This window comes from Sapajus apella, unplaced genomic scaffold, assembly GCF_009761245.1.
Source record: "Sapajus apella isolate SASKATOON/1434 unplaced genomic scaffold, GSC_monkey_1.0 scaffold24, whole genome shotgun sequence".
NCBI classification, from domain to species: Eukaryota; Metazoa; Chordata; class Mammalia; order Primates; family Cebidae; genus Sapajus; species Sapajus apella.
Window position 1 is genome coordinate 10,053,850 of NW_022436964.1, and position 129,331 is coordinate 10,183,180.

General features: G+C 39.5%; 3 protein-coding genes, 1 long non-coding RNA gene and 2 pseudogenes across 8 annotated transcripts in view; 4 read left to right on the forward strand and 2 right to left on the reverse strand.

Moving 5' to 3' along the window:
- The window catches only part of NMRK1 (nicotinamide riboside kinase 1), a 36,407-nt gene extending 34,886 nt beyond the window's left edge, over positions 1-1,521 (forward strand). The window contains exon 9 of the mRNA XM_032290895.1: positions 1,485-1,521. Within this exon, the coding sequence (XP_032146786.1) occupies positions 1,485-1,489 (5 nt within the window). The 3' untranslated portion in view covers positions 1,490-1,521. The remainder of the gene's footprint in view (positions 1-1,484) is intronic.
- A 13,070-nt stretch (positions 1,522-14,591) lies between these two features.
- Positions 14,592-19,603, forward strand: LOC116559795. The gene is made up of 2 exons (XR_004272626.1): positions 14,592-15,048; positions 19,379-19,603. It is a non-coding gene; the product is annotated as an uncharacterized LOC116559795 (long non-coding RNA).
- A 4,785-nt stretch (positions 19,604-24,388) lies between these two features.
- On the forward strand, positions 24,389-69,991 carry CARNMT1 (carnosine N-methyltransferase 1). Of its 2 annotated transcripts, none has more exons than XM_032290897.1 (8): positions 24,389-24,843; positions 36,458-36,653; positions 37,777-37,940; positions 52,184-52,324; positions 53,186-53,364; positions 55,317-55,430; positions 66,003-66,106; positions 67,146-69,991. In XM_032290897.1, the coding sequence occupies exons 1-8, from the start codon at positions 24,422-24,424 to the stop codon at positions 67,245-67,247; spliced, it is 1,422 nt and encodes a 473-aa protein (XP_032146788.1). In that variant the 5' UTR covers positions 24,389-24,421; the 3' UTR covers positions 67,248-69,991. The 2 variants fall into 2 exon arrangements, with proteins under 2 accessions (XP_032146788.1, XP_032146789.1); XM_032290898.1 differs by lacking the exon at positions 24,389-24,843 and adding an exon at positions 25,119-25,799.
- A 5,886-nt stretch (positions 69,992-75,877) lies between these two features.
- LOC116559799 lies at positions 75,878-77,780 on the reverse strand (annotated as a pseudogene). The gene has a single exon (XR_004272628.1). The product of XR_004272628.1 is annotated as a dynein light chain 2, cytoplasmic pseudogene (transcript).
- Positions 77,781-81,309: 3,529 nt separating this feature from the next.
- Positions 81,310-83,982, reverse strand: LOC116559796 (annotated as a pseudogene). Its single transcript, XR_004272627.1, has one exon. The product of XR_004272627.1 is annotated as a caseinolytic peptidase B protein homolog pseudogene (transcript).
- An 18,130-nt stretch (positions 83,983-102,112) lies between these two features.
- CUNH9orf40 (chromosome unknown C9orf40 homolog) lies at positions 102,113-108,118 on the forward strand. Of its 2 annotated transcripts, XM_032290899.1 has the most exons (3): positions 102,113-103,348; positions 103,459-103,616; positions 107,331-108,118. In XM_032290899.1, exons 1-3 carry the CDS (start codon positions 102,914-102,916, stop codon positions 107,416-107,418), a joined length of 681 nt encoding a protein of 226 aa, XP_032146790.1. In that variant the 5' UTR covers positions 102,113-102,913; the 3' UTR covers positions 107,419-108,118. The 2 variants fall into 2 exon arrangements, with proteins under 2 accessions (XP_032146790.1, XP_032146791.1); XM_032290900.1 differs by lacking the exon at positions 103,459-103,616.
- The last annotated feature ends 21,213 nt before the right edge of the window (positions 108,119-129,331 follow it).

Genomic DNA, 129,331 nt, shown 5'->3' on the forward strand with positions numbered 1-129,331 from the left:
AGAAAGAAAGAAGAAAGAAAGAAAGAAAGAAGAAAGAAAGAAAGAAAGAAAGAAAGAAAGAAAGAAAGAAAGAAAGAAAGAAAGAAAGAAAGAAAGAAAGAAAGAAGAAAGAAAGATAGATTTCTAAAACTTGGAAATAAGCAAAAGAAGTCCTTTCAGGGTTACCTGAGCATTGCCCAATGGTTATCAAATTCTTCATGAGTGTGTACCTTTGACTTGGTGTTTTCTTTTAATCAGCATATTTTAAATCTCATAAAGGTAGTTATTAACGTGTAGAAGCTGATAGCCTGGGTTTCTCAACCTCAGCACTGTTGGCATTTGGGGCTGGATAGTTCTTTTGTGGGAGGCTGTGCTGTGCATCAAAGGATGTTTAGTACCATCCTTGTTCTCAACCCACTAGATGCTAGCAGCACCTGCCTCCCCCTCCTCCAATAGAGTTGTGGCAATCAAAAATGCCTTCAAACATTGCCAGAGGTCCCCTGGAGGGCAAAATCATCCCCGTTTGAAAACTGCTGATTATGATACAAATTAAATTTGTCCAGTAGAGATGCAAATGATTTTTTTGTAGAAAAGATTATTCTAAAAGTTACCATTTTATCGCTCTATACATTAACCAGTTTTATATCAAATTAACAATCTTATTCAAACACTCTTCTTTCAGCCACCATGAATACTTTGCTGTCTCCAATTCTCTTTGAAGCAGGCTTACCCTTTGGCCAGGTTAAGTGAATGAATCTTTGAGTCATGGTCTCTTTCTATTGGTATTAGAGCCATATTTTCAACTTTCGAAAAGTATATTTTGATAATACTTTACATACATTATTTAATCATTATAACAACCATATAGACATGAGGCTTAGAGTGGTAACGTAACTAACCATAGTCTCATGGGTTACAACTTTTAGAGCCAGATTTCAACCCAAGTTTACATGACCCAAATAGTGAGATGTTAATCACCATGCCATACTGTATGAAGCTAGCCCCAAAACTCTATGACCCAGCTTGCCACTGTCATGCATGAAGCTTGCTTGCAATTACACCTCTGTTATCTTGGCTACCCGCACTATATTCTATGAATATAATAGTTCAGAATCCAAGAACCAATCAGAGAAGCCCTTTAACTTTGGAACATTCTGTGCTCACTTAATTGGATTATCACAGGAGGCTGATTGAGGAGTACCTGGAATATGTAGCTACTCAATTCAAGACACTCCTTGAACTTATCTCCATGAATGAGTTGCTGCTTTCTCCAGGCAAAAGAGAGACCCAGCAGGAACTCTGCAAAGACTCACTTTTCCCGATATTCACTTTTTTTGCCCCTATTTTGCAAATAGGAGATATAGTAGCATAAAGCATCAAAGGCTGGTGGTATCAGTACTTAATGCTGTTTCATTTAGGTTTACGCTGATCTTCAAGTCTTCTCTATCTATGCTTTTTTTTTTTTTTTTTTTTTTTTTTTGAGACAGTCTTGCTCTGTCACGCAGGCTAGAGTGCAGTGGCCCAATCTTGGCTCACTGCAACCTCTGAATCCTGGATTCAAGTGATTCTTGTGCCTCAGCCTCCCAAGTAGCTGGAACTACAGGCTTATGCCATCACGCCTGGCTAACTCTTGTATTTTTAGTAGAGATGGGGTTTCTCCGTGTTGGCCAGGCTGGTCTTGAACTCCTGGCCTCAAGTGATCTACCCGCCTCAGCCTCTCAACATGCTAGGATTACAGGTGTGAGCCACCACACCTGGCCTGTGAATGCTTATTAGACTTTCTATTTAGACAATCATTTACCTGAGTCTTGAAGTACTGAGGAGGTAACTCAGATTATACTTTAAACAACTATACCTCAAGCTATAACTCAAATACCTATAACTTGTAGAGTGCTCATCACATACCAGCCACCATTCTAAGCTCCCTGCATAGATCTCATTTAGTACTCATAAAACTCCATTAGGAGATACTGTTATTTTTCAGATAAAGAAAATGATGCACAATGATGTTAAGTAACTTCACCGAGGCCATGCAAGTACTGGCAGAGCCTAAGTCAAATTTGACTTCAGAGTTCGTGCTCTTAACCACTGGTATCTACTGTCATAACAGAAGTGACTATCTATCAAATAAGCAGGAGTAAAATGAGAGGGTCAGAGAACAAGATTTTGCCATGGGTGAAAGGCAACTATGTGGGTTGGTGATGTGGGTGGTAAGAAGAATTTACCAAGGCAGTTGTAGATGAAGAAAAGTCGATTTATTAGAGAAAGTATGTTGCAAAGAAGTAGTGGACAAGTCAGCAAGAGAGGAGCTGGCCGCAAGGAGACAAAGGCTTGCTAGGGATTTTATAGGATGGTGCTTGTGCTGGAGAGAACTGCGCACAGTACCGATAAAGCCTTAGGCTGCAGTGAGCTAACTCGCATTTTTTCTATCAGCCAAGGGTCTGGCGATAGCTGGGCACAGGAAGGTTGTGAGTTACTTGAGCAGGAGAGCTATGTGTCCTGGACTGTGAAGAAAGGCAGACTTAGAGCTTATCTCTTTTTCTTTTTGCTTTACTCTTTTCCCCTAATTAGGGTTCCACGGACTTCACTGAGGATATGACTGAATGAGTGTTCGGGAGGCCAAGATACGTGGAGCATGTAAGATGAGAGCTCCAGACCTCTATTTTTATATGGTTCTTACTGCCCTGCAGAGGTGCTGCAAGGCTCAGAAGAGAAGGTCCCTTGTTCTCTTCTATGATCACCCTGATAATCCCAGATTTAGGACATGTTGTCCAGCTGGTCTGCAGCTGCTAGAAACAGCAGATTTCTTTGGTGGGAAAGTTGACATCTATATTCGATAATCTCAGGTATTGTTATTATTACTTTTTTTTTTTGGAGTTGGAGTCTCACTCTGTTGCCCAGGCTGGAGTATAGTGGTAGGATCTTAGCTCACTGCAAACTCCACCTCCTGGATCCAAGAGATTGTTGTGCCTCAGCCTCCTGAGTAGCTGAGACTACAGGCACCTGCTACCATGCCCAGCTAATTTATTATTTTTAGTAGGGATGGGGTTTTGCCATGTTGACCAGGCTGGTATCAAACTCCTAACCTCAAGTGATCCACCCACCTTGGCCTCCCAAAGTGCTAGCTTTACAGGCATGAACCACCATGCCCAGCCATTATTATTATTGCTTTTAGTAAGCCACAAACCATGTGAAGAAGTAATGTTTACTTCTTGCTGTTGGGAACTTTGACTCAAATCACATTTAAGCATTTTTGTAAGGTAAAAGAGTGACTAAAAAGCTTGAGACATTAGTAATCCAGATGATATATACTGCCTGAAAATCATTTATTTCACCCAAATACCTGTAGGAACACAAAGCGCTTCCCACCATTCATGCCACCTATTCTACCACATCCATGAAAGGTGGGGGAACCCTAAGAAGTGTTACTCTACTTGACAACAAAGGAAAATGAGGCACCAAGATGTTATTTGAGGCCACGCAAGTAGTTAGTGTTACAGCCAGACTTGTTTGTTTTATTTCAGTATAAATTGTGAACTACTTACCTTTTCCAATCCAATATACTTCCTTCTCTTTTTTTTTTTTCTTCCAATAGGCTTGCAATAAAGCAGTCACCAAAACAAAAAGAAAATTTTTTAGGGCATAACAAGTCTGGACCTGTGTGGAGGCCAAAGCAATTCCATCTTCGATGCCTAATAATCTACCATCTTGGCTTCTGATTAACCCCACATCTGAGAAGGCCTCTAAGATTTTCAGTTTATCTACTGTCCCTAGCAAGAGCAGGTATTTCCCATCAATCCTGCCCTTAGATCAAAACAATCTTGGTGTTATCATACATCAATTGTTCTACATATCCCTTCTAAACCACTCTTTCCCTACAGTGTATGAGCTTTGGGTCTGGGGGGTAATTGCACAGGGATCCACCATCTTGTTTTGCCACTGTCCAAGACATGGCTTCTGTTCCCAAGTCCCTATTAGATGCTTGCTTGTTTGCTTGCTTGCTTCTTTCTTTCTTTCTCAGAATTTCGCCCTTGTTGCCCAGGCTGGAGTGCAGTGGTGCAATCTCAGCTCACTGCAACCTCCACTCTCTGCTCACTGCAACCTCTGCCTCCCAGGCTCAAGAAATTCTCCTGCCTCAGCCTCCTGAGTAGCTGGGATCACAGGCTGCTGCCACTATGCCCAGCTAATTTTCTGTATCTTTAGCAGAGAGGGGGTTTTACCATGTTGACCAGGCTGGTCTTGAACTCCTGACCTCAGGTAATCCACCCCTCAGCCTCCCTAAGTGTTGGAATTACAGGTGTGAGCCACTGCACTCGACCTAAATGTTTTTGTTGTTGTTGTTGTTGTTTTCCCTAAGAAACTGGGTTTATCAACCTATTTTGCCTCTCAACTTCCTTGGACTTTGGCGGCAGGCTTGCATAGACTTGTCCACCGTGGAACAGCCTACATTTGCAGGGTCCTCTGTCTTTTGGGGAGTCATTTGCTGCCAGAAGAGGAAGAGGAAGCTAGGGATAGAGCGTGAAGGAAGTGCCAGCAAGGTTGGTCATGCTGAAAAATGAAGCAGCTGGGTCAAAAGCACATCGGACTGGGAAAGCTGGGTTCTCAGTCCAACTCTGATGTTTGGCCGTGAGCATGTCATTTAACCTCGCTAGGCCTAAGGAAGCTGAGCCTCCCTCAAAATTAAAATTATTCATTTCTACCTCATGGTATTTTATTTAAAGAGTTCATGAACATAAAGCATCCAGCCAAATGCCTGACACCTGGTGGGTGTTCACTATTATTAGCTCCATCTTTCAATCCCAACCCTCCTCATTCCATCCTACAAACCTAAGATTTGTTCTTAAATTCAAATAACAAGTTATGAAATCACCTGAGAAACCCTAAAGGTCTCTGTAAATATTAAAGATGTTAAAGGTTAAAAGACAAGAGCTGAGCCTATCACCATGGCTAAACGCAGTCATCCATAAGCCTTGGAGTTTTAAAAATTATTATTCTTTCCTCCTCAAGGTTCCTCTTGATACTCATTTTAATTATTTAATTATTTTAACCTTATTAAAAAACAAATGGGTACAGTGGAACATGTGGTATACTTTTTCTTAGTACCTAAAACTCTATATAAGGGTGGCCCTCAGCCCTTGCAACATTCGATTATCCAACCTATTCATACCAACCCACCTTCTCCTACTTAATGACTACTGAATCCCATCTGTAAAATTGTATCGAGCCGTTCTGCATTACTCTCTTGGATTGCTTGCTCTAGGAAAAACCAGCCAACCCATTGTGAGAATACTCAAGCTATTCTGTGCAAAAACCCATATGGCAAAACAGCAGGGCCACCTGCCAAGAGCCAGCACCAGCTTGCCAGTCATGTGACAGGCACCATTTCAGAAGTAGGTCCTCCAACTCCAGTCAAGCCTTTAGAAGACTGAAGCTCAGCTGACACCTTGATTTCAACTTTGTAAGAGATCCAGAGGTAGAATCACCAGCTAAGTCACTCCCAAACTCCTGCCCAAAGTAACAGTACAAGGTGACTGTGTTTTAAGCTGCTAAGCTTTGAGTAACTTGTCATGCAGCATTAGATAACTAATACACAACTCCCTTCAAATTGTTGGCTGAGGCTGATTTGAATTGCTCTCTGCCACTCCCAACCAAAGAAATTCTGAATAACATACCTACTGTATCAGAATTGCTTAGGATGGGTCCTGGGCATCTATATTGTTTAAAAAAATCTGCAGATGATTCTGATATGCAGCCCCATTTTAAAAACCTGTTTTATTTGGGGACGTAGCTATTTAACATGTAATGATAACCTACTGCTTTCAAATCAGCCAAATTTCCTTCTTTCTCTCATGATACATTGTGAGCGTTGGGTCTAGTTTTTAGGTCAATGGGAGCTCAGGTGGTTTCTCCAAAATTAGGGAAATTTGGCTGGGCGTGGTGGCTCACACCTGTTATCCCAGCTCTTTGGGAGGCCAAGGCAGGTGAATCACAAGGTTAGGAGTTCGAGACCAGCGTGGCCAAGATGGTGGAACCCCCTCTCTACTACAATACAAAAATTAGCTGGGCATGGTGGCAGGCACCTGCAATCCCAGCTACTTGGGAGGCTGAGAGAGAGAATTGCTTCAACCTGGGAGTCAGAAGTTGCAAAGCTGAGATCATACCACTTCACTCCAGCCTGGATGAAGAAGCAAGACTCCGTCTCAAAAAAAACAAAAAACAAAAAAAACAAAACAAAAACAAAATAAGGGAAATTTGAGGGTTTTCCCTCCCCTCTATTTCTAACAGAGAAATGAGCAAGAAAGATTAATTTTTACTACTTTACTCTTGAATGTCTGTCTTGGCTTCAGTGTTCCAGGGGAAGACCAGAGGTAATTTATGTGAAAGAGTCTTTGGCTGTGGAACAATGTACAACTGCTCCCATGACAGTCTGTTACCAACTCCTGACTCAGATGTACTAATTCTTTCATACAACATTCAACAGATATTTTTAAAATACATGTCAAATTATCTCTTACGTAGAGAAAATGAGGGCAGTGATGAGCTGGTACTTCTGCCTGGTCTTCACTCAGAGATATAAAACAAAGATACTGAATTTCTAAACCGGAAACTTGAAAACAAGAATCAATAAATCTCAGCATCTCTTTTCCATCCTCTCTCTTTATCACAAACATGAAGGCAGTCACACATTAGCAAATTATTTAAAAATCTTACTAAGGAATCTAAATTACAAAGATCTTGGCCACCAATCGACAGTGGAGTCAACCATCTACCTAATAACCCAGTAATTACCCTCGCTTCCTCTCTCTCTTCACTCCACTCATGGAAACAGTCCCCAAATCCTATTATTTTACTTCAGAAATCTCATATTCAGACTTTGATTTGTCTCTGCAAACAGCCTTTGTTCAGAGTACCTTTGGTCATTCCCTGTCTAGGATATTACAACAGCCTCTTCAATGGTGGCTTTGACAATCTTTCTCGCTCCAGTCTACTCTGCACATAGTTGCCCAAGTTGTCTTTTTATTATAAATTGTGAATTGTATCATGCCACTCACTTGACTAAAAATATGCCATTTCTGTCACGTATCCTCTAATGTATACACTGGGAAGGGCACGTTACTTCTAGAGTATTGTTGTTGAAAATATGCACCCTTGATCTAATTATGAGAAAATAGCAGATAAACCCAAATGAAGAAACGTTCTATGAAACAAATGACCAGTACTCTTCCAAAGTGTCAAGGTCATGAAAGAAAAAGACTGTCATAGACTGGAGAAGTCTAAGTAGGCACAGCAACTAAAGGCGATGCCAGATCCTGAATTGGATTCTGGAATAGTAGATGGACATTAGTGGGAAAACTGGTAAAGTGCAAATCAATTTTGTAGGAGTGCTATGGTACCATTTTTTTTAGTTTTGATGATTGTACTATCATTAAGCAAAATGTTGACAGAGGAAGCTGGGTGAAAATGATATGAAGACCCTCTGTACTGCTCTTAGAACTTTTCTAAAGTCTGAAATTATTTCATAAGGTAATGGGAAAGAGAGCAGGAAAAAAAAGGCTTATGACATTGCATCAAATTCTAATCAATTACATAGGCTTAGAGGAAAGAGAGAAAGAGACAGAGAGAGTGAGAAAGAGATAGCACTGAAATGTCCTTTAAAAGAAAAAAAAGTAAAAATAAAAAAAAAATTTAAAAAGAGAAAGAGAGACAGAGAAAGGGGCAGGGAGCGTTGGAGAGAGTATGAACGCATGCCTAGCAGGTACGTGAGAAGAGATGTGAATTTACAAGACAAACCATCAGCTCCCACAAATGCACATATAGTATGAACATCCCACGGTGCTAAATGTGATTTGACTCTTGAGAGAATGTGATGCCTAATTGCAAACCAGTTACTTTATCTGGCACTCAGCTGAAGAAACAGTGATCTGTTCCAGCACTAGAGGAAAAAATGATTGTGCTGATTTATTGGCTGTGACAAAGAAGCCCTCCCAATTTCCATCTGCCCCTTCTTCTTTAGTAATAAAAATCCTGATTTTCAGATTAGAACATTCTCACCCCGCTAAAAAAAAAAAATTCAGTATTTCTCTATTTATTTGGAAAAGAGTGTAATGTAATAATAAAATCCAGAACTTTGGTGTCCATTATTTAGAACAGAATAAAATCTAGCTGTGTGATTTTAAGAAGCTATCTGTCTTGAGACTTAGTCACCTTGTCTGTAAAACAGAGATAATGGCAAACTTGCTTTATAAAGTTGTTTTGCAGATTAAAATTTTTAACTTATGCTTTACATTTAGCATAGTAATCTGGCACAGGACACATGGCCTTTACATGTTAGCTATTATTTAAAGATGTAAACAAAAAGTCTAAAAATCTGTAGCAGTGGAAATCTAAGGGCAAGACTTTCAAGTACAGCTGTTGGCTTATAGTTCGGATATTGCTCTAATGTGTGTTCCATTAATCCAGTAATCAATAGCTTTGAAATTGTGAGCTGGTACTCAGCTACCTTTTTTTTTTTTTTTTTTGGAGACAGGGTTTTGCTCTTGTTGTCCAGGCTGGAATGCTGGAAGGCTGGAATGCAGTGGCATGATATCAGCTCACTGCAACCTCCGCCTCCCAGGTTCAAGCGATTCTTCTGCCTCAGCCTCCCAAGTAGCTGGGACTACAGGCGCCTGCCACCAAGCCTGGCTAATTTTTGTCTTTTTAGTAGAGACAGAGTTTCACCATATTGGCTAGGTTGGTCTCGAACTTCTGACCTTGTGATCCACTCACCTCGGCCTCCCAAAGTGCTGGGATTACAGGCACGAGCCACTGCGCCCGGCTCAGCTTTCTTTTTTCATTGTAGACTTTACTTCTTTGCTCACTCTTACATTCTCTATGTTCTATTCACCAAATCATCTAATCACTCTGGTTTTCTAAAATGAAGAATCCATCCTTCTGATCTAGTGCCCAGAGAAGGGAAGTTAGGCAGGAAAGATGAATCTTTTTGTCTGAGTGCCAATGTCAGTCCTCTCCCAATCTGGAGACATCTTTACCTGATGGACGTTTCATCTTTCATCTTCTCTCTCTTTACTTCCTTCTACCTATATATAATTGATATCCCTATCAAATAGCTTAATTACTAAAATTAGGTAGATATATGTGGGGGGGGCAGGCTCTCACTGTTGCACAGGCTGGAGTGTAATGGCGAAATCTCAGCCCCCTGCAACCTCCACCTCCAGGAGTTTCAAGCGATTCTCCTGCCTCAGCCTCCCTAGCAGCTGGGATTACAGATGCGTACCACCAAGCCTGGCTAATTTTTACAGATTTAGTGGAGATGGGGGTTTCACCATGTTGGCCAAGCTGGTCTTGAACTCCTGACCCCAAGTGATCTGTCCACCTTGGTCTCCCAAAGTGCTGGGATTATAGGCATGAGCCACCATGCTCGGCCTAGATAGATACACTTTTTTAACAGTCAGAAGTTTTAAATAATTTCAGCCGTAGAATGGGCACGGTCGCTTGTGCCTGTAATCCCAGCACTTTGGGAGGCCAAGGCAGGTGGATGGCTTGAGCCCAGGAGTTCAAGACTAAAAATATTAACAATTACCCAGGCATGGTGGCATGTGCCTATAGTACACTGGGAAGCTACTTGGGAGGCTGAGGTGGGAGGATCACCTGAGCCTGGGAAGTTGAGGCTGGAGTCGGCCATGATCACACCACTGCACTCTAGCCTGAGTGATGGGCATGAGACCATGTCTCAAAAAAAAAAAATTCAGTTGTATTCAAGCACCATTTTAAAAGTTGCATTAACACATATAAACACACACACACACACACACACACACACACACACACACGGAACGTCTATAGTTTAAAAACATGTTTCCAACCTGTGAGTGAAAAATAATGACAATAAAAGTAGTGATTGGGCGGGGTGTGGTGGCTCAGGCCTATAATCCCAGCCCTTTGAGAGCCCGAGGCAGGAGGATCACCTGAGGTCAGGAATTTGAGACCAGCCTGGCCAACACAGTGAAAATCTGTCTCTACTGAAAATACAAAAATTAGCCAGATGTAGTGGCACCTACCTGTAGTCCCAGCTACTTGGGAGGGTGAGGCAGGAGAATCACTTGAATCCAGGAGGCAGCGGTTGCAGTAAGCCGAGGTCACACCACTTCACTCCAGCCTGGGCAACAGAGCAAGACTCTGTCTCAACAACAACAAAAAAAGTAGTGATGGATTACATAGACTAAACATAAACTAGGATATCAGCAGCAAGTCAATTCCTAGTTAGAAACAAATTATAAAACATCATATATGCAACTGTAAGCAAAGCATTATGGTAGCATCATGTGAGAAATCATGCCTGTTGGACTTCTCTGACCATAATTTTGTTGTTGTTGTTGTTGTTTTTAGAGGCAGAATCTCACTCTGCCACCCAGGCTGGAGTTCAGGGATGCCATCAGAACCCACTGTAACCTCAAACTCCTGGGCTCAAGGGATACTGCCACCTCAGTCTCCCAAGTAGCTAGGATTACAGGTGCATGCCACAGTGCCCAGCTAATTTTATAACTTTTTGTAGAGATGAAATCTTGCTATGTTGCATGGGCTGGTCTTGAACTGCTGGGCTCAAGTGATCCTCTCACCTCAGACTCCCAAAGGGTTGGGTATATAGCCATGAGCCACCACACCGGACCTGACAATTAATATTTTTATTTGGAATCACATACAGTGGTGGAGGTGGGAGGCTATAACCTTTCAATCATTAGAACCCCTAGCAGTCTTAATTCAGTCTGCTAGATTTGATAGAAATTGGAGGATAAGAGAGCAGGCTTGTGGGGCAGGAGGCATGGAAGAAGGAGAAGTCTACTCTCCTTATAAATTTCTAATAGTAATACCTTTGTAACTCTAGATACAGCCTCAGGCATCCCTTTTGATTTTTCCCCTTCTTCGTCCCCTATATTCAACTTTGTCTTTTCTTCAAAAATATAATCTGGATTTTTCTCTTAATCTCTTCCCTTTGCTATTATTGTCTAGCCTAAACCTTTATCATGCCATTTCAGGATTCTTAAAACAATTTTCTCATCTGATCTTCCTGACAACAATTAATCCCCTGGCTCTTGTCTAATGAATCATTCTATAATACTTTCATCATATGACTCAGTGCTTAAGAATCTAAAAAAGAATCACCATTGCTTAGTGACTTATCCAAACTTTCGGTCTGAATTTTAAAGTTCCTAATAGTTTTATACCACCCGAATTATTGAATATGACTTCTCTTGCTTCTTCACATGGTTATAATCAGACAAGTCTTTGTTTTTCTTTCCTCCTTGCTCATGTTGTTATTCTCCTACTACACCAAAAATTGTTGTATTTTGGTGTCCAGAGTAAGTTTTAGCCTTTGGTAATATTTCTCAGAATTTTGGGGGGAACTATCAGACTCTTACTTTGAGTCCATAAATTTGGATATGGCTGACTCCACAGCCAGCTCTAGGGTAGCATGTGACCCAAACCTGGCCAATCAGAGCACCTCAGTCCCTTGGTCACAGCACTTGAGTCAATGAAGGGCACAAGATCCAACTTGGTTCAATCAGAGCCCTAGAACTTCTGTTAGAATTTTTAGAAAAGAATAGTGTTTGGGAAAGCCAAGAAATAGCAAGTGACAAGTTTCTGATGATGATATGATATGAGCCTCTAGATCTATCAGGCACAGATAGATCTTGCTATGTTGAATTGGTTTGCAAAGAGTACTCCAATTCAAACCAGTCTGAACTGGTTTGCAAAGAGTACTCCTTTGCTTCTTCCAGTTAAATTGCAAAGAGTAACTCTTTGCTTCTTCGAGTTAAATTCCTCTTCGAGATCTAGCTGTCATGCCACTCTCAAACTGTTCTTTCCTTTGTTTAATTCCCATTGCATGCTACTTAATCTGTACTGATTAAACACTAAACTGTCTTAACTATTTAACATTTTCTAGTTTTGCTTTCCCAATGTGCCATAAGTTTACTGAGAGCTTGGACCACGAATCACATTTCTCTTAGTTTAAGAATGTTTCATACTTAAGATGCAGATTGATAAATTCTTAAGATAAGTTACTTTTATTTAAGAAATCAGCTGTAAGAATCTCAAAAACAAATGAAACATGGCCAAATTATTGCTAATCAGGACCCAGATATTTAGGTAATTCTGTCCCATCTTCCTGATTTTAAAAGAAACACATTACGAAAGAGGGGGAACATGATATCTGTTGGGCCTTTGGAGGGGCTCAGTAACAGCTGCTTGTTTTAAAATGTAGATGCTATTATTGAGGTATGGTGAGGCCAGCAGATCATGAGATGACTGCCATTGAAGAGACAGCTTGTTACTCACAGTTCCCCAAAGGGAGGGGGCACAACGTGACACACAGGGCCACACAGGGAAGCACAGTGTTGGTGAGGAGGCAAAAGAAGCAAGAGGAAACCATGGACATGAGCCTTTACCATAGTTTCTACAGGAAAGAGAAGGGGAGGGGAAGGTAGAGGAGAGGCAAGGCAAGGAAAGAAAGGGAGCAAGGGAAGGAAAGGGAAAACAAGGAAAAGAACAAGGAAAGAAAAAAGACAAGGCAAGGCAGATGTAGGATTGGTTAGTTTTAATAATTTCAGTTGTCCTTGTGGTCGTAGGGGCTGTCCTGAGTTGCCCGGCACCTGGCCCTAGGTTGACTAGGGCAGGGGAATGTTGGCTTGTATATGAGTTAGATAAAGGAGGTGATTGGGGGATATGAGCTCTGGACTGTTCAGTTCACAAATGAAAGGCACAGAGGAGTTGTTGACTATCTCTAGGAGCTAACTAGCCCTGTGAGAGTCAATCTCTCCCTGGCCAGTGAGGCTGCAGATGCCAGGGCATCAAGAATACCAAATATAAGAAGATATCTTTAGTATTCTCCCTTCTTTCCCACTGGGCTCAGAAGAGATTAAACAGTAAAACAAAGAAGAAACAGACAGTGGCCAAAATGTCCGCTTAGTCACAGGCAATGAAGCTACACTGAAAGAGATATGTTAATGTGAGAGTAAAATGAGCCTCCTAACTCTATCCAGAAATAGTCAGACTTACTCACATCATGATAGGCAGCACCAAATGAGGACAACTTTTCTAACTAGGAATAATTTTATGGACTGAGTAAAGAGAAGAAATTGTGCTTGATGTTAGCAAATGTAATCTCAAGAGGAAAAAAAAGGTCAGGGGCTGAGCCAAGCAAGCCCAGTTTATTCTTTCCAAATGTACCAATCAGACAACTTGCTCTACCTTTCCCAAACAGAATGAGTAAAGAATAGAGGAAGTCAAGGACTGTTGCTTGACTGACTCCCATTCTGTGGGTGGAAACCTCAAACACAAGAAAGAAACATCACCTCCTGGCGCCCCCACCAAGAAACATTGACTTTTCTAGAGATTTTAGGAAGATAAAATTCTGATACTTTCCAATCCATGGTTCCAGCTTCGAGGTTTTACATTTTAAATCTAGAGTTTTAGGTAATTGATGTTCAGAAGAAGAGAAATGATTCCAACCGCATAAGGGGTTGTAGGTGGGTGCCTACACTACAAAATTTAGGGTGAACTTTCAGACTCTCTGGTATGTGGGAAATATCCTGCTATGGCTCTTGGTTGTATACTCTCCTACTACACTTTTTTTGAAAGAACCAGGGGAGGGGCCAATAGGCCCAGACACTGGGGAACTATGATCTGGTAGATATATTAGTAATGAATGACCTAGACGTGATGTTTGAGGCCTACAAGGGCCTCAAGGTGGTATGGAAAAACAAGAGAAAGTCATTTACAGTAGCATTCATGTTTATTCATCTGTGTTAGGGTCAGCAAATTATGCCCTGTTGGTCAAATCAACCAGTTACCTGTTTTGTTTTTTTTTTTGTTTTTTGTTTGTTTGTTTGTTTTTTAGTTCTGTTGGCCGGGCACAGTGGCTCACGCCTATAATTCCAGCTCTTTGAGAGGCAGAGGCGAGCAGATCACTTGAGTCCAGGAAATCGAGACCAGCCTTGGCAGCATGGCAAAACCCTGTCTTTATAAAAAATATACAAAGTTAGCTGAGCATGTTGGTGCATGCCTGTGGTCCTCCTACTCAGGAGGCTGAGTAGGAGCATTGCCTGGACCTGGGAGGTTGAGGCTGCAGTGAGCCAGGATTATGCCATTGTACTCCAGCCTGGGTAACACAGTGAGACCCCATCCAAAAAAAAAAAAAAAAAGTTTTGTTGAAATGCAGTCATATTACTCTATTTTGTGTTCTCTGTGATTGTTTGCATGCTATAATGGCAGAGTTGAGTAGTTGTAAGAGATCTTATGGCCTGCAAAGCTGAAAATATTTATGCACTGATTCTCTATGGAATAGTGGTCACCAATTTTCTGGTACCAGGGACTGGTTTCATGAAAAGAAAATTTTTCCACAGACCCTGGGTTGCGGGTGGAGGGTTTGGGGATGATTCAAGTGCATTACATTTATTGTGGACTTTATTTATATTATTACTACATTGCAATATATAATTAAATAATTATACAGCTCACCATAATGCAGGATCAGTGGAAGCCCTGAGCTTGTTTTCCTGCAACTACATGGTCCCATCTGGAGGTCATGGGAGACAGTGACAGATCATCAGGTAGACAGTGGCAGTTCATTAGGCTAAATTCTCATAAGGAGCACACAACCTAGATCCCTTTCATGTGCAGGTCACAATAGGGTTCGTGAGCCTATGAGAATGTAATGCTACTGCGGATCTGAGGGGAGGTGGAGCTCAGGAGGCAATGTGAACGATGAGGAGTGGCTGTAAATTCAGAGGAAGCTTCACTTGCTTGCCCAACACCTCCTGCTGTGTGATACCAAATGATATTGATCCATGGCCTGGAGGTTGGGGACCCCTGCTATATAAGTTTGTCAATGCCTGCTCTATACATGTTCATTGTTTGTTTACAGATTGCTGTCACTGTCCAAGGCACAGTGCTATGAACAAGGACAACATGTGCCTTAAATGAATTCACATTCTACTGGGGAACCAGATATTTTAGCAGTGTAAGAAACTTAGTTACTGAGGAAGGAGTGACTCTTTGGGGGATGATAAAGTAAGGGGTTGACAGGGAAGTAATGGGATTGACTGGAAAGATGGTCTGTGGCCCACGGAAGGACTTTACATGTTATGTCAGGGAACTTAAGACTCTGTTCAATTAACAGTAGAACATCATTGAGGGATTTGAATCAGAAGAGTAACATAATCTATTCACATTTGACAAACAAGTTATTTATTGAAAACGAATAATCTGAAGTCACTCTATAACTAGTGGCGCTGGAGGAAAGTCTGGAAGCTGGCAGATTAGTTAAGAAGTGTTGGCCCAGTTATTGAACTATGCCAAGCTCTGCCCCAAATAATTTTTATGTAAGTATATTGATTACCAAGTAAAGCACACACCAGCATTTCGTTTAGAATAAAGCATAGAACACAATAAAGTAAACTAAAGCTAAACATTAATTAAATATACATATTTAGTTAGTTATGCTTATAGTGTGGGTATATATTAAATAAGAGAGAATCCATTCCTTGAAGAGGATTTAGTTGGGTCTTTTTCTGTTTAAACATGAAGATAAAGTTATTTTCAGTTGTCTTCTTAGAAGAAAACTCTCCTGTCTCTATCCAACTGTTCACCTTTCTTCTTTCATTTTTAACTTTTTTATTAAAGACCAAAGGTGGGAGTGCAGTGGTATGATCATAGCTTACTACACTCTTGAACTCTTGGGCTCAGGTAATCCTCCTGACTCAGGCCTCCTGATTAGTTAGGGACTACAGGTGTGTGCCACCACACCTGGCTATTTTTTTTATTTCTTGCATGTTGCCCAGGTTGGTCTCAAACTCCTGACCCCCAAGCAATCCTCCCACCTCGGACTTCCAAAGTGTTAGGATTATAAGTGTGAGACATTGTGCCCAGCCCACCTTTCTTCTTGATAAGAGATGAGAGAGACTTGATTGGTTGGTTTAGGTGTCAGGTATCATGTATTTTAGGACCATGGAGATGATATTTAGTCTAAGCCAGATAAGGTAATTCTGTATTTTTTGTTTGTGGCTTAGAACATGATACACTTCTGGAAAATCTGCTGGGGGCTTCTGAGAAAAGTATCAGAAGAAGAGACATATGTAGGAGGAAACAGACCTTCTTCTTTGCAGGATTTGTCATATCTGGGTGTGATGCCTGGAACTGTGGCAACCATGTTTTGATTATGGGGGACTAAGCTAATATGCTAAAAATACCAGAGCAAAAGGATGAGAAAGACTTGGGTCCTTGATGGTACTGATGACCCAACAACCTAGGGTTATTACAGCCTAGAACTTCATTTTATTTTACATAGTAAATGTCTATATTGTTTAAGCTTGTTTTAGTTGTTCTCTTCATATTGTTGAGAGCATCCTGACATAGTTTCTCGGAGAAAACAATACATATGAGGTTTTAATCAATCAGTAAAAGGAGTGAGCTGTATATATTCTGTTTTGTTTCTGGAGCAGTGCTTTTCAAAACTTTAACGTGCCTGTGAATCACCTGGGGATCTTGTTTAAATGCAGATTCAGATTCGGTAGGTGAGGCCTGAGATACTGCATTTCTAACAGTATCCCAGGAGATATAAATGAGCTGGTGCAGAGTCCACACTTTTGAGTAGCAAAGGTGGACTGCAGGCATCACTCATTAAACGTTGGGTAGAAGGGAACTTTCAGAGACTGAAAAGATTTTAAATGGAGAGACAGGAGTCATGATAGAGTGTTAGAGTGATTCTGCTAATTCAAATAGGATAGCCCAATCTTATCCTTTATTAATAATTTCAGAAGAGGTCAGAGCCAGATGATAAAACCACGCCAAGATCTTGGAGACTGGCTTTGTAGTGAAGAAGGAAGTAGAAAGTATCTTTCTTATTTGTATGAGGGCCTCAGGAAAAAAACACAAATCTGTTGTTCTGGCAGAGCTTTCAGATGAATTTTATAGGGCTTTGGCCCTGAAAATCCTGAGGTACTCCCATCTTTGCCACTAAAAGTAATTTAAAATAACAAAAATAATCTGTAAGATAAGTAAAAGGAAGTCCAACCAAATTCTGGTATTTTCCCCCATTATTACAATTTTGATGCTTTTTTGGGGAAGTAATAAATACATCATTCAGCTGGGCATGGTGGCTCACACCCTTAATCTAAGCATTTTGGGAAGCTAAGGCAGGAGGATTGCTTGAGTCCAGGAATTGGAGACCAGCCTGGGCAACATAGTGAGACCTCGTCTCTACCAAAAATAAACAAAATTAGCAGGGTGTTATGTTGCATGCCTGTGGTCCCAGCTACTCAGGAGGCTGAGGCTGGAGGATGGCTTGAACCCAGGAGGTTAAGGCTGCAGTAAGCCATATTCATACCACTGCACTCCAGGCTGGGCAACAGAGCAAGACCTGGTCTCATATACGTATACGCATGCATACATATATATGTACGTTTTATTTGGGTGCAGTTGCTTGGCTAATTAATACCCTAAGCATGCATGGGAAAGCATTGAATAATGTCACTTCAGAGTATTCTTTTAACTTGAATTGTTCCCCAACAAAACAAAAAGATTTAAAGGATACGGGATGGGAAGATAACTTTATAGAGACCTCTATAGGGCCCCTAGAGAGAGAGATTGATTCCTAGCAGTGCATACTCTATGATGTTTCTTTGTAAACTAACTTAGCACTAATCAGCTACACAAAATCCATTTCACTTCGCTTTTAACCACTCCCCCAAAATAACAATAATAGGATTTTGATTCCAAGTTTGAGAACAACTATTGAGAGCATTAAAACTATGTACATACAAAAACTGCAACAGGATTCTGGTTCCTGTGATTAAGAAAGAATATGAAAATTCACTAAAGGTGTTCTGTAAGTTAACCAGCAGTAAAAAGAAAAAAAACCACTTTAATTATTGTATAAAATATTTAAATAAAAAAACTCACTAAAGGCACAAGGTGACCATTTATAGGAATCATATCCCTATCTCCATAGTGGAGAGCATCTTATTATTTTAAGACCAAATTATAGTATATTTAGCGTGGATCCAGGGACTGAAACAAATAATACAAAGGCAAAACTAGCTAGTTCTAAGTCAAAGACAGTTTTGCACAAAGAACAGAATTAATAGAGGAATCCCAAGAGTAAAAAGAATAAATACTAGAATGATGATAGAATCATAAGGGAGACCTTGTATTAAGTGAAAAAAGCCCCTACCTGCCTTTCCCTTTTTCCTTGAGGTTCTAGATCAATAGCGGCTTGAATCATTGTTGACATGTAAACTAGATTTTTAACATAAAGAGTAAGAAATTTCTTTATTTTCTCTATAAACATATTCTGTGGGCAATCTAGTCTTTCAGTTTTGATCAGTAAAATATATATTTTCTCACCCAACTAAAATGCTAAATCACTATAGATAACAATCATTTACAAATTAATAGTATTTCAAAAAGTAAAACAACTTTATGAAACTTTTTTAAAAGATAGGGAATACCAATTTCAGCAGAGGCAGTAGATCCAGTAGTTAGTCATTTCCTGGGCTTGCTTTCAAATTGAGGCTTTACTTATTAATAGCTGTATGACTTTGAGCAAGTCACTTAATTGTAGTGTTCTCATTGGTTTTCTAAAAAGGAGGGGTTCCAGCTATTCCAACCTGGGCAACACAGCAAGTCCTTGTCTTAAACAAAACGAAACAAAACAAAAAGATGATACTATTGTATTAAGTTCTATGCAATGATATATGACAGAGTTTGGTGCAGTGTCTGGCACTTGTAAATTCATGTATTCATTTCAAAAAGCAGTTATAGAAAATCTGACTGGCTAGATGCTGGGGATACAGGCATGAACAAAACAGATATGCCTCCTGCCCTCAGAAAACATACAGTCTACTAGGCAAGGCAGTTAAAAGGTCAGTTAAAATCAACATAATACACATTACAAACTTTCAACGAAGCATTTAACTGGGAAATGTGAGGCTAATAAAAATATATTGAGTAGCTGCTAAAGGTTAACAATTAAAAATATGTATATATACTTAGGATTAATAGATGAGTAGAACTGCGCATTTCAAAGCCCTTATTTACAAGCATTTATTGATTATGAAACATCCTTGAAAATAATGAGGGAGTAACTTTGTTAGTATGACTGGGAAAACAAGTTGAGTCTTCCCGTCTCAGACAATAAAGCATGGAGTTTAGCGAGTTAACATAATTAATGGACCTTATTTAAAAGTCACCAGATGGATGAATTTGTGTGTGCTATTCTTTTGTGTGTGGGTTGGTATGTATATTAATTTTTAAATTTTATTTTATATTTTGTGGGGTGGTCTGAGCCAAAGTAGGCTCAGAGAAATGCTCTAATTTTTATGCAATTTTATCTCATGTGTAGATTTGTGTGACCACTGCTATAGTCAAGACACAGGACACTTCTACTACATGTTTCCCTTGAGCTACCCTTTCATAAAAGCAGACACCACCCTTACTCTCCACCACCCCCAACCCCAGCGACTAATCATCTGTTTTCCATCTCTATAATTTTGTCATTTTGAGAATGTTATATAAATGTAATCATATTACTTGAAACCAAGAGTTCAAAATAAACCTGGACAACCAAGCAGGACCCCATCTCAAAAAGAAAAAAAAAAAAATAGCCAGGTGTGGTGGCAAACACCCAGCTACTCACAGAGGCTGAGGCAGGAAAAGCACTTGAGCCAGGAGCTCAAGACTGCACTGGGCCACTGTTACACCACTGCATTCTAGCTGGGATGAAAGAGACCCTGTCTCTAAAAAAATAAAAATAAAAATAAAATAAATGCAATTATACAGTATGATGTAACCCTTTGAGATTGTCTTTTTTTCCCCCACTCAGCATAATCCCCTTGAGATTCTTCCAAGTTATTACATACATCGACAGTTCATTACTTTTTATTGCTGAGTAGTATTCCATGGTATGGATGTGCTACAGTTTGTTTAACCATTCTTCTGCTGAAGGACATTTGGGTTGTTTTCAGTTTCTGGGTTTTACAAATAAAACTGCTATGAACTTTTATGTACAGGTTTTTGTGTGAACATGTTTTCATTTCACTGAGATAAATGTCTAAGAGTGCAGTTGCTAGGTTGTACGGTAAGTGCATGTTCAGTTTTGAAAAAAAATAACTATACTCTTTACACGACAGTTCCCAGTGACTTGGACTGATCGAATTCTCCCCAGTTTCTCACTTGTATTAATAGTTCTCAAGAATAAGTGTAGAATGTGCTAGGAATGCAATAACCTGAGATAAGGAGGGACTGGCTGAAACAGCCCAGGCTCTTTTCCAGTCCCTCCTAGAAACAGGATGTCCTTCATCATTTTAGCCCAGCATGTCATGTTGCCTCCAGAATATAAAACCCAAGACGGTCTGCTTTCCAGGGTCACTCAGCTGTGGTGCAAGTGGGGCACACACAAATGAGTCTCTATTCTCCAGGGGCAGCTTTCCTGAGTCTTGGGAGATGGCTCACAATGAATCCTATGCTTCTGTTGTTCCTTGTTGCCTAGCTATAAATAATAAATTCACTTCATGTAACTTGTACATGTGGGTGTTCTGTCTTACCAGACTCAGCTGGTAACCAGTGCATAGCAAGCCTGCTTTGCACCCTTTTCCAGAGTGGCTGCACCATGTTACATTCCCATCAGCAGTGTACAAATGTATGTAAGCAGTTTAAATGCTTAACCAACAGTTCTTCAGAATAACTAAACAAGCATGATGGTGCCTTTTACTTATTAATTCCCAGTGATTAATTAGTCTTCTTCTGATAAAAAACATTCCAAAACCTTCAGCTCAAATTGCTGTATGGTTTGGGAAGATACCTACGGAAGAAACTCACTGCAAAGAAGTTAGGTCAAGAAAGTCCTAAGAAAAGTGTATAAAGCTAAACATTTATTCTAAAGACAATAAAGAGTAGAAAAGATGACCAACATACATTTATCCAACATACCAGGCATTTTTCAGTCTTTATCTCATTTATTCCTTCCAATCATCCTGTAAAATGGATCGTATGTCCATTTTATAAATATTACAATTGCCAGGTTTTGTGACCCATGTCTGTAATCCCAGCACTTTGGAGGCCAAGGCAGAAATAATGCTTGAGCTCAGGAGATCAAGACCAGTGTGGGCAACGTAGTGAGAACTCATCTCTATTAAAAATTTAAAAAATCATGTCCAGGCATGATGGTTCACACCTGTAATATAGCACTTTGGAAGGCCAAGGCGAGTGGGTCACCTGAGGTCAGGAGTTTGAGACTCGCCCGGTCAAAATGGTGAAACCCCATCTCTACTAAAAACACAAAAATTAGCTGGGTGTGGCAGTGCTCGCCTGTAATCCCAGCTACTCGGGAAGCTGAAGCAGGAGAATTGCTTGAACCCAGGAGACAGAGGTTGCAGTGAGCCGAGATCAAGACATTTCACTCCAGCCTGGGTGACAGATGAGACTCTGTCTCAAAAAAAAAATAAAAATAAAAATAAACATTAGCCAGGTGTGGTGGCACATGCCTGCTCTCCCAGCTACTCGAGGGGCTGAGGTGGGAGGATCACTTGAGGCCAGGAGATCAAGGCTGCAATGAGCCATGATCACATCACTGCCCTCTAGCCTGGGTGACAGGGCCAGACTCTATCTCCAAAAAAAGAAAAGAAAAGAAAAGAAAAGAAATGTAAGAAATATTACAATTGAGGCTTCACATAACTTTTCATACAGGTCACAGAGTTACTAGGTGGCGAAGTGAGAATGAGAGGCCCATACTTCTAGTTTCTGCTGCCTTTAGCTCAGGGCAAAGAAACGTAGAAGGCAATTAACACATTTGTTGGAAAAAAAAAAAAAAAGGAATAAATAAATGAGTTAACGTCAGCACTGCTATTTATGTGTCCCTGGACAGGAAAATTAATTTGAGTCTATTTCTTCATTTCTTTCTTTTTGTTTGTTTGTTTTTAGACAGAGACTCCCTCTGTCGCCCAGGCTGGAGTGCAGTAGTGTGATCTTGGCTCATTGCAACATTTGCCTCTTAGATTCAGGTGATTCTCCTGCCTCAGCCTCCCGAGTAGCTGGGACTACAGGCACGTGCCACCACGTCCAGCTAGTTTTTTGTGTGTATTTTTAGTAGAGATGGGGTTTCACCGTGTTAGCCAGGATGATCTCAATCTCCTGACCTTGTGATTCACCTGCCTCAGCCTCCCAAAGTGCTGGGGTTACAGGTATGAGCCACTGCACCCCGCCTATGTCTTCATTTCTTATAGCAAGATAATAATGACATCTAGTTCACAGAGCTAGGGAACAAATAGGGTGACAAATTGGGAAAACAATTTGAAAAATGTTAAATAATAAATGTTAGCATAATATTTAAAAACTACAGTCACAGTCATAAACAAATATTGATAAAATAAAGGCATGAGACATGGGGATGGGGTGTGTGAAGATTACTTAATATCTCTGATTCCCCGGTTTCCTCACCTGTAAGGTCACAATTGAGTTTAAAGTTCAGCACCTTCATGACACAGACTCTAAGACTCACCAAGTTAGGAGACAGTCAAGCAAGCCTCTGCACATGACATTAATTTGAAAATGTTTATTCTACTTCCAAGGATATTGCAAAGTATGTAACTGATTATTTTTCTCCATGACATTTTGGTCTTTATCAATTAGGTCATTCAGAGCTCTATCAATACATGTAATGAATTACAACATGTATAACTTGTGTGCATGTGTATATGAGAACAGTATTAGAAACAGTTATTACTATGAGAGTTTATACATAACCTCTAAACACTCATCTTAGAAAAATAGAGATTAGATAGAAAATCTGGAATTGATATAGGAACGGGCAAGGAATTGGTATATTGTGTCTGGAGAGGAACATAGTTGGCTAGGGACAGGGTAAAAAAAATTATTCACATTTGGCCTGGCATGGTGGCTCATACCTGTAATCCCAGGACTTTGGGAGGCCAAGGCAGGTGGATTACCCGAGTTCAGGGAGACTAGGCTGGGCAATATGGTGAAACTGTGTCTCTACTTTAGTATTTTTAAATACAAAAATTAGCCAGGTGTGGTGGCACATGCCTTGTAATCCCAGCTACTTGGGATGCTGGGGCAGGAGAATCCCTTGAGCTTGGGAGGTGGGGAGTTTGTAGTGAGCTGAGATCGTGCCACTGCACTCCAGCCTGGACAACAGAGCATTACTGTCTCCAATTAACATTTGTAATCCTTTGCACTTTCTTTCTGAATTTTGAAACATTTGTTACTGCATAACCATTAATAGACTCACATTTTAGAAAACTTTTATAAAGATGTTACGTTAACATAAAAAAAAGTATTTTTAAGCATTACTTTTATTTCAACTATTAATTTAAATTATGAAAATATGAAGCCACTCCATTTTCAATGTGATTGTATAAGTTTTTAACAGACTTTGTGGTCACTGGGTATATTTAACCCTTCAAATAAAGCCATCCTTCCCTTTTATCATTATTTTGTAAGACTCATATGCTGGGTGGTAGATCAAACTGAACAGAGTAAGTTATTTCTTAAGAACAACTTTGTTATTTCCCAAGAGCCACCCTTAGACGCTGGTAGGTGTCATCGTCTTCCCAAGACCAAGTGCTGGATAGAAGGTTCTTGTATTTCCTCATCTGCCGCCATCCTGAGTAAGGGAGGAATTAGGACTTCTGCAAGCCTCTAAAGACTGGAAAGATGGAAACCGGCGCAGTGGCTCATGCCTGTAATCCAACCACTTTGTGAGACCGAGGTGGGTGGACCACCTGAGGCCAGGAGTTCGAGACTGGCCAAGCCAACATGATGAAACCCCGTCTCTACTAAAAATACAAAAACTAGCCGGGCGTGGTGGCGCGCACTTGTAACCTCAGCTACTCAGGAGGCTGAGGCAGGACAATCGCTTGAACCAGGGAGGCAGAGGTTGCAGTGGGTGGAGGTAGCACCACTGCACTCCAGCCTGGCGGACAGAGAGGGGCGGGCGGGGGAAGGGGAAGACTGGAAAGATGATGGTGCCCACTCCCCACCCCCTTAAGTAATTAAAAATAGATATTCATTTAGGAAGCGAATTAAAACTTAAATTAGGGTGGATACAAGACGTTCCTTCTAGACTTAAATAAAAATTCCGAATAAATTCATCAAAGTTGAACTTTTCCTTTTTGCCTTTCACCCCTTTGCTAGTGCATGGGCCTGCGTTCAGCCTCCAGCTCCACAATTCGGCACTCGCAGGGTCTTAAGTCCTACCCACACCTCGGAGCACAGGTGCCGGGTGTAACAGCCCCACCCCACCAACCGGCTCCTCCCAGGGCCCTGTCCCCGCCCCTGGAAGCGTCATCGTGACGTCAGCGCGCTGTCCTCGAAGCCTGCAGCAAATGAGCGCAGACAGCACCGGCCCTCCGCGTACCACGGCACACGCATGCGCGCTGGCTCTGGGAACCCTGAAGACCTGGCGGAGCCCGGCGCGGATGGAGGCCTGAGGGTGGCGGGGGCGGAGCGCGCAGCGAGCTGGGGGCATGTCCGCGGCGGGCGCCGTCTAGAGGAAGGCCAAGCTGCCGCCACCACGCTGTCGGTCGCAGCGAGACGCAAGCGAGCCAGGCCGAGGGCCGCGGCGGCGATGCAGCGACGGCGGCGCCCTCCGCCGCCCGCCTCCCGGCTGCCCGAGGGCAGCGGGGGAGGCGGCGGTGGGAGCGAGGAGGTGGAAGTGCAGTTTTCCGCCGGGCGTTGGGGCTCTGCCGCGGCGGTTTCGGCGGCGGCGGCCACGCGCAGCACCGAGGAGGAGGAGGAGAGGCTTGAGCGGGAGCACTTCTGGAAGATCATTAATGCCTTCCGCTACTACGGGTAAGGAGCCCGTGGCGGACCCCTGCCCAGACCGTCAGGGCGCCCACTGGCGGCGGTGGACCCGCCGGAACGGGGGCGCTTGGCGTCCCGCCGCCACGCCTCCGAGGCGTCGGGATCCGGCCCCTGCTGCTGACCTCCGGGCCCCGAGTCACCTCGCACCATCCCAGCCCCTCCCGGCCTTACACACCCGCGTGTCCTCCGCGCCGTCTGCTGCTGAGCCTCGTGTCTTCTGACCTCAGGATCAGATTAGCTCTCCTGCCTCCGTCCTCGTAAAGGTTTGGCTTTGAGGCCGGTGGGGGTGACCGGAGAAGCGCTGTAACAATTTCAGATAGAAGACGATGGTGGTAGAATCGTCCATTGCTGGGCATGGTTGGTGTGTGTGGTCGATGTCCTCCAAACTGAACACACGGAGAGCCCAAGTTCACCTACTCGTGGGATGCTGTAGGACGTATTTTCCCAAACTGTTGCCAGTGCTTGTAAGAGCAGTTTAAGATTTCCACCCACCCCCTCTTTGGCGCTGTGAAGGCACTTGCACATTTGTGTGAGCGACTGACTGATGCCGCTCAGTGTCTTTAACTGGTGGGTGATTAAGGGCGGAAGTCGTCCGGATATTCTAAAATTTGCTAATTATTAGGAGAGAAATGAGAGAAGTCACAATAAGAGCTGCCTTTATGTTCTTTTTGTCTGCAAATCTGTGTCGAATTCTCCCTGGTGTGCTAGACACTGTGGTAGGACCTTTAAGTTTGCTCCTCATTCATAAAAGCAACTTCCACGTTTCTTCTAGATAGATGTTAAAGTAGCTTAATCTCAAAATTATAATTCCAAGATCTGAAAGGGACTTAAATCAACGATTTTCAGGTGAAGATAACACTTTTATTCACGTAAGAGTTATGAGAGTCCACCGGTGACTATGTTCTAAGTCTGCAATTGGAAGACAGACATGACCTCCTACGCAGGTAAACCTGTTCCCTTAGGTGGATTCCTGCAGTGCTTTATGCAAACTTTTTTTTTTTATATTGTTCATCTCATGTGCTATAGTTGTTTAAATCTCTTGCTTTACTGTGACCTCCTCAAGGACAGGGGCTGAGTCTTATTTTTATGATTTTTATGTCACCAGTGCTTGGCATATGTTGTTTAAGCTCTGTTTTAACAAAACAAATAGCAGCAAAGAAATACATTTCTGATTCCCAAATAGTCTGTTAAGTTTTTGACTAATAGTTAAATTAGTTTACTAGTCTGAATTTAGAAGCTTACTTAATGGAAACTTAGAGTTTTTTGGAATCTGATTGTATTTGTGATAGGAACTTTTGAACTTCCGGTATCTTGATGAAATAATTTACTGATTAAACCGAGAAATAGGGACCAGAGACAGCATTTGTTATGAAGCCCAAAAGAGAATTAGTAGTTTGGATATTTTATTTCTCCAGCTTTCGTAGTAACAGAGGGAGCAAGGCAGACCATCAGAGAATTGAATTTCATGCAGGAATTATGACTGAAAGAACGAGTTAGGGAAGGCAACTAACATCAAAAAGCTAAGAGTGGGAGATACAGAAAAGTCTGGTACATTTTGCTCTTGAAAAATCTAGAAAGAATATTGAGAAATGTCTTGGGAATATAGTGGACCCATTAAGTTAAGTGTGTATTTGTGCTTTTTTTTTTTTTTTTTTTTTTCTAAACTTTTTTTTGCGGCGGAGTTTCACTCATGTTACCCAGGCTGGAGTGCAATGGCACGATCTCGGCTCACCACAACCTCCGCCTCCTGGGTTCAGGCAATTCTCCTGCCTCAGCCTCCTGAGTAGCTGGGATTACAGGCACGCGCCACCATGCCCAGCTAATTTTTTGTATTTTTAGTAGAGACGGGGTTTCACCATGTTGACCAGGATGGTCTCGATCTCTTGAGCTCGTGATCCACCCGCCTTGGCCTCCCAAAGTGCTGGGATTACAGGCGTGAGCCACCGCGCCCGACCTGTACTTTTAATATAGTAGGACCAATTTAAAATTGATATTTATGGGTAGGTATGGGATGGGCCTGTTAGGGGTAGGAGTTGATCTGGAACTGAAGTGTGGCAATATAGTGAAGAGTTCTTGTGAGAATATTCCAGTGGTTGTGATACTATTTTCTATACTCTCTTCTTTACCAGTGTAATGTTGGATTCAGGAAATTTCACTTTAAAAAAAATTAGTTATTTGTATATACTTTCTTGAAATACTTCAAATACTTGGACTGAAAATAGTATAACATCAAAAATATGCTTTTTAAAACGTCACTTAAAGGATAGGTTGTACAGAAAGCTTATATAGCAGAAAATAGTGGATTGTTACAGTAATATTTTGTGATCTTCTAGACTTAAACTGTCTTTAGCCACTAATATCGGGATAAATTTAAGTTAAAATTAGTTATAATTTAATAAGCTTTAAAATTTAGTTGCTCATTTTCACTACCCACATTTCAGGTGCTCAATAGCTACATGTGGCTAGTGTCTGCTGCATTGGACAGTGCAAATAAAAGCCTTTCCATTATAGAAGTAGGTTGTGATAGACAATCTGGTTCTAGACATTTAGCAAGTACAGTCAGCCCTTGAACAATATGGGTCCACTTACACACAAGTTTTTTGAAATAAATATATTGGAAAATTGTTTTGAGATTTGCAAGTTTGAAAAACAGCAAACTTGCATAGCCTAGAAATATTGAAAAATTCAGGAAAAGTTATGCCATGAATGCATATGTGTAGCTATTAGTTTATATTTACTACCATAAAATATACTGAAATCTATTATAAAAAGTTAAAATATCAAAACTTACACAAACACAGATCTTACATGGAGCCATTTGCAATTGAGAGAAATGTAAACAAGCAAAGATATAGCATTAAATCATAGTTGGGTAAAATTATGTAGTGGATACTGTACTACTGTAATAATTTTGTAGCCACCTCCTGTTGCTATTGCAGTGAGCTCAAATGTTGCAAATATCTGCTTAAAATAATCACTCTGCTTTTGTCTGTCAGGTAAATTGCATACTGCAGTAAACAGATTTCATCAAATTTAATGTAATACCATAAACCTTAATTAACATCATGGGTTCCATGTGAAGTGCTACTGGTGATGCTGCAGGTGCTCCCAAGAAGAAGAGAAAAGTCAAGACATTACAAGAAAAAGTTGATTTGTTTGATATGTACTGTAGATAGAGGTCTGCAGCCGAGGTTGCCCCGCAACCCCATTTCAGACAGAAGATTCATCTTGTAATCCAATAATGTGAATTTACAGTATTGATAAATACAGTGCAGTACTGTAAATGTATTTTCTCTTTCTTGCGACTTTCTTATTTTGTTTTCTCCAGCTTTATTGTAAGAATATAGTACATAATATATTAACATACAAAACATCTGTCAGCTGTTTATGTTATTGGTAAGGCTTTCAGTCAGTAGTAGGCTATTAGTAATTAAGTTTTTGGAGAATCAAAGTTACATGTGGGTTTTCTACTGCACAGGGGGTTGGTGCCCCTAACCCGAGCATTGTTCAAGGGCCAAGTGTACTTCTAGATTTTGCAGGGTACGATTTTACTGCTAAATGCCTTTTAGTTAATATGTAGGAGACTTAGATAAAAGGTCATAAAGCAAGGAATGTCTTTTGATTAATATTTTATCTTTCTAATGGGTTCCAGTTTTGTGGTTCCTACAGATTTTGCTTAGATGACATTCCGATTAAGGTAAAAATGAGTATAGCTCATTTGTATTGAATAGCAAAAATGTTAGTTTTATAACCCATTAGTTTTATAACCCAGTCTTATTATGAGTGAAACATCTCAGCACATAGAAAATATTAGAGTTGAAAAACTGAAAGACTTTTCAGAAACTTCTTACTTTTAGAGATAACAGGGTGAGATTATTTTAGGATGGGCGCAGTGGCTCACGCTTGTAATCCCAGCACTTTGCGAGGCCAAGGAGGGTGGATTGCCTGAGGTCAGGAGTTCGATACCAGCCTGGCCAATATGGTGAAACCCCGTCTCTGCTAAAACTACAAAAATTAGCTGGGAGTGGTGGCGCATGCCTGTAATCCCAGCTAATTGGGAGGCTGAGGTTGCAGTGAGCTGACATCGTGCCACTGCACTCCAGCCTGGGCGACAGAGCAAGACTCGTCTCAAAAAAAGAACAAGTTGAGATTTTTTAATATTGAGATTTAGAGCTCATTTTTACAGGTGAGGATGTGGATATACACAAAGCGGTAAGCAACTTCCTAAGGGTTACACAATCAAGTTGTGGTAGAATCTGGCCTAAAATCCAAAATCATTACCTAAAACTGTGGATTAATAAGGAGTTATACTAGTAATACAAATTTAATGTTAGATATTTAATAAAGATTTAAAATGAATCAAGACAGACTTTATTTCTGACAAGTTATTTTTTTTTCTATTTGGATTTCCTAGAGTAGTTCAACTAAGTGCAGAGGAATGGGCCTGTGACTATGGCCTTTAGTTCAGACCTGGTATGGGTTCACCCTGATGACAGGTGACTAAATCAGAATTGAGGTCACTGCTGACACCAGCTTTCTAGATACCGTTGAGGAAAAATGGCTACTAAGTTTACTTTCTCCCCTTATCAGCGAGAGGATGTGGCCTCCTGATGCTGACTTAGTTCAAAACCGAGGAGGTCTGATTTTTATCAAATATTCCTTCAAAGCGGATTTGGCAGTTTCTTGAAAGGCCAGGCAGTAAATGTTTTAAGCTCTGAAGGCCAAGTGGTCTCTTGTTACAACTCTTCAACTCTGCCCTTTAGTGGAAGGGGCCTTAGGCTGTGTGTAATCAAATAGTGTGGCTGTATACCAATAAGGCTGTACAAAAACCACCAAGTAGCCAGTGGGCCGTAGTTTGCCCATCCCTGCCTTAAAGCAATACTGGTAGGGTAGGCATTTCCAGAATAGTGAAGTTAGCCTCAGTTATAAGGGTGTGGTAAGGATTGGACTATATTGTCAACTTTAGTAAGATTCCATCAATTTTTTTTTTTGAGACAGAGTCTCCTTCTGTCGCCGAGGCTGGAGTGCAGTGGTGCAATCTCTACTCACTGTAACCTCCACCTCCCTGGTTCAAGCAATTCCCCTGCCTCGGCCTCCCAAGTACCTGGGATTACAGGTGTGTGCCACCACACCTGGCTAATTTTTTTGTATTTTTAGTAGAGATGGGGTTTCACTTTGTTGGCCAGGCTGGTCTCGAATTCCTGACCTCAGGCAGTCCGCCCAGCTTGGCATCCCAAAGTGCTGGGATTACAGGCGTGAGCCACTGCAGATCCCATCTATTTTAAGAGTCACTGGTGGATGTATGTTATGGCGGCTTTACACACCATTAAGCAACCAGGGGTTTAAGGATCCCATCCTGCTCTGTGTAGTTACTTAGCTTCTGTATCAGGAATTGACAGCTCTTCTAACCAATCTGTAACTCATCTCAACTCACCCTTGCAACCTTGATACTACTTGGTAATAAGTAGTTTGCATGGAAGACCAATGGCATCATGGGAAAGTAACTGAACATTTATTGCTTTTTACATATGCTGAAATACAGAGATACTGAATAATGACCAAGATGACACTGTGTTTTAGAAGAATTCATCTGATTAGAGGTGGAGCTGGGAGGGCAGCAGAGGAGTTAGGAAATGGAATTGAAAAGTATCCTGAGCTTATTGATTGTGGGACTAAGAAAAGAGGCATTTAGGATGACTCCTTATTTTCTAACTTGGGTGCATTTGTCAATACTAGCCATGAAGGAAGGAGTGCAGGTTTTTGTGGGGCATATGCGAAGTTCAGTTTGGATATGAGTTTTGAGGTGTGGTGAGAGGGAAGTTGTGGGACATCCCCAGTGCTCAGAAGTAAGCACTAGGAAGAAGGTTCTGTGAGGTTATTCAATCTGTTGACGGTGAATTGTGAACTGTTGAAGCTCTGCTATTTGCCTCACTTGTTGTGGCCTCTTTAGTTCTTTTAATGTCATACTCTGCTGTTAGGAATATAAATTGATGGAGTCTTTGTGCACATCATTGTCTATCAAGAGCCTTAAAAATACTTATTCCTGGGCGTGCACCGGGGGTGGGGGCTCATGCCTGTAATCCTAACACTTTGGGAGGCCGAGGTTGGCAGATCAGGTCAGGAGTTTGAGACCAGCCTGGCCAACATGGTGAAACCCATCTCTACTAAAAATATAAAAATTAGCTGGGCATGGTGGCATGCACCTGTAGTCCCAGCTACTTGGGAGGCTGAGCCAGGATAATCGCTTGAAGCTGGGAGGCAGAGCTTGCAGTAAGCTGAGATTGTGCCAGTATACTCCAGCCTAGGTGACAGTGAGACTCCATCTCAAAAAACAAACAAAAAACCTTATTCCCCTTCTCACCTGGTAATTCTAGGTTTGGGAATTTATGCTAATTTTTTAAATAAAATATAAACAGATTTTGAACACAAAAAGTTCATCATAAAAACAAGTGAGTGTCTAAATGTCCAGTAGTTGGGGAATAGCTAAGTAACTGTTGGTTACGTAAGATGGAATGATAAACATCCACTTTGTACCCCAACAAATATATACACTTATAATTTGTTAGTATTCAGCTTAAAGTAAGATGCTAGATGACTTTGTCTTTTTTTTTTTTTTTCTTCTCTTTTTTGGACACAGAGTCTTGCTCTGTTACCCAGCCTGCAGTGCAGTGACACAATCGTGACTCACTGCAGCCTTGACCTTCTGGGCACAAGCAAGTCTCCTAACTCAGCTTCCCGAGTAGGTGAGACTACAGGCATGCACCACCATGCCTGGCTAATTGTTTATTTATTTATTTATTTATTTATTTTTATTTTTTTGTAGAGATGAGGGTTTTGCCCTATTGCCCAGGCTGGTTTTGAATACCTGGCCTCAAATAGGCCTCTCACCTCGGCCTCCCAAAATGCTGGGATTACAGACATGAACCACTGCAACTTTGTATTAAACAAAACAAATGTGCCAAAAGGTTAGAAGTAGTTCTCTCTAGAAGAGAAATTAGTAGGCCTTCTTTCCCTATGTACTTTTAATTTTCTGCATTTTTCATACTTTGAACACTTTAGTAATGTAAATGAGATATACCTACTGTTTTTTGGAGTGCTTGCTGTGTTTTCAGCTATTGGGCTAAATCTTTTGAATATGTTATTTCCCATGAAACCCTGTCTGATAGGCAGAGGAACATAATGCTACTTACCTCATTATGGAGATGTTTCAGAATAATCAGTATCAACTGACTTGGTTTAGTCCTTGCCATTTATTAAATCTCAATAAATGGTAGATTCTGTGATCATCATCATTATGGTTGTTCATTCTTATCTTGCTTCTGTATATGAGAAAGTTGCAAAAAGGAAGTAATTTGCCTGATGTCATGTGGCAAATAGGTGCCATAACCTGGATTTCATCCCTGATCTTTCTGACTTCAAAGCTCATTACTATACGGAAGTCAGTGGAGCTTCTGTCAACTTGATCTCTTCACCGTACCCCTGAGGGCCCCCCAACAGGCCACCACACACAAGCTTGTAAAATCGTGACTAGTCAGTCAGGTTTTTGCTTATTTGTCAGGACTTCTTCTGAAGTTCATTACTGTTCAGCAGTTGGAATAATTTGGCATAAGGTAAAAATGAGAAAATTGTTTGGATGAATAAAGACTTAAAGCAAATGACAAAGGTATTGAAAATGAAATTGAAAATGAAAAATATTTTCATTTAATATTGAATACCAAAGAACATTTAAACATACACACATACATATATACATATAAAATGTATGTATGTCACAGCGCTGTTAGAAATAACAAACAGGCCAGTGCAGGGGCTCATGCCTGTAATCTCAGCACTTTGGGAGGCCGAGGCAGGCGGATCACTTGAGGCCAGGGACTCAAAACCAGCCTGGCCAACATAATGAAACCCTGTCTCTACTAAAATACAAAAATTTTAGTATGATATAGTGGACGGAATGATACAGTAAACACTCATCAATTTACCGTCTAGTTTTTTAAAAACATCCTTTCACCGTCAGAATCGTTATCCTGAATTTTTACATCTTTACTTTCTTTGTAGTTTTTCCACATATGCTCAATCCCTAAATAATATATTTTGTTTTCTATAAAATGCATTTGTACTTTATGAATTCTTCTGCAGTTCTTTTTCCAACAAATGTATATGTTCCTGAGTATTTTCCAGATGGTGATGGGAGTAACCAATTTCTGCCAAAATATATTTAGAGGTTGGTTCTGGGTCAATGTGATAGTTACCACAGGGTTACACAGCGTCAAATGGTCCTGAGAAAGTGTGCCCCAGGTGGTTGGGTTACAGTTTGGTTTTATCATTTTAGAGATAAAGGAATTACATGGAAAGTATATATTGATGTCACCCAAAAGGTAGGACATCTTGAAAAAGGAAGTTACAAGTCATGGGTGGGTTTCAGGGATTCTTTAGTTGGCAGTTGGTTGATAGAGGTAAGCTGTTTTAAGTAGAAAGGAATGCCTGAGGTAGATAAGGGGCTTGTGGAGGCCAAGGTTCTTGTTAAGTAAATGTAGCTTCCCAGGGAGCAGGCCTCAGAGGGAAGAGATTCCAAATGTCTCTTTTTAGACTTTAATGTTTTCAGGCTCTCAGTTAATTTTTCCTAGATCCAGGAAAGGCCTAGAGAGGGAAGGCCTGGTTACATTAATGGAGTTTCTTGACAAATGCACATTTCCACTAGGAAACATGGCTTTGTGGGGCCATTGAAATCTGTTGGCCCCGCCGTTTCAAAATGTCAAAGAAATATATTTTGGGGTAAAATATTTTGATTTCCTTCTGAGTCTGCAATCTGTCATATGATGCTATACCAGAGTCAAGTTGGAAAGTAAGTCATTATATAGGGTTAATAAAAACCTGTCTAACAAGATTTTATAGTTTATAAGGCGTGACGCCCCAGGCCTCTTAGGAACTTGGAGAAAAGAAAAAAGAAATCAATGTTTAGTCCTCACATATTATTTTATGAGCTGTAATTTACTCATTTCGCTGCATTCCATTGTATAACTATACTGTAATTTCTACAGTCTATAGTAACTATACTGTAATTTCTGATAATAGACCTTTGGGTTGTTTCAAGATAGTTTTTTCCCTTTTTTTTTTTTTTGAAATGGAGTCTCGCTCTGTTGCCCAGGCTGTAAATACAGTGGCACGATCTCAGCTCACTGCAACCTCTGCCTCCCAGGTTGAAGCAATTCTCCTGCCTCAGCCTTCCAAGTAGCTGGGATTACAGGCGCACACCACCATGCCCAGCTAATTTTTGTATTTTAGTAGAGACAGGGTTTCACTATGTTGGCCAGGCTGGTTTTGAGCTCCTGGCCTCAAGTGATCCACCTGCCTCGGCCTCCCAAAGTGCTGAGATTACAGGCATGAGCCCCTGCACTGGCCTGTTATTTCTAACAGTGCTGTGACAAAGATTGTTCATGTTTCATGTGGCCCATTTGCAATAGTTTCTAGGAGTAATAATTGCTAGGTCATAAGGCAAGTACCATGCTAAATTTTACTAGGCAGTGCTCTAAATTATTTTCCAAAGTGGTTGCACTAATTTATGCACTTACCATTAGTGTATAAATGTCCTAATTATACCATATTTTCACCAACATTTGATATAGTCAGGCTTTTAAATTTTAGCCATCTTGTTGATATAAAAATGATATATTGTTAGTGTATATTTAACTTTTAAAAATGATCTTCTGGCTCGGTGCCGTGGCTCAGGCCTGTAATCCCAGCACTTTGGGAGGTCGAGGTGGGTGGATCATGAGGTCAAGAGATCAGGATCATCCTGGCCAACATGGTCTTGATGACTACCCCCCGCCCCGCCATCATCTCTACTATAAATAGAAAAATTAGCTGGGCATGGTGAAACCCCGTCTCTATTAAAAATACAAAAATTAGCTGGGCATAGTGGCACATGCCTGTAGTCCCAGTTACTTGGGAGACTGATGCAGGAGAATCACTCGAACCTAGGAGGTAGAGGTTGGAGTGAGCCGGGATCATGCCACTGCATCCAGCCTGGGCGACAGAGTAAGACTTCATCTTAAAAAAAAAAAAAAAAAAAAAAAAGATTATATTCTTGTGGCCAGGCACAGTGGCTCATGTCTGTAATCCCAGCACTTTAGGCGGCCAGGGCAGGCACATTGCTTGAGCCCAGGATTTTGAGACCAGCCTGGGCAACATGGTGAAACTGGTCTCTACAAAAAAATACAAAAATATTAGCTGAGTATGGTGGCACACGTCTGTAGTCCCAGCTGCTTGGGAGGATGGCTTCAGCCTGGGAAGCAGAGGGTACAGTGAGCTGAGACTGTGCCACTGCATTCCAGCCTGGGCAACAAGAGTGAAACTCCATCTCAAACAATAATAATAAGAATAATAATTAAATATAAGTAAAAATGTTCCATTTTCTGGTTTTATGAATAAGTAGTCTCCAGAATGGCCTTTGGGGTCATTTTTCTTTTTTTTTTTTTTTTTTTTTTTGAGACGGAGTTTCGCTCTTGTTACCCAGGCTGGAGTGCAATGGCACGATCTCGGCTCACCGCAACCTCCGCCTCCTGGGTTCAGGCAATTCTCCTGCCTCAGCCTCCTGAGTAGCTGGGATTACAGGCACACGCCACCATGCCCAGCTGATTTTTTGTATTTTTAGTAGAGACGGGGTTTCACCATGTTGACCAGGATGGTCTCGATCTCTTGACCTCGTGATCCACCCGCCTCGGCCTCCCAAAGTGCTGGGATTACAGGCTTGAGCCACCGCGCCCGGCCTTGGGGTCATTTTTCTAATGCAAATTGTGGGTATTGTTAAGTAAAACACTATAGAATTTCAGTGTTTTATTTGCTTAGTAATTTGTAGTGTGTAAGATCTGTGATATTTTTAAAAATTCAACTAGGTTATTTTTAGTTAATTTCAGGATACATTTTTTGTGTATTATAATTTCACAGCAGTATTTATTTTGCTACTTAAAGATGGAAAAATCTGACCGGGTGCGGTGGCTCATGCCTGTAGTCCCAGCACTTTGGGAGGCCGAGGTGGGAGGATCGTGAGGTCAGGAGGTCAAGACCAGCCTGGCCAACATGGTGAAACCCCATCTCTGCTAAAAATACAAAAATTATCCAGGCACAGTGGCGGGTGCCTGTAATTCCAGCTGCTTGGGAGGCTGAGCCAGGAGAATTGGTTGAGCCCAGGAGGCAGAAGTTGCAGTGAGCCGAGATTGCGCCATTGCACTCCAGCCTGGGCAACAGAGCAAGACTCTGTCTCATTAAAAAAAAAAGGAATGATTTAAAGCATTTTGCTGAAAAGTTTAAGTTTAAAACACAAAAATAAATTAATTGTACATTAATCTTCTTTCCCCCTTCTAACTGGTGCATATATTTACTTTTACTAGTGATAAACCATATGTATTTTGGTTGCTAGTAGAAGGATTTGAAATAAAGTTAAAACATATAGAACTTTCTAAGTTAATGACTTTTTAAAAGCCAAGACATTGTAAATGACAGGACAGTATCCAGCATAATAATTGTACAGAAAGACAAACTAAAGTAAGATTGGCCTCTGGTGAGAATTCTTTTGCAAATTTAAAAAACACCTTTTATGTTTTAGCACCAGTATGCATGAGCGAGTGAACCGAACAGAAAGACAATTTCGATCACTTCCAGCTAACCAACAGAAACTACTTCCTCAGTTTCTTCTTCACTTGGACAAGATCCGGAAATGCATTGATCATAATCAAGAAATACTACTGACCATTGTGAATGATTGCATACATATGTTTGAAAATAAAGAATATGGAGAAGATGTATGTGAAAGTTTGTTCTATTTGTGTTTATTTTAGGGTCGACCTCTGTATTTTGAGGTCTTTTAATCTTTGTGGATTTCATTTTTATAATCTGGCATAGACTATTTGCTCTGCCCAAGAAGTTTTCACTTGAATGTTCAGTTATTTGATCAGGCTTAATAGAATAGTATGCCAGAGACTGGATTTGGTTTTCCTTTGTAAAATACTAACATGATTGTTAGGATTTTGATGCATTTTAACATAGTGTTCTGTTATGGGATATAGGACTAGTGACTTAAATTTTTTTTTTTGAGATGGAGTCTTGTTCTGTCACCCAGGCTGGAGTGCAGTGGCACAATATTGGCTCAGTGTAACCTCCGCCTCCCAGGTTCAAGCACTTCTCCTGCCACAGCCTCCCGAGTAGCTGGGATTACAGGTGTCCACTACCACGCCCAGCTAAGTTTTTGTATTTTTAATAGAGATGGGGTTTCACTATGTTGGCCAGGCTGGTCTTGAACGCCTGACCTCGTGATGCAACTTCCTCAGCCTCCCAAAGTGCTGGGATTACAGGTGTGAGTCACCGCGCCCAGCCAGCAACTTAAATTTTTATAATCAACTAGATAGAAATTAATTTCCCTTGCTTAACTCATATTTTTTCAGTGTCTTATATCTATTGCTGTTCATCTTTTATTGTATGAAATTATTTTCACTTATAAATCTCAAGGGACTGGCAGTACATGGAAACTGAAGTCCTCTTTTTGTATCCACAGGATGGATACAGTTGGGCCACTCCAGTGTGAGCCTCTCCATGCTGCCCCATCAATGACCTGGAGGGACTTTCTTCCCTCTCTTAGAGAGGATGTTCGGTCTCCATAGCAGCTCAGTTTGGTCCTCTCCTGAGTAAAGACTGCTTAATTATATGGTGGTTTTATGATTAATGGACCTTAATCTTTTGAGGGTAGCAGTGAGACCACCAAACTCTTTTCATTTAGGAGCTCAAGCTGCACTTGAACCCCGGTTGAGGTGAGAGGCTAGTGATTTATCCACTAAACCACCTATATAGCCCCTTAGTAGCATGCCTATTTAACCATAACAAAAATAGATTACTCTCTCAGAAGCTAATTGATGTCTGTTTTTTAAACAGGGGAATGGAAAGATTATGCCAGCATCTACATTTGACATGGATAAGTTAAAATCCACATTGAAACAGTTTGTGAGAGACTGGAGTGAAACTGGGAAAGCAGAAAGGGATGCCTGTTACCAGCCAATCATTAAAGAAATTTTAAAAAATTTTCCAAAAGAGAGATGGTAAATACTTTGTTTTTAACCAAGTTTTTAAAGATGTACAAACACTTGAGTTTCTTGATAAGATGTTTCACAGTCTTGCTTCATTGTTATAGTTGCTGTGTGCCTGTATGTTTTACATCTGTGTTATATTTGTTATTGGATGCTCTGTGTGAGGTTGCAGTTAGAATAACTTTTGTGCTGGTGCTTACAGGAAATTATTTAGAAATTAAATAATAAGGTTAGATTGAAAATTATCAATAATGTGTGTCTTTTTATAATTTGCTTTATGGCAAAGCAAAAAACTGTAAACTTAATTCTCCTCATTATGACATAATTGTAAACAAGTGAGGGATCTGTACCTCTGAGCAAGCAAAGATTTTTAACTTTTGTGCCTTGGAACCATTGGTCAGTTTGAAGCCCATGGTCTGCTTTTTAGAATAATTCTTTGTTTGTTTGTTTTGAGACAGTCTCACTCTGTTGCCCAGGCTGGAGTGCAGTGGTGTAGTCATGGCTCGCTGCAACCTCCGCCTCCTGGGTTCAGGCGATTCTCATGCCTCAGACTCACAAATAGCTGGGACTACAGGCTTGTGCCACCACGACTGGCTGATTTTTTATTTTTGGCTGGTCTCGAACTCCTGACCTCAAGTGATCTGCCTGTCGCTTCCTCCCAAAGTGCTGGGATTACAGGTGTGAGCCACTGCACCCGACCCAGAATAACAATTTTAAGTGAATAAATTTAAGTGTATAGGATTACCAAGAAAACAGTGATTTTGGAATACAGTTATCAAAATATTTAAAAAGCAAATTTGTGATGTATGGTTTTTTAAAAATCATGTATTACTTTAAATACAATTTAGCTGCAAATGTAGTTACTGTATTATAAAAGTGCTGAATGGTATATATACTATTTTGAGACCCTCAGCTAATGTGAAGTGAAAATATGTGTGATTTCTCTTCAAGATAAAGTCAAAGGTATTGCCAAAAACTGTTTGTTGCCTGCATTCATAATTGAAGAAAAAAAAATAAGTTTCTGAACTTAAAATGCATTTTTTCCCCATTCCCTTCAGAGACTCAGTGAATTATATCCACAGACCTCTTGATGGATAGAATTTAATCTACCTACCCTTAGTCCCAGGTTAGGTACCCCTGATTTAGGGATATATATTTAATGAGAGTTACTGGAAAGTTAGAGTCTTACTTAAGGATCTTTTAGAGAGGCTCCTTTTCCTCCTCTCCTTCACCTCCTTATAGATTGACAGCTTTACGTTTGAGTATATGCTTTCAGAAATTTCAATACATATGTGTCTCTTCTCTCTCTTTATTTTTTGTTGGGACATTTTATTTTATTATTATTTATTTATTTATTATTTTTATTTTTTACTCTGTTGGCCAGGCTGGTGTGCCATGGCTCTGTCTCGGCTCACTGCAACCTCCTTCTCCCAGGCTCAAGTGATTCTTGTGCCTCAGCCTCCTGAGTAGGTGCAATTACAGACACCCACCACTATGCCTGGCTAATTTCAAACTCCATGACCATGTTGGCCAGGCTGATTTCAAACTCCTGGCCTCAAGTGATCTGCTCGCCTCAGCCTCCCAAAGTGCTGGGATTACAGGTGTGAGCCACCATGCCCAGCCTCTCTTTCTTTTTTAACTATTTTGAAATAACTTTAAAATTACAGATAATTGCATGAATTATACAGAGACCCCCTGAGTTCACTTACACTTTTCCCTTGAATTCACCAATTTTTAACACTTTGCCACATTTGCTTTTATTGTTTCCTCTTCCTTCTTCCTTTCCTTCCTCTTTCCCCTGTATTATGTATGTGTGTGTCTGAAACCATTGAGGAAATTTAACCCTGAGTACTGTTATGTAATTTACAGTCTATATTTGAGTTTCATAATTTACCATGGTTCATACTGATAACTCTTAATTCCAATCCCAACTCTATAGGGTTCTCCTTGGTTTTCCCTCTTCTCTATGTCTGTTTACCTCGCTTCCAACAGCATCAGTACATTTATTCATTCGCACAGTATCTACAATACACACAAAATGGCTTCAGAGTTGCTTCATCCATATCTCTGTGAAAAAGAAACCTATTAAAAGGAGTTCAGGATTTGCTAATAGTTGTTTTTTTCCCCTAGACTAAGAATGTATAGTGAATTTATTTTTTGCAGTTTACCCAAATTAGCTCACCCTTCAATCCCCAGCCCCCTAGTGTTTCATTCCTTCCTGTTGTTCTATACTCCATGTGGATAATCAGTATAATTGGCATCTTGTTTATTCATCCTTTTTTTCTTCGTGTTTTTTTTAAAAGTAAGTAGATGTGTTTTTTTCTCTTTCCCTCCCTCTCTTTTGTTGAGGGGGAACACAAAGTGTTTGTCTGTCATCCAGGCTGTAGTGCAGTGGTGTTACATAGCTCATTGTAGCCTTGAACTCCTGGGCTCAAATATTCCTCCCACCTCAGCCTCCCAGCTAATTTTTTATTTTTTGTGGAGACCAGGGTCTCCACAAAAAAGTAAGGGTTATACTGTTTTGTCTCCCCACTGGCAGTGTATGAAAGTGCCTGTTTATGTACAGCCCTGACAAATACTGTATTTTTTTTTTTAATAGAGATGGGGTGTCACTTTGTTGGCCAGGCTAGTCTTGAACTCCCAGACCTCAGGTAAACCACCCACCTCAGCCTCCCAAAATGCTAGGATTACAGGTGTGAGCCACTGTGCTTGGCCAATGAAAAATACTGTATTTTTAAGCTTTTGACCTTTTGCCAATCTGATGGGTAGGAAAATTGTATGTTGGCATAGTCTTAATTTGCATTTCTCTTATGATCAGTGAAATTGAACATCTTTATATGTTAAAGGGTCATATTACATGTTTTTATTTTGAGAATTACATATTTATATCTTTTTCTCTCAGTTTTTGTTGTTGTTGTTGTTGTTGTTGTTTTTGAGATAGAGTCTCACTCTTTCACCCAGGCTGGAGTGCAATGGCGTGATCTCAGCTCACTGCAACCTCTGCCTCCTGGGTTCAAGCAATTCTCCTGCCTCAGCCCCCTCAGTAGCTGGGACTACAGGCACCCACCACCACGCCCAGCTAATTTTTGTATTTTTAGTAGAGACAGGGTTTCACTATGTTGGCCAGGCTGGTCTCGAATTCCTCACCTCGTGATCTGCCCGCCTTGGCCTCCCAAAATGTTGGGATTACACGTGTGAGCCACTGTGCCTGGCTCCCTCAGTTTTTTTATTGAGGTGAATTGCATAAAAGTAATCATTTTAAACAATTCAGTGACATTCAGTACTTTCACAGTACTGTATATCTACCACCACTGTGTAGATCCAAAACATTTCATCAACCCAGAATAAAACCTCATACTCATTAAGCAATTACTCCAAATTCTCCCCACCCAGCTCCCCACGTTTATTATTTAGCTGTGTGACTGTGAATTGTCTCAAATGTGGTTTCCTTTGTATTTATCCTGCTTGGGATTTGCTAACGTCTTGAGGTGTAGGTAGATCTATATCATCAATTCAGAAATTCTTTGCAATTGTCTCTTCACATTATTTCTCTATCATTTTTCTCTCTTTCTCTTCTGGTACTCCAGTTACATGTATATTAAGTATTAAACTGTTTCATATCATCTCAGGTTTCACATGACTCTTTCCACACACTCCTTCTCCCAGCCCTTTATAGTACAGTTTGGATAATTTCTGTTAACCTAACTTCAACTTCACTGATTCTTTATTATGCTAATCTGCTGATAAGTCCTTTGAAATAATTCTTGATCTGATGTGGTAGCTCACACCTGTAATCCCAGCACTTTGGGAGGCTGAGGTGGGTGGATCACTTGAGGCCGAGAGTTTGAGACTAGCATAGCCAACAGGGTGAAACCCCATCTCTACTAAAAATACAAAAAATTAGCTGGGCATGGTGGCGGGCGCCTGTAATCCCAGCTACTTGGGAGGCTGAGGCAGGAGAATCGCTTGAACCCAGGAGGTAGAGGTTACAGTAAGCTGAGATTGCACCATTGCACTCTAGCCTGGGCAATAAGAGCGAAACTCCGTTTCAAAAAAAGAAGTTATTTATCTCTCATACCGATTTCTGATTTTTAAAAATTTCTAGCACTTCCGTATACATTCACACCCATTCACATATACTCTCTGTACTGAAATTCGTTGTCTCTTTGTATACATGATCTACCTTTTGCACTAAATGATTTAACGTACTTTTTGTGGTTATTTAAAAATCCCTACCTAAAGATTCATATATTCTGTTTGTGTGACTGTTCTCTTGAAGGCTTCCTCATAACAATGAGTTCCACATTTTCTTGCTTCTTTGCATGTTTCTTTTTTTTTTTTTTTTTTTGATTGAATGCCAGACATTGTATGTAAAGGAATAGTAGACAATAAAGTAATATTAACAACCAGAAAAAAAATCATTTCTCCTTAATCTGTCAGGCCACTAGTTGGCTGGGGGGTTAGGGGAGGGGTGGTGATGACTGAATCATTAAGTGATTTTAATTTCTAATATAGTTGCTTATATTAACTGCTTTTAATAATCACTTATTTGTCCATAAGCCTTGCATCTAGAAATATGGCATTGTAGGAATATTGTAGCTTTCTAGGAAGTGAAATGAAATGATTTCTGAAGTTTCATATGCATCTCACCTTTTGTGCATTTTTCCTGCATTAGAGTAATAGGAATATCTTTGCAACATTAAGAAATACTTGGTATGGTTATACCGGGAATAAAAAAACAATTTGGGCTGGGCATGGTAGCAAACACCAGTAGTCCCAGCTACTCAGGAGGCTGAGGGAGGAGGATTGCTTAAGCCCAGGAGTTCAGGGCTGTAGTGTGCTGTGTGCTGTGATTGCACCTCTAATAGCCACTGCACTCCAGCCTGGGCAACATTGCAAAGTCTCATCTCTAAAGTTAAAAAAAAAATTTTTTAAATAAACTATTAGTTTTTATAGTTTTAATTCTCAAGTTTAGGTCTTTGATCCATTTTGAGTTGATTTTTATATGTGATATAAGGTAAGAATTCAACTTCATTTTGCATGTGGATATCCAGTTTTGCCAGCATATTTGTTAAAAGAAGACTGTCCTTTCCCCCATTGAATGGTCTTGGTAGACTTGTTGAAAATTAGTGGACCATTTATATGTTTTTTTTTTCCTGGACTCTATATTCTGTAAACAGAATGTTTCATTGGTCTGTGTTTTTGTCTTTATGCCATAACATACTATTGTAATTGCTATAGTTTTATAAATTTCAAAGTCAGGAAGTGTGAGTCCTCCTTTGTTTTTTTTCAAGATTATTTTGGGGACCTCTTGTAATTCTTGTGAGTTTCAGGTTTTTTCATTTCTTTAGAAAAGGCCGTTGGACTTTTGATTAAGGATTGTGCTGAATAAATAATTTGCTTTGGGTAGTACTGGGGTCTTGACAACGTTAAATCTTATGCATTACCACAGGACGTCTTTCCATTTATTTAGATCTTTAATTTCTTTCAGCAGTGTTTTGTAGTTTTCAGTGTATAAGTCTTTTGCTTTGGTTAGATATATTTGTATGTATTTAATTCTTTTAAATCAAGCTTGTTCAACCAGCGGCCAGTGGGTTACATGTGGCCCAGGACAGCTTTGAATGTGGCCCAACACAATTTATAAACTATCTTAAAACATTATAAAGTGTTTTCTTTTTCCTTTTTTTTTTTTTAAGCTCATTAGCTGTCATTAGTGTTATTTTATGTGTGCCCCAAGACAATTCTTCCAGTTTGGCCCAGGGAAGCCAAAAAATGGGACATCCCTATGTTAGATACTATTATAAATGGAATTGCTTTCTTAATTTCCTCTTCAGAATTTTTATTGCTGACATAGTAGAAACACAACTGATTTTTGTGTGTTGATCTTTTCACCTGCAATCTTGCTTTATTAGCTCTATTAGCTTTCTTATGGATACTTTGTGGCTCACATTATGCAAAAAAGAGATAGTTTTTACTTTTTCCTTTCCAATTTCAATGCCTTTTGTTTCCTTGTTTCTGTTCTTAGGGAGAAAACTTTCAGTCTTTTCACCATTGAGTAGTTGTGGGACTTTCATAAACACCCTTTATCATGTTGAAGAATTTTCTTAGTTTTTTGTTTTGTTTTGTTTGTTTGTCCGTTTTGAGACAGGGTCTCGCTCTGTCACCCAGGTTGGAGTGCAGTAGCACGATCTCAGCTCACTGAAGCCTCAGCCTCCCAAGTAGTTGGGATTACAGGCACCCACCACCATACCTGGCTAATTTTTGTATTTTTAGTAGAGACGGGGTTTCATCGTGTTGGTCAAGCTGATCTCATGCTCTTGACCTCAAGTGATCTGCCCACCTTGGCCTCCTAAAGTGCTGGGATTACAGGTATGAGCCATCGCACCCAGCCAAATTTTCTTAAGGTTTCTAAAGGTTTTTCTGATTAAAGAGTGCTGGATTTTGTCAAATAACTTTTTTGCATCAATTGAGTTGATATATATGTTTTTTCTTCATTCCATTAATGTGATATATTTCATCAATTGATTTTCTTATGTTGAACCACCCTTGCATTCCTGGGATAAATTCCATTTGGTCATGGTAAATGATCTTTTTAATAAACATTGTTGTTTCCAAAAAGATACGTTCTTAAAGTTTCTAGTTGGTATTCTCTCTCAATAGATATACTCAGTGCCCTCCTTTGTCAAGTAATAGGTACTAGTTTAATACTTTCTGTAAAGTACAGGTATATCTCAAGATTCAAACTATCTGTTGCTGAAATATCTGTAAGTTTTAATTGGTAGGACTTTTAATAGAAATGTACCAAAGTTTTGGCTGTGAACTGAATCCCTGGTCAGAAACAAACAAAAAAAAAAGTAACATACCAAAGTTTCAGTGAATGTTGAAGGCTGAATATGAAATGTTTATGTCAACATCATTTCTGGCACTTAAAACATGACTTTGTTTATACTCAGTAATTATGGAATCATATATGATACCATTATTTAATTAGTATAACAATGTTAGCAACACTAAAATCGTATGCCATTGTTAAAGATAGTTAATGAACTAGCACACATAATATTATTTTACTGTTATTTTTCCATTGTTACTACTTGACATAAAGTAGACTGATGAGGCAAGGATGAGTTAGTTCTAAATGGTGCTAATAGGTTATTTTTAAAATTAAAAAAAAAAAAATTTAAACCATTCTGAATAAGTAAAGCATTTTACAGAATTTACAGCTTAAAAGGTTTCAAGAGATATGTAGTCTCCTTCCCATGAACAGTTCTTCATAACTCTTCCTCAGTTACCCAGTTTCCTTTCCTGAAAGTATTGTTATAAAAGTAGATGGGTATATATAAACTTTAAATAAAGTTCACTGAAATATAATATCTGTCACACTTTTTTTTTTTTTTTTTTGCCATTCTTGGATCCAGTGGAAATGTTACATTTCTTCCTATGTTATTTGTTTTACTTATTTGATTTAGATTGATTTCCTTAAGGTAGATAAGGTGAGCTATTGAAAAAAATCCTTAAACAGGAAACCTAATAAAACACAGTAAAGGCTGCATCGATACTAAATTCATAGCTTTGCCAGAATAAGTAAACACTAGAGCCTAGAAAAGGGGCGTTAGGACAGGTGTGGTGGCTCATGCCTTTAATCCCAGCACTTTGGGACGCTGAGATAGGTGGATCACTTGAGGTTAGTAGTTCAAGACCACCTGTCCAACATGGTGAAACCCTGTCTCTACTAAAACTATAAAAATTAGCTGGGCCTGGTGGTGCGCGCTTGTAATCCCAGCTATTTGAGAGGCTAAAGCAGGAGAATCGCTTGAACCCGGGAAGAAGGTTGCAGTAAGCTGAGATTGCACTGCTGCACTCCAGCCTGGGCAACAGAGACTCCATCTCAAAAAAAAAAAAAAAAAAAAAAGGTAAAGGAAGAAAAGGGGCATTAATTATAGCCCTTCAGAATCCAAGTTGATGCTAGATAAATTCTGGTCAACTTTGTGTCTTTCAGATAAATTTCTAGGACTCTTTTTATGCCACAGTAAGTACATGGGAATTTAATGTCTTTATACTCAGACTATAGTTAACACAAATTTATGTCAGCTAGCCTTTGTGAGTGTGTGTGTGTGTGTGTCTGTGTGTGTGTAATTTCACTGAAGGCCTTTTGTAATTGACTGCCTATAGAAGATCATATACTTAATGAAATATGTAGAATTAACTATATTGGGGTCATTAAAATATTTTTCTTAAGGAAACACACATATCAAGTTTTTGTTTTTTTTTTTTTTCCAAGTGAGTGTCTAATCATTTAAATATAAGAATTCAGTGCTGTAAAGCTTATAGTAGCTAAGAAAATACAGATTCTTAAGTTTGCATCCTGTCTGGAATGAGGGCTCACATGTAAAATCACATTTTTTGAGTCCTAAAAGTTGTTGGACTGTATTTTTTAGATCTTAATTTCATTAACCCATTCAATTTTAGAAGAATTTGAAGTGATTTGTTTGTGGGGAAAAAATCTTATGTCTTTGCATTTATATATATATATATATATAAACAATCCAAAAAGATACTGATCCACTACTGACTGGTTGAATTTGTTTTTTCTTTTTTATAGTTGGCCGTTAGGAAAAAAATATTCTGAGCATCTTAAAGGAGCATTTTTTTTTTTCCCACTTAGGAGAAAATGGAGAAAGTAAATTATAGTTCATGAAAAGATTCTTTTAGCTAGGAGAACCCATTTTAAAAAAAGAACATGTAGGGATTGTAGACTACCAAATAGTGCAGGTGGTACTTTAGAGACTAAAGATAGATTTCTCCCTCATCCTGAAAGCTCTCCAAACACGGATAGGTATGTGTTTCCTAGTCTTTTAAGTCAAGATTTCAAGTGCTTACAGATCTAAAGGAGTAACACAGTAGAAAAACCACTCAGCATTCACAATCCAGTAGAAAAATGCTGTAAATGATAGTTCACCAAAAGACGTACAGGACAGTCAATCTCATAAGAAAATGCAAATGTAAAACCACATTAAGATGCCATTTTTATTTTATTGCAAAGATTTAAAAGTTAGATAACTATTAGTGAAGGTGTGAGGAAACATAAATATGTTCCTGATGGAAGAATAAATTAGCAAAAAGCTTACTTAAAAAAATCTGGCTTATTTGTCAAAATTCAAATGTTTATCTTGGCCGGATACAGTGGCTCACACCTGTAATCCCAGCACTTTGGGAGACTGAAGTAAGTGGATCACCTGAGGTCAGGAGTTCAAGACCAACCCAACCACCATGGTGAAACCCTATCTCTACTAAAAATATAAAAATTAGCCAGGTATGGTGGCACGGGCCTGTAGTCCCAGCCACTTGGAAAGCTGAGGCAGGAGAATCGCTTGAACCTTGGAGGCAGAGGTTACAGTGAGTGGAGATCATGCTACTGCACTCCATCCTGGGTGACAGAGCAAGACCCCATCTCAAAACAAAACAAAACTTCTGATGATGCTGGGAGAAAAAATGCATATCTTGATTCTTGTAGTTCAGTTTAAGGGAAGATGGTCACATATTTTCTGCATGTGAAAGTTATTCATGCCACTTCATTATTGTAGTGTGGGAAGTAAAATTTTTCAAAATAAAAAAAGGAGTTATTCATGCTAAGGGTATTAGTTTTAACATTATGATAGTGAAATATTGCGAACAATATAAATGTCTTTAATTAGGAGCTTTTGATAAAATATATTACAATTATGCAGTAGAGTTAAGGAAGCTCTGTGTACTGGCATGAAAGAGGTTCGAGGATATTGTATTAGATCAGGGGTTGGCAAATGTTTTCTTAAGTGCCAGGCAGTAAATGTTTCAGGCTTTTCCGGCAATGTGGTCTCTGTTGAGACTGCTCAGTGCTATTGTTGTAGGAATGCAGCCATAAACAATTCTTAAATGAATGGGTATGGCTGTGTTTCAGTAAAACTTCAATTACACTGACAGGTGACTGGCCTGCAAGCCATAGTTGCTGTACCTGTATTAAGTGAATGATGCAAAGTGAAGAACCTTGGTATGTAAACTATAGTAGAAGTAGGAATTAATTATTGAAAGCATAGAAAAGAGAGTTCAAGGAACTTTGCCTGGGATATGTAGGAAATATAGATGAAGTGACAATTTAAATGATAAGGTAATTTTAGTTTCTGTGGGTAAAAGCTCCAAAGATTAACATGAGAAAGTCTTTTCTGGGATCAGTGAGAAGGTTGTCTGGCTGAAAGAGTTCTTTGTTGGGAGTTGATGAAGAGTTAAATTAGGATTATATATTTGAAGGTGCTAAACACTCCTGATTTATAGTATATTTCTATGATGAGTAAAAAAATTTGGGGCTGGGTATGGTGGCTCACGCCTGTAATCCCTGGACTTTGGGAGGCCAAGGTGGGTGGGTTGCTTGAGCCCAGGAGTTCAAGACCAGCCTGGGCAACACAGCAAAACCCCATCTCTTAAAAAGTATACAAATTAGCCAGGTGTGGTGACACACACCTGTAGTCCCAGCCACTTGGGAGGCTGAGGCAGGAGGATCATCTGAGCCTGGGAAGCAGAGGCTGCAGTGAACCGAGGTAGCACTGTTGCACTCCAGTCTGGACAACAGAGCAAGACTGTCTCAAAAAAAAAAAAAAAAAAAAAATCAGTAGCTCTCTTCAGCCTTGACATTTTGCCATATTTGCTTTAGATACTTTTTAATTTTTATTTTTTTATTGCCCCTGCAGAGCAGGGCTACCTCACAGCCAGTATGCTCAGGGTAGCTGTATTTTTTAAAAGAAGCAATTTTATTTTTATTTTAAAAATTTTGATGTAATAAAAGATTATTAGTGAGATATTTTTCGTTCCTTTTCTTTTTTTTTTTTTTGAGACAGAGTCTTGCTCTGTCACCCAGGCTGGAGTACAATGGCATGCTCTCAGCTCATGCAACCTCCACCTCCTGGGTTCAAGCAATTCTCCTCCCTCAGCCTCCCAACTAGCTGGGATTATAGGTGTGCACCACCACACCTGGCTAATTTTTGTATTTTTAAGTAGAGACTGGTTTCACCATATTGGTCAGGCTGGTCTCGAACCCCTAACCGCGTGATCTGCCCGCCTCAGCCTCTCAAAGTGCTGGGATTACAGGTATGAGCCACCGTGCCTGGCTTTGTTCCTTTTTATACTGTCTTTAAATTTGGTGTTTATTTTACACTTACAACATGTCTCAATTTGCACTAGCCACATCTTAAGTATTCAATAGCCACATGTAGTTAGTGGCTTTTACTGTACTGGAGAATTAATAGCTTAGATTCAGAAACCACTGTAGGTATTTAAAAATATTGTATTTACTTCTACCACTAGGGGTCAGCCAAGTGTCATAATGTTGACCAAACAAGACAGCATTTTGTGTTCGAGTTTTAAAATTTGCAACTATGCCCGGCGCAGTGGCTTATGCCTGCAATCTCAGCAATTTGGGAGTCCGAGGCGGGTGGATCACGAGGTCAGACACTCGAGACCAGCCTGGCCAACATAGTGAAACCATGTCTCTACTAAAAATAGAAAAAAAAAAAAAAAATAGCAGGGTATGGTGGCAGGTGCCTGTAATCCCACTGACTCAGGAGGCTGAGGCAGGAGAATCGCTTGGAACCTGGGAGGCAGAGGTTGCAGTGAGCTGAGATCACGCCATTGTACCCCAGCCTGGGCAACAGTGCGAGACTCCATCTCAAAAATTTACAACTGCAGTGCAAAGATCGTTCTGTGTGCAACAAAGGAAACCCTGTCAAAAACAATATTTACTGCTGGTGAAATAGCTGTAGCAGAACGGGTGATGGAAATGTGATCCATGGCCTCTTTAGACACATGGGCTCTATGTCTGTCCTTACAGATGTATCCTTTTCCATGCCTGTTTGTCTTGAATAAACTGTTGAAACTTTTCCTCCTGTTATTAGGGAGGTCATATTTATAATAAATGTATAGCTTCTCCATATTGGGACCTTATTAACTAGGTAAACTTGTTGGCTTGCTTATTTTCGCAAAGAATCTCAAGTAGGCACCATTTGATTATGGAGCCACATATCCTGTGTCTCTATTCCAATATGCTTTTAAAAATTTTTCAGCCGGGCGCGGTGGCTCAAGCCTGTAATCCCAGCACTTTGGGAGGCCGAGGCGGGTGGATCACGAGGTCAAGAGATCGAGACCATCCTGGTCAACATGGTGAAACCCCGTCTCTACTAAAAATACAAAAAACATTAGCTGGGCATGGTGGTGCATGCCTGTAATCCCAGCTACTCAGGAGGCTGAGGCAGGAGAATTGCCTGAACCCAGGAGGCGGAGGTTGTGGTGAGCTGAGATCGCGCCATTGCACTCCAGCCTGGGTAACATGAGTGAAACTCCGTCTCAAAAAAAAAAAAAAAAAAAAAATTTTCAGCCTGGTTTAAGGTTATCTCACCATTAAGGTCTGCATTAGATTTATATTTCTTGTTCTTCACAGAAACGGCCTCATAGAAATGCCCTAGACTTCATCCAGATTCATAGCAGAAATGCCCACTTAGAGTGCCTTAGTTTCATACACATCATAGTTAGAGGAACTTTTCATTATGCTGCTAACATCCCTTGTATAAAAACCCAATGAAGAAAATCTAGCCAAGAACAAAGATTTAGGGAAAAATTCTCTCCATCTTAGCCAGTAATTGCATAGTTCTTAATCTTTTTTTTTTTGTTCTAGAGGGTTTGCTTTGATGCATTTCCTATATGTCCACTGAAATCCTCTGTCATAGTAAAATCCTCTGTCATTGATAAAAGCAGTCATTAAGTTAACTTTCTGTAAGTTACCAAAATAATTGTTAACATTGGCACAGCTCTCCCTTCAGGTTAGCATAATTTCTAACTTCTACATGATAATATTTTACTGGGGTCATCAGCCATTTGGAAATTGATTGCTAGTTATTTTTATATAAATATTTAAATACTCTATGAATTTGCTTCCAAATGCTTTTCTTTCTGTAGCATGACTTTGATCAGATAATTTAAAAAAAAAATTCAAAGCTGAGAACAGCCACTTGCTGGAGTAGGGGTGGAAATACATGTTATGATGGGCAGATGGGAACTGAGAAAAGAAAGGTAATTCTCGAGAGCGGGGTTTTAGTGGGTCTGGTAGAGAGTGAGAAATGAGAGTGAGTTAGGTCTGAGTAGAGTGCGGAAATGGCAGGTCCCTTATGTGAGGAATCCCAGAGTCCTAGAGCTATGAGTTTACAAAAGCCCCAGAGTGTTTGATCTTTTTTATTTTGAAGTAGGATATGCAAAGGTTATATGGCTACTAGTAAAGTGCCCTGTTGCTGCTTAGAGCATGACAGATTTAAAAACCATGTAGTTAAAAGAGAATTAGTAGAAGTAGACTTGGATATTGGATTTGGTTTGTGAACCAAATTTAGGAAATACAGTAGTGAAATTTATTTTTACTTGACATATTAGCTGATTATATACATTTCCCTTTGGCTTTTTATAAGACTACAATTTTAGTTTCCTCAGGATTATATTGATTTGCCAAAATTCCTGAGAAAAGGCCTTGCTTTGGTAAAGTTTTTAGTGGTTTGAAAGTGGAATAATGGCTCTGACAGTGAAGAAAATATGTAATGGCAGTGTGATGCTAGTAGGTAGAGATCAGTTTGGTTGTGAACCTCTGGTTTGATGTAATATATTTGCCATCATGTATGCTTAATTAGAGGGCTGTTTCCCATTTCCCCATGAAAATATCCCCTCCCCCAAATTCTTTTGTCAACTAAAATATTTAAGGATTTAGAGATATACCTGACACATTAAACTCTACATCTGTTTAATCTAACATAAACAATTGGGTTACATATAAAATTTAGAAATAAAGTTATGTTGTATTTATTGTCCCATATGATGAACTATTTTTTTTTCAAACTCGTCATATTTAATTGGGATCCCTTTGGAATAATTTGTCTTTCTAAGATAGTTGTTCAGGGTGACAGCTGTTAGGAATATGAATGACTTTATAAGTCTTCAGATTTAAGAGTACTCCTTTTTTCTGAAAAATAATTTTTGAGGGCTAAAACCCTCATCTAATATCTGAACATACATAATAATTCCTTATACCTCTTATTTTTGACATTTAGAAGTATTTCCTGATTGTAAGAAGTCAGTCTTAGTGAGCTTATTCTTATTGAGTAAATGAGTAAGTTTTTAGTTGTTAATGTGGATTTTGTCTTTTTCTTTTTTTTCTTTGAGGGGTTGGACATAATTGCCTTATTTCATTTCAGGGATCCTTCTAAAGTAAATATTCTGGTACCTGGTGCTGGACTAGGAAGACTGGCCTGGGAAATAGCTATGCTAGGTTATGCTTGTCAAGGAAATGAATGGAGTTTTTTTATGCTCTTTTCTTCCAACTTTGTACTCAACAGGTATTTAATTTATTTTTTGCTGGAAATAGTAATTTCTCAGAATCAGATTGACTTACCTATTTTCTTGAACAATTTTGAATTTGAAGATAAGTACGTAGTATTGATTATGATATATGTCACAAGTGTTTCTTATGTTGAAATTAAAGTACTTATACGGATTATCACTTGAACCAATTGCCTAGTTATCAGAATGTTGAAACAGGTTGGGTAAGTGACTTTCTAGAAAGTGATTGGACATTCCATGAAATGATTTCTGTACAAAATCTTCAGGACTAAGTATGAACCAGGAAGGAGTATTTAAGTGGCCAAGTATGCTCTCATGACTGAGTTGGAAAGATCTCTCAGAACTTCTGTGGCCTCTTTTGGAAGGCAGTGGAAGACAGTTGTTGTTTTTAAAGCCAGAAGATGTACATTGAGTGGCTGCCTTATTTAAAGAATACATTGTCTCGGATGGCAGTGTGAGTTTTAGGGGGTTAGTGAAAAAGAGAAAAAGAAGAGGGTTATTAAAAAAAAAAAAAAAAGATAGCAAACTGTTTTAGTTGAAACCAGTACCATTTTAAAAAAAAACTAGCTGGATTGTTTTACTTGGTTTTGAAGTTTAGAAATAAATTTCTAAAACTTTGAATGAACAGTACATTTATATCTCTGAATTTACTTTTTTTTCTGTCTTTAATCCATGATTGGTTGCTCATCTACATGTATATGTACATTTTCAGATAATTAGGGAAGCTGTTGCAGTGACTTTTTAAATAATAGTGAATTACATCTGTAAATCTTCAATTAAGCAGAATATTTTAGTATTTAAAGTGGATTTTCTTGGTAAAAATAGTTAACACGTGATTTTATGCTCATATTTTGCAGATGTTCTGAAATTAATAAATATAAACTTTATCCTTGGATCCATCAGTTTAGCAATAACCGGAGATCAGCTGATCAAATTCGACCCATCTTTTTCCCTGATGTTGACCCCCACAGTCTTCCTCCTGGTTCTAACTTTTCTATGACAGCAGGAGATTTCCAGGAGATTTATTCAGAATGCAGTAAGTTCAAATTAAGCATTTAGAAAGTCTTGTCCTTTATTCTAAATTTATGAGCTAGTTTTATCCTAAGCCAAGGTTTAGATCACTCATTTTGATGGTAGAACATAAGGCATACGTCAGTGTCAGTTTAGAGGTTTTCAAGGTCATATACAAGGCATCGATAAGAAATAAAAAGAAGTGTAAGATATCTATAGTCCAGAAATTTAGAATCTGTTGGGCCCATTAATACTAAAAGATATGATGTAAACAGTTTAAATGAGTAATGAATGCTAAAAAAAGAAAGGTTGTTAGTGTGAGAAGGAAGCTGTTCAGAGTGAGGCTATGACTTGAAGGTTGAGAGAATAGCATTTGAGGCAGACAGAAGTACAAAGATATGAATAAGATGATTGGGGATGGCAACACAGCTGTACTGGCAAGGAAAGAAAAGCTTTAATGAAAGATTTAATGGGAGATATTGCTAGAAAAGTAAATTTGTTCCAGATCATGGAGAACTTTTATAGTCAGGCTGTGCATTGACTTCTGCCTGGCAAACTGTTGAAGAAATCTGAGCTAGGGATGACAGAAAGGGAGATGGTAATGGGGAAAGAGGAGAAGGAGATTGGCAGTAAAAGGAAAAAAAATAGAATACTGAGGGTTCAGCAAAATCTAGGTGTCAAAAGAGAACAGGGAACAAAACAAAATCCCTGTTCATGGAGAACTTCTATTCTAGTAGAGAAAGTGAGGCAATAACAAATATAATATTGTGACAAAGAAAATTTAAGGCAGGGAAGAGGGGTTACAGAGTGACTGGGGAGGGGCTGCTGCTTTTTATAGAGTTGTAAGGGAAAGCCTTTCTAAGAGCAGAAACTAAAAAAAAAAAAATCTAGCAGAGAACCTTGAAAGAGTACAGAGGCAAACCATTGAGCTCTTTGAAGGGAAAATGTTGCAGATGGGGAATGGCAAGGAAGGAGGGTTAGGGAGTAGAGACCGTGATTGCTCTGCTCAAGGAGGAGCCGGGCTATAGTAAGCAGTGGGTACAGTGGTGGGAAGTCAGCCTCGAGAGGGTTTGATGAGGCAAACTTGTAGGCAGTCCACAGTAAGGACTTGGAATTGTACTCAGGATGCCATTGGATGGCTTGAAGCAGGAGTAGCAACAACATAGATTGTTTTTATTTATTTATTTAACCACATGGAAAGCTTTTATTTTTCCCTGAACTATGAGATTGGGACAACCTGTATTCTGAAGGAAGAAATGGAGAGTTGAAAGATGTAAGATGTTGGGGATAAGGAATGAAATAATGGAAAACACCACTTAGGCAAGTAAAGTCCCCTTTTTCTGGAGCAGGGCTTGAGAGAACAGATGATAAAGGTAATCCTCCATGGGATCAAGTGCCTTTATTGCACCAGGATTTATACAGACACCATACCTCCAAGAGACAAACGGTTCTCTACTGGATTTTCACCCATTGCCTCTACCTGCCCTTGGCTCCCCTTTTCCCCTAGTAATTATTTGCAGTTGTAGTAGATCTTGAGGTATTTGGATGTCATTCATTTCTCATTTGGCAACTGGTGCCTACGGTCTTTCTGCAACCTGCCAGACTTAGTGGTTAACACTAGTGTAAATTGGAATGACTATTATTTTGTTTTAAGTGATTTTAAATGAAGCCTACAATTTGAATAGAGGATAAACAAAACTCTTACAAATATAATTTGGTAATAATATGTTGAGATTAGATTATAATATCAGTGTTATTGGGGATGGTTTCCAAATTGATTACTTAATCAGATTATTGATATCAGTATTTCCCATAAGTGATTATTAGGTTACCATGATTATAGTGTTGATCAGAAGTTTAGCTTCTGTATTTCTGTCAAATATTAATACTTTGTAAAAGGTAACCAGGAACTTTAAAGGATTAATTAAAAGAAAAAAGCAAAGTAACAGATGCAGTAATTTAATTTTTCTTGATTAGATACCTGGGACTGTATTGCTACCTGTTTCTTCATAGACACAGCTCACAATGTAATTGATTATATTGATACAATATGGAAAATACTCAAGCCAGGTGGAATTTGGATAAATCTAGGTAAGTTTTTTAGTATTTACTAAAATTTTATATGTTAATCTGAGTACTTACAGCTATTTTATATTTAACTTACAGTCTCAGATGTTCATGAATATTAGAATTATGTTGTAAATGTTTTAAAACCTCTACAGTTTCCTTTAGACTGCATCCTGGTGGTGATGCCTCCAAAGGCAGTGGAAGCTTAACAAGTTGTATATTCATACTTACATCAGTCTCACAGTCCTTGTAATTTCAGTGTATACTAATTGTTGATCTGATGGTGGGTAATCATTTCCTCATTATCTCCATCCCACATGCTGAGACAGTGCTCCCTTCTGTTAGGAAGAGAGCGGTCTCTTTTTTGTTCTATAATGAACCATAAGAGAAGGATTTTACGTTTCCTGTGGAATCTTCCTCCTCATTACATCCATATTCTGCTTAGTACTCGATGCTAGAAATTTCTTTATTATCCTGGGTTAATTTGTAAGTTAGCATTAACATCCTATGTTTATGTGATTAAAATTTTTGACCCCCATTACTGAGTTATGGTAAGGTTTTATGTATTTCCAGAGTATGTGACTTAACTTTCATAGAAACAGCTTTATTTTAAACATTTGTTTTATTGGTTTATGCATATTTTATTGAGTTATGTAATACAATAGTTGTCACTACCTGAAGCAAATAAGGTTGGCTCCTGATAAGTATACTGTTTGATAAGAGTAGATGTACTAAAGTGTGACTTGTGATCTGTCATGAGCATCAGAAGTAATGGAGAACATTGGTTAACAGGAAGTCAATTAGGAGAGCTAATTCCACTATGGAGTTTCAAAACAATTTTGAAAATTGTAATATGGAGAAACACAGTCCTTAAAAATAGTTATTTGGAAGGTTAATACTTTATTAAATGTTAACTTATACATCTTTTGCATGTATAAGTTAAATAATGTAAAAAAAAAAAATCTCAGAATCAGTTTTCTTTTAAATATTGGCGTGTTTTGAGCATCTGTTCAGTGTTTTTCATTTTTTATGCCATGTACTCATTTTTGACTCCATATTCCTCCTACCTGATTGCATGGCTTTTCCTACTCTTTCAATTCCCAAGCTATATCTCTGGTCAAACATCTTTCTTGTGCTCTAGGCCAGTATGTCTAACTTGGATGAACCACAGATACTTCAAAATCTTTGTGTCTCAAGACCAGCCTGGGCAACATGCTGAGACTCCATCTCAAAAGAAAAACCAGAACAAAACAGAAAACAATTCCATGCCACCCAGTATCTTTTCTATTCATTGTCTACTCAGATTCCCCCAAACAAAAATACTGGGAATCTTTCATTACCCCTTTTATTAGTTCAGTCAGGCTGCCATAACAATACCACAGATTGGGTGGCTTAAATAACAGAAGTTTATTTTCTCACAGTTCTGAAGACTGGAATTCCAGGTGCCCACCAGGTTGGTGTCTAGTGAGGGCTCTTCCTTTGAGTTGCAGGGTGCTACCCTCTTGCTGTCTATTCACATAGCCTTTCTTTGGTTGTGCATAAGGGGAGAAAGAGTGAATGAGTGCATAAGTGAGCTCCTTGGTATCTTTTCTTATAAGGATACTAATCCTATTGGATGAGGACCCCACCCCTAAGACCTCATTTACCTTAATTACCTCCTTGGAAGTCCTACCTTCAAATACAGCCTCACTGATGATTAGGGCTTTAACATATGAATTTGGAGGCAGAGGAATATGAACTGTCAATAGGACCCTCTTTTTCCTCACTGTTTGCCTCTAGTCAGTCTAAAAGTTATGTCTCCTAAAGCTACTTAATCGCTCTTGAATATCTCTTGCAGGGTTTCTCAACTGTGGTATTGATGTTTGAGCTGGATCATTGTTCAGTGGGAGTAGTGAGGGAAGTGGGGGTCTGGCCTGTACATTGTAGGATGGTTAACAGCCTTCCTGGCCTCTAAGAATCCCGTAGTATCTCCCAGTTTTGACAATCAGAATGTCTTTAGATATTGAAACATGTTGCCCTCTGGGGGGTGGAGGGCGTTGGCATAGTTATCCCCAGTTCAAAACCATTGCTCTAATATCATGGTTTCTTGTCTGGATTAGCATTAGGATTACTGTAGTAGTTTCCTTAAGGATGTTCCCACCTTCAAGTTGTCTTCAGCCTTTTTCATTTCTCCACATAATCACCAGTGACCTTCCTAACATGCAAATCTGTTCCTGTAAGACTCCCTGCATGAAATTCTAGCTATCTGGAAAACCTAAACTCTTCAGGATTTATGTACAATGCCCTTATAATCTTTCTTCTGTTTTGTGTCTCAGCTTCTTTTTTGTTTGTTTTTTACCACCCCTTCTCCAACATCAAGTGCCAGTCCTCTGACTTAGCCCTTTCTCTTTCTCTTCCGTTTTCCCTTGGCTAGTCCCTACGTGTTCTTTTTTTTTTTTTTTTTTTTTTTTTTTTTTTGTGAGACGGAGTTTCACTCATGTTACCCAGGCTGGAGTGCAATGGCGCGATCTCGGCTCACCGCAACCTCCGCCTCCTGGGTTCAGGCAATTCTCCTGCCTCAGCCTCCTGAGTAGCTGGGATTACAAGCATGCACCACCATGCCCAGCTCATTTTTTGTATTTTTAGTAGAGACGGGGTTTCACCATGTTGACCAGGATGGTCTCGATCTCTTGACCTCGTGATCCACCCACCTCGGCCTCCCAAAGTGCTGGGATTACAGGCTTGAGCCACCGCACCCGGCCCTACGTGTTCTTAAACACTTAGCTCAGGTGATCCTTTCGGGTTGGGTTAAGCATTCCGTATTTCTCTATGTTCTAAGAGACTCTGCTGTAGCACATACCTCAGTTTGGTGTTAGCACCCATATGCTTTTGTTTCCCCTGCTAGTCTCTAAGCTCCATGAGGGCAAAGATCTAATGTTTCCTATTCACCTGGTACAAAGCCTGGCAAACAGTAGATATAAATAACTGTTACATGTATGTATAAATGTGTTGTTTCAAAATTTGAAAAAGGAAACATACTAAGGTGCCTTGAAGGAAAAGTGACTGACAGAAGACATGATAAAGTGCCATCTATATTGGTAAATTCATAACATTCATAACGGTTTTTGCTTTAGCTGTGTAGACCTGGAGGCTTAATTTTGTCTGTAAACTGAGAGGTCAACCTCTTGGGGATGATTTCACCCTAATCATGCTTATGTAGACTAGAATGTCAATATATTCATATATAATGAGAAATGTGATAGCCAGCCATTCTGGAACAAATGACATCGGAGGTAAAATTATATATGAAACTGTTACCCAAATTACATGAAGTCGATTTGGGGAGGGATTATTAATTTACAGAATGCTTTAATTAAGAAGGCTTTGATGGACTATCAAACACTACCCAGTTTAAGGAAAGCTAGTAAGCCTTTTAAGGGAACTGTTATGCATATGTTCTTTGGGTAAGGCTATGATTTTGGCAAAGAACAGAATACCTGTGAATTCCCTTTTTCAGTTTTTCATGTTTACCAGCACTCCTTAAACACATTTATTTATATTTTCTTCTAAAAAGAGAATGTGTGTGTATGTATACACTGATAAATTTGCAGTCAAGTCGTGGAGGGCAGGCATTTAGCTACATCTGGAAGAATTAATAAAATGAATCTAACAACATCTGAAGAATTAAAACGTCTGGTACCTACCTACTTTGTGAAACAACTAGATATTCCAGGCGCATCTTGTACTTTGTCTGACCAGCCATTATTTCCAAGGATCCCTGGTTCCTTTTAATGGGGAATGGTTTATAGAAATGGAAAATCTAGGTTCTACCACTGGAGTGGTATTGCTTCTAGGCCTTTTTGGCAAACAAGGTAAGAAATATATGTATATGTCTGTCTGTAAAAATCATATGTACGTGTGTGTCTACAAAAATCATGAGTTCATCAAAGGAGGGCCTTAAGAAAAACAAAACACACACACACATATACAGGCAAAATAATGAGTTCATGCTGATGACTTTAGTTCCAATGCAACACTAAGGATAGAGTTCTAAGGTGGCAGGTAGCTTTCAACACTTAGACCATATCACACCCAATGGCCTCTAACTTCTGTCTTTGCTATTGAGAATTCAGCTTTTTAAAATGTTGCTCCTCTGAAGGTAATCAGTTTTTTTTTTTAAATTTTTACTTTGTAGTTTCTAGGTGTGGATTTTCCTTTTTAATCTGTGCAGTTTGTTATGCTTCTTAAGTCTATGAATTGACCTTATCAGTTGTGAAAAATTTCAACTTTGTTGGGGTTTCCCCCTGACCAATCATAGGTTTAGCATTAAAATACGTAACAACAGCCATTATTTCTTCACATACTGCCTCTGCCTCATTCTTTTTCTCTGTTATCTTTTTTTTTCTGGAAATGCAATCAAATGTATTTTTGGACTTCTCATGCTAGCTTTCATATATCTTAACCACTTATCTTGGTATCTTTCCCACCGTGGCTGCATTCTGGATAGTTTCTTCTGACTGATGGTCTTTTATTTGAAAATACTTAGCATATTATGTCTTATAATTCTAATATCTCAACTCTTTGCAGGTCATTTTCTGCTTTCTCTTGCTTTTGTTGGTTCTTGTTCATGATTCCTTGTTTCTCTGTGCTGTTGACCATAAGTGTTTATTGGGGATTGTTCTTGAGAAATCGCACTTCAGATTTCTTAAGGCCTGGGTTGAAGTGTTTTTCCCCAAAGGAATTTTGCTTCTGCCAGGAGATTAGAGCATTGTCAGACCAGAACTGTTTTAAACTAAATTAGGACTTGAGGTGTATGGGACCACCCATAACATGTTAAATTAGGTTGTAAATCTACCCTAGGATTAAACAATGATATACAACTACCCTTGTCCCTTTAGTAAGCACTAGATCAACTTCTCATGCAGTCTCATGAGGTTAAAGGATAGAAGTAAGTTTATTATTTCCTACTCTCACCTTAAAGGTAGCCTAATAGAAAAATAAAAAATAAAAGGAAGAAATCAAAGGAGGGCTCAAGAATTAATAGGGGGAAAAAAAGATAAAGATAGCCCTTACTATTCCTGCTTTAAAGTTGAATGATCTCTCAATCATGAAGCAGACCCAGGACTTGTCTTATGTCCCCTTGGTCCAGAGAGTTTATCAAATTGCAGATCAGTTTCTTCTTGGTAGTGAAATATTCTTAGGGTAAAAATGGCATCTAGGAGTACCTCTAGGTTCCTGGTAATTTCTTACTAACTTACAAGGTTTTGTTTGTTTGTTTATTTGTTTGTTTGTTTGTTTGTTTTGAGACAGAGTCTCGCTCTGTCACCCAGGCTGGAGTGCAGTGACACAATCTCCACTTACTGCAACCTCTGCCTCTGGGGTTCAAGTGAGTCTCCTGCCTCAGCCTCCTGAGTAGCTGGGATTATAGGCATGTACCACCACACTCAGCTAATTTTTGGATTTTTAGTAGAGAGGGGGTTTCACCATGTTGGTCAGACTGGTGTCGAACTGCTGACCTTGTGATCCACCTGCCTCGGCCTCCTGAAGTGCTGCAATTACAGGCATGAGGTACCACGCCCAGCCAAGATTTTTAGAAGTGAGTTAATCCACCAGCTTTAATTGTTTGCAATACGAGTGTAGGCCTGAATGACCTAATCTGCCTTACAAGAAGCAAAAGTTCCTTTATATGTTTTTTTTTTTCTTTAATGATTATATTAGTTCATTTCCACACTGCTATAAAGATGCTGCCTGAGACTTGGTAATCTATAAACAAAAGAGATTTAATTGACTCACAGTTCCACATTGCTGGGGATCTCAGGAAATTTACAATCATGGCAGAAGGGGAAGCAGGCACCTTCTTCACAAGGTGGCGGGGGATAGAGAAGGTGAGGGAGGAACTGCCACTTTTAAAGCATCAGATATTGTGAGAACTCAGTCTCATGAGAACAGCATGGGGGAAGCTGTCCCCCATGATCCAGTTACCTCCCACCAGGTCCCTCCCTCCATGTGGGGATTATAATTCGATGTGAAAATTGGGTGGGGGCACAAAGCCAAACCATATCAACTGTAAACTATATGTTTAGATTTTTTAAAAAATTATTTAAAGGGGGGGAAAAAAGAGAAAACTACCCAGAAATGAAATAGGCTGTACAACATAAGTTGCAAGTTATTTAAAAAGATAAAAACTGGATGACATAGCTCATGCCTGTAATCCCAGTAACTTCTGAGGTCAAACCAGGCAGATCGCTTGAGGCTAGGATTTGTAGATCAGCTTGGGCAACACGGGAAGACCCTTTATCTCTAAAAAAAAAAATTTAAAAATTAGCCAGGTGTAGTGGCATGTGCCTGTAGTCCCAACTACTTGGGAGCTGAGGTGGGAGGATCACTTGAGCCCTGGAATTCAAGGCTGCAGTGAACTACGCTTATGGCATTGCACTCCAGCCTGGGTGACAGTGCAAGACTCCAACACTCAGTAAAAAAATGAAAAAAAAAAAAGAATATAAATGTAAACAACCTGTATACAGAAAAAAATGTTCTTTCTCACTGTTAGTCAAATAAATAGAAATGTGCTACCATTTTTCACCTATCATATTCACTAGGTTTTAAAATTTACTTATTTAAAAGCTTAGGTAATTATGGTGAGATAGGCCGTGCTCTTGTTCTGCTAGTGGGAATGTAAAATGATATGACTTTCTTCTGGAAAAACAGTAAGGTACTACAAAATAATGTGTGGAAAACCCTTAAATATTAATACGTTTAGTCAGGGGTTGGCAAACTACAGCCCATAGGCGAATTTGGCCTGCAGCCTATTTTTGTATGGCCCTACCACTATAAGTATTTCTTATATTCTTAAAGAGTAACAGGAAAAAACATAAATAAGAATATATGCTGGACACTGTATGTGGCACACAAAGCCTCAAATATTTGCCATCTGGCTTGTTACATAATTAATTCACTATTACCGATATTTATTAGATTAATTATACTTCTAGAAGGCTGTCAGAGGAAAGTAATCAGATATGGGCAGACTAAAGACTGATGAAATGAACAGACATATTCAGGAAGAACTTAGACTGAACTTACATTTCTAACAGTAATGGAGTAGATTGTCATAAGACTTTCATACAGTAAAACTATTTTCTAGAAATAATGAAATAAGGAAATGTTCCTAATGAAGTATAAGATGTAAAACTATATGTGGAATATACTATACATTGAGGAAAGACCACAAGGAGATATTCAAGTGCATACTCTGAATGTTAGGATTAGAGGTGATTTTTGATTTTTTAATGCTTTTTCATGTTATCTCACCTTTCTACTTTTGATCTTATGATCAAGGAAAAAATATATTTTTGCTCCTTCTGTTATGGCCACTAAAAGAATATGAAGAAATCTAGGTGTAGTGTTGCATGCCTGTAGTCCCAGCTATTTGGGAGACTGAGGCAAGAGGATTGCTTGAACCCAAGAATTCTAAATCATCATGGGTCATATAATGAGACACTGTCTCTAAAAAAAAAAAAAAAAAAAAAAAAAAAAATTAAAAATTAAAGAATATGAAGAGACACAAGAGTTAAGAAAATAAAGAACCCTTTGAGGAATGTGTCTCTCTTTTATTCATCTTCATATATATCCAGTGCCAGACATTAGCTAGGTGCTTGGTAAACATTTGTTTAAAAAATGGGCAACTAAGTCATAAGTATGAAAAACTGCACAGCCGCAGAGATGCAAATTCAAATTACATATATATATGTAATTTTCCCTTTTAGAATTTAGCAAATAGTTTGTTTGATAAAAATTCTTGTTGTGTTTTTTTTTTAAGTTTGATTTTTTGGAGGTATAATTGACATATAAAATTCACCCTTTGTACAAACGTACAGTTTGACGCATTTCGAAAACTGGATAATCGTATAACCATGGACAGGATCAAGACAGTAAATCTTTTCATTTCCATCACCCCAAAACGTCCCCTTGTGCTCCTTTCTCTCCTTTTACTCCTAATACCATGCAGTCACTACTTTGGATTCTGTTAACTATAGTTTTCCCTTTTCTACGTCATATAAATAGAATCATACAGTATGCCGCTTTTTGTCTCTGGGTTTCTTAGCATTACCCTTTTGAGATCGTCATTTTGTTGCATGTACCATTGTGGTGTTCTTTTTTATTGTTGAGTAGTTTTCCATTTGCTATATTACATTTTGTTTATCCATTCACTGGTTGGTAGATGTATGGGTTATTCCCAAATTATTGTGATTAAAGTTGTATTAAACATGAGTATAAACGAATAAAGTTGCATTAAACATGAGTATAAATCTTTGTGTGGCTGCAAATCTTCATTTCTTTTGTGTAAATACATAACAGTAGAATTGCTAGGTCACATACAGTGAGCATATCTATAACTTTACAAGAAACTGGCTTGGTGTTTTCCAAAGTGACTGTACATTGCATTCCCACCACTTAATATAAGATATTGAAACAAGTACTTATTGCAGTTGTCAGTGAAAACTTACAACTCTTTGGGAAAGCATCTTTGGCAGTCTGAATCAAGTCAGTAAAAATGTTCATTCTCTGGCCTTCAAGAACCATCTTTGTAAGGGATAATCTAAAATATGCACAAGGATATTTGTCAAAGTACCATTGTATTAGAAGACTAAAATTATACACTACAGCTATTGTCTTTGGTAAAATTTATAAATTCAGCACTAAGCGGGGCATTGTGGTGAGTTTAAAAGAAACTTGAGATGTGTTTCTTGACTTATATAACTTGTAATCTAGTGAGTAAACGGTGCTAATTAGCTGAAAAATTTTCAGTGAGCAATGCAACACTGCATTAAATGCATGTAAAATATGCCTTATTAAAGAAGAGTGAGCAGTTGGGGTGAAGACTTGGATGGATTTCAGCAAGGTTTTGAAGCATGGCTGAAGCTTGAGTTGGAGGGGTGGAGCTTTCTAGGTGGAACACACCATAGGTAGAGGTAATGATGGTCCAAGTATGTAAAAATCACTGGAATACATGTATGTAGAGATAATAAAACTATGTTATTGGAGGCTTTTAATGGAGTAGGAACAGCATAATCTTCAAAAGCTGGAAAGACTCTGCTGTGAGGCTCTGCATTCTTATATAAGCTTTAGATAGTCTAGGAAATAGCAGTACTCAGGGAAATGGTAGAAAATGATCAATTTTACTAATATAACAAATTTAAGCTGAATAGAGTAGTTTGATAAGGAACCATTATCTTTTGTAAGTAGCAGTAACATATACATTATATTCATGGTCATTTTTTCTAGTCATTTATGTAGGAAAGAGAAAGGAGAGAGGAAGAAAAGCTTTTTTACCCTTAGTATGATGCACAAAATGGTAAGCCTCTTGGTAGCAGAAACTTTGTCTTGTTATTAAATACTTTTATCTTCCATGATTAGCACATTGTATGAGGAGTAGGTGTAGAGAGCTGGTTGCAGGATTTATAATTACCCAATGAAAGGTAAAGAGAAGATTGTCTAGATTAGTCTGAGGTATAACTGTATTAAGTGATAATGGATCCTGGATGAGGCTGATAGATTGGGCAAAATGATAGAGTGAAAGATTTGAAAGTCATCCTTTAAATCATATGTTTCTTGAATGTATGGAATGAGAAAATAATAAAGAGAGGATGTCGTAAAAATAGTGTAATACCTGTCATTTACTTAGTACCTTGTTTATGACAGGTGTAATACATATTATCTCACATTAAAGTCATATTACAGGGTACACATGGTGGCTCATGCCTGTAATTGCAACACTTCAGGAGGCCAAGGCAGGCCGATGACTTGAGTTCAGGGTTTTGAGACCAGTCTGGCCAACATGGTGAAAAACTGTCTCTACTAAAAATACAAAAATTAGCCTGGCATGATGGCAGGTGCCTGTAATGCCAGCTACTCGGGAGGCTGAGGAAGGAGAATCGCTTGAACCTGGGAGGTGGAGGTTGCAGTGAGCCAAGATCACGCCACTGCACCCTAGCCTGGGCAACAGAGTGAGATTCTATTTCCAAAAAAAAAAAGAAAAAAGTCGTTATAGATGAAGCACAGTTGGTGAATTGCCCATAGACACGCAATTATTAGCTATTAGAGCTGGGATATAAACAGTGCATTTTTAAAAAGCCAGCTCTAGTGTTACTTCCTTCTTTTAGGAAATCTTCCCTATAACTTCTGTCCACCTTTTAATACCTAGGTTAACTTGAGGCTCCTTCTCCTTTTTCATTTGATAAGCAGTTTGTAACTGCAGTTTTACATTTACTTACAGAATTATAATTGCAGAATACATTTGGAATCTGAGGACTTAACATCAGTCTCTGATTCATCTACTCCTTCAGTAACTTAAAAGTTGAAGGTGAAGGCCTATGGTGTGAATCACAGTGCAAAGCAGGTATACCAGAGGGACTCATTCCCCATGAGTGTAGGCCCAGCTCTTGGGTGTCAGATACTAGGCCAGATTTTCAGAGGTGTGGGCATTTTCAGCAAATGTAAAGTTTCTTCTTTTTATGTTTATCTCATCCAGTACCTAATTATGCAACTTGGAATTCAGTGTAACACAGCTACGAGCATATGTGTATTCAAGTAATTCATAGTATCTTTAAACCATAGGTCCTCTGCTGTACCACTTTGAAAATTTGGCAAATGAACTTTCCATAGAATTGAGCTATGAGGATATAAAAAATGTTGTTCTGCAGTATGGATTCAAGGTAGAGGTAAGAATGAAATAAAATATTGCCAAAGTTTAACTTCCACAGTACCTCAACAGAAATGTTGATATTATGGCTGTTACTTTTTAAATTATCTGTTTTCTTATCTATAAAGGGAAGATAATACAGGTTGAGTATCCCTTATTCGAAATGCTTGGGACCAGAAATGTTTTAGATTTTGGATTTTTTCCAGTTTTGCAATATATACATATACATAATGACATATCTGGGGTGGGAACTGAAGTCTAAATGTGAAATTCATTTATGTTTTATATATGTGCCTTATAAGCATACCCCAAAGGTAAATGTATACAGTATTTTAAAATTTTGTGCACCTGCCACATGAAGTCAGCTGTGGAATTTGTCATTTGTGGCATTATATAGGCGCTCAAAACATTTTGGATTTTGGAGTGTTTCAGATTTTCAGAGTAGGGATGCTTGACCTGTGTTACTTAGCTTTCAAGGATTTGGGATAATGTGTGCTTAAAGGGAAAACTCTACTTTCTAGTGAAATTGCCTTTCAATAAATGGTAGCTGATCATTATAATACTGGCCTTGCAGACTCTCACTGATAGATACAAAGTAGAGTAGGCTCTGGGGAAAACAAAAGTGAGTGGGAGGGCAGGTATAAGAGGGATATTCAGAATATGTCCTTGTGTACTGCCTGATATTTTTTTAATTAGTTGCATTACTATAAAGTTTTATGATATTTGGCTATTGTGTTTCAGTTCATTTATTTAGAAACATTCCATTTTAAAAACAATAGATTTGTTTTTAAGAATGAAAAAAAGCTATATATTATAGTAGTTTAGAGCTCAAGACTGCCTGAGTTTGAATCTCAGTTCCACCACTTACTAGTGTGACCGTTCTTTTTAAAGTGAAACTACTAATATTAATAGTTCCTTTCTTAGGGGAGTAGTTGTATGTAATAAATGAATATGCTTAAAATAGTGCCTGCCACTGATACATGTGTGCTCTGAATTTGTTAGTGGTGTGCTCATCATGACTGTCACAGTCAGTGTTATGATTATTGTTTGCATTGCAGGTGGAAAAAGAATCTGTGTTGTCAACATATACTGTGAATGATCTCTCTATGATGAAATACTACTATGAATGTGTCTTGTTTGTGGTCCGTAAGCCACAATAATGGTCTCAAGTGATACCACCTGGAAAAAAGTTTAGTAAGAACAAATGCTGAAATAAACGACTCAAAATCAACTATCAGTGATGACAGGACACAACCTCAAATCAGTGGTGCCTTCTTATTCCTAATGAAATTTAGAAATAGTGTCTATTTTCTTAATATGTCTATTGCTTTTTCAGAAATATACTATGCCATGCAGATTTGTACTATACAAGTAAAAATGGAGGAAATGTCTTGAAGTATACCTTTCCTTGAAGCCCAGAATTGTGTTTCAGTATGAAAAATACCTAATCTCCAATGTCTTCATGATGCTGTCCATTACAAGTCTGCCGTATTAATGACTAATAGTATTGAGGTCCTAATAATCTTCCCTTTTTTTGTTGTTTTGTATGCATTGCACATGTTACTTTTAGAAGAGTCTAAGGATCCTGAGTCATATTCAACATCTTCTGGAGTTGGGACTTTATTCACTTTCAATCTAAGAAAACTATGCGTAAAATGTGTCCTTTTTTTTTTTTTTTTTTTCTTCAGAGACAGGATCCTGCTCTGTCTCCCAGGGTGGAGTATAGTGGCACGATCATAGCTCACTGTAACCTCAAACTCCTGGGCTCAAGCGATCTTCCTGCCTCAGCCTCCCGAGTAGCTAGGACTATAGGCGTGTACCACCACGCCTGGCCTGTGTCTGTTATTTTATCATTCAGATTAATTTGATTTTGTATTTTCTAGCTCAGATGAACTTAAGCATCAAACATTTCATTTTTATGAAATGTTAAATTTAATAGCATCACAGCCAGTAAATTACATTCAAGTAACTGAGAAATTATCAAGTCTTTTGGCCACAATAAACTGAACATTTTATGAAAGCATACTCATCATGGATCACTTTGAAATATATAGATCTCAACGTTCAAAGTGAGAAACAAAAAGCCTTTATTAAAAGTAGCGCTAGGAAACAGAGAAGATAAGAATAAAATTTACCCATTTGAAATATATGATTTTCAGACTCTAAATGAATAGAGTTTGACAGTGTGATGTTTACAATAATGTCTTTTCCTTTGATTATCTGGATTATGAAAGCAAGCACTTTTTCATTAAAACAATTATATAGGAAAAACTGTCATAATAGTATTAATGTGGTGAATTTTGATTATGAAATTCAGGGATAAATTACTGCCCATGATCTGTGTCTTCAATATTGTAAGCAGCAACCATCATGTGATTTCAGATTAACACCAATTCTGTTTCCTGATAGATGGAGCTTAAACAGTATATGCTGCTTTAAATTTCTACCTCTAACAGATCTTTATTGGAGGGAGTTTTCCTTTGTATTTTTTAATGTACGTTATTCTGTTTCCAGTAGCTTGGAAAGTAGAGATGACTAATATTTTAGCCTTTTCTTGGAGAAAAGAAAAAACTCTTGTTGAATATTTTCACAGATGATTGTGATTGCTTTAAATGACCTCTGTGGCAATTTAAATTAGATGGATTTAATCTCAGTAATGTGCTGGTCGCATAAATGTCATGTTTTAATAGGAAAACTTACTTGTAAGTCTTTAGACCTTTGTTGTCACTTAGGTTGGGGAGTCACTACTCTATTCGGCATCTTACTAGTTGGTGGGACCTTTTCTTTGTACAGTGATGGGACTTTTGTGACCTTTTCTCTCACTATGCAATAGAGGGTTTCATGTAGATAATCATGTCAAAATTGGGAAGTCTGTAACCTGTTTTTTTAAAGAAAATTTTTTCTCTTTTTTGTGTCCCTCAATACTTAGCAGATTGTTCATTTGGTGAAATTCTTATTACTTACATTAATGAGTTTCAATTTAGTGGCAAGGAAGAAAAAAAACTAAAATTATTGTTTTTAAAGAAAAAAACTTACAAGGTACATAAATATTTTTAAAAAATCAATTTACCAGGAAGGAATGCATGCTGTTTTTGAATGGTGTAGACATGCTTTTTATTCACAAACTAGTATTCACTTTTTTACAACTTGTATTGAAACAAATGATCTTTGTTTTTGTCACAGGCAAAAACAGATTGACACTGGTGGGTTGGCTGTATTAATTAATTTTTTTTTTTGCTATTACATTTTCTTTAATAATGTTACATTTCTTTATTACAGCATATGTTTTAGTTAATTCTGAAATCAGTTACTTCATTTGCTAATTTATCCCTCATATCATGAATATTGTTTTTTAAGTGTTCTACACAAATTTGTGTCACTTTTTTTCCTTACAGCTTTTACAGTTAATATATTCTAAACTTGAAAATGTGGTATCAATCAATAATAGAAGTATCACTGGAGGACTTATTTAATTTTGTATTTCTTAATTTTAGTCCTAGCTACTAAAGTATATAAGCCTTAAAGTTTAAAATGTTTTTCTTAAATTAGCTGTATACACAAACATTTTCATTTACTTCATGAAATGGGAGGAGTTAGTTCATTGTGCTTGCTTTTTTTCCCTTTAATTTCCATATTCTGAAGCAGTGCAGATAGAGGGTATGCTAATCAAGTGAGCAAGGTGGAATATGTACAATATAAGGAAAAGATGTATAATTCACAGTATAAAATTATGAAGTTTGGTACATAATTGTAAATGTACTGTATTTATATGTACTCTCATTCTGAAAGTTGCCACAAAAGCTGAATTGGAAGCTTCATGTCTGCATGAAATTTCCTATATTTTTAATGTGTATGATGAAATTAATTTTTCTTGAATATTAAAGTCTGCCAATTGCTACAAAACGATAGTTGCTTTGTTGTTTTCCTCTAAGTTAGTGTAACTGTAGATCACTACTAATTTTAATGAGTTGAGCAGATATACTTTTAAACTCTTGGATTAGTCTATTTTTATATGCTTCTAGAAAGTCAGTAATGTGAGTACTTGGCCTTATGATATGCCATATTTATTTTATTATATAGTTAATTTATAGTATTAATTCATACTAATTATTTTCACTTTGTTTCATTCAAGTTCACTGTATTAAAGCTAGAACCCACTGAGAAAAAAGAATAATCTTGTTTTTTAGTTTTGTTAAATAATAGAAACAGAACTATAAAAGGAACTAGTAGAAGACAGTTGTAGGACCAGCCATTAGTGGGATGAGCACTTATGATTGTTTTTGATCTCAGGCAAGCTACTCTTAGCTTGTTTCCTCACCTGTAAGATAGGATTAATATCATCTATTTCAAATGGTTTTTTAAATTAGGTCATATGAGCTTATATATGTATTTTTGTGTGTATGAAAGCACATGATAGACAATTACCATAAATGTAATTTCTGTCTGTGTTGACTGCTATATAGTGAGAGAAAAAATGAGGATTATTAACAGGACATAAGTTTTAATAATCTTATGGTGACCCTTTGAAAAAGGCTTCTATGGAATCCTGGGGAAAACAGTAAAAAATGGTAGGTACAGATACAGATTCCATAAGTTTGGTGAGAATTACAATGAAATATAATAGTAGGTAATGGGAGAGGGCATAAGTAAAATTTAATGGCATGTTATCCCCACTTTCATCAACCTGCTAGCACATCCCTTTTACATATGTTTGATTCTTTCTCTTTAGTATCTATTTAGATTTGGGATCCTTCAGTCAATGTGTATGTGCATTTTCAGTTAAGTTGCCTTTTAGAAGGATTGCACCAATTTACATGCCAGGAACAGTGTTTAAAAGTAACTTACATCCATTCCCTGGCCAATACTGGATATTGCTGAGCTTTTCATTTTTTGTCATTGCAGGCATACCTCATTTTATTCTACTTTGCTTTATTTTGCAAATACTTTGCTTTATATTGCAGATAACTGTATTTTTTTATTTATTTATTTATTTATTTATTTTGTGACAAATTGAAGATTTGTGGCAACCCTGCATTGAACAAGTCTATACTGGCATCATTTTCCAACAGCATGTGCTCATGTCATGTCTCTCTGTCAGCATTTTTTAGCAAATATTTTTAAATTAAGTATGTACATTGTTCCTTTAGACAACATGGTGTTGCACATTTAATAGACTACAGTATAGTGCAAACATACTTTTTTTTAAATATAGAAATGGGGTGTCACCATGTTGGCCAGGCTGGTCTTGAACTCCTGACCTCAGGTGATCCACCCATCTCGGCCTCCCAAAGTGCTGGGATTGCAGGTGTGAGCCACCACGCCGGGCCCGTAAACATACTTTTATATGCACTGGGAAACCCAAAAATTTGTGTGACTCACTTTATCACGATGGTCTGGAACTGAGTCTGCCATATCTCCAAGGTTTGCCCGTATAAGAAGTGGTATCTAGGCCGGGCGCGGTGGCTCACGCCTGTAATCCAAGCACTTTGGAGGCCAAGGTGGGCAGATCACCTGAGGTCGGGAATTCAAGAACAGCCTGCCCAACATGGTGAAACCCCATCTTCATTTAAAAAAAAAAAAAAGTATCTAATTTGAATATTCATTTATTTAATTATTGGAAAAGTTAAGCAATTTCTCTGAGTTTAATGGCCAAAGTGGCTTTAATCTGCCAGCCTATATGATTTCATGTGGCAGACCTGATAGATCATTGGCAACAGCTCCAAAGCTAATTAAAACATAGTGAGGTTCATCAGGGGGAGTGCTGGCCAGAGCCATGGGGACTGCCTTGAGTTCTGGTAATTGAGAGGTGCAACCACGTCTCCTTTTGGTTTTACATTGCTGGCACAGCAGCAGCAGCTCATGGGACTCCATTATGTTTCATCGTAGCCAAACAACTTGTGAAGTAGCCCCAGAAATTTAGGGGAAACTAAGTTAAAGTCCCCATTGAACCAGTGGCATTGCTTTGGGCAGTGGAGTTGACCATACAGTTTACCTCCAAAAGGATAGCTGCCATTTTTTCATGTAGCACCAAAGAAAACTGCTATGGCCAGCTATACTATTTCTCTTTGACTAGTGAGGCTTGTTAGATTATTTTCACCTTGTTAGTCATCATGTCCAAGTTGACCCACCCCAAAATGGGAATGTCAGGCCAAAGAGTCACAAGACCAACATAACTCACATGAAGTTTCAACAAAAGCTTAGCAGGTTAATAGCTGCCTTCTTTTGTTAACATATTAAGACGTACATGGTGGCTCGGTCAGGCAGTTGTTGGGATTGTTAGCGCTGAGCCATTGCCTCTCTGAGTACTCAGGCAGCCATTAAATCTTTGAAACTTCTCCTCCTAGAGATCTCTATTACTTCTTCTGGACCCCCTGGGTTGGAGGGGTAAGTCTGTGCAGTACTTCTTAAGAGTGAGATGGAATAAGATGTAGACTAAGAAGTGCAGTCATAAAATATATGAGTTCTATTATACATATATTGAATTGGTCTAAAGAGCCCTGGTGACATTATTTTTGAGGTGTCCAGCTCCTGATCAAAAACTTGGGGGCTGGGATAGAACAGAAGAGAGTTGGTGCTTTCTCTAGTTTAACCTCTTCCTATTTCAGTAAGTGATTAAAGCTTTGACTGTTAGACCTGCCAGCTCACCTCTGTCTGACCCCTAACGGTTTCAGTTTTCCCAAAGCCCTCCAAAGTGCTGGAATTGTGGGCGTGAGTCACCATGCCCGGCCAAGTTCTGTTTTTTGGGGGTTTTTTTGTTGTTTTCTTTTGAAATGGATTCTTGCGCTGTTGCCCAGGCTGGAGTACGGTGGTGTGATCTTGGCTTACTGTAATTTCTGCCTCCTGGGTTCAAGTCATTCTCCGGCCTCGGCCTCTAGCTGGGATCATAGGTATTGTATTTTTGGTAGAGACAGGGTTTCACCTTGTTGACCAGGCTGGTCTCGAACTCTTGACCTGAAGCATCAATTTTTGGGAACTCAGCCTCCCAAAGTGCTGAAATTACAGGCATAAGCCATTGAACCTGGCCCCCATTGAAGTTTTTGATTGATCTCGTCAGAAGACTTATGTTGCCTATCATTGTATTTCAGATGACTGCAGTTATAAAGCTGGGTGTACACAATTAACCATAGTGATATGCATTTATATATTTTGCTTTTTCACCCATTTATGAATATAGTTCATCTGCTTATAAGTGTTATATCCACGCAATTGTCATTTGTATACCTAAAAATACGTTATTGCCTATTTCGTTGTGTGAAGTGGCCTACAAAATGTTCTCTCATGTTTTTGTTTCTCAAATAAATCCCCTTTTAAAAATGTAAATATTTTTAAAAAATAATTTTTAAGATTTTTCCCCCTGCATTATATTTTCAAGATTTTGAAATTTGGGGATTACAATTTTCTATATATTTAGACTGAAGAGATTTTGATCTTTCAGGATTTCAGTATTTGAGATTATGGCATTCAGGATGTCTTTCGGGATTATGGTTCAGACTCCCTTTCTGTCCATGCTCATGCCACTGTGTTCTGCCCTGCAGTCCACCCTGGCACCCAGAGCCCTGTCCTGGTTATAAACCAGGTTGGACTATTGACAGGACCAGGTATTTAGCTTTATACTATTAGGCAAGGCTTTTCCTTCACTCACTTTTAAGTGGCCACTCATGCTTAATTCAACCAAATTAACTTCTGTCTTCAGGTCACTCAGAGCTCTATATTGAATAGTGAAGCCTTCATTGCTGACATTAATTTACCTTTGAGGACTCTCCACCTCAGCAGCCACAGCCATACTGCCTTTTAGCTGGGGCCGTGGGACTTGCTGCTCCATTGTCATGATAACATTTCTTCTTTCTGCCTGGAAGAGAATGGGCAACAATTAAGCTACAATTTGGGTGACTTATTTCAGTCCTGCTTCTAGCAGCTCTAAACGGAAAGAAGTAGGGTCTCCTGCCAATTGGGCAATAGTGTTCATTACTGGATCTTGGGAGTCTTATTTTCTTGAACTGGCCTGCAGAGCCTTGTCCTTCCTAATCCAGAAAGCCATGTCTATCAGCATCATTTCTTTATCAGCGAAACTGCTAGGTCTGCTATTAGATTTTACCCTATTTACAATCTAACAGGATAGTCTGTTGTAGTTTTATAGATACTGGTAAAGACATGAGAAGAGTTCTGTATACTCTCACCCAGCTTCCCCCAAATATAGCGTTTTAAATAACCTTATTACTGAAACCTTGAAGTTGACAGTGGTACAATACTATTACTAAACTATTGATGGAGCTTGTTTGGAGTTTGCCAGTGTTTGCATGCACTGTTGTTTTTACCCCTCATTTTTTCACTTTTAACCTACCTTAATATTTAAAATGGGTTTCTCATTAACAGCACATACCTTGGTCATGCTTTTCAAATTTTAATTAATATGCAGTATTTGTACATATGTATGGGGCACATGTGATATTGTTACATGCATAGAATGTGTGATGATCAGTTTAGAGTAGTTGGGGTATCCATCACCTTGAATATTTATTTCTATATATTAGGAATATTCCAAGTCCTTTCTTCTAGTTATTTTGAAATATATAATACATTGTTGTTAACTATTAGCTATAGTCATGCTACTTTGTATCAAACATTAGAACTTATTCTATCTAACTGTATGTTTATACCCATTAACCAACCTCTCTTCATAGCCACTCCCATCATATGCCCTACCTATCCTCTGATAGCTATCACTCTACTCCACTTCCATGAAATCAACTTTCTCAGCTCCCACATATGAGTGAGAACAAGTAATATGGGTCTGTGCCTGGCTTATTTAACTTAATGTCCTCCAGTTCCATCCATGTTGCCACAAATAGCATGATTTCATTCTTTTTTACGGCCGAATAGTCCTCCATTGTGTGTGTATATCACATTTCCTTTGTTTATCTGTTGATAGACATGTAGGTTGATTATCTTTGCTGTTATCAGTAGAGCTGTCAGAAACATGGAAGTGCATGTATCCTTCTGGTCTACTGATTTCCTTTGGATAAGTGCCCAGTAGAAAAATTGCTAGGTGGTATGGTAGTTCTATTTTTTTTTCTTTTTTTGTATCTTTTTTTGTTTTGTATTGTTTTTGTTTTTGTTTTACTTTTTGGTAGTTCTATTTTTAGTTTTCTTCTGTATTTTCCATAGTGGCTGAACTAATTTATATTTCCACGAACAGTTTGAGTTCCCTTTTCTATATATCCTCACCAGCAAATGTAATTTTTTGTTTTTTTTAATAATACTTATTCTAAGGTAAAATGATACCTCATTATGATGTATTATTATTTTTTTGGATCAATCAACCTTTAATGTCCAAAAGAGGCGTGGATGCAGAGCATAGGAGATATGGCAGCATCTCAGGCCCTGCTCCAGAAATGAGGGAGAGATGAACACAAACCAGACACTTTCAACTGGCCACGAAATCTGGGAGGTCAGGGGGAAACAGATTTGGACATTCGTAAAAATATAAAACCTAAAATCAAGCACTCAATTCTGTGCCTATTGAAGGGTTTGATATAGGGACCTCAGTCACCACCCAGGTCCCTCCTCCCCACCAACATCAAAAAGCAAGCTCTGCACACACTAAGGGATTAGGGAGGGGCATTCTCCTGCCTCTCCACCAGCCCCAAGAATGGACTTGAAAATAAAAGAAGCTGGGTCCCCCCACCCCTTACACTGTCAACCCTACACGTGAGAGTTTTGAAGGCCACTCATAAGAATCAGTAACTCAAATAGCAATGACCACCCAACCCTAAACCCCACCCCACTCCTATTTCATTAAGAGACAAGATTTCCCCTCATCCTCCTTGAAATCTCCTTCCCTCATGCCCTCATGGCCTTGTTCCATCTTTTGATACCTGGCTTCATCACTGCAAGACTGACCTTTTCCAAGGTTCCCCAGAAGCTCCTCTCAGCTCTTTATCACATCCATCCTCACCTCCCACCAGAGACTGCAAACATCCACAGTCACTGTCCCTCTGCCCTGAGACCCAGCTCCAAAGCAGATGGTAGCATGGTCATCCTGTCCTGGGTGGTCCTCCTAAAGCCTTCCCAGGGAGCAGATAGCCAGAGAGCAAGCAAGAGTGTCTGGGCTAAATAACAGCAATGACACCTATCTTTACTTCTAAAACAGATATCCCCAGAGGCTTTTAACATAAAAGCCCACTTAGAACTAATTTGCCCCCTACCTACCCATACACCTTAGAGATTCCAAATGGTCCTCCCCACTCCCTCCCCTCACCCCTCTCCACTCCAAACACACACATATACACAGGAGGCTCAAGGGAGACATTGATTTGGTTTGATTGCTAAGACTTAACTAAGGAACTACAGTCACCTTAAATTCCCTTACCAGCCAACTAACAACAGGGGCTGCTCTAAGAGAACTGCAGAGGAATGAGAAAACTGAGGGCTAAGCAGGGAGCAGACAGAAGAATGTAAAGGAAAAAAAAAAAAGTGAATCCTACCACCAACATCCTCCTATTATGATCTCTGGCAGGAGGAACAAAAGATCATGCACCAAGACACAGCCATTACTTAGAAATTCTGACATAGACAGCAAGACAAGTTTGCTCCCCGCTCCCACACACCACAAACACCTCTCAGGGCCCCCTAAAGACTGCATCTCCACCCCACCCTCTGCCCCAAGCCATAGAATCACAGTTCAGTGGAATATTCTCCCTGGTACTAGATCAATCCCTCCACTTTCCTTCCTATCCCTTTCTCCTTGACAATCCCAATACTGTCTCCCTGCAGCCTCCCCAGGAAGAGGCAGCTGCACAGTTATAGTTTCACCTCCAGAGACCTATTTCTTTTCCTCAGCCCTCCTAGTCTTTTGGCCACCTAGTCTTTGTGGAGGGCTTTTTATTTTGTATAGGGAAAGAGAGAAAATGAAGAGGTGAGAGAGATTTCCTAGTGCAATACAACCGAAAAAAAATATTTTTAAAATCTTGAAAAATAAGCATAATGCAGCCTTCCCCAGGAAACAAAACAGAAAGAGGTTTGGTTTTGTTTACTGCGACGTACACAAGAAATAGAGTATACAGTCCATGCAGTAGGGTAGAACAGCCATTAGAGAGGATATCCTGATGCTGGCCCCAGTGCAAAACAGTCCCAGCAACACCACCTGCTTGCCATCGCTGCCACAGCCACTGACACCTTCACCACGGCCAACTAGCCTGACTTGAAGAGGAGGATTGCAACTTGACCCAAATAAAAATAGATGAAGCGCTTTGTCTCGTGTGTGACATAGCTGCCAAATTTTCGGCCCACGAAACAATGCCAGGTAGGGTTATATTTCTTGTCAAATTCCTTATTGATATAGGCAGCAATGGCCTTCTCTAAGTTGTACTTCGGCCTGGCCTGCGTGGCGCAGCCAACAGCATACTGTTGCATGTCCTCAGACATGTCTGCGTTCTTGATTACTGCCTTCTGATCAGACATCAGACATCGTGACACTTTACAGAGGTGAGTCCGCACGGACCCCTGGGGAGTAGCGATGGCCCAAGGCAGAGTGCAGGCAGGGGCAGTGTCCCCTGGGCTCTTTGTGCAGCAGCCACAGCCGCTGCGGTCTCTGGCTCCTGGAGCCCGGGGTGGATCGCTCCCCTACGCGGTCAGCCCTTGGAGTTTCGCCGGCCGCCCACGCTCCGCCACGCGCCGCTGGCCACCTGCCCGCTAGGCTCTGCTGCTCTATTATTATTTTATTTATTTGAGACAGAGTCTCAAATAGATTTACCAACCAAATGGAGAGCATAAATAAATGAATAAATAAAAAGCAGGAGTTACTTTAAAGCAACAAAGATCAAAAGAAGCAAAGAAGGATATTACATAATGATAAAAGGATTAATGCAACGAGAAGAGCTAAAGATCCTAAATATATATGCACCCAATACAGGAATACCCAGATATATAAGACTTATAAAGAGACTTAGACTCCCACACAGTAATAGTGGGAGACTTCAACATCAATATTAGACAGATCAATGAGACAGAAAGTTAACATCGAAATGCAGGACTTGAACTCAGATCCGGAACAAGTAAACTTAATTAACATTGATAGAACTCTCCACTTTAAATACACAAAATATACTCTCTTATCAGTACTACATCACACGTATTTACAGGTTTAAATGAAATAGAACGATTTATTGTCCTTTGGGTATATACCCAGTAATGGAATTGCTAGGTGAAATGGAATTCCTACTTCTAGATCCTAGAAGAATCGCCACACTGTCTTCCACAATGGTTGAACCAATTTACACTCCCAACAGTGTAACAGTGTTCCTATTTCTCCACATCCTCTCCAGCATCTGTTGTCTCCAGATTTTTTTAATGATCACCATTCTAACTAGCGTGAGATAGTATCTCAATGTGATTTTGATTTGCATTTCTCTAATGACCAGTGATGATGAGCATTTTTTCATATGTTTGTTGGCTTCAAATATGTCTTCTTTTGAAAAGTGTCTTTCATATCCTTCTCCCACTTTTGGATGGCTTTGTTTTTTTCTTGTAAATCTGTTTCAGTTCTTTGTAGATTCTGTATATTAGCCCTTTGTCAGATGGGTAGCCTGCAAAAATTTTTTCCCATCCTGTTGGTTGCGTTTGCTCTAATGATTCTGTCTTTTGCTGTACAGAACCTCTGAAGTTTAATTAGATCCTATTTGTCTATTTTGGCGTTTGTTGCCATTGCTTTTGGTGTTTTAGTAGAGACAGGGCTTCCCCATGTTGGCCAGGCTGGTCTCGAACTCTTGGCCTCAAGTGATCTGCCTGCCTCTGCCTCCCAAAGTGCTGGGATTACAGGCATGAACCACCGCACCCAGCCCCTCATTATGATTCTGATATGCTTTTCTCTGATGATTAGTGATGTTGAACATTTCCTGTTGGCCATTTGTCTGTCTTATTTTAAGAAATGTCTATTCATAGCCGGTCGCGGTGGCTCACACCTGTAATCCCAGCGCTTTGGGAGGCAGAGGCAGGCAGATCACTTGAGGCCAAAAGTTCGAGACCAGCCTGACCAATATGGTGAGACCCCATCTTTCAAAAAAAAAAAAAGTAAATTAAAAAAAAGAAATGTCTATCCATGTACTTTGCCCACTTTTTAATGAGATTATTTGTTGTTGCTGTTTTACTGTTCTTTGACTTCCTGTATATTCTGGATATTAGCCCCTTGTCAGATGAATAGTTTGCAGATACTTTCTCCCATTCAACAGGCTTTTTCTTCAGTCTATTGTTTCCTTTGCTGAGCAGAAGATTTTTAGTTTAGTATGGTCCCACTTGTCTATTTTCGTTTTTGTTGCCTGTGCTTTTGAGGTCCTAGCCATAAAATCTTTGCCTAGATTTATGTCCTGGTGTTGTTCATATAAAACATATTTCTCAGGCCGGGCGCGGTGGCTCACGCCTATAATCCCAGCACTTTGGGAGGCCGAGGTGGGTGGATCACGAGGTCAAGAGATCGAGACCATCCTGGTCAGCATGGTGAAACCCCGTCTCTACTAAAAATACAAAACATTAGCTGGGCATGGTGGCACGTGCCTGTAATCCCAGCTACTCAGGAGGCTGAGGCAGGAGAATTGCCTGAACCCAGGAGGCGGACGTTGTGGTGAGCCGAGATCGTGCCATTGCACTCCAGCCTGGGTAACAAGAGCGAAACTCCGTTTTCATTCTTCTGCATATGCATATCCAGTTTTCCTAGCACAATTTATTGAAGAGAGTGTTCTTTACCCAGTATGTGTTCTTCCCACCTTTGTTGAAAATCAGACAGCTGTAAATATGTGGATTTCTGTCTGTGTTGTTTTGCTCCACTGGTCTCTGTTTCTGTTTTTAAACTAATACCATGCTGTCTTGGTTACTATAGGCTTGTAATGTATTGTGAAGTCAGGGAGTATGGTGCCTCAAGCTCTCTTCTTTTTGCTCTGGATTCCTTTGGCTATTTGGGCTCTTTTTGGTTCTACATGAATTTTAGGATTGTTTTTTCCTATTTATGGGAAAAATTGCATTGATATTTTGATACAGATTGTATTCAATCTGTAGAATGCTTTGGACAGTATGGTCGTTTTAATAATACTAATTCTTCTGCTCCATATGCATGGGATGTGTTTCCATTTGTTTGTGTCCTTTTCAGTTTCTTTATCAATATCTGGCACTTTTCCTTACAGAGGTCTTTCACCTCCTTGGTTAAATTTATTTCTGGGTATTTTAATTTTTTTGTAATTATTGTAAGTAGGATTGCCTTGATTTCTTTTTCAGCTAGTTTATTATTGGTGTGTAGAAACACTATGGATTTTTGAGGTCGGGCACTGTGGCTCATGCCTGTAATCCTAGCCTTTTGGGAGGCCAAGATGGGGGAATCGCTTGAGCCCAGGAGTCCAAGACCAGCCTAGGCAACATAGCAAAACCCCATATTTAAAAAAGCAAAACCACTGCTGATTTTTGTATGCTGATTTTATATCTTACAACTTTACCAAATTTACTCATCAGATCTAATAATTTTTTTGGTGGAGTCTTTAGGTTGTTCTTCTAGATACAAGATTATGTCATCTGCAAAGAGGTACAATTTGACCTCCCCCTTTACAATGTGGATGCCTTTTATTTATTTATTTTAAATTTTTTAAAAGTTTAATGGTGCCAGTAAGGCATATAAATTGTATTCTGGCTGGATGTGTTTTATTTCTTTCTTTTGCCTAATTGCTCTGGCTGGGATTTCCAGTACTGTGTTGACTAGAAGTGCTGAAAGTAAGCATCCCTGACTTCTTCCGATTCTTAGGGAAAAGGCATTCAGCTTTTCCTTATTCTGTATGATGTTAACTGTGTGTTTGTCATATATGGCGTTTATTATGTTGACATACATTTCTTCTATGTCTAGTTTGTTCTGAATTTTTTTTCACTCTTGTTGCCCAGGCTGGAGTGGAATGGCACGATCTTGGCTTACCACAATCTCCCCCTCCCGGGTTCAAGCAATTCTCCTGCCTCAGCCTCCCAAGTAGTTGGGATTACAGGCATGCGCTACCATGCTCAGCTAGTTTTGTATTTTTAGTAGAGATGGGGTTTCTCCATGTTGGTCAAGCTGGTCCGAACTCCTGACCTCAGGTGATCTGCACGCCTCAGCCTCCCAAAGTGCTGGGATTACAGGCATGAGCCACCACACCTGGCCAAGAATTTGTATCATGAAGGGATGTTGAATTTTATTAAATCCTTTTTTTTTTTTTGCCACAGCCGAGGGGCTTTTATTGGATGGTGAGGGTGCATATAGGCAGGCAGGTGGCTGCTAGATGATGTTACACACCCTTTCAGGATGCATTGGTGCCTGGATGTCCAGTTTGCGAGTCTTGTTGTCCTTGTCGATGATCTCCAGCCGCAGCTTGGGGAGGCGCTTCTCAGCCTGAGGTGAGGGCAGTTCTGGGCTCTTGAGTAGCTGCTTGTCTGAGTGCTCCACTGTGATGTGCAGAGTGCAGCCGCCTGGTAGCAGGTCCTGCTCATAGGCTGCTGCCAGCTGGTTCACCACAGAGCGCTCTACCTCATGTTTGATGGAGCGGGCGCCATACTGCACGTTGTAGCCGTCGACCAGCACGTCTGCCACCTTGCGGTCCCAGAGCAGAATGATGTTGTGTCTTTGCTTGGCTCTCTTGCCTGGAAGTTTAGTTTCTTGTTGACGAGTTGGATGAGCTCTGAGTGGCAGAAGGGGAGGAAATAGACGATCTCATTGATCCGTCCCAGAAACTCATTCCTCCAGAAGTGAGCTTTCAGGATAGGGCGAATCACATTCTCCTAGAAGTTCTTTAAGATGGTGATCTTGTCACTTATGTGGACATCTCCCAGGTTTTCGGCAATATGGTTATGGCTCATCTCCAAAGCTTCCTGCCCCAGCTGCAGTGCGTGCTGTGCGATCTCATCGCTGGCCACATTGGAGATCATGATGAAGATGGTGCCCTTGCAATCAATGGTCTTCCCTTTTCCATCTGTCAGTCTGTCCTCATCAAACAGCTGCAGCATGATGGTGAGCACATCTGGATGGGCCTTGTCTACTTCATCAAAGAGCACCACAGCATTGGGGCACTGCCTCAACTTCTTGGTCAGCTGGCCACCCTCCTCATGGCCGATGTAGCCTGGTGGGGACCCGATAAACTTGGCCACCTCGTGTCGCTCCTGGAACTCGGACATGTCCAGCCTGATGAAGCCCTTTTTAGCATCTTTGTGCATATATTTGGCTGTCTGCTTGGCCAGCTCTGTTTTTCCTATTCCAGATGATCCCAAGAAGAGGAAGACCAGAGGGTGTTCTTCATCGTACCAGCCATTCTCCTTCCTCCGGATCGCAGCACCCACTGTGGCGATGGCGCTCTCCTGGCCAATGATGTGCTCCTTCAGTCGCTGCTCCAGGGGGAAGTGGCGCCGCTCCTCAGACTCACGCTTTCACTGCTTCTCTTGGTACTTGGCTTCAGAAGTCCTCAGAAGTTTCATCACTTCCCCTTCTCGGGCATAATCCAAGGGTGTGTGTCCCATTTCATTCCTCTGCAGGGGGTTGGCTCCTCCATCAAGCAGCTCCTTGATAGTGCGGTAGTCATCAGCAAGGACAGCCTGTTGTTGAAGTCATCCTCTTGGGTGACCAGGACTTCCAAAGAATGGATTCCCTGTTCCTTGGCAGTCTTGTAAATACTGCTGAAATCGTCTCCAAGGTTTGGATCAGCCCCGGCAGCAAGCAGGACCTGTATCACACTGTGATTTCAGTTGATGGCTGCCACCACGAGTGCTGTCCAGCCAAGTCTATGCCTTGCATTGACATCTGAGCCTTCTGACAGCAGTCTGCTGACTTCATGTGGATTGTTGGCATGGGCAGCTTCCATCACGGCTGCATCCTTGTTGGACGGACTCTTGCTGTAGCAATGAACCACCAGCGTTGTGGCGAGGGTCCTCATGCCCAGTCCAGCCCTGTTGGGGACCTCGGTCTGGCTGTCCTGTCCTGGGAGTGTTTCTTCGGTGCTGGGAAGGTGCACCCAAATGGCAGCCGTGAGGCATTTGGTATCGAGACGTCCTCCATGGCGCCCCCCATTGGCTGCCCTGCGTCCGGAGAACAAGGCCAACGATGTTCCAGGGCGCCCCCAGGCGGCTGCCCTCAGCCACTGAGGCTCCCCGAGACCCCCAGTGGTCACATTCCGGCCGAAAGCACCTCCATGACCCCGGAGCACTGGGGACCTGAGTAGCTGGTGGAGTAGCCGTGGTGCCGGTGCTTTTCTCTTCAACACCAGGGACCCCAGCGTCGTGACAGCTGCTTCGATAACCCCATGGTGCCAGCCTCCTATTAAATCCTTTTTCTGCGTCTATTGAGATGGTGATACAGTATTTGTCTTTCATTCTGTTGATGTGATATAGCACACTTATTGATTTGCATATATTGAATCATCCTTGAATCCCTGGAATAAATCTTAGTTGATCATAGTGTATTATCTTCTTGATATGCTGTTGGATTGGGTTTGCTAGTATTTGTTGAGGAGCGTTGTGTGTATGTTCTTCAGGGATGTTGGCCTGTACTTTTTTTGTTGAGTCTCTGTCTGGTTTTAGTATCAGGGTAATGCTGGCCTTGTAAAATGAGTTATGGAGAATTCCCTCTTTAATTTTTGGGAATAGTTTTGAGGAGAATTGGTGTTAGTTCTTAGAAAGTTTGGTAGAATTTGGCAGTTAAGCCATCCAGTCATGCACATTTGTTTGTTCAGAGATTTTAAAAATTACTGTTTCAACTTCATTACTTGTAACTGGTCTGTTCAGGTTTTCTATGTCTTTTTTATTCAATCTTGGTAGATTCTATATGTTCAGGAATTTATTCATTTCCACTAAGTTTTTCAGCTTGTGTTCCATTGTTAATATCTCATAATCTTTTATATTTCTGTGGTATCAGTTGTAATGTTTCCATTTTCATTTCTTTTCTTATTTGGATTTTCTCTTTTTTTCTTGATTAGTCTAGCTAACAGTTTATCCATTTTGTTTATCTGTTTTTAAAAGCCAACTTTTCTTTATTTCAATAGTTTTTGGGGTACAGATGGTTTTTGGTTACATGGATAAGTTCTTTATTGGTGGCCTCTGAGATTTTGGTGCACCCATCACTCAAGCAAAGTACGCTGCTTTTATGCCAATATGTAGTCTTTTATTCCTCACTGCCCCCTCTGAATCTCCAAAGTCCATTATATCATTTTTCTGCCTTTGCATCCTGATAGCTTTGCTCCCACTTATAAGTGATAACATGTTATCTTTGGTTTTCCATTCCTGATTACCTCACTTAGAATAATGGCCTCGAGCTCCATTAAACTTGCTGCAAAAGACATTATTTTATTCCTTTCCGTGGCTGAGTAGTATTCCATGGTGTATATATACCACATTTTCTTTACTTGTTGCTTGGTAAGTACTTAGATTTGTTCCATTATCTTTGCAGTTGTGAACTGTGCTACTGTAAACATGTATGTGCATGTGATTTTTCATATGACTTCTTTTCCTTTGGGTAGATACTCAGTAGTCTGCTGGATCAGATGGTAATTCTACTTTTAGGAATCTCCATACTGTTTTCCATAGTGGTTGTACTAGTTTACATTCCCTCCAGAGGTGTAAAAAATATTCCCTTTATGCTATATCTACACAAATATCTATTGTTTTTTGACTTTTTAATTATGGCGATTCTTGTAGGAGTAAGGTGGTATTGTGGTTTTAATTTGCATTACTCTGATAATTAGTGATGTTAAGGATTTTTCATATGTTTCTTGGCTGTTTGTATATCTTCTTTTGAGAATTGTCTATTCATGTCGTTTACCCACTTTTTGATGGGATTATTTAATTAATTAATTTATTTATTTAGAGACAGAGTTTCACTCTTGTTGCCCAGGTTGGAGTGCAATGGCGAAATCTCAGCTCACTGCAACCTCCGCCTCAGGTTCAAGTGATTCTCCTGCCTCAGCCTCTCGAGTAGCTGGGATTACAGGCATGCACCACTATACCTGGCTGATTTTGTATTTTTAGTGGAGATGGGGTTTCTCCAAGTTGGTCAGGCTGGTCTCAAACTCTTGACCTGAGGTAATCCGTCTGCCTCGGCCTCTCAAAATTCTGGGATTACAGACATGAACCACCACGCCTAGTTCTTTGTTAGATGTGTAGTTTGCAAATATTTTATCCCCCTCTGTGTACTGTCTTTGTACCCTGCTATTTATTTTGCTGTGCAGAAACTTTTTAGTTTAATTAGGTCTCATTTATTTATTTTTGTTTTTGTTGCATTTGCTTTTGGGGCCTTAGTCATGAGTTCTTTGCCTAAGCTAATGTCCAGAAGAGTTTTTCTGATGTTCTATAACTTTTATGGTTTCAGGTCTTAGATTTAAGTCTTTGATCCATCTAAATTTGATTTTTGTATAAGGTGAGAGATGAGGATCCAGTTTCATTCTTCTACATGTGGCTTGCCAGTTTTTCCGGTACCAGTTATTGAATAGGGTATCTCTTCCGTAATTTATGTTTTTGTGTGCTTTGTCAAAGATCAGTTAGCTGTATTGGTTTTATCTCTGTGTTCTCTATTCTGTTGCATTGGTCTACATGCCTGTTTTATACTGGTACTATGCTGTTTTGGTAGCTATAGCCTTGCAGTACAGTTGAGTTGGGTAATGTGATGCCTCTGGATTTGTTCTTTTTGCTTAATGTTGCTTTGGCTGTGCAGGCTCTTTTCAGGTTCCATATAAATTTTAGGATAGTTTTTTCTAGTTTTGTGAAGAAAAATGATGATATTTTGATGGGCGTTGCATTGAATCTGTAAAATGCTTTAGGCAGTGTAGTCATTTTCACAATATTGATTCTATCCATCCATAATCATGGAATGTGAAGTTTCCATTTGTGTCATCTATGATTTCTTTCAGCAGTGTTTTATAGTGTTCCTTATAAAGATCTTTCACCACCTTGGTTAAGTATATTCCTAGGTATTTTATTTTACTTTTTGCAGCTATTGTAAAATGGATAGTTTTGATCTGATTCTCAGCTTGATTATTGTTGGTGTATAGCAGTGCTACTGATTTGTGTACACTGATTTTGTATCCGGAGACTTTACTGAGTTAGTTTATCAGATCTAGGAGCTTTTTGGATGAGTCGTTAGGGTTTTCTAGGTATACAATCATCTCGTCACTGAACATCAACAGTTTTACTTTCTCTTCCAATTTGTATGCCCTTTACTTCTTTCTCTTGTCTGATTGCTCTGGCCAGGTGTTTGTTGTTGGTGGTAGTGTTGTTTAAAGGTGTCTCGCTATGTTACCCAGGCTGTTCTCAAACTCCTGGGCAAAAACAATCCTCCTTCCTCAGCCTCCAGATTGGCTGGGATACAGGTTTGCACCACTGTGCCTACTTTTTTGTTTGTTTAGTTGTCCTCTGCTCTTTATTGTTTCTTAACTTCTACTAATTTGGGGTTTGGTTTGTTGCTTTCCTAGTTCATTCAAGTACATCATTAGATTGTTTGAAATCTTTCTACTTTTTTGATGTAGGTGTTTATTGCTATAAACTCCCTTCTTAGCACTGTTTTTGCTGTATCTCATAGGTTTTTGTATGTTGCTGTTTTAGAGACAGGGTCTTGCTCTGTCACTCTGGCTGGTGTGCAGTCGTGTGATTGTAGCTCACTTTAACCTTGAACTCCTGGGCTTGAGTGACCCTCCTGCCTCAGCCTTCCAAGTAGCTAGCACTACAGGTGCACACCACCATGCCCAGCTAATTAAAAAAATGTTGTTTATAGAGATGGAGTCTTGCGATGTTGCATAGGCTGATCTTGAACTACTGACCGCAAGTGATCATCTGCCTCAGCCTCCCAAAGAACTGGGATTACAAGCATGAGCCACTGTGTCCAGCCAATATGTCATGTTTTAATTTTTATTTGTTTCAAGAGATTTTTTGGCTATGTGTGGAGGCTCATACCTATAATCCTAGCTCTTTGGGAAGCTGAGGCAAGAGGATCACTTGAGCCAAGTGTGAAGACCAGCCTGAGCAACATGACAAGACCCCATTGCTACAGAAAATAAAAAATTAGCTGTGCACAGTGACACACAGCTGTGGTCCCAGCTACTGAGGAGGTTTACACTGGAGAATCACTTGAACCTGGGAGGTTGAGGCTGCAGTAAGCTATGTTGTTACCACCATCCTGCAGCCTAGGCAACAGTGAGATTCTGTCTCAAAAAAAAAAATTTTTTTTTAATTTCCTCATTAATTTCTTCCTTGACCCAGTGGTCACTCAGGAACATGTTATTTAATATCTATGTATTTATACAGTTTTCAAAGTTCCTCATGCTACTTATTTATTGTTTTATCCCATTGTGGTCTGCAAAGATACTTCATATGTTTTTTTGTTTGTTTTTTTTGAGACAAAGTCTCACTGTGTCACCCAGGCTGGAGTGCAGTGGCATGATCTTGGCTCACTGCAACCTCCTCCTCCCAGGTTCAGTCAATTCTCCTGCCTCGGCCTCCTGAGTAGCTGGGATTACAGGTGTGTGCCACCATGCCCAGCTAATTTTTTTTTTTTTTTTTGTATTTTTAGTAGAGATGAGGTTTCACCATGTTGGTCAGGCTGGTCTCGAACTCCTGACCTTGTGATCCACCTGCCTCGACCTCCCAAAGTGCTGATATTACAGGTGTGAGCCACTGCACCGGGCATGATTTCTATTTTTAAAAATTTGTAATTTGTTGAGACTTGTTTTGTGGCTTAACATATGGTCTGTGCTGGAAAATTCTTCTTGTGCTGAGGAGAATGTGTATTCTATAGCTGTAAGATGAAATGTTCTGTTCAGGTCCTTTAGGTGTACAGCACATTGTAAATGTTTCTTTGTTAATTTTCCATTTAGTTGGTCTAATTCTGAAAATGGTATGTTGAAGTACCAAACTCTTACTATGTTACAGTCCATCTCTCCCTTTAGATATAATATTTGCTTTATATATCTGGGTGCTCTAATGTTGGGTACATATATAATTGTTATATCCTCTTGCTGTATTGATTCACTTTTTATATAGCGACCTTCTTCGTCTCTTTTTAGTTTTTGACTTAGTCTGTTTTATCTGGCATTAGTATAGCTACTCCTGCTTTATTTTGCTTACCATTTGCATGAAATACCTTTTTCCAAGTCTTTAATTTGTCTGTATATGTTCTTACAAGTGAGATGAGTTTTTTTTTTAGGCAGCTCATAGGTGGGCCATGTCTTTTTAATCCATTTGGCCAGCCTGTAACTTCCAAGTGGAAAGTTTCATCTGTTTACATTCAAGATTATTATTGATATGTGAGAGTTAATTCCTGTCATTTTAATATTTGAGATCTACTTGTTTATATATCCCTTATTCCCTTCTTTCCCTCTTATTTATCATTGTGGTTTGGTGGTTTTCTGTAGTGGTAATATTTGCGTTCTTTCTCCTCATTTGTGTGCTTGCTCTACCAGTGGGTTTTGTAATTTTGTGTTTTTGTGGTGGTATCATTGTTTTCCTTCCATGTGTAGGACTCTTTTTTTTTTTTTTTTTTTTTTTTTTTGACAGAGGTTCTCTCTTGTTACCCAGGCTGGAGTGCAATGGCATAATCTCAGCTCACCACAACCTCTGCCTCCTGGGTTCAAGCAATTCACCTGCCTCAGCCTCCCAAGTAGCTGGGACTACAGGCATGCATCACCATGCCCAGCTAATTTTTGTATTTTTAGTAGAGATGGGGTTTCACCATGTTGACCAGGATGGTCTTGATCTCTTGACCTCGTGATCCATCCGGTGTAGGAATCTCTTAAGCATTTCTTGTAGGGCCCACCTAGTGTGATGAATTACCTCAGCTGTTGCTTGTCTAGGAAAGACTACTTCTTCATTTATGAAGGGTAACTTTGCTGACTATAATATCCTTGGCTAGCAGTTCTGTCAGCTCATTGACTATACCATCTCATTCTTTCCTGGCCTGTAAGGTTTCCATTGAGAATTCTATTTAGTCAGTTGGGGGATCCTTATATGTGACTAGACACTATTCCCTTGCTGTTTTTAAAATTCTCTGTCATTGAAATTTGACAACCATGTGTTGTGAAGACCTATTTGAATTGCATATGTTTGGGGCTCTCTGAATTTCCTGCATTGGATCTTTAAATCCCTTACTAGACTTGGGAAGTTTTCAGCTATTGTTTCATTAAATAGGTTTCTATCCCTTTTCTCTTTGCTTTCTGGAACATCAAAAATTTGAATATTGGTCATTTTATGGTGTCCCATGTGTCATGTAGGCTTTGTTCATTTGTTTTTTTCATTTTTGTCTGACTGGGTTATTTCATTTTTCTTCTTTGATTTTTATTTTGACTTGGTTATTTCAAAAGACCTGTCTGCAAGTTCTGCAATTCTTTCTTCTGCTCGATCTAATCTATTTTTATTATTATTATTTTTAGATGAAGTCTCACTCTTGTTCCCCAGGCTGGAGTGCAATGACACAATCTTGGCTCACTGCATCCTCTGCCTCCCGAGTTCAAGTGATTCTCCTGCCTCAGCCTCCTGAGTAGCTGGGATTACAGACACCTGCCACCATGCCCAGCTAATTTTTTTATATTTTTAGTAGAGATGGGGTTTCACCATGTTGGCCAGGCTGGTCTCCGACTCCTGACCTCAGGTCATCTGCCCACCTCAGTCTCCCAAAGTGCTGGGATTACAGGTGTGAGCCACCACACCCGGATGATTTAATCTATTTTTGAAGCTTTTAAATATGTATATTTCATTCAGTGAATTCATCAGTTCCAAAATTTGGTGGGGTTTTTTTTTTTTCGTGATTTTTATGTTTTCAGTAAATTTCTCATTATTTTCTTGTGTTTGTTGTGTGCTCTTTTAGCTCACTGAGCTTCTTTAATATCATTATTTTGAATTCTTTTTCTAGGATTTCATAAATTTCTTTTTCATTGCAATCTGTTGCTGGAGAATTATTGTGTGCCTTTGAAGGTGTCATTATTTCCTTGCTTTTTCATGTTTGTTTCGTCCTTACATTGTTCTTAGCACATCTGGTCTAAGTCACTTCTTCTTTTTTTTTTTTTTTTGGATGTGCTTTCATAGTGGAGGACTTTTTCCTGAAGACGTAGATGTGGTGTTGGTTGGGTAGGGCACTTTGGCTTTGATTCTGGATGTGCAATAGCGTAGTTTCTGTATGGTATTTTTGTTGTTGTTGTTGTCAACGTGTCAGTGGTGTCTGTGATTTTCTCAGTGGCATTGGGTCCATTTAGTGGAGGCTGTGAAGTTTTGATGTGGATGGGGACACAGGTAGGCCAGTCCTCAGTTCTCAGTGATGGCAGGAGTAGGCTGAGCATGCCTGTCCTTGGGCTCCTGGGTGGGGTATGCTGTCACTGGTATGTTAGCAGGTTCATGTTTGGGCCTCCAGTTGGCTTGCTTGGGTGCTGGGTAGTGACAGTGGTGGGTTGAGCAGGTAGGCAGTTTGTCAGGCCACTGGAGAGTCAGCATAACATAAGCCAAAACAGTAGCAGTAGTGGGACAGTTCTTTGGTTCCCAAGTGGTCTATGCTAGTGTTGGCAGTGGCTGTGACCGGCTGGGAGGGCCAGACCCCAGGCTCACAGGGTGGCATATACAGGTGGGTGCCATCTGTGATGGTAGTGGCAAGTTGGGTGCGCCTGACCTCAGGATCCTGGGAGGAGTGCTCAGGTGTCAATGGTGGTGGCCTGAGCTGGGCAATCCCCAGGGCCCCTGACAATGTGCTCAGTGACTAGGGGGTGCAGAGCCAGTCTAGGCGAACCTGTCCCCAAGCTGCCTGGTGGTGCATGGAGGTGCTGGCTCTCAAAATGGTACCTTGCTGTAGCTGCTTAGAACTTAGGGTATGTGAGACTCAGCCTTAGCTTCCTTTCTGGAGCAATACCATCACATGATCTTCAAGAAGCTCCCTATGTTAGTCTCAAGGTCCACAGGGATTGAGGGGGTCTCTTCTGTGGTTAGGATTGTAGGAGTCTGCAATGGAAATGTTGACTGCTGGGGGTCTATCCCTTACCCTTTCCCTTCTTTGGGGAGTCTCTACAGGCTTCCAGCCAATCCCAACTGAGCAGGCTGCCTCAATTCCCTCTCCTTCCTTGTTTTAGGTGTTTCCTGTCACTTCTCTGTTGAATTTTAGTGTCCTCTTTTAGATAATCTATTCAAACATTATCTATTCATTATTTTGGTTCTTTATGGAGAAAGTGAGTATCAGATGCCTCTAGTCAGCCACCTTGAAGATTGTTGGGTCTTGCTTCTTTATTCAATCTGATGTCTGTCTTTTAATTGGGGATTAGTTTACATTTTAATGTTATTATATACTGCATTGAGTAATTGAATTTAAACTCACCATTTTGCTATTTTCTACTCCTCCCATTTTCTTTTTTCCCACCTTCTTTTGGATTATTTTCTTGACTTTTATCTCCATTATTGGCTTATTAGTTATAGCTCTTTATTTTAAAAAAAGGTTTCAGTGACCTCTCCAGGTTTTACAGTATGCATGTTCTACTTATACCATAAAACTTCAAATGGTATATCACTTCATGTATACTTAGAATAACTTTACAGCAATATACTTCCAATTTCTCTTGCATCTTCATGCCATTTTCATACATGTTACTTTTATGTGTGTAATAACCTCCAGAATACAGTGGTAATATATTTGCTTTAGACTAAATTCTTTAACCCAAAAAAATCTTTTATTTTTATTTTTGAATAATTTCTGGTGTGGATTGCTTTAAAAATATGTCCATAATTTATTTGATACTCCTACCTTAGAAGTATGTATGTATCCAAGTTTCTATCTGGTATCATACTTCTGTCTGGAGAACTTCCTTTATATCAGGTCTGCTGCAATGAATTCTCTCAGCTTTTGTCTGTCTAAAAAGGTCTTTATTTCACCTTTTATTTTTCAAAGATTTAATCACAGAATACAGAATTGGGGGTTATTTCTTTAAAGATGTCACTGTTGTTTTGATGAGTACTATGCTATAATTCTTGTATTTGGGCAGGTATGGTGGCTCACACCTGTAATCCTAGCACTTTGGGAGGCAGAGGCGGGCAGATCATGATGTCAGGAGTTCAAGACCAGCCTGACCAACATGGTGAAACCCCGTGTCTACTAAAAATACAAAAATTAGCTGGGCATGGTGGTGCGCGCCTGTAATCCCAGCTATTCAGGAGGCTGAGGCAGGAGAATCGCTTGAACCCAGGAGGCAGAGGTTGTTTCAGTAAGCCAAGATGCTCCACTGCACTCCAGCTCGGGTGACACAGTGAGACTCCGTCTCAAAAAAAAAAAAAAAAAAAAAAAAAAAAATTCTTATCTTTGTTCTTCTGAGTGTGTTTCCTTTTTCCTCTGGCTAATTGGTTTTGATATTTATCCTGTTTGGGGTTTTCTAAACTGGTTGGATCTGTGGTTTGATGTTTTGTTACTATTTCTGAAAAATTCTTTGCCATTATCTCCTAAAATATTATTTCCTGTTTCCTCTTCTCCTTCCAGGACTTCTATTACACTTATGTTAGACTGCTTGTTATTATTCCATAGCTCCTGAACACTGTTTTTATTAGTTTTTTGTTGTTGTTTTAGTGGCAGAGTTTCACTCTCGTCTCCCAGGCTGGAGTGCAACGGCAAGATCTCTGCTCAGTACAACCTCCACTTCTTGGGTTCAAGTGATTCTCCTGCTTTAGCCTCCTGAGTAACTGGGAGTATAGGCATGCACTACCGCACCTGGCTAATTTTTGTATTTTTAGTAGAGATGGGGTTTCACATGTTGGTCAGGCTGGTCTTGAACTCAAGACAGGGTTTTGTCATGTTGGTCAGGCTGGTCTCAAACTCCTGACCTTCCGCCTCAGCCTCCCAAAGTGCTGGGATTACAGGTATGAGCCACTGCACCTGGTCCTTTTATTTATTTATTTATTTTTGTCTTTTTTTTTTTCTGTGTTTCACAATGACTTTTTAAATATATCTTCCAATATACTGACTCTTTCCTCAGCTATCTCCATTCTACTAATGAACCTGTTGAACGGATTTTCATCTCTGATATGCTTTTTAGTTCTAGCATTTCCATTTATCCTTTTATAGCTTTCATCTCTGCTAAAATACCCTTCATCAGTGTATGTTGTCCACCTATTTCATTATATCCTTCCACATAGTAATGTTAGTCCTTGACTGACAAATAGCTGAGTCACCTCCAAGTCTTGTTCTGTTAATTGCTTTATCTCTTGACAAGGTGTTTTTCTTTACTGTTTTTCTTTCCTGAGGCTTCTAATATTGAATTTCATTTATTGTGTGTAGAAAAAAACAAAGTGAGGTAAACAGTATTTATGTCTTGTTATAAATATATGCCTGTTAGGCTGGTATGGGAAGTTGAGTCAGTATTGTAAGAAGTTGAGTTTATGTTTTCTTACTGTTGTCTGCAGCACATCACAGATTTCAAATTCCTCTAGCAGTGAGCTGCTCCTATGTGTTTAAAGGACAGAATGCCAGAGGGTATTTTTCTCAACGTTCCAGCTCCCTCTCCACCTTCCAGCTGTCTCTGTATGCCTTTGATCTCAAGATGTTCTCTCTCCATGCTCCTGCCCCTCCCCCAGAGGCAAACTGCATTTTCTTGTTAGTCTATGGTAGGCTTATGGTACAGACAATAAAGAATCTTTGTTGTCTTAGCCTAACCTCAGTCTTAGGCAGGCTTTGCACACCTGGCCTCAGAATTGGGTCCTTCTTAGCATTCCTATGCCTGCCCCTCATGTATTTATGATTGGTCTTCAGCAGGAATTTCCTACTCCTCTCCCAGCAGTAGTATCAGTGGAGGATGCTAGGTGCCAAATTATTTTCTGTCTCTCTCCTCTTAATTAAGATTTGTGCTTCTACATTTTCTCCAGAAATGAAAGATCTTTGTCTTTTTCCTTCCTTCTGAGGCAGGGAGGTTTTGCTTCTATTCCTCCCACAAAAGCATTTTCTGCCGAGAAAATGTTTCTTAACTTTCCATCAGTGGCTTAAGGCTTTTGTTAATAGCAGGAAAGTATCCAGGAAAACAGGTGGGTTTTTGTGCTTATCCCCACCTCAGGGGCAGCTATACTATATATTGTTCCTTTCCAGGTGGGATCTCAGCAGCTTCCTGCTATGTATCTTGATGGAGTCTATTCCTAATAAAGATGCTGTGAACACTGTTGAAATAACAACTAATTATTTAGAATAATACATAAATGTAGTCAGTAAAGTAGTGGTAGGATTTGAGAGGACTGAATCCTATTTTGAAAAAGTTCTTCTATGGGTAAAATGCTATCAAACAGCATCAGATGCTTTTGTGAAAGGAAGAATCAGTTGATGCAGCAAACATCACTGTTGTCTTAAAAAACTGCACAGCCACTCCAACCTTCAGGGGTCACCACCCTGATCAGTTAACAACTATCAACATTGAGGCAGCATCCTCCATGAGCAAAAAGACGGCTCACTGCAGGTTCAGATAATTGTGAGCATCTTGTAGCAATACATTATTTGTAAGTTAAAGTATCTTTTTGACATGCTATTATATGCTTAATAGACTATAGTATAGTGTAAACATCACTTTATTTTTTTTATTTTTTGAGGGTTTTGCTCTAGGGTCCAGAATGGAATGCAGTGGTGCCATCTCAGCTCACTGCAACCTCTGCCTCCTGGGTTCGAGTGATCCTCCTGTCTCAGCCTCCTGAAAAGCTGGGATTATAGGCGTGCACAGTCATGCCTAATTTTTTTTTTTTTTTTTTTTTTTTTGAGGTGGAGTCTCACTCTGTCACCCAGGCTGGAGTGCAATGGCGTGATCGTGGCTCACTGAAACATACACCTACTGGGTTCAAGCAATTCTTCTGTCTCAGCCTCCTGATTAGCTGGAATTACAGGTGCACACCGCCAAACTCAGCTAATCTTTCTTTCTTTTTTTTTCTTTTTTTTTTTTGTATTTTAGTAAAGACATGGTTTCACCATGTTGCCCAGGCTGGTCTCGAACTTCCAAGCTCAACTGATCCACCTGCCTCAGCCTCCCAAAGTGCTGGGATTACAGGCATAAGCTACCGCACCTGGCCAGCATAATTTTTATTTGCACTGGGAAACCAAAAAATTTGTGAGACTCACTTTATTATGATAATTGCTTAATTGTGTTGGTCTGGAACGGAACATGCAATATCTCTGAGGTATGTCTATATATTTGTGACCAATATAGTCTATTGTGTACCTTTTTTAACTTGTTACATTTTGCCAATTATTCTATATCCATAAACACAAATTTACTTAATTTTAAAAGCACAGGCTGGGCACAGTGGCTCACACCTATATTCCCAACACTTTGAGAGGCCAAGGCAGGCCGATCACCTGAGGTCAGGAGTTTGAGACCAGCCTGGCAAACATGGTGAAACCCCATCTCTACTAAAGATATAAAAATTAGCCAGGCCAAGGTCATGCCACTGCACTACAGCCTGGGAGACAGAGCAAGACTCTGACTCAAAAAAAAAAAGCACACCATTCCATTATATATAAAACACATATTATATTGATTATACTAATATTAATATATAACATATGCCATGCTTTACTAATAAGTAACATTCAGTTGTTTTCAATATCTTGCTATTTAAGCATTATACCACAATGTAATAATCCTATATATGCTTTTTTATGTCTATTGTCAGTAGTATATCTGGAGTGTAAGTTCCTAGAGTTTTTTTTAAATTTCACAGATATGGTCAGATTGCTCTCTTGTTTTGTTTCGTTTTGTTTTTTGAGACAGAGTTCCAATCTTGTTGCCAGGCTGGAGTGCAAGGCATGATCTCAGCTCACTGCAACCTCAACCTCCCAGGTTCAAGCAACTCTCCTGCCTCAGCCTCTCAAGTAGCTGGGATTATAGGTGTGTACCATCACACTCAGCTAATCTTGTATTTTTTTAGTAGAGACGGAGCTTCACCATGTTGGTCAGGCTGGTCTCAATCTCCTGACCTCAAGTGATCTGCCCACCTCGGCCTGCTAAAGTGCTGGGTTTACAGGTATGAGCCACCATGACCAGCCCAGATTGCTCTCTTAAAAGGTTATACTAATTTATACTTTTAAACAAAGAGAGCATCTGTTTCTGCATATCCTTACCAACACAATCACTTATTAAAATTTTAATGATAACCAATATGATACAAACCTTGGTAGCTGCACAAAGAACATCGGAGATCTGAGGACAATCGCCCTTGAGTCATCTTCAGAGTACTACTCATCAGTGCATGTGTGAGAAAACTAGCTGTGGCCAGAGAAAAAAGCACCTGAAAGTATTAGAACAGTAGCCAGGGCTCACACAAGGCCAGAAAGAGTGTTTGTTCCCACACCTAGACTATAAAAACCTCAAAATCTGTAGGGCACTACATGTGGTACAAAGAAAGGTCCTGTCTTGGTAATGCAGAATCATTAGCCCTAGACTAAAAGCTCAGGTCCCACTTGACAAATTCCGTAAGCAAGATCCAAAGGGGTCTTGTCTTGGTAATGTAGAATCATTAGCCCTAGACTAAAAGCTCAGGTCCCACTTGACAAATTCTGTAAGCAAGATCCAAAGGGATCAAACCAAGTCTATGTACATCACAGCATCTTAGAATAAAGCTCAACAATATTTATTGAAGTACAAAAATATTTAGCACCCAAAAAAGTAAAACAGTATCTGTTTTCTGATCAGAAGCTACCTAATATGCTGACACACAGGAAAAAACAACCCAGAGAGAAGAGAAAGATCAACTGAACCAAAACCAGAACTGACTCAGATGTTATAATTAACAGAGAACATTAAAATAGAATAACTGTATTCCATATGTTCAAAAAGTTATCTAGACTTAGAAGATAGAAAAAAAAAATACCCAAACTGAACTAGAGATGAAAAGTACATTGTGTAGAATGAAAAAATAATGTGGAGGGTTAACAGAAGGTAAGGTTCAAAAGAAAAGAGAACAAACTAGTAAACTTGAAAAAAACAAAACACTGAGAAAAAGGCAGCATGGTTTTTTGTTTTGTTTTGTTTTTTCCTGTCCCTTGCTCATGCTTTTGCTATTTTGCACTTTTGGACATTCGTACTTGCTATTACGTCTGACTAGGATCACACGATTTGCCCCCTCACTTGCCTCAGGTCTTTGTCCAAGTCTTGTCAGAGATGCCCATCTTAACCACCTATCCCTCTTATCCTGCTTTATTTTTATATTTCCTCAGCACCACCTGATAGATGTCCTTATTAATCTATCTCCCCCAAGATAAGATTCCCTGGATAGTCATGGGCAGGGATTTTTGTTTTGCTTATTGTTGTAACCCCAGTGTCTAGAAATTTTGCCTGGTCTGTAGCAGATGCTCAAAATATGTATTCAAAGAATAAATTGTGTGAACATGATTGTGAAAGAACACAATTATATTTCTGGTATAAATACCTGAATAGATGACTGATGACAGTGGAGGATGGAATATGAGATGCCTATGGAACACCCAAGTGGAAATAATGGACACTCATTCGTCCAACAAGTATTTACTTAGCACCTAACATGCTAGGCACTTTAAGTATGAGTGGGGATAAAACCCAAAAAGCAATCTGGAACCCTACCTTCAAGGAGCTTACTTTCTAGAAAGGGAGACAATAAGAGTAATAAGTAAGCGAAATATATAATAGATTAGAAAGTAGTCATGCTATCAGGGAAAAGGAGGAGGGGAATTAAGAGTCAGGAAAAATGTAGAGTGAGTTGCAATTTTAAATAAGGTGGTTAAGGTAGACTCTTGAGAAGTTACATGGGTCTGATGAGCAGAGAAGAGGTGTTTATCTGTTTAGCTGGCAATAATCTTCCCCAAAGTTTTTGGGATCAACTGAGATATGTAAAAGGTCTGGCAATTAAAAAATTTTAAACTACGTCCCTACCCTATACTGCTGTGAGGCTTCAATTAGTCTGAAACATCCAAGTTTTAAAGATAAGCAGAATAAATTTGTGAGTAGGTTTTCCTTTTTTTTTTTTTTTTTTTTTTTTGAGATGGAGTTTCGCTCTTGTTACCCAGGCTGGAGTGCAATGGTGCGATCTCGGCTCACCGCAACCTCCGCCTTCTGGGTTCAGGCAATTCTCCTGCCTCAGCCTCCTGAGTAGCTGGGATTACAGGCACGTGCCACCATGCCCAGCTAATTTTTTGTATTTTTAGTAGAGACGGGGTTTCACCATGTTGACCAGGATGGTCTCGATCTCTTGACCTCGTGATCCACCCGCCTCGGCCTCTCAAAGTGCTGGGATTACAGGCTTGAGCCACCGTGCCCGGCAGGTTTTCCTTTTTTAAGGAAATCCTTTTAGGAAGAAAAGAAGTTTCCCTTCTTTGTTGCTTTGTTGTAACTAATGACTTCTAAGTCATTATCCACAAAATTACAGGAAAAGTAGAATAGGTGGAAGATCCTATTAGGTCAATAAAAAATGCATTTGGATAGGACAGGGGGAGGGGTGCAAGGTGTTTATGTTTTACATGAAGTGGTACAATGTTAGCTTGAAGGAGACCGTGAAAAAATAAAGATGTATATGAACAGTCCTTAGAGAAATCGCATTATTAATTTAAAGAGGTATAGCTAAGTAAATGCCAATCGGCTAACTTAAAATGAAATTCAGAACAATAGGAAGGACACAGAGTTAACAAGAAATTTTGAAAGTATTTCCAACTGAAAGATAATGAAAATACAACATACCAAACTTTGTAGGATGCAGCCAAAGCAGTGTTACAGGGAAAGTTAAAGCTTTAAAGGTTTATGCTAGAAACTAACAAAGACGGGCTGGCGGGTGGCTCATGCCTATAATCCCAGCAGTTTGGGAGGCTGAGGTGGGCGGATCACCTAAATTCAGGAGTTTGAGACCAACCTGGCTAGCATGGCGAAACGCCATCTCTACTAAAAATACAAAAATTAGCCGGGTGCAGTGGCACACGCCTGTAGTCCCAGCTACTCAGGAGGCTGAGGCAGGAGAATCACTTGAACCTAGGAGGCGGAGGCTGCTGTCAGCTAAGATCGTGCCACTTCACTCCAGTCTGGGCAAAAGACGGAGACTCAATCTCGAAAAAAAAAAAAAAAAAGAAAGAAAGAAAAGAAAAACTAACAAAGACTAAAATATCAATGACCTTAGGTTCTATCAGAAGAAGCCAGAGAAAGAGGAGCAAAGTAAATCCCAATTTAGTAGAAACCAATGAAATGGGAAAAAGAGAAACTAAGAAAATATTCCAACAAATTTGATGAATGAAATGGACAAGTTCCTTGAATAAGTAGATCTGGTACTATTTACAACTTAGGGTAAACTAATTTCAAATTCTACTTCCAGGCCTTTAAAAAAAAGAACCCAGAGCAGCAAAAAAAAAAAAAAAAAAAAAAAAAAAACCTCAGAAAAAGTTATTTAAAAAGAAAAAAAGATTGTCTACAAAAATTATAAAGTAGTTAGGGATACACTAAACAAAGATATAAGCTCTTTATGGTGAGCTATATAAAACTTTATTCAGAGATTAAAAAAAAACTTTAGAGTTATATTCTTGAACAGGAAGTGAGTTTGATATTGTAAAGATAACAATTCTTCCCAAATTGATCTATGATTTCAATGCAATTATAATCAAAATTTCAAAAGGGTAACAAAATGTTACAGAGGATGCTATCATGGAAGAACAAAGGGCCAAGTATAGTTGACATACTCCTGAACAAGATGTCAGAGGCTGCTCTCAAAACTTTGATTGTCTTGATTGTGATTATGGTTTCACAAGTGTATGAATATCAAATTGTACACTTTATATGCTAATTATTGTATGTCATTTAGACCTAGGTAAAGCTGTTTAAAAAAAAAAAAAAAAAAAAAAAAAAAAAAGGCAAAACAAGCCTGAGCAACATAGTGAGAACTTGTCTCTACTAAAATAAAAAATTAGCTGGGTGTGGTGGCACAAGCTGTAGGCCCAGCTACTTGGGAGACTGAGGCAGGAGGACTGCTTGAGGCCAGGAAGCTGAAGCTGCAGTAAGCAGTGATCACACCACTACATTCCAGCCTGGGCGACAGAGCAAGACCCTGTTTCAAAAAATGTATTAAGTTGGGCGTGGTGGCTCATGCCTGTAATACCAACACTTTGGGATGCCAAGGCAGGCGGACTGCTTGAGTTCAGGACTTTGAGACTAGCCTGGGTGACTTGGCAAAACCTCGGCTCTACAAAAAAATTTTAAAAATTAGCTGGGTGTGGTGGTGTAAACCTGTAGCCTCAGCTACTCAGGAGGCTGAGGTGGGAGGATTGCTTGACTCTAGGAGGTCAGGGCTGCAGTAAGCTGTAATTGCATCACTGCTAGCCTGCTGGGGAAACAGGGCAAGCCCCCAACTGAAAAAAAAAAAAAAAAAAAAACAAACAAAAAAAAAAACGTTATTTAGCAATATGCATACAGATGGAGAAGTTAAAAAGCAAAGGAATGATTAACTCAACATTCAAAACAGTAATTATCGGGAATGAGGGAAAAGGAAGGATATGTGCCAGTGGGGAATGGGTGCATAGGGAGCTTGTCATGTTCTAGTACAGGCAGTATTCTATTTCTGAAACAGAATGCTGTTGTGTATTACTATCATTCTTTTAACTATATGTGTATTTTATACAACCTTTTGCATATATGATAAATTTCACAATTTTGAAAAAACAAATCTGTAAAGAGGAACACAAAAGAATCAACCATTAGGTAAACCACACTGACTATTTTGAGACAGGCCCCCTCACACCCTTTCAACAGCACCTGATGGCTACCATTAAGATCTTTCCTGCTGATTTAAAAATGGCAAAACTCTTCCTCTGTTTGAGACAGATGGGTTTTCAATTTATTTTTTTCCCAGAGACAGGGTCTCACACTGTCACCCAGGCTGGAGTACATTGGCACAATCTTGGCCTCTGCCTCCTGGGTTCAAGTGTTCCTCCCACTTCAGCCTCCCAGCGCCTACAGGTGCAAGGCACCACCTCGGGCTAATTGTTATATTTTTTGTAGAGACAGGGTTTCACCATGTTGGCCAGGCTGGTATGGAACTCTGGGACTCAGATGATCCGCCCACCTCTACTTACCAAAGTGTTGCCATTACAGGTGTGAGCCACCATACCCAGCCTGTTATCAATTTCAAACAAGAAAAGTAAAGATCAAACAGAAAAGCTATTGCTTACTACCCTAATCTGGTAGATTTCTGTGCTTGTTAATAACTAAATAATCAACTTGTCCTCTCACAACCACTTTGAGGTGCAGGGGCACAGAGTAATTAGCAGTGAGTTAGTACCTAGCACTAGAATAGAATTATCTTCTACAGAAGATGATGATAGTAATTTCTCCCTTCAAAGCACTGATAATAGACTTATTTTCTGCCTTCCACTTTTGCTTACTTGGTTACTGTCTTTATCAAACTATTAAAATAGTAAATATGGCCAGGTGCGGTGGCTCACACCTGCAAAAGGAAGCACTTCGGGAAGCCCAGGCAGAAGGATCGCTTGAGCCCAGTGGGGGCAGGCTGCAATGAGCCATGATGGCACCACTGCTCTCCTGCCTCAGCTACCAAGAAAAACACTGTCTCAAAAATAAAAATAATAATAATAAAATAGTAAATATACTGCGGTTGTCTCCACCTCACTTCACTTGACACTATTTTGCTGTAATGGTCTTGGAATCTTGATCAGACCACCGCCCAGAGTAAGCAGGGAACTCAGGCTTCCAACCTAATTTAAGAGCCCAACAATTTTAGGTTTCAGCTGGAAAGGACAGGAGCTGTGCCTCAGGCTTGGTTCTTGCCAACTACCCAGCTATTTTGGATGAGCTGCACATCTTGTCTATAACTTCCTCCGTAAAGTTTTTAATCAAGAGATCTTCCAGGAATGTGGTGCCTGCTTCACCTTCCACAGCAGCTGTGCAAAACATACACTTCGATGTGTGCGTGTGTGTGTTTTACGTTAGCTTTTGCTACTTAGCCTGGACTCCCCTTCAGTCATTTGAATAATTACCTATTGTAAAGCCTTTTAAACACTAGTTTATTGAGAGTTTGTATTCTTTTCTTTTTGGGGGACGGAGTCTCACTCTGTCGCCCAGGCTGGAGTGTAGTGGTGCTATCTTGGCTCACTGCAGGCTCCCCCTCCCGGGCTCAACTGAATCTTCCTCCTCAGCCTCCCAAGTAGCTGAGACCACAGAGTCAGGCCACCAAGACTGGCCTAATTTTCGTGTAGAGACGAGGTCTTGCTATGTTGCTCAGAATAGTCTGGAACTCTATTATCTTTGTCTTAATCTCATGGAGGCGCACCCCCGTCCTCACTGACTGGAGTAGGGAAATACACATTTTAAAGGACTTAAATTTCCTATAGAAGTGTCTAGAACGTACCGCACTATGCCGAACGTAGTAGTAAGATCACCGCCACGCCCTTGAGGAAAGAAGGTCACGCCCCTCTGCGGGCCACTAGATCGGGTCTTTAAGCCCGCCGCCGCCTTCCCGCCTACCTCCGGGCGCGCACTTCCGGTCGCGAGGGCGCTCGGGAGCGCGCCCCGCGAGCCTCCACCAACCAGCGGCTCCGCCTGGCAGGAGAGAGTGCGCGCGCGCACGTTGTGCGCAGGTTCGAATCTCCGCCGCTTCGCGGTTGCTTCTCAACGTCCGGGCAGTATCTCTGCAGCTGCAAGGGCTGCGCGCGCGAGCTGCCTCCCGGCCGAAGCCCCAACCCTAGCCGGAGCACGAGCTGCCCCGCCCCCTCCAGCGTCCTGTCGCCTCCTCGCCCGACTTCGGCCTGTCCCTCCCTCACGCGCTCAGTCCTCGCTCTTCGCCCCCACAGCTATCGGCGATCGGTCTCCCGCGCCTGGCGGGCTCCGCCCGAGCCTCTGGGCCCATGGCCAAGCGGCGTGCGGCCGAGCCGGTGACGTTCCACGTGCCTTGGAAGCGGCTCCTGCTCTGCGACTTCCCTGAGCAGCCGCCGCCACCGCCTCTCTGGATCCGGCCGCCCGGGGCCGCGCATCCTGGGCAGCCCCTCGGCGTACCGGAACAGCACCGAAAGCGCAAAATCGACGCAGGGACCATGGCAGAGCCCTCAGCATCGCCCAGCAAGCGCCGCGACAGCGGGGACAACAGCGCCCCGGGCGGCCTGGAGCAAGAGGACCGAGGCCTGGAGACTGGCGAGCCACCGCAGCTGCTGCTGCCGCCGCCGCCTGTGCGGCGGGGGCCAGGGGAGGAGCTCCAGGGCGCCCGGCCCCCGAGGGGCGGTGGCGACGACGGGGCGGGGCGCGCAGGGCCCCCGCGGGGAGACTGGGGGGTCGCACCCCGCCAGGTAGGGGCTGGGGTCAGGTGGGCTGAGGGGCTAAGGGGCTCGCCTTTTCTCCCCACACTCAAAGCGCCCCGGGTCCCACTCATGACTTGAATTGGTTAAGACGCCTGCAGAGGCGAAAAGAAAAGGTCACCGCTCCGGGAGAGGACGCCGACCCCCAGGAGACACGCCCCGGGATTCCGAGGGGCAGAAAGCACTGGGCTGCTCTAGCGGGAAACGGACCGTGGTCGGGAGCAGTAGAAGTGGCCTTGCGGCGTCAGCGCCGCACTCTGTAAGAGGGAAACGGGACCGTGGGTCGTGGCAGGCTGTGAGCTTGGTGAGGACGCTGACCGTGAAGAGATAGGTTCAGCCGAACGACAAACGACAGTCAAAGGAGTAGCGGGCCTTCGTGGGTTTAACGATGATTAGAATTCGGGTTAGAATTCTTTTTCTAGAGAGAGAGAAGTGTGGTAGCCGTCGATTAATAGGACGTCCAACAGGCTGGTACAGCTCTTCTGGACAAAAGAGTGGACCTTCATAACTTGGGCAAAGCTTTTTTTAACTCATAGTGTTATCTGATCCTAGGCAAAAGTATTGTTGAAAACTAATTTGGTGGCGGGGCATGGTGTCTCACGCCTGTAATACCAGCACTTTGGGGAGGCCACGGCGGGCGGATCACCTGAGGTCGGGAGTTGGAGACCAGCCTAGCCAACAGGGTGAAACCCCAGTCTCTACTAAAAATACAAAATTACCTGGGTGTGGTGGTGCATGCCTGTAATCGCAGCTATTCGGGAGGCTGAGGCATGATAATCGCCTTAACCTGGGAGGGGGAGGTTGCAGTGAGCTGAGATAGGGCCACTGCACTCCAGCCTGGGCAACAAAGACTCTCTCTCAAAAAAAAGAAAAAATTAATTTGGGCCTTAAGGTAAGGTGTATATGAGAATCATTGGAGGGTTCCTATTCAAGAAATGAGCCTGCCTCATCTCTGCACCTAAGAATCCTGAGAAGATCTAGGCATGCCTCGATTTGTATAGATCTCTGCTGCCCAGCCTTTAGCCAGTAAGAACACTTGAAACGTGACTAGTTCAAATGGAAATTTGCTCTAAGTATAAAATATACACGGAATTTCGTGGATTTAATAAGAAATACAGGAAGATAAAATAGCTCAAAATTTTAAATAGATTACACATGAAATAACTTGGATATATTGAAGAAAATATATTAAAATTAATACCAGAAGTTTCTTTTACTTTTTAAATTTTAAATTATGTTTTTGGAGCGTTGTATATTATTGGACAGCTTTGGTCTAGACTTAGGTATTCATAGTGGTTTTTCACAGTCCTGAAATGACTTACCAGGGGACTTGGGAGACGAAGAACCAAGTACAGGTTTCTCAGAATTCCCCAAATTCTCTTCAGCTACTATCTGATAGCATCCACCCAAAGTTTTTTGTTTTTTTGTTTTTTAAAATTTTGTTAAGTATCTTATGTCAGAGTTTTCAAATGCGTTTCCAAAAAAAAAATAAATGAAAGTTCTTAGACATGACTTGTTCTTGTGAAAAATCCAATAAAACAATGAGAGTTTTATAGTTGAGATTTTTTTTTTTTTGGCCTATGATTGAAACATGAGCCTTATTTAAACTTTTTCTTCAGATCGCTCTCAGATATTTAAAATCAACTGAAAATGGATAGTCTTCTAAACCTATTGGATATGGAGATTAGGGGCTGTGTAGTTTGAAAACTTTTTGAAAGCTCTTCAGAGCGTTTTTAGTACTGCACCCATGCATAGGCTTGTCTTTCCTACCAGAATACACTGACTATGGTATGCCACACAGTTGATAAGAGGGAAATATGGAAATGACAGTAGGCAAAGGGTGAGAGTTCTCTAGTAGTCGGACGCGATGATGCTTGCTTAGAGTCTTAGACTCAACTGTCTTCTCCCACAGCAGTGACTAGATCTGGTAGCTCTCTACTTCCTATAGTCGCTGCAAGGACATGACACAGAAAAAGGTTGGCTCCAGGGATTCCTTCTTCACCACGGCTAGTCCCCCTGTCTCTTGTTTTGTTTTTTAAAGGGTCTTGAGGGGTTTTGCTCCTATGCCCAGGCTGGAGTGCAGTGACATGATCTTGGGTCACTGCAGCCTTAGCCTCCTGAGTAGTTGGGACTACAGGCACACACTACCACACTGGACTGTTTGTTTTTTGTTTTTTTTCTGTAAGTTTCCTGTTTGTTCTTTTTGTTAGATTTGTTCTGGAACCACTTCTCTGGCAAACATGCTCTTTCCAGCTTCCATTTTTCCTTTCTGTCTCCAAAGACACCGGCTTTTTGTTTTAAGGATTTTATACCAGATTACCAAGTGAAAATTGAATATAACAAAAACAGAGAAGTAAACAGTTCAATACAATAAATGCCTGGTTTCTTTTGTGCTCAGAATAGGGCTTATGTCCCAGCCCTCACCTTTGGGACCTCATTTAGGAAATACTACCTCAAATACCTTTTTTCTACATTGAGGATGCAATCTAGGCAGAATAATGTTACATCATTTCTATCCTGGAACTTCAGGGCATTTCCTAAGTTGTTTCAGATGTTTTTTGACTAGAGAAATAAAATCAGGTATTCATTAAATATTCATGTTTTTTTCTTTTGAAATAGAGATGGGGTTTCACCATATTGGTCAGGCTGGTCTCGAACTCCTGACCTCAGGTGATCCACCTGCCTCGGCCTCCCAAAGTGCTGGGATTACAAGCATGAACCACCATGCCCAGCCTCATGTACTTTTTTCATGTTAGTGTTACTATACAGATTCATTGCTCTGTCAGTGTTGTCTCTTACTGTTAGTTTTTGTTTGTTTTGTTTAATAAATTGAGACAGAGTCTTGCTGTGTTGCTAGGGCTGGTCTCAAACTTGGGGGCTCAATCAATCTTTCTGCCTCCCAAAGTGCTGGGATTACAGAAGTAGTCATGCCCAGCCACTGTTAGATATTCTTAATGGAAAGTAAGCAGAAGTGTTCTACTAAGGAGACAGTGATTAATAATCATAGGCTTATTGGAATATAATACCTAGCAATATTAGCAATTACTATGCTAAGCCTTAATTTTTAAAAGTTCTCCATTTTATCGATGAGGTCAAGATCAGAGTTAGTGGGTGGTGGAGTTATCTTGCAAAGCCAGGTCTGTCTGGTGGCAAAGTTTGTGCCCTTAGTCACTAGGTTTTACTAACATAATTAAAAGACCTTTTTTTGGTCTATGATTATAAGTGGATAATTTGTACAGTAGATTTTTCAAAAGGCAGAGAACTAGAACCTCGTTTTTAACCACATTTTCTTATTAAAGTCAAATTTTTCTTTGACTTATTACGTGTTTACTCCAATATTAAAAATTACCCCAAAACTTAATTATTTAAGGCTCAGCATTGAAGACAATGAACTTCCTAATGAGACTTTCTTACAGACCTGTGTGTCCAGCACACTAGCCACTAGGTCATGTGGCTATTGAGCATTGATTTTTTTTTAATCTTTAATAAAATGATGATCAGTTTAAGATTTTCTTGCTATTCATCTTGTTTATAGCCTAATACTTTTTGGAAGGTTTCAAAATATTTTGGCCTATGTAAAGTAAATCTCTTAAAACACTGAACCTTAAGAACAAGACCAAAAGTAAATTATAAGGAGTGTGTGTGTGTTTGTATTTTTAAATTTTTATTTTCCTAACTAAAAGATAAAAAATTTTAAGACTGTTTTTAGATAATTTTCTTTTGGTGAAAAATGGGAGAAAATTGTGGAAAATTCCTTTAACTTTAAATACTTTCACAAATCATAAATATTTAAATGCACAGATTTGATTGAGTACATGAAGTACTTAGATGAGACAAAATTAAAAATTTGTATTTGTTAAAAATACAAAATAGACTACAAAATCTTATATGTTTGCTTTTCAAACAAATTTGTTTTCTGAAAAAAAGTTAATTTTTTCTAAGCTACTTTCATCTTTTTTCTTTTTCTCTAAAGCACAATGAAGAATTTTGGCAGTATAATACCTTCCAGTACTGGAGGAATCCTTTGCCACCTATTGATCTGGCAGACATTGAAGATTTAAATGAAGACACCCTGACAGAAGCAACACTTCAGGGCAAGAATGAAGGGTCTGAGGTTGACATGGAGTCCTGACGTAAGGAGCTAAAGCAGTAGGATTGGCTGATTTGAGGAGATGTCTCTAAATTAATTCATGTATTCTTAAGGGAAAAGTTATTTTCCATACTTGAAGTTATATTTCCAAACCTGAGAAATAAAGAAACACTGTTCTGACAATAAATACCTACAATTACTACTGAACCTCTTAATAGGGATTTGTCAAGGATAGAGTACAGTTGTAAAGGAAGTATTTTATGTATGCTTTCTTAGAGAAAAAAGCTTTGTTTAAATGTTAGAATTGAAGGTACTGATGAAAATAAATTCTAGCAGTTTTAGAAATAGGTGGGAAACACTCCAATATTCCTCCTATCTGTACCAAAAAGTTTATTTGTAGTACATAAAATCAGTATTGTTTTATAATAACTGTTGTTAATAAAGTACTTTCTAATACATTCTGTTGACTCTGTTAGTTGAACAAATAGCTGACTTGAACATCTATGCAAACTTAAGATGGGGGATTGTTTTAAAAGCTATTTTAAAAGAGCTTTTCAAATGTTAAGTAGTGAGAATTTCAGCTTGGGTAGCATGTTTGCATAACTTCCAATATTTGATGTTTGTTAAACTCTACTATGGGCGACTGAAGATTGATAAAGAACAGTGAAAACTGAGTCGATGCCTGCTTCCCTCTCTTTTCCCAGGATTAGAGGAAAGAAATGTATTATATGATCAGCTTCTTGGTTTTGAATTGTTTCAAGGCATGGTTTTATTCCTTATTACTTTAGACCTGTAGTTCTCAACACTGACAGCACTTTAAAAATCTTTGCCGGAGCCTCACTCTTCAGAGATTCTCAATTAATAGTTCTGAGGTGAGTCTTGGATATAACTATTTTTTTAAGCACCAGTCCTCTTTCCCTCCATCCCTCTAATGTGCAGACAGGGTTGAGAACCACTAGACTAATGGTTATTTTTCCTGTTTAAAGGAGATAACTAATTTGAGCTGAAGCAGTGCTTCTTAATTAGCTTTGTTTTTGTTTTCCTCTGTTGGTGGCTTTGTTACAACTGAATTATTGTGTTGTTATTACTATTTTATTGTTAAAGAAATAAAGTAATTGCAACTTGTGTTTGAGTTATGTGAGTATCAGTGAGTTAGTTAATTAACTTTTGTATTGCATCTAGAATGTTGGCTTTGTAATTGAATAACTGGTTCTTGTTTGTGTTTTTCGTTGTTGATTACATTAGATCCAAAATTCAAGAAAAATGGTAAATGCCAATGAGAGGGAAAGAGAAAAACTTGATTTTTTGTGTGTACTGAGGAGTTGAAGAATGGGTTGACATTAATAAAAATGCTTTAGAACAGAAGACAAACTGTATAGCATTGTGGTCAGACATGGTTCAAAGTCTTGTACGCCACTTCCTACCTATGTAACTTTAAGCCAGTTATTTTTCATCTCCAAGCTTCAGATTTCTCACCTGTAAAATGAGAAATAATAAATAGTATCTACCTCAGAGAGACTGTTTATTGTCAAGCAATGTTATAAGTACTTGCATCATCTTGTTTAATTCTGATAACCTTAAGGTAGGTTTAAAAAAATCATTAGGATAAAGATGCTTCCTGTAATTAAAGTTTTTAACTGCCTCTAGAAGTTTCAGGATAGAAATTGGAATTGAAACTTTCAGCTTATGATATTTTCAACTTATGATGGGTTTATCAGGACATAACCCCATGGTTAGTACTGAATTTGTATTGTTTTCACACTTCGGTAACGCCAAAAAATCCTGTCAAACCATCAGTCAGGGGCAATCTATATATAGAAGAGAGAAAGTTAAAATAATTCTGTCCTTTGAGGAAGTTGTTTACTAAGTAAACTTGAAGTAACAGCAAAATTTCATTGTGGGTAAACTGAGGTAAAATGTAGGCTTTTAGATGTTTTATAACCTTTCACCCCAATTCCCTAATGTAACATCTTAAATTACCACAGTACAATTATGAAAAATTAACATTGATAAAATTCTCTTATGCTATTATGAGGACATAGAATGGATATATGTCAAAAATTTAAAGTTATAAAATCTATGGATTTTATTCAACTTTTACCATTGTTCCATTCTTTTTCTAGCCCAGCATCCAATTCAGGTTCACATGTTATATTTAGTTATAATATCTTAGTTGTCTTTTAAAAAATTCAGAATTTCTTTGCTTTTCAAGATCTGGGTACTTTTTGAAGAGCACTGCTCAGGTATTTCATAGGATGGCCCTTGATTTTGGTTCATCTGATGTTTCTTAACAATATGCCTTCTTGGTAAGAACTCCATGTGAGTGATGTTGATATATCAGTGCATCATGTCAACAGGCACAAGAATGTCAGCTTGTCTCATCAGTAAGCATAACATTGATTACTTGGTTAAGATAGTGTCTACCAGATATCTCTTTTGTAAAGTTACTGTTTTCCCTTTTATAATTAATTATTACCTCCTGGGAAAATACTTTGAGAAAGTAAATATTCCATTTCTTACACTCTGCCGACAAATTTTAGGATTGATGAGTCTTGCCTTACTGCTCTGGCATATGTCAAATAGTAATTTTCTTTTTTTTTTTTTTTTTTTTTTTTTTTTTTTTTCCGTTTAGATAAATAGCTTACTTGGCCAGGCACGGTAACTCACGCCTGTAATCCCAGCACTTTGGGTGGCTGAGGTGGCAGATCACAAGGTCAGGAGTTCGAAACCAGACTGGCCAACATAGTGAAACCTCGTCTCTACTAAAAATATAAAAATTAGCCGGTGTGGTGGCAGGCACCTGTAATCCCAGCTACTCGGGATGCTGAGGCAGGAGAATTGCTTGAACCTGGGAGGCAGAGGTTATAGTGAGCCAAGATAGTTACTGCCCTCCAGCCTGGGTGACAGAGCAAGACTCTGTCTCGGGGGGTGGGGGGGAAGGAAAAATAGCTTACTTAAAAGGTATTTAGCTACCTAATAGATCTCTATAATGCTTTCTCTTCTTACCTCTTTTGGCTGATTACTCTCAAATCTTTTCATAGGATGATAATTTTGTAATATCCTTGTCTATAGGAGTATAGAAAGATACTATTCTTCTTGCTTGGTGATAAAAATGTTTGACTTTTCAGGGGTACATGTGCAGGATGTACACGTTTGTTACATAGGTAAACATGTCATAGGGGTTTGTTGTACGGAATATTTCATCACTCAGATATTAAGCCTAGTATCCAGGAGCTGGAGGCTATTAACAAACTAATACAGGAACAGAAAACCAAACACCACATGTTCTTACTTATAAGTGGGAGCTAAATGATGAGAACACATGGATACAGAGGGGAACAACACACAGAGGTTTATTGAAGTGTAGGGGGTGGGAGGACGGAGAGAATCAGGAAAAATTTTCTATTTTTACCATGCCTTCTACATTAATTGGAATTCTATAAAGCAGTCGTCCACAACCTTTCTGACGCCAGAGGCCAGTTCTATGGAAGACAATTTTTCCACAGACCTGGGGGTGGGGGATGGTTTTAGTATGATTCAAGTGTGTTATATTTATTGTGCCCTTTATTATTCTTATATTGTAATATATAATGAAACATACAGCTCACTATAACATAGAATCATTGGGAGCCCTGAGCTTGTTTTCCTGCAACTAGATGGTCCTGTTTTGGGGTGATGGGAGACAGTGGCAGATCATCAGGCATTAGATTTTCATAAGGAGCCTGCAACCTAGATCCGTTGCATGCACAGTTCACAATAGGGTTTGCAATCCTATGAGAATGTAATGCTGCTGCTATTCTAAATCTAAATCTATCGCCTGAGCTGAAGCAGAGCTCAGGTGATAATGGAGATGATGGAGAGCAGCTATAAATATGGATGAAGCTTTGCTCACTTGCCCACCACTCACCTCCTGCTGTGCAGCCCCGTTCCTAACAGGCCATGGACTTGAAGTGGTCTGTGGCCCAGGGGCTGGGGACCCCTGCCGTAAAGCAAGAGCTTTCCTTTTACCCAATTTCTTTATTCAGGTATTTATTGATATCAATATAGACTAATGTGCAATAATTTATTCTGAGTTATCCATTGCTATCATTTTGTGATGCAGATCCCAGATTTAGCTGTAGGAGGCCCTTCAAGTTGACTCTTGTTTCTCCTTGCCTCCCTTTTCAGTATATTTTATTATATATTATGTGAATACTGGTTAACATTGAGACTTCAATGTTTACATGTTTCATGGCTGGAAATCAGTGTTGGCTTTGCAACACTGTCATCTACTAAATAATTTGAGCCTTGGAATTCTCAGAAAATGGGGACACGGATACCATCTCAGGAGCAGAATGGCGATGCAATGACATGATGGCTGTAGAGAACTCATAGTGGACACTAAATAACATTTCAGGCCCCCTTTCCTTCTCTGTAGTACTTGGAATGTATGTTTTTGCTGTATCTCTGACAGATATATGATGACAGATAACTATTAGTTATGTGTGGCAATACCTGAAGTGAACTGAGGCAAATATCCTGATGAAGGTCACTTTTTTTTTTGAGATGGAGTCTCGCTCTGTAGCCCAGGCTGGAGTGCAGTGTCGAGATCTCAGCTCCCTACAACCTCCATCTCCCGGGTCTCGGTTCAAGCAATTCTCCTATCTCAGCCTCCCAAGTAGCTGGGATTACAGATATGAGCCACCATGCCCAGCTAATAAGGTCACTTTTAAAGAAGTTTAGCTATTGGAATCTCTTGAGTCCACAGGCCTAAACAATAATACTCTAGCAATTCATATGTATTGATTGTTGTGTATTTCTGATGTTACCCTGTGGTGAGAATCCTAAGATGGTCCCTAAGATTCTGATTCCCTGGTGTAACATCCAATTATTTGTTCAAAAAAAAAAAAAAAAAAAACAGAAAGGAAAGAAAAGAAAAGAAAAAATGCTAGTTGAGGCATTACTGTGAAGAATTTTGCAGATGTAACTGTTTGGATCTGTGTCCCCACCCAAATCTCATGTTGAAATATAATCCCCAATGCTGGAGGTGGGGCTTGGTGGGAGGTAATTAAATCATGGGGGTGGTTTCTCATGGTTTAACACCATCCCCCTTGGAGCTGTCATCATGATAATGAGTTCTCATAGATCTGATTGTGTGTGGCACCTCCTTCCACTTCCTCCTGCTCCTGCTGTGTGAAGTGACTCACTCCCCCTTTGCCTTCCACCATGATTATAAGTTTCCTGAGGCCTCCCCAGAAACAGAAGCCACTATGCTTCCTATACAGCCTGTGGATCTGTGAGCCAATTAAACCTCTTTTCCTTGTAAATTACCCAGTCTCAGGTATTTCTTTATAGCGGTTCAAGAATGGAATAATTACAGTCCCAAGCTAGTTGACCTTAAGGAGATTATCCAGGTGGGTCTAATCTAATCACATGAGCCCTTTCAATAAGGCTGGAATGGACAGAGACAGGAATACAAAGAGAGGCAAAGTGTGCAAGGGATTTGATGTAAAAGTAATTCCCAGGTCAGGCGTGGTGGCTCACGCCTGTAATCCCAGCACTCTGGGAGCTTGAGGCAGGCAGATCACGAGGTCAGGATATCGAGACCAACCTGGCCTACATGGTGAAACACTGTCTCAAAAAAAAAAAAAAAAAAAAAAGTAATTCCCCTGGTGGCTTTGAATTTGGAAGGAGGCAGGGGCAAAAACCTGAGAGTGACTTCTAGGAGCTGAGAGAGTCCTAGCAGCCAGTCAGCAAAGAAACAGGGACTTCAGCCCTACAATTTCAAAGATCTAGATTCAGTCAATAAACTGAATGAACTTGAAAGTGTATTCTTCCCAAGAGGCTCCAGAAAAGAACACAAACTAGCTGGTGCCTTAATTTCAACTTTGTGGGGTTTTTTTTCCCCTTAAGAGACAGAATCTGATGAACTCAAGGGAAATCAAAAACAAAAACAGTCTCACTCTGTTACCTAGGCTTGAGTGCAGTGGTGCTATCATAACTCACTGCAGTCTGGAACTCCTGGGCTCAAGCCATCCTTCTGCCTCAGCCTCCTAAGTAGCCATACTCAGGACCTCAGGTATGCACTACCATGCCCAACTAATTTTTTTTTTTGTAGGTAGGCCCAGGCTGGTCTCAAAGGCCTGACCTCAAGTAATCCTCCTGCCTCAGCTTCCCAAAACACTGAGATTACAGGCATAAACCACTGAACCCAGCCTAACTTTGTGATCTTCGAAATAGTAATTCTGCACCTAAAATAATATGTTAAATAATCAGAAAACAAGACTCAAATTTATGTCACAGTGTTATATGTAATAGTAATCCATTAGAAGTAAACAAAAAAAATAGCTTTTAGGCTGGGCATGGTGGCTCATGCCTATAATCCCAGCAATTTGGGAGGCCAAGGTGGGACAATTGCTTGAACCCAGGAGTTTGAGACCAGCCTGAGCAACATAGGGAAACCTCATCTCTACAGAGCTGGGTGTGGTGGCACATACCTGTGCTCCCAGCTACTGGGGAGGCTGAGGTGGGAGGATCACTTGGGCCAGAAGGTCAGGAATGCAGTGAGCTGTGATTGTGCCATAGCACTCCAGCCTGGATTACTAAGTGAGACCATGTCTCAAAAATACAGCTAGTGTTTGACTTATGACCACGACTGGTTCCGACGGACCGGTCGTAACATAATTTGGTCGTAAGTTGAGTAGGCTATATGCACGCGGAGATGGTAGTGCTGCTGGAAGCTGGTCTGCACTGTCGTACACCCAGCTGGGCAACGTTTGCGCTGCCAGACGCGGAGCAGTTGTGGCTAGCGATTGTGGTCGTAAAGTCGAATGGTCGTAAGTTGCATAGGTCATAAGTCGATCAATACCTGTAAATAAATAAATAACTGTTTTAAGAGAATGAATGCATAATTAAAATACATAAAGTGGAATGTAATGAGATGGTAAGATGGTGTTTTAAAAAATTTTAATGGTATAGAAAATGCTTAAAAGTAAGTGTGAAAAAAGGACTTTCAGAGTTGATCAAGTAAGTTACTATATCCCATGTATCTCTCTAATTACAGGTAAAAGCAGCCAGGCACAGGGCTCACAGCTGTAATCTCAGCACTTTGGGAGGCCAAGGTCACTTGAGGTCAGGAATTCAAGACCAGCCTGGCCAACATGGTGAAACTCTGTCTCTACTAAACTTACAAAAATTAGCCAGGTGTTGTAGTGCAGCTTGTGATCCCAGCTACTTGGAAGGCCGAGGCACAAGAATCGCTTGAACCCAGGAGGCAGAGGTTGCAGTGAGCCGAGAGCTGAGATAGCACCACTGCACTCCAGCCTGGGAGGCAGAGCAAGACTCTGTCTCAGAAAAAAACAAACAAACACACAAATAAAAGCTCTGGTTAGACTAGACCTGTAGTCTCTGAAAAGTAAATGAAAGCATAACTGGATTAGGAATGGAAGTTGAATTGGGCAAAGAAACTCATGTAAAGTTGAGTTTTCTGGTTTCGTTTTTTCCTGTCTCTCCAAGCTCTGAACCAAGAGTGAACGCCTACCAGAACTGCAGTATGAACAGCAGAAATTGATTTTAAAAACTCATCTTTTTTTTTTTTTGAGACACAGTTTTGCTCTTTTTTGCCCGGGCTGGAGTGCAGTGGCATGATCTCGGCTCACTGCAACCTCCACCTCCTAGGTGTAAGCAATTCTGCCTTAGCCTCCCAGGTAGCTGGCATTACAGGCGAACACCACCATGCCCAGCTAATTTTGTATTTTTTGTGGAGACCGGGTTTCACCATGTTGACCAGGCTGGTCTCAAACTCCTGACCTCAAGTGATCTGCCTGCCTCAGCCTCCTAAAGTGCTGGGATTACAGGCATGAGCCACCGCGCCCAGCCAAAAACCTATCTTTTTTGGTCAGGAGACCAAGAAAGGGGTAACTACTTTGAGCAAGAGAGCAAGAGGAATTCTGGAGAGGAGAGAAGTGGATTAGAGATCCCATGATTCTGTTTATAAACTGGTAATGGTCCTGGCCTCTTCCCTGAGGTACAGATACAGGGGACAGATTGAAAGCCACCTAGCAAAGGCTTTGAGAACCAAACTGCGGTATAATCTGCTGTCCGAGCTCCATACTAACGTCAGTGTGATACATGTATGGGACAGTCCCAAGGCAGCATAGCCACAGCTTTGAAAACTTAAGTGACATTAGAACCGTGTTCACAGAAGAACAGATAGAACTTAAGCCTGAACCTAACTGGGTTGATTACTCATTTAAAAATCAATATTCTCCAGAGGATTTTAATAAGATCCAGATTCTCACAACATAATATTCAAAATGTCCAGGACCCAATCCAAAATACTTGACACACAAAGAATCAGAAGAATTTGACCAGTTTTCAAGGGAAAAGACAATCAACAGATGCCAATCCCAAGATGACACAAATGTTAGAATTATCAAGATTTTAAAGCTATTATAATGCATAAAAAATAAACTTAATGAAAGACAAAATTTTTCAGAAGAATCAACTATAAGAAAAAATCAAATGGAAATTTTAGAAGAAAAAATTACAGTATATAATATAAAAGATTCAGTACATGTGCTAAGTAGTAGAATTGAGAAGACAGAAGAAATCAGTGAACTTGAAGATAGCCCAATAGAAATTATGCCATTTGACTGGTTATATACCCAAAGGATTATAAATCATTCTATTATGGAAGACACATGCACACATATGTTTATTGCGGCACTGTTTACAATAGCAAAGACTTGGAGCCAAACCAAATGCCCATCAATGATAGACTGGATAAAGAAAATGTGGCACATATACATCATGGAATACTATGCAGCCATAAAAAAGGATGAGGTCATGTCCTTTGCAGAGACGTGGATGAAGCTAGAAACCATCATTCTCAGCAAACTAATACGAGAACAGAAACCAAACACTGCATGTTCTCACTCATAAGTGGGAGTTGAACAATGCACATGGACACAGGGAGGGAAACATCACACACCAGGGCCTGTTGGGGGGTGGAGGGTAGGGGAGGGATAGCACTGGGAGAAATATTTAATGTAGATGACGGGGTGATTAATGCAGCAGACCACAATGGCACATATATAACTATATAACAGCGTGCACATTCTGCACATGTACCCCAAAACTTAAAGTATAATTTAAAAAAAATTATACCATTTGAAAAACAGGAAGAAAAAAGATTTAAAAAAGAACAGAGCCTCATTAACCTTTAAGACAATATCAAAATGTACAGTCATGTCATTGGTGTTCCAGATATTACAAACAACTTTATTCCTATAAATTTGATTACTTAGATCAAGTGGACAAATTTCTTTAAAGGGGTAAACTGCCAAGACTTATTAAAGAAGCAAATAGATAACCTGAACAGTCCTAGGTTTATTTTAAAAATTGAATTCATAGCTTAAAATGTTCCAATAGTAAAACTCCAGACTCATATAATTTCACTGGAAAATTTTACCAAACATTTAAGGAAGAAATAATATACTATTTCTCAGAAAAATAGTAGGAAATACTTTCCAGTTCACTTTGGGAAACCAGTATTACTTTGATACCAAAACCAGACAAACCTATTACAAGAAAAAGAAAGCTAGAGATCAATACCCCTCATGAACATAAACACAAAAATCTTCTACAAAATATTAAAAAAATATAACAATATATTAAAAGGACAGTATATAAAACGATATGTATCTCTCTCTGGACTACTAGAATAAGTGTAATACATATAAACATTATTATATGTCCTTATAATAAGCTAACACTGTTTTTTGTTTGCCTGTGCATTTTATAATAAGTGTAAAATATATAAACATTATTATTGTGTCCTTATGATAAGTTAACACTGTTTTTTGTTTGCCTGTTCATTTTATTTTTTAGTCCAAGATTTTATTACACCTGGACATTTTATTAGAATATTTCTAAGGTCTAATGAGTATTTTGAACACTTGGAATTTTAAAAATAGTATTGCTTTTAATATTTAGAATTTTTAAAATAGTATTGCTTTCCACCTAATAGCTCATATTTTTAATCAACTCATTAAAATACGTTGGCTTGCCCTTTAGATGAAAGATGGTAATTATCAGAATTACAGACGGCATTAATACATAATTCTGTAATGCTTATTAAAATTTGAAGACAATATTTTTGATTTTATTAACATGATAGGTTTTTACATTTCAGCTTGTAAAACTGCAGGTGCAAAAGTGTGGCTGTATTCAATAGTGTCTAAAAGCATTCCCACCCTAAGCTTTCCGGGCATTATTTGATTGCTGTGTTCCATTGTTAAACAAGCAGCTGTAAAGTCTAGCAGGCAAAGTTGTTAACCTAGTACATAACTCTTTATCTGTACGTGAGTAATCCACTGATTAATTTATATATAATGAATACTGCTTTTACGATTATTTAAATGATACGTGCTCATTGTGGAAATTTACAAAGACAGAAAAAATAAAAATCTCATTTCCCAGAGACAACCACAGTTAATATTTTGGCTTATTGTTTCTTACTTATAGTTATACACATATATTTGAATTCATCATTATTTCTTTGTTTAATCAAAGTAATATATGGACATGGCTAAAACTATAATTTTTTCTCCAAATTTACATGATTTTTAGAGCACTTTGTTTTTCTTCAACTTTTTTTTAGATTTAGGGGCTACATGTGCAAGTTACCTGGGTATATTGCACGATGCTGAGGTTTGGGGGTGCAAATAAGCCCATCACTCAGGTACCGAGCATAGAACCCAATAGTCATTCAACTTTTGCCCCTTGCCCACCCTTCCCCCCAGAAGACCTCAGTTTCTATTGTGCCATCTTTATATCCATAAGTACCCAATGTTTAGCTCCCACTTACGAGTGAACACTCTAATACTCACGCTTCATTCATATTTTCAGTAAAATTTTCGGGTGTTTTAAAGGGAAATATGTTTTGGCATACTTGATCTTTAGAAGACATTGAATATTACCAAGTACTTACTTAGAATAAATTAAATCTACTATGATTGTGATTATGGTTGAATGTAACACATAAGTGATGTTTCCTGCTAGGAAAACTGCTCTAGAAGCCTTCTTATGACTTGGCATCACTGAGTGATATTTGGTCCAACAAGGCCATAGTTATGGTTATGTGACGGCCATTTTCTGAGGGCTAGTTTGTTTTATAGCACCATCAGTACTCCACAGTAATGGAGTCATAAGTGGAGGGTAACACTTGATAAACAGCAAAGATGAGCTTTAAAAAAATTATCTTACACTTAATGACCAGCAATTAAAATAATAAAACAAGATCCATAGCAAAATTGTGCACAGGTCAGAGAAAATGTGACAAAGAAAATTCTCTATTTATTTTATTTTATTTTTGTTTTTCTTTACTCTTTTGTCCCCATCGTTAAGCACTTTTTTCTATTTATTTTTTGTTTTTCTATTATTTATTTATTTATTTATTCTAGAAAATTCTCATAATATTTTGTGAAAAGAACAAATAGGAATATACCTGGTCAAGTTTGACTTTTCTCTAGAATTTTGCAAATCCTAGAACCATGCATATATCAGTGTAATATGTTGATGGATTAAAATCAAAAATGAATATGAATCATCCATATTAATATATAATTGTTCAGTTGTCAACAAGTGCATGTTCTCAGATAATTACCTAATAGGGTTATCTTGTCTGTCTTTCAGGTGGTTGGGACATACTTAAGGGTGAGGATTCGGTCTCCTGATCACCCATCTCTATGAATCTCTGGCTGTCATTCTAGAAAAAAAATCATTCCTTTTTTTCTTGGAGAAATAAGCCAATTAAAACAAATAAAGAAAAAAGAAAAAGTCATTCTTGAAATACAGAAAAATCATTCTTAAAATCAATAACTTGATTTGACTTTTTTTTTTGAGACGGAGTTTAGCTCTTGTTGCCCAGGCTGGAGTGCAATGGTGCTACCTCGTCTCACCACAACCTCGGCCTCCTGGGTTCAAGCGATTCTCCTGCCTTGGCCTCCGGAGGAGCTGGGATTAGAGGCATGCACCACCATACCCGGCTAATTTTTTATATTTTTAGAGATGGAGTTTCTCCATGTTGGTCAGGCTGGTCTCAAACTCCTGACTTCAGGTGATCTGCCCACCTTGGCCTCCCAAAGTGCTGGGGTTACAGGTGTGAGCCAAGGCGCCCCACCCATTTTTTACTAAGACAAATCTTTCCAATCTTTCTTGATTTCTCTTGATCTCTGTGACATGTGTCCAAGTAGAAATTCTCCCTGTACCTTCCCCACCTTGGTTTTAGAGAATGCTGTCCTCCCTTCTTTTCTCTCTGACCACTCTTCTGCTTCCTACCATTTCTATAACTTAAGTGAGGTGTTGGTCCTAGGTATGTGATAATAGTTTTCTGTCTTCTCTCTTAATATCTCAAAAATTGCCATTGCTTCAGTGGACATGTCCAGACTAATAATTCTAAAATAAATCTATTACTTCAGCCCCGAGACTTCCCCAGCCTGAGAGTCCTATGTGCTAAACATTTACAACAACCACTGAGTCCAGTTCAATAATTCTATGCTTGTCTGTGATTATTCTCACCAAATTATCTTCCCATTCTCATGTCCCGATTTCTAGCAATGATCCAATTACCCACTGTCTTACCAAAGCTTGAAACTTCAATGTCATATTTTATTCAACTCTCTGTCTTATGGTCCCTTCCCACTCACTAGTATATCTATTAATAATTATTACCCAAACTTCAGTGGATTTTTTCCTGCATTAAAAAGCCTTTTCTTGCCAGGCATGGTGGTTCATACCTATAATCTCAGTATTTTGGGAGGTCAAAGCAGGAGGATCTCTTGAGCCTAGGAGTTCAAGATCCAGCCAGGGCAATATAGTGAGACCTTGTCTCCACAAAAACCTTAAAAAATTAGCAGAGCATGGTGTTATGTGCCTGTAGTCCCAGCTACTGGGGAGGCTAAGACACAAGGATCACATGAGCCTGGGAGGTGGAGGTTGTAGTGAGCCAAGATTGCACCACTGAACTCCCAGCTACTGGAGGCTGAAGCAGCAGAATCGCTTGAACCCGGAAGGCAGAGGTTGCAGTGAGCCTAGGTTGTGCCATTGCACTCCAGCCTGGGCAACAGAGGTTGAACAGGGTTGAGACAGGGTTTCATCTCAGGAGTTGAACTAGGTTGAGACAGAGTTTCAATTCGGGAGGCTGAAGCAGAAGAATTGCTTGAACCCGCAAGGCAGAGGTTCAACACGGTGAAATCTTGTCTGCATCTGCCATGCATTGATTTCTTAAAAGTAACCTGGCAATTCCAGGTGAATACCTCAGGAATGATGATAAGAACTCTGAATCATTGATCTACTTCTAAATCAGCAATCTAAGGGCGAGCAGGAAAGTGACGTTTAAAAGTTTATAGCATAATAAATAAACACTACTGACAACTAGCTCTTAAGTTCTTTTTACAGCACAATATTTGAGACCCAGTTTTGACTCTCGTTGGCCACTTGGCAGGAAATGTACAATCTATGTCGCCCTGTTGGTGGGGTGGGGTGGAACTCCACGGCATATCCTAAGAGAAGCCATGTATTTGCAATATAACCTCAGGCTCCTGCTCACAAGATGGTAGACAGAATTTACCTAAATATAATAAATCTGCCATTTCTCTGATCTGGGGGTGTTTTTTTTTGTTTTGTTTTTTCTTTGAGATGTATCTATGAAGAACTGATGGTGTAGTATAATAATTGCTATTCACAACAACCATTTAAAGAAACCTTTGACGACTTTTTAGCGCCTCTAAGTTATGTATACGCATTAATTTGTCCTTCCCCTTTTTTTCATGCCCTTGGTCTCCAGAAGAGTACTTACAATTCAAAAGAACATGTCCAGGCACAGTGGCTCACGCCTGTAATCCCAGCACTTTAGGAGGCCGTGGCAGGTGGATCATGAGGTCAGGAGTTCGAAACCAGCATGGGCAACATGGTGAAATCCTGTCTCTACTAAAACACAAAAAATTAGTTATGCGTGGTGGCAGATATCTGTAATCCCAGCTACTGGGCGACAGAGCGAGACTCTGTCTCCAAAAAAAAAAAAGAACATTTAAGTTCTTAGAAATGACCACAGTTGGCTGGGCATGGTGGCTCACACCTGTAATCCTAGCACTTTGGGAGGCCACGGTGGGTGGATCACCTGAGGTCAGGAGTTCAAGACCAGCCCAGCCATCATGGTGAAACCCCATCTTTAAAAAAAAAAAAAAGAAAGAAATGAGCATAGTTGGGAAGACAAACAAGGCTGAGGGAACATAGATCCTGTTAATGTTACTTATAAACCTTTGGAGCTTTAAGAAAGAGTGTCTAATTAATAATCTGTCTTTTAATGTAGGGCTCAGAAATGAAAGGTAAAAATAGAACATTTTATAACAAAATATTCTGCACCACATGAAGTGAAGGTGGTGTTTCGTAAAATGGGAATTGTTGTTCCTGCTTGGCAGGGATGGAAACTGACATTCAAGGAGGTTAGGAATGTGCTAAAGGTTGCATGAATCCCTAAGTCAGTTGTCAAATTCAGATCTTGTTTTATTTATTTATTTTTTTTTTGAGATGGAGTCTTGCTCTGTTGCCCAGGCTAGAGTGTAGAAACATGACCTCAGCTCACTGCAACCTCCACTTCCTGGGTTCCAGCGAATTCTCCTGCCTCAGTCTCTGGAGTAGCTGGGATTATAGGTGGATGCCACCATGCCCAGCTAATTTTTTTTTGTATTTTTAGTAGAGACGAGGTTTCATCACGTTGGCCAGGCTGATCTCAAACTCCTGACCTCAGGTGATTCGCCCTCCTCAGCCTCCCAAAGTGCTGGTATTACTGATGTAAGCTGCTGTGCGTGGCCAGATCTTGTTTTAGATTTCGTGTTCTCTCTATTGCATATAAACTGCTCCATTCTAAATATCAATCAATCAATCAAAATATTTTAGAACAGTAGTAAAAAATAACCACTAATAAAATTTGCAAAAGTTCTAAATACAATTTTACTTAGAATAACCTAACACTGGACCGAGCATGGTGGCTCATGCCTGTAATCCCAGCCATTTGGGAGGCCAAGGCAGTTGGATCAGCTGAGGCCAAGAGTTCTAGACTATCCTGGCCAACATGGTGAAACCCCATCTCTACCGAAAATACAAAAAATTAGCCGGGCGTGGTGGTGTGCGCCTATAATCCCAGTTACTTAGGAGGCTGAGGCAGGAGAATTGCTGGAACCTGGGAGGCGGAGGTCACAGTGAGCCGAGATCTCCTGCACTCCAGCTTGGGTGACAGGAGGGAACTCCATTTCTCAATAAATAAATAATTAATTTAAAAAATTAAAATTTGAACTTTTATTAAAAAGTTGAATTTAGGTTGCTAACTGCCAGCTAAGTGGGCACTGTATTCACAACACACATGCCCAGGGTTGATAAGGTTCCCTTCGCTGATCTTCCTCAGCTGGAGAGCTCAAACAGATGACAACAGGAGTGTTAATCATTTCCTTACTAAGCAATCTTAGTCACAGGTTCCTGCTAAAAGTGAAATCACTCCCTCGGGTTTAAACACAGTTGAAAACGTTTAACTTAGTTGTAGTTTCTTCCTTCTAGGTTAAGCACATGGAAATTTGTTTGGCAATTCTTTTTACAGCGTTATTTCCATTTGTTACTCCCACAAGCTGGAGTGTATCTGATTGTGTGGTGCATGGAAACTTCAGGACAAAACTCAATGGCCGAAGGCTGAGTGAAATTTACCCTGACTGTAGTTATGAAGAGGGTAAGTGAATAAACCTCTTTGTTGCTCTTATGTTTATTTTCCCTTATGCTAGATTTTATACACCACAAAATGCACAAAGTATAATCTTGCAATTATAGTTAACCATTTAGATTTTCTTGATAACTATGTTTAAACGATCACAGGCTAAAACCAAGAAATTAAAATGCACAATGAAGCATGCATGGCAAAATTGCTTCAGTTTTTTCTTGGAAAAAAATTGTTTTTATTAATTAAACTGCTTGCTTCGTTAATTGAACAGTTACCGAAATGTCTTTCTGCATTGATGTAATATTGGACTATTCAGTAAATAGACTAGACGCAATTTTATGGGAACAAAAAGACATAAATAATTTTATTATTGGAAATAAGCTGGAAACTGAATGGAACATCTTGAGGCAGGATTGAAATGTCAAATAATTTTGGTTCAAATAGAAATATTATTTTATGGCTGTGTGTTTCTATTTAGCAAATGATTTTTTTGTTTGTTTCTTGAAATCTATTTGAAATAGATTTTTCATGACAGTTTGATAAAGAAAATCTATATCAATATCTCAATTATTTTCTTTTCTGAAAAGGAAAATTATATTTGGTTATAACAGAAGGAATTTCATTAGAAAAATACTGCTTCTTTTATTGCTCATTCAATTGTGATAATATTTATTTTAAGAAAAATACAGATTATTCTTCTTTGAGGCATGAACAGTGCTGGGCACATAGAAGACTTTGTGGAAATAGCTATAGATTATTTATCTTTTTAAAAAAACACGGAATTTATACTAATGGATTTTAGAAGGTATGTTTAAGTCGTTTATATATGATCTTATTAAATATTCAATAAATCAGTAGTGAATCAAAAAGGAAGAAGACAGACTTTTTACCTGTAAGGAATTTAAATTACATCTTTCCTACTAGGATTCAAAACTAAATTTGCACTTTTCTTCTGAGTGTTTAAAAAATTATAGGGACTATAAATTATTTTATTTTGTTTATTTATTCATTTATTTTGAGACAGAATCTCACTCTGTCACCCAGGCTGGAGTGCAGCGGTACAATCTTGGCTCACTGCAACCTTTGCCTCCCAGGTTCAAGTGATTATCCTGCCTCAGCTTCCTGAGTAGCTGGGATTATAGGTGCATGCCACCACGCCCAGCCAATTTTTGTATTTTTAGTAGAGACGGAGTTTCATCGTGTTGGTCAAGCTGGTCTTGAATTCCTGACCTTGTGATTTGCTGGCCTCGGCCCCCCAAAATGCTGGGATTACAGATGTGAGCCACTGAGCCCGGCCAGTGATAACATTTTTTTTTACAACAACATTGCCGATTATTATAAAAACCTGGAAACAACCAAGTCTTAATGAACAGAGTAGTGGTTAAATACAATGAAATATTACATACCTCATAAAAAAAGAATGAAGTCAATCTATATTTAAAAATATGAAAACAGTCTAAGTGATATTGCTAAGGAAAAAAGCAAGTTTCAAAAAATAGTATAGTATATTACTATTTTTTATGCAAATGAATAAATACCAGTATTTACATTTACAATGTTTGTAGGAATAGTCATCAAACCATTTAAAGTGGTCTTTTTGGGGGATTAAATGAGAAAGTTTACTTTTTACTTTGTAGACACTAGAAAGTAATTGATAGGGATTTTGTTTTATTTATTGCTAAAACCTCAGTGTCTTCAATAGTGCCTGGCACCTAATAGGCACACAATAAATAATGTTGAATGAATAGATTTCTGCAATATTTATTTATTTATGTTGTAATATTTAAAAGCATAAAAATTAGCATGATCAATTTGTAAGCAGATAAAATCCAAAAAATACCTTTTTAAAAAATATTAAAACAAATGGTAGAACTACTTTTTTTTATTTTAATTTAATTAAATGTAATTAATTAATTGATTTTTATAGAGATAGGATTGCACTATGTTTCCCAGGCTGGTCTCGAACTCCTGGGCTCCAGTGATCCTTTAGCCTCAACCTCCCTAAGTGTTGGGATTACAGGCATGAGCCACCATACCCAGACAGAACCACTTTCAAAGCTTCTACTCCCTCTTCTCTTTATGTTACTTCTTCTTTCCCACTTTTTGCAGGACGTTCTCTCCTTTTTCTTTTCTTTTTTTTTTTTTTTTTTGAGGCAGAGTCTCACTCGTCACTCAGCTGGAGTGCAGTGGCACGATCTCGGCTCACTGCAACCTCCCCTCTTAGATTCAAGTGATTCTCCTATCTCAGCCTCTCAAGTAGCTGGGATTACAGGAACCTGCCACCATGCCTGGCTAATTTTTCTATTATTAGTAGAGACGAGGTTTCACCATATTGGCCAATCTAATTTCGAAATCCTAACCTCAGGTGATCCACTGGCCTCAGCCTCCCAAAGTGCTGGATTACAGTTGTGAGTCACCACACCTGGCCCACTCCCTCCCTTTTCCAGCTAATTTTTGATCAAAGGTAAATAAAAATATTATGGTGACTGTGTTTACTTAAGATTTTCTGCCTAGGCTTTTTACTTTGGCTTTGATGTCCATCCTTGGGAACTCATACATCAAACATCCCAGATTTCTGCTTATCTTTTTTGTTTGTTTGAGATGGAGTTTCTCTGTTGTTGCCCAGGCTGAAGTGTAATTGCGTGATCTTGGCTCACTGCAACCTCCGCCTCCCAGGTTCAAGTGATTCTCCTGCCTCAGCCTCCCAAGTAGTTGGGACTACAGGCATGTGGCACCACGCCTGGCTAATTTTGTATTTTTAGTAGAGACAGGGTTTCTCCTAGTTGGTCAGGCTGGTCTCGAACTCCCGACCTCAGGTGATCCGCCTGCCTTGGCCTCCAAAAGTGGTGGGATTACAGGCGTAAGCCACCTTGCCCAGCTAGTTTCTACTTATCTTTTTCTTTTTTTTTTTTGAGACGGAGTTTCACTCTTGTTACCCAGGCTGGAGTGCAATGGCGCGATCTCGGCTCACTGCAACCTCCGCCTCCTGGGTTCAGGCAATTTTCCTGCCTCAGCCTCCTGAGTAGCTGGGATTACAGGCACGCACCACCATGCCCAGCTAATTTTTTGTATTTTTAGTAGAGACGGGGTTTCACCATGTTGACCAGGATGGTCTCGATCTCTTGACCTCGTGATCCACCCGCCTCGGCCTCCCAAAGTGCTGGGATTACAGGCTTGAGCCACCGCGCCCGGCCTCTACTTATCTTTTTATGTGCATGACATCTTTCCAATATCATGGCCAACTGTGAAGAATACAGACTGTCTTGTGACCCTTTCTTTCCCCGATGCCTAGCACAGGGCCTCATACGCAGTAGGAATATGTGTTTTTATTTTTTATTTTTTTGCTGGATATGCTTTTTACAAACATTTGTGCCATTCTTAATGACGGTATACTGCTATAGTCCTTCCTTCTAGACCATGTATTGTATCCAATAGACACTGAATATATGTTTGTTGAATGAGTGGTTGATGCTTGACTCTGGCACATAATCTCTGTGTATAGGAATAAAGGTTAGATTTAGTTCTGAAGGAGATGGAAGGAGCCTGTATTGACTTGGGATTTTTTGGATTGCCAGTAACAGAACACTTGATAAAATTTGGCAGAAGCAGAAACAAAAGAGAATTTATTGGCTCAAATATCAGTTTAGTGGTGCACCTGGCTTGAGAAATAGCAAAACACTGGCTCAAAATGACCTGTCTCTTTGTCTGTCTGTTATTCCATTCTCAGACAGGCTTTTTCCTTGAGGTTGTAAAATAGCTGCCAGAAACCCAGAAGCCATATTTGCTGTTTCCAATCCAGCAGAAAAATATGCATGTCTTTGTTCAGAAAGAAAATCATGACGCTTTCTCAGAGTGAATGAACTCTAATCAACACTAACTATGGCCAGAGAAGTCAATGTCCTGGTTTTATGAGCTTCTAGGATCCAAGCCTCAAGCTTTACCGCTGGATGAAAGGTGGGAAAGAGGTGGATCCCCAAATAAAAATCAAGGCAGTTGCCATATCAGGAATGGATATCTGGAAGTTAAGTAATAAATGTCAATGGCATTTAACAATAAATCAATGACATTAAACAATAAATGTAAAACACGATGATGGTTATTTCATTCTCTTCTGTTCTACTCTCCCTAAGTGTATTCAAATACGAGTAATTAACATGTGCAAGAACCTAATCACTTCTAGCTCCATAAAGGGGTACATATAGGTACTAACTGTTAAAGAGGAGGCATATGGAAAGGGAAAGAACCAGCTGTCAAAAGAAGTATCAGGGAGGATATATAGCAGTTTCAAAGGTACCTGAAATTGTACTTTGGATATAGTAGATTCCTAATTAATATTTGCTGATTTATTTAAAGGAGGAAAAGAACATGACTGGGCAAAGAGGGGATATTTGTTTTCAGCCTACTGTGTACTGGGCATGATGTTCAGCTCTCAATATACAAATCTCAATCTTCATAGAATTTAAAAAAAAAAATCTTCATTTACATTCAAGAGATAAAGGTTCAGAAAAGCTAAGTAACTTGCCAAAAGATCAACTAATGAGTAAAACAAGTCTGTTGGGCTCTGAGTTTCGTACTGTTTTTACAATACTACAATTGTTAAAATTAGTTATGGGTTGAAAAATAAACTCATATATTAGCTGTGGCAACTCAATTTACCTGACTAAAGAATAGAGTACAGACCAGGCACAAAGGCAGTTGAAAACTGACAAAAAGTAGCATCATTCAGAGCAGGGGTTGGTAGGGTAGGGCCTGTGGAACAAATCTAACCTACTGAATGCTTGTGTAAATATAACTTCATTGGAACACAGTCACATTCGTTTGTTTATCTATTGTCTACGGCTGCTTTTGCATTACAAAGATCCAGCTGAGTATCCCTGTAGCTGAGTAGTTGCAACAGGCACCATATGGCTCATGAAGACTAAATATTTACTATCTAGCACTTCAAAGAAAAAGTGTGTGAACTTATGATCCAGTATTTACATTTTTATGTGATCAGTTATTCTCAGAAGGGATGAGGTTGCTGTTATCAATCCAGGACTGATGACAATTCTTGTGGCTGCATGTGTGACATTGTCCCAAGCATTAATACATTCATCTATTCAATAAACCATTACTGAGCACCTACAATGTGTTGGACAGTATGAACTCATAGTCTATTGTGAAGATTAAAGAAGACAGTTGGAATATAGTGCAATAAATTCTACAGTGAAAAATAGGATACTAAAAATATGATACCGTCTCTCTCTCTGCCCCTAGGCTTCGTAAAGGCAGGTTTTGGTTTTGCCCATCATTGTGAGCTCAGCCCTTGGCAGAGGGCCTAGAAGGCAGTAGGGGATCAAATATTAAATATTTGATGAGTGAACTAATGAATCAATTAATGTGATAGAGATAAGCACAGGTTGCCAAAGGAACAAATATAATCTAGACTATGATGGGATGAAGTCAGGCTATGAAGTTGAAGAAGTGGTAGAACTGAAAGGAGAAAAGGCTGAAAGTGGGGTGGTCAGCAAAGAGGGAAGTGTTATAGTAAAAGTTCAGTGGAACCTCTTGGGACAAGGTGTACCCCTGTGCAGCTGGAGGAAAAGAGGACTAAGGTCCTGAGCCATTTGATGGGAGATTTGATGTGGAATATAACAAAAAATTATCCAGTTCCCGACTGGACAACCTCCAAAGGCTTTCTGCTGATGAAAGGATGAAATGAAGATTTCTTGGTGAAGTCTTCAATCCTCTGTACTTTATTCCAAACTGATTCAATCTTCTTTTTTAAAATTATATTTTCAAAATTAAATAGAGATGGGTTCTCACTATGTTGCCCAGGCTGATCTCGAACTCCTGCCTTGGCCTCCCAAAGTGTTGGATTACAGGCATAAGCCACAGCACCCAGCCTGATTCATTCTTACGTCCCTTACTTCCTCACTCAGCTCCAAATATCTGGTTTTAGGCTTCCTGACTGGGTATTTTTCAAATCCTAACTGTCTTTAAAAAGATAGTTCCCCTCCTTGGGATACCCATTCTCCTTTCTCTCTAATCTACATTACTCATTAGATAAGGTCTGATGCCATTATGACCTTTCTGACAGATCTCTCCTACCCACATCAATCTTCACTGATGTCTTTTTTCTTTTTTTTTTTTTTTT

Bases quoted from the DNA above. Each gene is read 5' to 3' on its own strand.
- CUNH9orf40 (XM_032290899.1), top strand. From the start codon at position 102,914: ATGGCCAAGCGGCGTGCGGCCGAGCCGGTGACGTTCCACGTGCCTTGG. The intron at 103,349-103,458 runs GTAGGGGCTGGG...AGACGCCTGCAG, and splicing joins GGGGGGTCGCACCCCGCCAG to AGGCGAAAAGAAAAGGTCAC. The intron at 103,617-107,330 runs GTAAGAGGGAAA...TTTTCTCTAAAG, and splicing joins CGGCGTCAGCGCCGCACTCT to CACAATGAAGAATTTTGGCA.
- CARNMT1 (XM_032290897.1), top strand. From the start codon at position 24,422: ATGCGCGCTGGCTCTGGGAACCCTGAAGACCTGGCGGAGCCCGGCGCG. The intron at 37,941-52,183 runs GTAAATACTTTG...ATTTCATTTCAG, and splicing joins AATTTTCCAAAAGAGAGATG to GGATCCTTCTAAAGTAAATA. The intron at 55,431-66,002 runs GTAAGTTTTTTA...TTTAAACCATAG, and splicing joins TGGAATTTGGATAAATCTAG to GTCCTCTGCTGTACCACTTT.